This window comes from Leucopleurus acutus (assembly GCF_964270905.1).
Source record: "Leucopleurus acutus genome assembly, chromosome: 2".
NCBI classification, from domain to species: Eukaryota; Metazoa; Chordata; class Mammalia; order Artiodactyla; family Delphinidae; genus Leucopleurus; species Leucopleurus acutus.
This window is the reverse complement of record NC_139143.1, coordinates 148,432,781-148,576,959: the sequence shown is the minus strand read 5'-3', so window position 1 is coordinate 148,576,959 and position 144,179 is coordinate 148,432,781. Positions and strand designations below refer to the sequence as shown.

Below are 144,179 nucleotides of genomic sequence, written 5' to 3'. Positions count from 1 at the left end.
ATAGAACAGCCAGATTTAATTTTTTTTTTTTTTTTTGCAGTACGCGGGCCTCTCACTGCTGTGGCCTCTCCCGTTGCGGAGCACAGGCTCCAGACGCGCAGGCCCAGCGGCCATGGCTCACGGGCCCAGCCAATCTGCGGCATGTGGGATCCTCCCAGACTGGGACACGAACCCGTGTCCCCTGCATCGGCAGGCGGACTCTCAACCATTGCGCCACCAGGGAAGCCCCAGATTTAATTTTTTAAGACGTAAGTTGGTCCACGTTACTCCTTCGCTCAGAACTTTCCAGTGGCTGCCCCTGACTCAGAGTAAGAGCAAAGTCCTTGTTGTTGTCTACCAGGCCTGACATGATCTGGTCCCCTCCTCAGTCTCTGACCACAGCTACCGCTCTTCCCCTCACCCACTGAATCCCGCCACCCTGCCCTCTTTGCTATCCCTTGAACTTATCAGGCATGCTCTGGTCTCCAGGTTCACTGCTGTTAGGAACTCTTCCCCCAGATACCCACATATCACCACTCTTACCTCATTCAGGCCTCTGGCCAAACATCACTTTATCAGGAGGGCGTTCCCTGACCACCCTATCTAAAATAGAATCCCACCCCCACTATCTACTGTCTAATTGTTCCCCTGTGTACTTGCCACCACATGATGTTTGTTTATATTCATTGTCTATCTCCCCCACTACAGCCTTAGTGTTGCTACTCTGAGCAACTTGCCATCCACATGGAAACTTGTTAAATATTTGCTCGCAACAAAAATAAGCCAGCTCCATCTTACTAGTTAATTAAGAAGATCTATAAGGGTAATATGGTTTTCTGTTCTAATCATAATAAGTATTATTATTACAGTTAACAGCAACCACAAAACATTAAAAATTTTGAAATAAGAATGATGGACAGCAGTACGTCAGACCAATTTGTAAGACTGACTCCAGAACCAAATGTCCTTTTATAGCAGCCCAAGAGATACAAAGCTTTTTCTTACTGTTCTCATATGACCTCTTCAGTGAGAACAGGGTGGGGTCAAATTGACCACTCGTTATTTGGTGATGAACACAGCTGTCTTCTCATAACTCTCCAGCTTTATGGAAAATCCTCATAATTTATTAATGTTTTTTAAAACATGAATAAATAAAAGTCCACGAAAACAGATTTATCTTTTCATTCACAAACAGCTTATTTCTTGTCAAAGTTAGGAAGTTTTTCCTTTGGATTTATAAATTGAAATTAGAAATCTTTTTAGTAAACTACTCACCAAATAGGTCTTAAGCTTGAGACATTTTTGGAGACAATGTATTACTAACATTTGTTTTCCTGTGGAGAAGGAGCAAAGGCTGACAGAACATCACAGTTCCCATCTTCAAAGAGGACCAAGAAGCCAAGTTTAGATTCTTCAAGAATATTTGCAAGGAAAAACAGCAAGCTATTTCTGAGGCTTTGCTTCAGATGACTGTTAAAATATTCCTTCTTTGAAGAAAAAGTATAGCTCCCAAGAAAATGGAGAGCCGAGCTTTGAAGACAGAACTCCCTGCATCTGAATCCCATCTCCATTAGCTGTGTGCCCTTGGACCGCTCCTCGCCTCAGGCTCCCCTTCTGGAAAACTGAGGTATAAGCATCACAACCACTCCAGAAGATAGATGGCTATTAAAGATAAGAGAGTGGGATAGTGTGGAGCACAGGGTCCGGTACCTAGTAGGTGCTCAATAAATGTTATCACTACATAAACAACTGTCTACAGAAGTCCACGCAAGCCATCAGCACTTTTAAACGTAATATATTACAAAATTGATTTTTTTTAGAACATTTGGAAAATACAGAAAAGTATGAATAGAAAACCTCCCACCAGTACTCTATGAATAATACCTCCCCCAAACAAAAGAGAAGTGTTGTGGACTATCAGTTTTCCTCTGACAACTTTGAAATAGTGACCTCTGCTGGCCAGTGGAAAACATGAGCTTTCCAATCAACTCTCGCGACTGAGCAAGGGTTGAGTCAGCCAGGCTTGGTCCGTGTCCCAGAAACAAAAACCAGGTGTTGCATTACAAGGTACAGAAATCATCACAAGGGTTACCACAATGTAATTGGGATGTTAACAAAATTAAAGGCTGGCCTTTCCATTTGCTTATCCGCCCAGAAGATTCTTTTTTTCAAACTCCATGGTCTCCTATTTTTAAAATGTCATAATTACATGCAAATGTTACAGTCGAAAAACAATGCAAGGGGCATTAAAAATCAATCTTCCATGTAAGCCTCAGATTTTCCAACATGATGATCCAAAAGCAGAAGTGGTGACAAATGTGTAGAAAACAGAGTGAAAAAGTCAGAAGGCATCATTAAGAATATTACAACAAAAGGAGGAAAAAACTCTTTGGGAACACATGTATGATTCAGCTGGGGTAAACAGCCAACTACAAAGAAGGCTTTAAAAAAACCCTACAAACCTCTTACAGATATGACCCAGAAATCCAGTTAGGAAGCAGTCACGACCCTTTTCTTCAGGCAGAAATAAACATGATGGAATAGGCTGCCCAAGAGTCTACTGGCTGAGATATTTAGACATGAAACACATTCCCACCTCTTAAGGTATGAAATAAAACAGAGGTTGCAAACTGGCAACGACAGGACTGTGTGGTTTGATTTGGCACTTACTGTATCTTTTTTTAATTAATTAGTTTCCAACATTTTAAAAATGGAGATTTCACAAAAATCTGAATTTCTGCCTTCTTAAAAACAAATGGGGAGATCTAGACATACCAAGCAAGCACTCTCCCACAGCAACAATCAACCAGGGCCAAACAGCAGTGGCTCCTTTATTTTAATTAATTTTTATTGAAGTATAGTTGATTTACAATGCTGTGATAGTTTCTTCTGTACAGCAAAGTGAATGAGCTATACATATACATAAATCCACTCTTTTTTAGATTTCCTTCCCATTTAGGTCACCACAGAGCACTGAGTAGAGTTCCCTGTGCTATACAGTAGGTTCTTATTAGTTATCTATTTTATATATAGTAGTGTATATATGTCAATCCCAATCTCCCGATTCATCCCACCCCCCCTTCCCCCCTTGGTAACCATAAGTTTGTTTTCTACATCTGTGACTCTATTTCTGCTTTGCAAATAAGTTCATCTGTACCATTTTTCTAGATTCCACATATAAGCAATATTATACGATATTTGACTTTCTCTTTCTTTCTTCACTCTTTTTTGTTTGTTTTTGGCCACGCCGCGTGGCATGCGGGATGTTAGTTCCCGACCAGGTATCGAACCTAAGCCCCATGCAGTAGAAGCGCAGAGTCTTAACCACCGGACCGCCAGGAAAGTCCCTTACTTCACTCTGTATAACAGTCTCTAGGTCCATCCATGTCGCTGCAAATGGCCTTATTTCGTTCCTTCTTATGGCTGAGTATAATCTCACTCCTGGGCATATATCCGGAGAAAACCATGATTCGAAAGGATGCATGCACCCCAATGCAGCACTATTTACAATAGCCAGGACATGGAAGCAACCTAAATGTCCATCGACAGAGGAATGGATAAAGAAGACGTGGTACGTATACACAATGGAATAGTACTCAGCAGTCGCTCCTTTAGATGGGGCACGTGCTCTCCGGTTTGCTGTGTTCCCCATCCTGACAGCCTTACTCATCACATCACCTGTTTGGCTTTTGTAAGCTCGAGATTGAGACCCTGGGTTTCTTTTTCTTTTATTTTCAATATTTATTTATTTATTTGGTTGCACCGGGTCTTAGTTGCAGCGGGCGGGCTCCTTAGTTGTGGCACATGGGCTCCTTAGTTGTGCCAGGCGGGCTCCTTAGTTGTGGCATGAGGCATGCACGTGGGATCTAGTTCCTTGACCAGGGACTGAACACTGGCCTGCTGCATTGGGAGTGCAAAGTCTTAACGACTGCACAACCAGGAAAGTTCCGAGACCCTGGGTTTCTGACCAACCTAAGGCACTGAGGATGAACTGAATTCAGTTAAAACAATTATCAACCACGTGCAAGGTACTTCAACAAGCACTGGGTTTATAAAAAGACATGATCCTTGAACCCAAAGAACTCATTTATCACCATTTCCAGTAAGACCAAGTAAACTGGTTAATTATAATACATTATGACATGTTCATTGAAAAGATATAGAGGTGGTAAAGATAAAAGTGATAAAATTCACTTTCTAGCTTTTTGAGATGCTACTCAGCCCACTGATGTTCAGCCCTTCTTCTTTCCTAATAGATGCATTTTTTAAAAATTAATTAATTAATTTTTTGGCTGCACTGGGTCTTCGTTGCTGTGCGCAGGCTTTCTCTAGTTGCGGCGAGCGGGGGCTACTCTTTGTTATGGTGTGCGGGCTTCTCATTGTGGTGGCTTCTCTTTATGCGGAGCACGGGCTCTAGGCACACGGGCTGCAGTAGTTGTGGCATTGCAGGTGCAGTAGTTGTGGTGCACGGGCTTAGTTTCTCCGCAGCATGTGGGATCTTCGCAGACCAGGGCTTGAACCCGTGTCCCCTGCATCGGCAGGCAGATTCTTAACCACTTCGCCACCAGGGAAGTACCCTAATAAATGCATTATAAGGGTATAAATTTCCCTCTAAGCATGGCATTAGCTATATCTCACAAGTTTCAGCATGTATTCTTATTATCACTCCTTTAGAATCATTTTTCTAATTCCCACCTGTGTCATTTTCTGTGGGAGATTTTGAAGTGTATTTCTTAATTTCCAAACGTATGGAAATTAGTTATTCTAATTATCATTTTTAATGGATTTCTACCTTAACTGCCTTACAAATATACTCTAAATCATTTAAATCCTTTGAAGTTTGTTGAAACTTGCTTTATGGATCAACATATGGCCAGATTTGTAAATGTTCAATGTGAGCTTGAAGAGAATGCCTGGTTTTTAGTTGTCAGGTGCAGTGTTTCATATGTGTCCATTAGGTCAAGTTTGCTGATTGTGTCATTCAAATATTCTACATCCTTACTGATTGCTAAAATCTACTCGTTCTATCAGTTACTGAGAGAGGTGTGTAAAGAATCTTGTTGTCATTGTGGATTTATCTATTTCTCCTTGTAAGTGGTTCTGTCAGTTTTTGTTTTGTGTATTTTTTATTAAGGTACAACACACCAATACATAAAGCACATAAATCTTACATATCCAGTTCAACAAGTCTTTTATGTATACACCCACATAATTCAAATCAAGATATAGAACATTTCCAGCACCTCAGGTTTCCTCATGCCCTTCTAAGTCAATATGCTGCCCCTCTCTCCATTACTATTCTGACTGAGGATGACAAGATGAAGTTTTACCTGTTCTGGAAATGCATAAAAATGTAATCGTACAGTATATATTCCTTTGTGTCTGGCTTCTTTTGCTTCCTACCATGTCTATGAGCTTCATTCATGTTGTTATACATAGCAATAGTCCATTCTTTTGCTTGCTATGTAAAATTGCATTGTAAAAGTGTAGCACAATTTATTTATCCATTCTACTATTGACAGACAATTGTCTCCAATTTGGGGTTTTGTGAAAAATCCTGCTGTAAGCATCCTTGTAAACATGACTTTTGGTGTGCACACACACTTATTTTTGTTGAATGGTATCTCAGTATAGTTTAAATTTGTATTTCCCTAGTAACTGATGGTGCTGAATACCTATCTTCTCTTATAAGCCATTTCAATATCCTCATTTTTGAAGTGCCTGTTAATCTTTTGCCCATATTTTTTAATATACTTTAAGGCTATGTTATTAGGTGCATTAACATTTAGAACTGTTATCTTTCTCACGAATTGAATCTTTTATTTTGAAGTGCCCCGCTTTATCTCTAGTAAGGGTTTTTGCCTTATACATTATCAAAAATTAATGCAAGTATACTGGCTTTCTTTTAGTGTCTGCATATTTCTTTCCTATTTTTTTACTTTCCATATATCTTTCTTTAACTGTGGCTGTTGTTGACAGCTAACAGTTCAATTTTGGATTTTTGTTTGATGATCTTTGCTTTTTGAGTGGAATATTAGTTTATTAATGTAATTACTGATATCTTTGGTTTATTTATTTTTTGGTGGCCACACAGCATATGGAATCTTAGTTCCCTGACCAGGGCTCGAACCCATGACCCCTGCATTGGGAGCATGCAGTCTTAACCACTGGACCGCCAGGGAAGTCCTGATATCTTGGGTTTAAATCTACAACTTATTACGTGCATTTTCTTTGTCCTGCCTATTTCAGATTTCTTTTTTCCTCCTCCTTTCATTTTTTATTATTTCATTCTTTCCCTGTCTTCATTTGAAACTTTTACTATTCTTTTAGAGGTTATCCTTAAGTTACAATGTACACCTTTAATATATCAAAGTCTACTTTTAGTCTATTGGCACTTTCTCTCTTCCCAGACAACATAAAGACCTTAAGATATTTTACATCCCAAATACTAACGTATGTCATTATGTTGTGTACTTTAATTCTCTCTATATTTAAAACCCTATCAGACGTTACTATGTCTCATAAGTCAATATTCGTATTTATCCTTTTTGTTGTTCTTAATTTCTTCCTGCTTCTCTATCCTTTCTTATCCCTGAAAAAACAAAAAAAAACCCTGTATTTACAAATTAAGTTCCTTTTAGTGTGACCTGTTGATGAAATTTCTCAGCTTTTGTCTGAAAATGTTTTGAATTTCCCCAGTATTTTTGTAGATTAATGCTGGATATGGAGTTCTAGGTTAGTACATTTCTTCCAGCACTTTAAAATTTCCATTCCATTCTCTTCAATTGTTTTCTTGAAATGTTAGCTGTCTAGTTGTTGCTCATTTAAACATGGTCTTTTTTTCACTTCTGGCTCCTCTGAACACTTTGATTTTCAGCACTGATGTACCTCAGTGTGCACTTTTTATTTATCTGTTTAGGGGTCATAGAGGTTTCTCAATCAGTGCCTTGACGTTTTATCAATTTTATAAAGTTCTTTGCTATCAAGTCTTCAAAATCGTTTCTGTTCCATCAGATCACCATCTCTTTCCAGGACTCCAATTACATTTACAAACTTTCTCATTATATTATCTCTGTCTTAATCTGTCACCTGTATTTTGATATTTTTTACTTTCCATGCTTTATTCTGAATAATTTCTTCTGACCGATCTTCTAAGTCAATCTTTTTTCAGCTATGTCTATCTGCAGGTAAACCTATCTATTGACTTAATTTTATTCCATTTTTCTGTTCTAGAATTTCTCTGTGGTACTTTTTCAAATTATCTGTGTGTGTGTATGTGTGTGTAGTTTCTACTACATATATATGGAGTTTCTAGTTCTCTAATGAATTAAAATTTCATTTTTTAATCTTATTGAACACAGTAATCATAATTCTTTTAAAATCTTTGTCTGATAACTCTAATACCTGGAGTCCCTATGGGTCTATTCTATTGTCTATTGCTTTTGTTATTCTCATTCATGTTGTCTCTTCCTGTGCCTGGTTATTTTCAATTGTCTGCAGACACTGTATCTGAAAAATCATTTGTAGAAATAATTGAGACCCAGGATGTTGTTTTCCTCCAGAGATGATTTATGATAGCTTCTCCCAGGAGCTTGAAACACTGGCAAATAGAGATTACTGCAATTCAATTTGATTAGGATTCTAACTCAACTACAGCTCATGCAATCGACTTCCTCTTCACCCTTCCTTCTAGATTGCAGCCCTTTGGGGGTCCAACCCAAAGCAAGGGGACCTACCAGCCCCTCTTTGCAGGCCCTGAATCCCAAATTCTGTCCCCTATGTTGGAAAACTCTGGAAACTGCCCCTACCTGACACTTTATCCTGATCAACAAAGGTAAGTTCTCAGAAGCCATGTTGGCACTACATGACCTTGTCCCTGAAGCCTAATTAGACCCTTGGACACTTAATCCATTTAGGCTAATTTCTTTCAAACAGGAATTTGGTTGGCATTCAGAAACAGATGGTCAGTCTACATCTATTATATGTAAACTCAGGAGTTAGAGGGCAGATGGAGTGAGTAGCAGAAAGCCACTAGGCAGAGAGACAGAATAAATCTTTGATGCACAAAGAAGCAGAGAAGAACCATTTAGAGGTCCTGAGAGCTCTCCAGGTTCTTCATGGGGCCCAGAAGCAAATCTATACTTGTGCTCACCAAGACTTTCCTGTGCCCTTAGGATCAACTCCCCTTCTTATGCTTAAGCTAAGTTGGGGACTGTGTCCTTGCAACAAAGAATCATCATATAGCAAGGGAGGGACTAGTGTTCAAATTTTTTTCAAGACTGTAGACCGCTTTACTAGTAAGTTGAGAGATTAAAAAGGATAAATCAATCAAGAGTCAACATATCTTCAAGACTATCAAGTAAAAGCATGTAATTCAGAGGTCATCTTCCAATGTTTCTCTGCCAGAGACATCCCATAGGTCTTCCAGAACTACCATCAGAACTACTTTACCAACAGAATCGCTTGCAAGTCACACTCAACAGTATCTGGTAAGAGATATGTGTGTGCAGGGAGAACATAAGCAATTAAAGACAAGGTAGAGCCACACAGCTCCTGAAAAATAATGTAAGAGACAAAGTGGGAGGGCACCAGGACACCTAAAGAGATGCTGCATTCTGGGTAGGCTAGGAACAGAATAGATGCTCAATCAACAAGGAGACAGCACATAGCAAGACACATCAATTCTGTAAATAAGTAGAAAAAAGGTCTTTGCAAACAACCGTTACCTCCACTTACTTCTTCCACACAAGGAAGAACTCTAAGGGGGTAAGTTTGTACTGTCAGGGCCTGGTATACAGCAGGCAGTTAGTAAATGCTGCATTAGTAAATGGAAGAATTAACAGCATTTTACAAAAACAGGTCTACAACGCTTTGTCTTAAATTCCTGAGGCCAGATGTTTCGAATAGAGAATTTTTCAGATTTTAGAAAGGTAATAAAGATGTATATTACATAACACTCTAGTGGGGTCTGGAACAGCACCTTATAATCACACTACAGTGAATGTAAACGTAGTCATACTACATGGAATAAATTAAGTCTACAAATAACCTCATATCAGTTAAGGTCGGGTTTAGCTGCCAAATATGTTTTGTCACCAAACTTACCAATAAAAAAACCTCTGGATTTCAGAATTGTAGATAAGGTCTGCTAAAGATGAAAACTAAAAGTAATCCTAAAAAAGGACTGCTAATTTTCACTTAGTTATCAGGAAACTATTGTTAGTGTGATAAGTTTACTGATTAGACACAGTTGAGGAAAACGACTTGTAAGACAGGTCAGAAGAAACTACCCAGAATAAAGCATGGAAAGTCAAAAATATTAAAGTGATACATTGAGAAAGTGTAACGGGAATCCTGGAAGGAGAGACAGCTCATAATCTACAAGGGGAAGCAGATTTTTAATCAGTTAAGTTACAATTCAATGTGATATGGTCCAAAAAAGAAAGAATGACAAAGCATTGAAAAAACACATTGAAACCTATCCAGGAGCATGAGGGAAAGCTAAGCTCGTTGTGAAAAACGGGAAGTGCGCCAAGACAGAAATTCAGGCAAAAGGAACAATGTGAGCACGAGCACGTAAAGGTGCGAGAGCAACTCGCGTCAGATCCCTGCTGCAGTTTCAAGATAATCATCCGCACACCTGAATATTTCTCAGCATTCCTGCATTACCTATGGGATCTAACCACATTCTTCAAGCTTTCCAACAAATGAATCAGATGTAAGAACTCCACCTTATAGAAAATCATAGTTCATATGCTTTAGACACTCATCTGAGAGAACAACACATATGAGAAAATCCACTAGAACAGTAGTTTTAAAGTATGGTCTCCTGACTAGCAGCATCCGCAGTGTCTGGACACTTGTTAGAAATACAAATTCTTGGGCCCCACCTCAGACTTACTGAACCTAAAACTCTGGAGAGGGGGCCCGGTAATGTGTTTTAACAAGCTTTCCAACTGATTCTGATGCATGCTAAATGCATCAGATCTCCTGATCTAAGATAAACCCTTCTCATAACGTAATTCTCAGACCACTGCTTGGAATTGGTTACAAACTACATCTCTTGGGAACCAGTCCAGACCTCCTGAAGCAGAATCTGTACTGAAGTGGAGCCCAGACTCTGAACCTTAATAAGCACTCCCTGTGAGTCTGATGCTTCTGATTCCAAGTTTCAAATGCCACTGCATCAGATTATACACTCCTGGAGGACAAGGACTCTCTTGTTCACAGGTCAATTTGTTTCTAATAGCTGGGCCATAATAGACATTCAGTGAGTATTTTTGGATGATTAGCTAGCTCCACATCAACGTGCCTATCACTACAGCAACTGCCAAGTCTGCTTAGGACCATGACTGAGAACTCTAGGGGGTGCGTGCTGTCTATCCCCCTTTCTTACCCTCAAAACGATAACGATTTTGCTTATTTTAAAATGGTGGTCAGCAGCTTGTTAAGAGTAGCTGGATTATTAACTGATGAATTAAAGTCATCTTTGTTTTAAGCTATTTGGTTCTAAGGAAACATAACTATGGATTGGGATAGCACACAAGAAAGTTGAGGGACTTAATACATAGCACCTCAACTACCTTGAGTTGAAGTTCAGACTAATTTAAGTAAAGCTGACAGACAAAACTTTTAGTCTGGTGGAATATGATCCGTTTAGAAACATTATTCTGGCAAGAAAAGAAACCTCTATTAAGAAATGGCTTTCAGCACCTGCATCCTTTGTTTAGTTTCGGAAAAAAAGGCAGCCAAGACAACGAAGAAAAAGGCTTTTAGAATTCAGGCTCCTTAGAGGTACCATGAAACACAGATCACCTACCAGATTAGTCCAACCAGGGGCAAAAGCTCATTTCTCAAGAAGTGTTTCAGGTTTTATAAGCAACAACTCTGAGACTGCATTAAAACGGCTAAGGAAACACACACACACACCCCCCAGAAATTAAATAACTGACCTCACAGATATACATATTTCATTTTATAGTCCCATTTTTAAAAACTGTCAATTTATTTTTCTACCCAATTGAGTATCAGTGATATACAAAAGGATATAAACAGATCACCATATTTATAGGAAGACACACAGAACAATTACCAAGGAATAAATCCAGCAAAGTAACAAATTGTTGCTTATCCACTTCCGCTCAACTATACAAGTTTTTTAAAATTCTAGCACAGTGTCCCAGTTCTCTAGGAAAGAAGTTACGTGGATTTATACCTTCCATAAGGGTCAAGGAAACATTACAAGAGCTGATACAATCACGTTTTGTACTGACAGTCAGAGAAAGGCTTTTAAAGAACACCCTCTAATTTTCAGGCCAATGTATAGTATCAGTGGGTTCACAGGCAGGATGTGACTTCATCAAAGGAAATGGTTCTCTCCTCTTGCTGGCCTTCCTAAGATCCTCCTCCCTGTACACAGGCGAAGGAGCTCTCTTTCATAACAGGTGATCGAGCCATACCCTACTCCAACAGATGGTGTGTAGATTAACAACACAATGAGGAAAAGGAACTGACTTCCTTATCTACTAAATACAATCCAGATTTGGGGAAGCAGTTTCCAAATTTCCACCAGCCAGACATATAGTGAACTATACTGTGTACACAGCACGTCCTCTTGAGAAAAAATAGGGATGAACACATCAGAAATTTTCACATTGCTCATCAAATATACATTTGCCCAAAGTATATGGGAAATGATAAAAACCTAAACAAAGGCAGACATTTTATCTAAGTAAGTCAGAGTTTAAATAATTCTTTATGGAAGCATAAGGTTAAGAGTTCTTTTCTCCCAAAATGCCTCAGCCAGGGAAAGCAGAGAATGGAATATAAAAAGTTCAATGGCTTTAAAACATGGAACTCAACAGTTCTCAGTCAACCTAGTCACAATTTTTTGGTCATCTGTAAGTAACTTCCACATTCAAAATTCAACTTTTACATTCAAAAAAGAGATCAACTCCACTTCAGATGCAAAAAAAAAAAAAAACAAAGGCAACTGCCTAAATACTCCAAACACTTGACAACTGGGAAACTGTCTCATAAAGATACTTTAAAGGCCAGCAGGATTCATTTATAATTTGGCATGTGCTGGTTGAAGGGGCAACAAATAAATCAAGATATAATACATCAAGTAATCAGACAAATGGTAGACATATATACCACATTAAAGATTCATATACAATTCTGTGCTGACTTTACAGAAAAAAATGGGGGACACTCGAGGGAAAAAATGGGAAAAGAATTACAAGGGAGCATTTCAGTCCAAAGCTAGTCCAGTGAATATCTACCAGTAGGATTTCCAATCTTTCACCTCCAAAGGTGATCTAATAAATTATAAAATTACCTACTCACTTTGGGGACATACAACATACTCCTAAGTACAGTAATCCCTCTGCCATTTTGCTTTCACTTGCTGATTGATGACTAAGTTGTTTCTGGCTGTAAAGATTTTCCTAATATATTTTAATTAGCCACTTAACAAAGCAAAGGTTGCTCCCTCTGTGAGGCCAATTAAGCTTTACAAAATAATTTGATCTAATGAAGATGAGGGAAGGGAAAAAAAGGGAAAGTTTCCTGGTGTTTCGTGCAAAACTTTTTCTCTCACTTGAAAAACTCGGCAATCACTTAATGTTTTGTTCCAGAAAATGAAAGCAAAACTAGTTGAGAAAATACCCATATGCTTATTGTTTACTAGCATGATACAAAATAAATTCATAGATGTTGGTCAATTGTCTTTCGAAAACCAAATGTGAATGTTTAATCTTGTAACTTAAGAACTGAATTTTTCCACATTCCTTTATATAGAGTTAGCATCTGTAAATTGAGACTTTTTTTGGACAATCATGCAAATTTAATTTGTCTCTGAAAACAAAAACACAACCTAACAGATTAACAAAATATGTCCTTCAGACAATATTTTCTGTGAAATTTTCTCCACTGTTACCCTTTTTATCCTTTAGCAAACAGAAACTACTCCAAAAAAGTTTATGTATTTTGAATTTACAGAGAGCTAAACTCTCAGGACGATTAGGAAGGAAGACTAGATCAAGTCAACCTATTTTATCAGTACCTTCTGAGCTGACTCTACTCCTCTCAAAAGTAAACTCTAAAAATTTTCTAGTTACTATTATTAAGCTATATAAGCTACAAACATTTCTACTGCCATAGATGCTTCTGTAAAATTGAATAAAGATTTTATTATGCCACACACAAAAAAAGTAATCGGTACAGAAAAGGCAGTTTTCGGTTATTCTGTTGAGAATTTCTCTCCATGATTTCTCCCATTAAAGTATAGTTTTCAAAGCAACCACCACGACAAAGGAAGCATCTAATTAGTCCATTTTCTTCTGATCCAAGAATGCTGAACATTTACTGTCCCATCTGTAGTTGTATCAGCAGTGTAATGAACACAGTTTATATTACTTAACTATTCTTTGAACTCCAAGAACTGTTGAAGTCTTTTCTGATGTTCTGCAGATGCTTGCACAGCACTAAATGAAACATAAATTCAAAGCATAAGCTTTATTTTACATTAAGCATATTAAGTGAACCACAGAGCACAGAGTCAATATTTTTCAAAACAATTAAAAACGAATAGAAATCTTCACATATTTAGTACTTCTGAAAAAGCTGGATGAAAACCCTCCTTAATCTAATGAGGAGGAGGGCTTGCATTCAGTAACAGCATGCTTCTACCTTCTAAAAGACCAAAGCAAATTAAGACTGACAAGTGAAGGCATCAATTTTAACCTGCTCTGCTGTGGAACCTGCTGTGCAGTTCCAGGCCTTGCAGTAGATTTTCTGGATTTTATTATTTTATTTAAACCAGATTCCAACATTATCTTTGAGTTGTGGAGTATTTGAATTGCCTTTAATATAAAATCCTTTAAACTAAAATGTTTGGTTAAAACACAATAGACTCCACTAATCGTTTTCAAAGGTAATAGCTTGGTGGTTTAGATTTACTTTTCCCTTTGAACGTAAGTTATGTCTTAGAGGGGGAAACTGAGTTCTCTCCCCACCCTTGCCGCCACAAAAATACATTACCTGGACAAAAGCGGGGCAAATACATATATTGAAACTAGTATAAAACTTCCTTTTAAACTTTTGGGCAGAAATTGAATACACTGAAAAATTCTGGTTTTCTAGTTGTTGATAGTAATATACCATTACTGAATGATAAAATTCCAGGTAACTGAAGGTCGCCACTTTTAAAAGCGTCAAGTCTTATTATAATAATTTTGCTACAAATCATGCTAAAGCACCTTATACATTTACATCTCTCTGACTAACTGCACCATCTCAAGTGTATTTTACTGTTCGGACTCCCTCTAGGTGCCAGTGAGGTTGTCATCTCTCACTAAATGGCTCCGAACTTTTTCAAACACCAAGTCTACAGCTTTTCTCATGACTCTCCTCTGCTAGCAGGCACCGTACTGTCTCTTACTGTTGTTAGTATTCTTGACTCTAACAGCAGTCTTCCTCTCATATTTTAATATGTTATAGGCTGGAAAACTAGCAAATCGAATTTGCCTAAATTAAGAGTAAATAAGTAGTAAATGAATTTCTCCAATGCATAACTGATCTGCGTTAATTTTCACACCTCAGACGTTTACTTCATTTATACCTGGTTCTCAGAGGTGAAGTTTTGGGGAATGAATAAATCAGGTATGATACAGTAATAATATTTATTGTCACAACAATATATAATGTAGTGTGGGCTTTACATATGTAGGATCCCATTTTATCTCTCTTAACAGCAAATGAAACAAACTGGAATGGATAACATACCCTTTTCATGGGAGGGTAAACAGTATCAGAATGGTTTCCAGAGGTTTGTAGATAGAATTCTAGGGTCAGAAAGATTTGAGTCTAAATGCTGGTTCTGCAACTTAACTACCTGCATAATCTCAGGCCAGTTACTTAAATCAATAGGTAACTTGCCCACAACTACAGATAGTCAATAATGTAACCAGGCATATATCCAAATGTTTTAATTCCAAATCTAACTTCTACTATACCATTCTGTCCTGTATTTGTACAAAATAGTCTCTACTGACCTCATCAATTTTGGTACATGTATAAAAATATGGCTCTTCTCAAAGGAAAGAAACTAAGGCAGAGTTTCATTCTCATAATTTTTTTAACAGTCATCTCCCTTTCTTATCTAAGTTTACATCTTAAAGGGAGTCTAGTATTGTATAGGGTAAGAAGGTGGAATTTTAAGAGGAAGAAAGACCTGATTTCAGGTTCATGTTCTAACACTGACTAGACTACGCTATTAGGCAAGTTCTTAATCCCTCCAAGTCTGTTTCCATATCTATACAATACGATAATCTCTACACCCCAAAGGCTCTTTGAGAAGAGTAAGTGAAAATGCGAGTGTATTGTCTAGAACAGCACTGTGCAACAGAACTTTCTGCAATGATGGAAATGTTTTATACCTAAGCTGTCCAATATGGTAGCCACTAGCTATGTGCAGTTATTGAGGACCTGAAATGTGGCCAATGTAAGTGACAAACTGGATTTTCAATTTTATTTAACTTTAATTAATTTAAATTTAAATAGCAAGGGGGCTTCCCTGGTGGCGCAGTGGTTGAGAGTCCGCCTGCCGATGCAGGGGACACGGGTTCGTGCCCCGGTCCGGGAAGATCCCACATGCCGTGGAGCGGCTAGGCCCGTGAGCCATGGCTGCTGAGCCTGTGCGTCCAGAGCCTGTGCTCCGCAACGGGAGAGGCCACAACAGTGAGAGGCCCGCGTACCACACACACACAAAAAATTTAAATAGCAATACATGGCTATCACATTGGAGAGTGCAGATCTAGAAGCACTCAATAAATAGATTTTTTTTTGGTTTGTTTTTAAACAAATGAATAAACCTCTTAAGGAGAGCTGGTCTACAACTCTTCTGTATTCCCACACAGAACCAAAGTGTTCCAAAAAAACTTGCTGCTGCTGCTACCTTATGTATGTGTTGACATGTATGTCATATGCTTTATGTATGTGCCTCATGAAAGTAAAAGGAAATACACTACTGCTTCCAAAAGCAAGTGGTTTGAGGAAGTTCTAAACTACTTATTGATTGCATACAGAAAAGAACAGAGCAATCTCTTATATCTTTTAAAGTTTATTTATAATTATGACAGAAATAATTTAGTTAATAAGCTAGTATCCCTAACACTGCCTAGGTAGATTATTTCATGAAAAGAAAGCAGTAAACATCAATGAAACTAAATATACACAGGTCTGGCATTTGTGGTTTTCTTTCTGGTTCCGTTTCTGAAGGTGGTATGATCTATCATTGCTTTTCCAGCACGATTCACAAAGCACCAAGGACTCATTTATGGAATACTCTCCTCACCCCAAGTCTTAGTTTGCTGACCAAGATGTAATAACAGAATTATTTTTAATATGCTTTTCTGGAGAAGAAAATATCATTTTGCCTTTTTTCTCCCTTAAGGATATTTTAGTAATTAAAAAAAAACAATATATAATTACATTTGCTGCTTTTATAACTTTCTATCCTCTTTTTTACCCATTTGAAAGAAGGCCCCAAAGCTTATATGATAGGCCAAATTTTAAAATGTAAATATTAAATCTAAATCCAAGCTGTTAGTTCCCAGTAGGAATCATGAAGGTCCCAAAAGAATACTTTCAACTTATGAGCCTTTATAATTCTCATGCCTATTTCTCAGGTGAACTCCTGAGAGTGAATTATCGTGGAACAAAAACAGGTAAACTTACTTCAGATGTTCACCAAATGTAGTAGTTATTCTATAGATGGCAGTTTTTAGTGATGCTCTAAAGGCAAATCTTAATGTTTTATAAGAAGTGTCCACTAGGCTTCCTGAAATCCGAGGTGGTTTACTGGAAGCATGAGGAAGCTTGAAGTACCTATCAACTGCCTACATCAAGAAAGAAAGAAAACACGTTAGTTCAGACTATCAAGAAAGCCAATTTAGTCCAAAGGATTAAAGAGATTTCATTTCAGATAGATAAATACAGACACACACACACACACACAGACATATAATATTTATTTTGGATCACAGTCAAAACAATTTGAAAAACAGGGAGTAGAGGTTCAGCCACTTCAGCAGTTACCAGGGAAAAGTCCACATCTGTCCTCTAAAAAGCAGTTATACTTCAACAGCCTTGAAAATGCAAAACTGGGAAGTGAAACACAGATATCCTACTCTGCTTATAATGTATGACAGACGGGTAAGACCATCTTTATTATAAATCTCAGCCCAAAAAAAGACCAAACTTTATACTTTACAAGGGTAAGGTTATTTACTATACTAGTTTATCTTCCTTTTCAATTCTAGCTGTTAGAGTACCTATGAGCAAGAATAGGTGGGAAGAGAACTCACAAGTGAAACTGATTTTATTTATACTTGATAGTATGAGATTTAAGTATAATTTTTAAAAGCCAAAGGTAAATATTATAATTTTTAAATGCTATAAACTATATTAAGAGAAGGGAGAAGACTGAGAAGTATAAGCATGTCAATCTACTACAGGAAAGATAATGTCTAAAGTGACAAGAAGTAATAATATAAGTCTATTATTTATAGTTACAGATGTAAGCACCAAAAAAGTACTTAAAACTATAGTTAAAAGGATTTCTGCCATCATGTTTTTAATTTCAAGAGCTCTTACGAGGGGAAAGCAGGGGTGGGGGTGGTGGTGGGATGAACTGGGAGATTGGGACTGATATATATACACTATTATGTATTAAATAGATAACTAATAAGAACTTGCTGTGTAAAAAATAAATAAAAATTTTAAAAAGAGCTCTTTATGTCATTTGAGTGATCCTTTTTACTTCAGCATACTATTTTTGTTTCAAGGCTGCAATACCACTTTTATTTCTGAGGATTTTGGTGATTTTTGTTATGTTTTTGGTTTTTTGTTTGTTTTATAGTTTCTTCCAAGCTACTTTTCTTCTCTTTCCTTCTTCTGGTCTGTATCTTCTGTATTGGATACTTTCTTCAAAATCTAGTGATCTTTGGCTCATGACTGAGAGTGGGACCTCCTAAAGAGCTGACCGAAAGCTCTGAGTACTGGAGATTATTGACCACAGCTTTGAGTACACAACTGGAGATTACTGACAGCTTCACAATAGGTGATCTGCGTGGACTTTTTTGGGGATAAATGCTCAACTCAGTAACTTTAGATCTTTCTTCTTGGTTTGATCAGAGTTCCCAAAGAAAAGTCTTCCAGTACCCTGTCTGGGGGGCTTGGTCCCCAGTGCTCAGGGAAGCCAAGTGGTGAACAGAGCTATGGAGCACACCTCTACGCTTTTTAGTAGAGTATCCACAACTGTGAACTCTCCCAATCCAGAGACCCAGTGCTCTACTCTCTCTGAGGATGAACCTCGACTTCTGCTGGAATGAGGGAGAAGCACCACCTAGGAAAATCTAGGGATCTAACTGGTTTTCAAACAGCTCTCACCCAAACCTCCCTGTTCTGGAACCTGTCCCTTCACCCTTGGTTCCAGAGGGTCTTGGTGCCTGCCCCACTACCAACTTCAGATTTGCCTCTGGAATCTGCTAAGTTAGTTATCTCAACCATCTGCTGTCCAGCTTTGAAGACTTTGTTGCTGTTGTCTCCTCTCCTATTTATGGATTTACGTTTGTTTTTTTTAAAAATAAATTTAGTTATTTATTTTTGGCTGCACTGGGTCTTTGTTGCTGTGCGCAAGCTCTCTCCAGTTGTAGCGAGCGGGAGCAACTCTTTGTTGCAGCGTGAGGGCTTCTCATTGAGGTGGCTTCTCTTGTTGCGGAGCACGGGCTCTAGGCGTGTGAGCTTCAGTACTTGTGGCATGTGGGCTCAGTAGTTATGGCTTGTGGGTTCTAGAGCACAGGCTCAGTAGCTGTGGTGCATGGGCTGAGTTGCTCCATGGCATGTGGGATCTTCCCAGATCAGGGCTTGAACTCGTGTCCCCTGCACTGGCAGGCGGATTCTTAACCACTGCGCCACCAGGGAAGGCCCTGGATTTATGTCTTTTTAAAAGTCCTTTTACTGTAGTTTAGGAAGAGTTTAGGGGTAAGGAACAAGACCTGATGCATGTGTTCAGTCTGCCATGATAACTGCAAGTCTAAACATTTATTCTCTCAACAGTAACTTATAAGAGGGATTCCCAAGACTGGGACAAACTTGAGATAATTTTAGGCAGTATGGGAGATGGTATCCAATGACATATTTAAGCAACATTAAATAACACTGAATCATAATGGAAAAGTTACTTCCTTTTCAATTTTCTCGTAAACCTTCTTATTAACATTCAGTATACCAGCAAAATCATCATCATCATTTACACCTGGATCCAGTGGACCCTTTATTTAAAAATCTGTTTTTATTTATTTATTTTTGGCTGCGTTAAGCCTTTGTTGCTGCACGCGGGCTTTCTCTAGTTGCAGCGAGTGGGGGCTACTTTTTGTTGCGGTGCGTGGGCTCCTCATTACTGTGGCTTCTCTTGTTGTGGAGCATGGGCTCTAGGTGCAGGGCTTCAGTAGTTGTAGCAAGTGGGCTCAGTAGTTGTGGCTCGTGGGCTCTAGGGCGCAGGCTCAGTAGTTGTAGTGCATGGGCTTAGTTGCTCCGCGGCATGTGGGATCTTCCCGGAACAGGGCTCAAACCCGTGTCCCCCGCATTGGCAGGCGGATTCTTAACCATTCTGCCACCAGGGAAGCTCCCCTTTTTTTTTTTTCCAGTGGACCTTTTTTATAGTTTAGTTTTTTTACAAAAAATTTACAGAAATAAGAATGACAGGATAATGTAAAATAACTTTATAGAAGTTTAAATAAGATTATAAACATATTTTCCAGGTTTTGAAGATATATACATCTGAAATAGGCAGTCTTTTGAATGCAACTAGCTGCTTATCAGCTATCATGAATAAACGTGGAACACAGCCATCTTGCAATACTGATTTCAAACTGAAGATATATCTCCAACAGGTTCTAGTTTATCATTACTTCTGATTCTTTTTCTTGCATCTGCACATCAAAATACAATATTTTAAAAAACTTTTGACAGCTCATAATATTGTTGAAGACTTCAGCCATTTTCTTTGTACCCTAATTGTGCAAAACATTTTCATTCTTAGGTTTATAAAGATGAACTGATGAATCAAATATAAAAATATTTTATTGTACATGACTTTTTTCATTTCAGTATCACCTATTTCCTTCCACTTTTTTGTTTATTAATTAATTAACTTATTTATTAATTATTTATTTCTGGCTGCGTTGGGTCTTCATTGCTGCCCATGGGCTTTCTTTAGCTGCTGCGAGCGGGGGCTACTCTTCGTTGCGGTGCGCAGGCCTCTCATTGCAGTGGCTTCTCTTGTTGTGGAGCACGGGCTCTAGGCACACAGGCTTCAGCAGTTGTGACTAGCGGGTTCTAGAGCGCAGGCTCAGTAGTTACGGCACATGGGCTTAGTTGCTCTGCAGTATGTGGGATCTTCCCAGACCAGCACTCGAACCCGTGTCCCCTGCGTTGGCAAGCAGATTCTTAACCACTGTGCCACCAGGGAAGCCCTCCCATCACTTTTTGTTTTTGCAGTACGCGGGCCTCTCACTGTTGTGGCCTCTCCCGTTGCAGAGCACAGGCTCAGTGGCCATGGCTCACGGGCCCAGCTCCTCCGCGGCATGTTGGATCTTCCCGGACCGGGGCATGAATCCGTATCCCCTGCATCGGCAGGTGGACTCTCAACCACTGTGCCACCAGGGGAGGCCCCTCCCATCACTTTTGAATACACCTTTGTATACCTTCAGCATGTAACCACTTAAGAACCATGTAAATTTCTAGAGTGCTGTCTCTCCACATTCATCTTCTGATTTATCTAAATAATTATTTAACATATTGGCAATTTTCTTCCTTTTACCATCATCGGTGGTAAATTTTAAAAATCTGAACTAGCAACTGCATTCAATGAAAGCTTAAAAAAAAAACTGTAAAGATGTGTGTTCAGACTATATACCTTTTCTTCAAAGATGATACAATACTATATGATTTCATCATTCTTCTGTTTTCTTATTGGTCTTTTTTACCACAATTGGAATAACTGATGAGTAATGATGAAATAATTCCTGGGATGATCAAATAGCAAGTTGTTTCAAGATACTGGAAATGTAAAATCACTAGGATTTCACAATACCTCTTGGATTTTAAAAGGGTCCAAAGGATAATTGTAAAAGAGTGAATTCTGTTTGACTGTTTTCTCTTTGTTCTTTGAAAGACCTCTAAGAAAGAATAAAAGTCATAGAATATCAATCCTTACAAATAACTGGAATAGCTCACAAATAAATACAAAAATTAAATTGGGTCCAGCAGACCCTAATGGTATAAAAGTTACATTGGGGAAGGAAGTCTTAGTTTGGAGGTAATGTGTCCTTAACACATCTCTAATTCTCTCTAATCTCCTTTTGTAGCAAAGGACAAGAAGGCTTCGGGTTCAGGGATTTGAGCAAACAGTATGTAGCCAGAGCTTAAAATTATTGTCTTTTCTCACTCTAATTGTCTTCTCCTAAATACTGAAATCCAAGAAGCACTGGGACTTCCCTGGTGGTCCAGTGGTTAAGAATCCTCCTTCCATGTGGAACATATATACAATGGAATACTACTCAGCCATAAAAAGGAACGAAACTAGGTCATTTTTAGAGACGTGGATGGACCTAGAGACTGTCATACAGAGTGAAGTAAGTCAGAAAGGGAAAAACAAATATCGTATATTAATGCATATATGTGGAATCTAGAAAATGGTACAGGTGAACCGGTTTGCAAGGCAGAAATAGAGACAGAGATGTAGAGAACAAACATATGGACACCAAGGGGGGAAGCAGGGGTTGGGGGGTGGTGTTGGTGGGATGAACTGGGAGATTGGGACTGACATATATACACTAATATGTATAAAATAGATAACTAATAAGAACCTGCTGTATAATAAAAATAAAATAAAATTCAAAACAAAAAAGAAATCCTCCTTCCAATACAGGGGACACGGATTCGATCCCTGGTTGGGGAACTAAGATCCTACATGCCGCGGGGCAACTAAGCCTGTGTGCCACAACTACTGAGCCCGCGCTCCACAACTAGAGAGAAGCCTGCGCACCACAAAGAAGAGCCCGCATGCTGCAATGAAGACCCGATGCAGCCATAAGTAAGTAAGTAAGTAAGTAAGTAAATAAATAAAAGGAGGTTAAGAAATGCATGCTCCTGCCAAGCCCTCACAGAGGTAATTTGATATGGTGGGAAGCAAAGGACTTCAGGTCTAAAAGCCTGGTTTTCAAATTTACTCGACCATTTATTGGCATGATCTTGATTAAGTCATACCGACAGATATAGTCTTTTTGAGAGAGCCTCAGTCATGCAAAGTAAGTCTTATTCTAACTTTATGGGATTGTTACAAAAATTAAAGAAAGAGCATTTCTTTTGGAGTACTACACAGATATTAGGTAAAGTAGCATAGGATTCTAGAGAAACAAAGAATGGACTGTGACTTGTAGAAGAGTATTGGTCAAGGGTCTCTGGGCCTTCAAACCCATAGTTCTGGCCCTCAAGAACATTCCTTTCCTTTTCCCCATTCTTCCTTCTAACTTCTGTTATCACTTCCTCAGGGAGGCCTTTAATGACTTCACACTTCCTTTCAATCTCCTATTCACAAGACTAGCTTAGACTCGCCTGTTTTATGTTCTCTGATCATCCTGCATTTTTGCATACTGTGGCACTTATTACAATTGTAGTTACTTATTTGTATGATTTTCTATTTTATAGTCTGTAAGCTCCTGGAGGGCAGGTACCATGTATGCCTTTTCTCATTCTATATCATAACACATGGTAAACCATTTGATAATTAACATTTATTGGATGAATGGATATGTGAATAGCATAAAGGTCAACTCCAATATTCCAAGTATATCAAAATTTGACCTTCAGATGATAAGGCAAAAAATATAATAGACAGAGCTGATATCCCACCATTAAGGTGACAATGACTTTTCAAAGACTTGAAGGCTTTCTGAAAACTTTAAAAAGTACTTTTAAAGATGAAAAAGTTCTGGAGCTAGATGATGGTTGATGGTTAAACAACAATGTGACTGTACTTAACGACATAGAAATGTACACTAAAAGATAGTTAAAATGGTAAATGTTACGTTATGTGTATTTTAACACAATTTAAGAAAAATTTGTTTTGATTAAAAAACCACTCTAGGGGCTGCCCTGGTGGCGCAGTGGTTGAGAGTCCGTCTGCCGCTGCAGGGGACACGGGTTCATGCCCCAGTCCGGGAAGATCCCACATGCCGCGGAGTGGCTGGGCCTGTGAGCCACGGCTGCTGAGCCTGCGCGTCCGGAGCCTGTGCTCCACAACGGGAGAGGCCACAACAGTGAGAGGCCCATTTTCCACAAAAAAAAAAAAACACTCTAGGGGCTTCCCTGGTGGCGCAGTGGTTGAGAGTCCACCTGCCGATGCAGGGGACACGGGTTCGTGCCCCGGTCCAGGAAGATCCCACATGCCACAGAGCGGCTGGGCCCGTGAGCCATGGCCGCTGAGCCTGCACGTCCAGAGCTTGTGCTCCACAACGGGAGAGGCCACAGCAGTGAGAAGCCCGCGTACCGCCAAAAAAAAAAAATCACTCTACCATTTTGGTCCCCAACCTTTATAAGGACCCTTTTTAAAGACTATATATATATGTAGACATGTACACATATATATGTATACGTAGTGGAATTCCACAGGATAGTAGTTTTTCTCCATCCACTAATGTAGGAAATAATGCTTTTAAGTGAATTTCTATTTTAATTAACCAAAACAGCATGTAAAAACCTCTGAAAAATAGCTATAAATATGTCAGACAAACATTAATTACTCAGGTGACAGCAATGTATGTGTGGATTCATGAACCTGTTGTGATACTTGGAATCTCCCGGGAGGTCCTGGCCCACTATTAGGAACAACTGTCCTAGGATATCCATCCCTCCACGGCTTGCCCTCTGAATGATTTGAAGAATGAAAGGCTTCCCCTTTCCTATTTTCTCTTTAATGATTCACAGTGATACAGCTTTTTTATTGATAGTGAAAAATAAAACAAAAGAACAGAACAGTTCCATACAATTTTCCTTAGTAACATCCAGAAGCCTGTATTTTATAACTTGCCTTAAATTCTAAGAGATACTTCGAACTTATTCTCGTTATTAAGAGCAAGTATCCCTCCTACATCACAGAACATAAAACCAAAAACATGTAACAGGGCTCGTATGAGTCACATGACATCCCTGCCTCTCAAAATGAAGGGGCTTGGGACTATTATAATTAACCCATTACATCAGAACTGTCACTCAAATCAGGCCCCAGAACAGAAGCTTTTGCCCACCAAACCAACCATGAAGCTATCCAGCAGTCATCAAACAAGCATTTAATAAGTGCCTGTCATTTGCCAGGTACCAGGTCAGATGCTACGAATACAGAATTAAGACAAGGTCCCTGCCTCTGCTCTGACTAGAGACAATAAAAGTAAAGAGACAGGGCTTCCCTGGTGGCGCAGTGGTTGAGAGTCCGCCTGCCGATGCAGGGGACACGGGTTCGTGCCCCGGTCCAGGAAGATCCCACATGCCGCGGAGCGGCTGGACCTGTGAGCCATGGCCTCTGAGCCTGCGCGTCCGGAGCCTGTGCTCCGCGACGGAAGAGGCCACAACAGTAAGAGGCCCGCGTACCGCAAAAAAAAAAAAAAAAGTAAACAGCCAATTAAAATACAGTATAATAAAGTGATGAAATGGGGATTACAGGGCAGAGCCAGAGAAAAGAAAAATGTGTTCTAAGCAAAGAAGGAAAGAAGAAGCATCATATACAGAGTTAAGAGTCTGGTTAAGAAAATAAAATATATTTGGGGGGAAAATGGAATAGTCCATCGTGGTTATTAGAGTAGAGGGCTTATAGGAAGAACAGGATAGTGACTAAAGTCAGAATGAAGGATCCCTGTTAATAAGAGGAGCAAAAGGCCATAGTAATAATTCAGGTCAGAAATGCCAAGGGCTGAAGTGAGGCTGAAGCAGGAGGGATGGGCAAGAGAAAGGGTGGGTGGTTGATATGGGATTGATCCCTTAGAGTTTTGCCACATGGGTGCAACTGAAGGACATGGCAACAAGGAGTTGAAGAACAGGTAACAAGGACCTAATGAAACTTGGAAGCTTTTGCACAGCAAAGGAAACCATAAACAAGACGAAAAGACAACCCTCAGAATGGGAGAAAATATTTGCAAATGAAGCAACTGACAAAGGATTAATCTCCAAAACATACAAGCAACTCATGCAGCTCAATATCAAAAAAACAAACAAACCAAGCCAAAAATGGGCAGAAGACCTAAATAGACATTTCTCCAAAGAAGATATACAGATTGCCAACAAACACATGAAAGAATGCTCAACATCATTAATCATTAGAGAAATGCAAATCAAAACTACAATGAGATATCATCTCACACCGGTTAGAATGGCCATATCAAAAAATCTACAAACAATAAATGCTGGAGAGGGTGGGGAGAAAAGGGATCCCTCTTGCACTGTTGGTGGGAATGTAAACTGATACAGCCACTATGGAGAATTGTATGGAAGTTCCTTAAAAAAACTAAAAATAGAACTACCATACGACCCAGCAATCCCACTACGGGGCATATACCCTGAGAAAACCATAATTCAAAAAGAGTCATGTACCAAAATGTTCACTGCAGCTCTATTTACAATAGCCAAGACATGGAAGCAACCTAAGTGTCCCTCAACAGATGAATGGATAAAGAAGATGTGGCATATACATATAATGGAATATTACTCAGTCATATAAAGGAATGAAACTGAGTTATTTGTAGTGAGGTGGATGGACCTAGAGATTGTCATACAGAGTGAAGTAAGTCAGAAGGAGAAAAACAAATACCGTATACTAACACATATATATGGAATCTAAAAAAAAAAAAAACAAAGGTCATGAAGAACCTAGGGGCAAGATGGGAATAAAGACACAGACCTACTAGAGAATGGACTTGAGGTTATGGGGAGGGGAAGGGTAAGCTGGGACAAAGTGAGAGAGTGGCATGGACATATATACACTACCAAATGGAAAATAGATAGCTAGTGGGAAGCAGCTGCATAGCACAGGGAGGTCAGCTTGGTGCTTTGTGACCCCCTAGGGAGGGTGGGGTGGAGGGAGATGCAAGAGGGAAGAGATATGGGGACATATGTATATGTATAGCTGATTCACTTTGTTATAAAGCAGAAACTGACACACCATTGTAAAGCAATTATACTCTAATAAAGATGTTAAAAAAAAAAAAATGGTAACAAAATGGTTGAAGTGACAGACTATAAGGTCTAAGCTGGATAGGGAAAGACATATGTGTAGCTAGGAGGGAGCCGAAAAACAAAGGAAGTGAAAATATTGACAAAGACAAAGTGTACAGAAGAAGCAAGGGCATAAGAGGCTGTGCTTGGGGGGCCTCTTACATGGGCCCACAGATCTATGGATAGGATTCAGGGCGCAAGAACTCTGGGATAAAAATTACATGTTTATCTTTACTAAGTTCTAATTAAAAATTAGCATTTCTTTCAATTATGAAACAGTAAATCACAATAGCATTAGCAATTCCTGTGACTTTGCCACCACAGATATAATCAATATCTTCATATCACATTACTATTGCAATTATCTGAAATACCATTCATCATATCACTACTTCAAAGTGATGGGTTAGTAGACTCACTGATAGATCTTGTTATTTAATGCATTAATTAAAAAGCACACATTACTGTATCACAGATTTAATACTTTCATAATTGTATTCTAATATAATTGATTTCCTTTCTAATTCTAAGGACTTTATTTTATGTATTTAAGAACATTATTCTGAGAAAAAGTCCATGGGCTTCATCAGACTGTTAAAGGGACCTTTGGCACAAAAACATTTAAGGACTCTGACTTAGAGGGTAGAATCCTGGAATTTTAAGCTTTGGAGGTGGAGAATTCAGGGGATGATGAGGCCTGGATGATGGTCAAAGGCTGACACTGATGGGTATGTGAAAGACTGGCGAGGAGGTCAAAGTGTGGGACAAATATCCACGTGGACACTGAATCACTCACTACAGTCAACCTCAGGATATGGGGTGGGAAAGACTGCAGGGCAGTTTGCAAAATCTGATGCCTGCAGAGCATGACCAAAAGGCCAACTGTGATGTGGCCTAGGGGAGAACAGATGCCAGAAGCCTCACACTAGGAAGGGTTTTTATACTCAGAAGCAAAGTATCAAATCACTGGTCCTGTTCTTTGTTCCATTTACCTCTTCTCAACTCTCAAAAACATGCCTCTGCCTCTTTCTACTCTGCCCCTCAACAGTATCCTCCATTCAACTCCTCTGTTTCAAAGTAAATAGGGCCTGACCCTTCGACAAATCTATAATTCTTATCTTCCCAATCAATCAAAGGTAGGAATGACTATAACCAAATAAACGAATTGCTTTCCTTGTCATACCTACCCATAGCCAACTATGAAGAATTAGGAATTCTGATGGTGGGGAGGTGAAAAGAAAGTAACTTTGGTGCAGAATACCTTGAGGGCAGTGTGATCCTTGTGAAATCAATTCCGTTTCAACCAGCATTTTTTTTTAATGAAATAGAATGGAAAGCATTAGAATGCAGAGCACATAATAAAAGGTAAGCACTCTTCTAAGAATCTTTTGTTTCTTGTTACACCCACACACCTCTATATTCTGAGTCTAATGTAAATGTACTAGATCATGGTCTAAAAAGTTTGAAAGCCATGGTTCTAAGGGTAGAGCCATTCTCTCTAAAGAGAACCTTATGTAAAAATAAAAGCCCAGGAGAAGATGATAGACAAGTTCAGAGAGAATACAGGATGTGGATCTGCAGCTTTCCCTGGGGTCTACTACACTGCTAATTGCCCTGCAATCAGCTCACATTCAAGTCCCAGCTCTGCCACTAACAAGACTTGTGTGTGAGACCTGAGGTAAGTCACAGCACTACCGAGCCCCTCTCATGTGCAAAACAGGGCCCAAACACCTCCATCTCACTTCACAAGATAGATCTGAGGTTCAAAATAAATAACGATACGAAATCACTCTGTAGACTATGGAACATTCTACTGTAGTTTTATTTTAAACTACGTAGCAAGAGTGATTAAAAAAAAAACTATGCTATGTACCAAAGAGATGCCCAAATCATGGTTACCCTATTGTGTGGTTAGACAAGCCAAATATTAGAAGTCGTGGAGAAATAGCAGGAAATTCTTTCTTTAGAGAAAGGCAGCTGGGAAAAGAACCCAAATAATAAAACTACCCATGTGTATAAACATGTCTCAAATAACATACATGAGAAAGTGGGCACAAAGAGGACTCAAAGTGAAGAAAAAAAAAATCACTGGTTTTGATGGGTAAGACTTTCTAAGAGGTAAAATGAATTGAGATTTGAAGAAAGGAACAGTAAAGCCTGTTTTCTCTTCATATCTTAAATTGTTTCCCAAGACCCAAAGATGCACCAGTTTATTATCCTTTAAGCCTAGTTCAGTAACACTCCTCCAGAAAACCTATACAACACACAAGCCCCTACCTCTAAATGCTCCTAGCCCTCAGTGTTTATATTCCTCATCTGACATACAACTAATATTATAAGGCAGTGTAAAACATATCACCCAACATGAAGTTAGGAAAGGCAGCCTAATGGAAAACAAGCAGCATACGTTTTATTTTTCTTCCTTGAAGTCTAGGACTAAAAAGACCTGGTAGTTTAAAACTATGCACCCAGCCTGAAAACAGGAATCTGCTGGCCCCAGCTCTATCTTCTTAAGCCTCTGGCCAATAGGTAACTTCTTATCTGCAGGGTAACTTAACTTCAAGTCACTTTCAGTGGCTACAAATTATGTAAGGATGCAATCTTATAGCACTGAACAGAATTCCAATATCCTAAATAATCTGATTAATATCAGAGGTATATCCTACAGGTTTAGTATACTTTCTTTCTTTGTTACAATACAATTATTACTTATAAATGAATTAAAAGTTTATCTTCCTAGTTTATCTTAGATTGTAAGTGCCTGAGGGTGAGAATAGTACCATTATTTTGACTTCCAACATATGTTTGTTGCTTAATGTGATATGTAAGAAACAAACTGAAAAAGCTGGGCAGGGGGAGGGGACAGGACCTCTACTCCACCCAACCCACATATTGCCTACCTCTTGTAGCGTCAACAAAGTATTAAGAATAGCTGGTAGTGTAGTCTGGACAACTCCAAATCTATCTTCTGTAAATGATGCTGCTACTAAGTGAGACAGACCTCAAGTGGAAAAGAAGAAAAAAGTTAAAAGCGAATCAAAATTAGGCAAATCTACTTGCAATACGTCTATTTGGGAAAGGATTAATATTCTGAATGCATAAAAAAACTTCTAAATAAAAAAAGAGGGAGTAATACAATAGAAAAATAGGCAAAAGACTGGAAAAGGCATGGAAAAAGTGCTTAACTGCAACAGTCTTGAATAAGATGACAGTCTCTGCCTTACGTTCTAGTAGGAAAAAGAATTTTTTAAAATAATATTGTGTTTGATAGTGATAAGTGCTAAGAAAACAAAGCCTGATAAGGGTGACAGCTGTGAGGATACTTTTCATAGGGTGGTCAGGAAAGGCCCCTCTGAGGAAGTATCATTTAAGCATTGAGAAGGCAGTATCTGTAAGATGAAAAGAAATAGTTCTTCAGGAACTAGATTTTCATATTTAACCTAAGCTAAATATGCTTAAACATGTTATGTCAACGTAAGTTGACGGTTAAAAAACAATCTATTAATTGCAGTTTTTTTGAAATAGAGAAAGAGAGGCAAGAACCCCAGGCTCAGTTTATCCACTTATATACAAGGAAAATTTCTGCCTAAATTAAAATACACCTAAATATCTAAGAAAAATGATCTATATAAAACAAAGAAATAACAATGTATCTGAATATTCAAAGATTGAGATCGAAGTCCAGAACTGATCTTTCACGGATTATACTTCAATATTTAACTAATAAAGAAATCATAGTTGCAGTTCACTGAGATTGCTTACCTTCTAATGCCCAAATATGCATTTGGGCATCTGAAAAAACAGCCTGAATGGAGGCCTCTGGGTGCTACAAATACAATAAAGACATTTAAGTAAGTTCCCCTGAAATGATAATTTCATCTAATCAATTATGTAGACTATAACAATAAATATTTCACAGCTGCCTCTGAAGAATTAAAACCTGAAATTCTTACACAGTATGATTTAACTGCAATAAAGCATTCTGCTACCAACTCATTGTGTGACCCTTGCCAAGTCTCTAAATCTCGATGGGCCTCAGTTTCTCATTTACAATAAGAGTTGAATAAATAATAAATATATTCAACTCAACCCACCTCAGGGGATTAGCATAGAGATCACGTAAGAGAAGCGTCAAGAATGCTCTATTTTTTTAAACAAAAGAATTGCCTAAATACATATTACCTCTCTTAAATCGTCTGCCCTCAATCCCACTGCAAAGAAAAACCACCCAACCTTCTCTAATACAGCAAGGTATTGTGGTGTGGAGCAATAATTGGCCCGTGTAAATGGTGGATTTCACAATACACCCAATGAAGCCTACTAAGTACAACAGCATGTTACACGTCCCAACTTTAAGTAGCAGTGTCTACAACTCCTTATCATACAATAGATCCACTTGCAAAATTAGAATCAAAAGCAGCCATTCACTTCCAAGGAAAAAGGAGATCTTATCTTGTTCAGCCTCTGCTCTGCCACTTACTGGCTATGTGCCCTTAGGCTAGCTACTTGACCCCTCTGAGCCTCAGGTTTCCTTATCTGTAAAATGAGGACAAAAAGACAACTCACAGGAATGCTGTTAGATTAAATGAGGGAACTTAAGTGAAAAGAGCATGGCATACAGAAGACAAAAGGGTAAGTTTTCTTCCCATCCTTCTGAAACAAAGCTCTGAAGTAAAACTTCAGACAACTCCTCTTCCTCTTGGTGGAAGACGAGACACCTTCCTCAGGGGTCTGATAGTTTAACCAGGGCTCTAATGGATAGCCTTATTGCTAGTTGGGTGGATCCTCCCTGCCACCACAGTGAAAAAACAGTTTCAAGAACTTGAAAGGATTCTTTGCTATGTGTATCTATATTCTATCAGAGTTACTGAGTTCTCTCTCCCCACCAGAGTATGACTCCCAAGGAATAAAAATGAGGAATGTACGCCAATGCAGAGTTTCACTTGAAGGCATTAACTGAGTGCACTATTAGTTAATACTACAGTATCTGGAGAAAGAGAGAAGCTAGATTAAAATAATTAAAACAAAAATTCTTTCCCCTACAAATGGGCAAGGTTTTCCTCATCAAAGGATTAACTGACACACAACAGCTGTAGCAGTGAAAACAGGAATGAATTTTTAGCTTCTACCATTGAGATTTACTCCCCTACAGCAGCTGGGGCAGCTGACTGACAAGTTGGAAAGTCATTTAGTTTGTGGTCTGAATTACAACTTTTATCCAACCCAAGTTTAACATCTGCAATCTAACCCAGTCATCTCTCTTCTGAACACCAAATTGGCCATAAAGATGTTAGCAGGACAATGAGCCATGAAGCATCACCATGGATCTACTCATTTTGCAGCAAGGGGCTACACATCAGCACAAAGCTGCCTGCAGCCAGGAAACTGAGAAGGCCAACTAGAGCCAAGCCTCAGGAAGCCACTAAGGTGAGATGTGTGTCTAGGGCAGCTACTGTTAAAAGGGAGGTTTAGCGAAGCATGATGCAGAGCTGTTTGGCTTGCTAGGATCAAGCTAAATATTTAGAAGTCAAATCCTACCTGCTACTTCATTCTTATTTTGTTTCCTCTCCCCCCATTCCCAATGCTATAACTACATATTCTTACCTTACTGAAAAAATACATTATCAGCACCCGTTTTGATAAGAAATTCTTAATCTGAGTTGGAAAAAGGGAAGAATTAACACATGCACATTTTGCAATTCTACTCAAATATAATATTACACATTTCCAGGTTCTTCCTGATACTAACTTAAATGAAACACTTCACATCTCACAAAGAAAGAACAGTATTTAAGGTAAACTACGTAAATAAATACCTCTGTACTATAAACTGGATAACCAAGATAGGCCATCTAACCTAAACTGCATTCCCATGTACACATGTCTAGCCCTCAAATTTAAGCCCTGTCATAATAAAAAAGGAACTCTAAGTGGTTCTGGTGATATTTTCTAAGACCATATTCTTTCTCAATTCTCTACAACTGTCTTACCCGTTACCTCTTAATACCAAAAAAGAGCATGTTTCCCCTACCAAAAAAAAAAAAAAGATCTTAAGACATGAAGTGGTTTTCTACTAGTTGATATTTACAGGGAAAACAATTTTCTTAATATTAAGCTAAAAGCTACATACCCCAACTGACTTGAGAGTAAATTCATGACATAGCAGTACTTATGGCATATAGAGCCATATGGGATCCTGAAGTTTTGTAAAATGCCTTCAGTTCTGCCCTCTCTATTAATTGATCACTCTATCAATGAACATGATATTATTTCTCCCATCCTAAAAGATAAAACCCTTCTTTGACCCCTCAACTCCTCCCAGCTACTACCCCATTTCTCTGTTCCCCTTATAACAAAACTCCTTGAAAGATCTAGCTTTTCTTGTGGTTTCCAATTCCTCTCCCAGTCTCTCCTGAACCCACGCCAATCAGGTGTTCATCCCCTCTACTCCACCCAGTAGCTCTTGTCAAGTACTCAATGACCTCCACATTTCTAGCGCAACAGTTCATTCTTAGTTTGCGTCTCATGCTACCTATCAGCACCATCTCTGACACTCACTTCTGTCTGAAACACTTCTTGGTTCTTTCTCACCTCAACGGTCTCCTTTGCTATTCCTTCTCATCCCCCAGACCTCGTCATTAGAGGGTCCCGGTTCTTGCATCTCTCTTCTTCTATATCTATATTCCCCAAGAATTTTCACGGAGTCTCATGGCTTTTATACTCTGATGACTTCCAAAATTTCATTTCTAACCTGGGCCTTCCCCTAGACCCCAGATGTGTGTCTAATACCTTATTCAGTATTTTCACTTGGTTGTGTAGTAAGTATCTCAAAATTGACATGTCTAAAATCAAACTCATGATTTCCCTACCTTACCTCTATCAAATCTCTTCTTCCAGAATCATCAGTAAATTGCAACTCAATAAACTGCAACTACATTATTTCAGATCCTCAGGCCAAAAACTTTAGAATCAACACTGACTCTTTCACACCACAACCAAACCATAAGCAAGTCCTATTACATCTACCTTCAAAATATATCCAGCATTTTAGTCTCCACCACAACCACTCTGGTCACAGAGACCATCATCTCCCCCTAGATTACTTTAACAGCTTTACTACTGTCCCTCTGCTTCCACTCCTGCCCTCTGAGGATCTAGTCTCAACATAGCAGCGCTTTTCAAAATGTAAAGTTACATCATGTCATTCTTGTGGGTAAAACCATGCAGTGGCTATCCATCACATTCAGAGAAAATGTCAGTCTTTACAACGGCTAATGGGCCTGACGAGCTCTGGGTGCCCGCTACCTGTCTTATCTCACCACCCACCTATACCACTCTCCCCTCACTCTGCTCTGGACACACTAGTGTCCATACCGTTCCTCACGCAAGCCAATCCTACTCCCACCTGAGGGCCTTTGCATTTTGCTGTTCCCTGCCCTCCCTTCAGGCCTCTGATCAAGAGTCACCCTATCAACGAAATGTCCCCTGATCACGCCATATAAAATAGTACTCTCTTCCCCTAGGTACTGGTCTCCTTTACCTGCTCTATTTTCCTACATAGCACGTAAGACATCAAATTTCTTCCCTTTTAAGACATATATTTTTCATATTTTGCACATGACATATCAGGATGCATCTTATAGTCAATAGCATGTCACGGTTTAACTGGCAACTTTTTTTTCTTAGTGGTACGTAAAGTAAGTCTTACAATTAATAGTACAGTTGACCCTTGGAAAAACTCGGTTGTTAGGGACACTGACCCTCTTGCAGTTGAAAATCCACCTATAACTTACAGTCCGTCCTCTGTATCCACAGTTCCACATCAGTGGATTCAACCAACTGCAATCGAGTAGTACTGTAGTATTTACTACTGAAAAAAAATCCACATATAAGTGGACACACAGTTCAAATCCGAGTTATTCAAGCATAAACTGTATTTTTTATATTCAAAGAAATGTAATACACTTGCTTGCTCACCTCTTTCCCCTCACTAGAATGTAAATATATGGTCAGGGACTTTTGTTCGCTGTTTTTCCCAATACCTAAAACCACACCCTATATAGATGAAGAGCTCAATAAATATCTCTTAAATGAAAGAATTCACAGATCAAAGGCACTGTATTAGGTTAAGCCAAATGAAATTGCAATTTCTATAACTCAAAACCAGTCAAATACTGGCAATTTTATATGGGTCAACTTAACACATTAAGCATCCCCAAAGTCCTATTTATTCCTAATGGCTTACTTAAGTGAGATCCTTGATTCTCTCAATGTTACATGTAACTATAAATCCCATACCCGTATCATCCTACCTGTTCACGTTTATTCTGAATCCATGAATAAATCACATTGGGCTGTCTCACTGTCTTACCCTCAGCACTAACAGAGGTAGATGGAGAAGGATTAGAATATTCAGTCATTTGCTGACCTACAAAAAAAAAAACCCAAGAATGTGAAAACTTAGCCTGATTCTCTGCAACTATGACATTTCAAATTTTAGAAAATAAATAGTCCTCACCAGAAGCCGAAGTCCATAATCTTGGCCCTCTTCTTGTAAGCTGAGGACTTTGAGGTGACGCATAGCACGTGTTTACATCAAAAATCCCAGCCATCCGATTCACTACACTAGAGCCAAATGGGGTCGCCAAGGGACTTGCAACATCAGGTGTAGACAATTTTGAGGAGAACAGCGATGTCTTAATTAATGATGGCACTGAAGGCCGAGGCATCTGGCTAGATTTGGGGGTTTGAAAAGTAGTTTCTTCTGTAAAAGAACAGATCCAGTGCTGAAGAGGCAACCTGATCAAAGCAGGCCACTGTGGAGGTTCTCAAATTTTACACATCTCAATTCTTCGTTTAACACATTTAACCAAGGCTCAGTAGATTGTTTCCATTTAGGTTTACATTCTCAACATCCATATTTTACTACTGCAACTTAGTGAGCTTTATACATCTTTTTCTGTCAGGGTGGTACAGCCCCCGTTTTTTTTCTCTAAACAGGTATCTTCATCTTCAAGGTCAATTTTTCTAACTCTAAGCTGCTTTGAGTGAACCTATCAACTTATACTTTTTTTTCAAATGGCAACAACCTTATTGCATTAGAATATGCCCAGGGTTACTGCATGATCTTACTGTAACTAGTACTTGGCTGAATCAAATCTACAGTGTGAAAATGTACAGAGAGAGTGCTAACCTTATCCCATTTTCCCCAGATTTCTTTCAAGTTAACAGAAGTCACACCAGAGACTAATTTGCCTACAAATCTGATCTGTAAACAGCTTCTTCAAAAGTTATCTCATAACTGTACCAATTTATAGAGTCTCTTGTACAAAAATAGAACATCTTTCTGCCACTCCAGTACAAGGCACAAAGACAAATAAATTATACTAGTATTCTATCTTTTTAATAAAACTGGCATAAGACATCAAACATTTAAAGTACCAAATTTTCATGACATGACTCTTTAAGGGTTAATGGCAATAACAAATATTTGGAGAATCGATTTACAAATTAAGATTGGGGTTTTTAAGTTTTGCGGTTATTCCTCAAAATTAGAGGCAAATTTTGACTGAGTAATGGGATATGACAACAATTTAAAATAATGAATAATCCATATTTGGTCTGGCCCAGGATCTCCCCCAACTCAGAATTACAATGATCTTTCTAACATGCTAATTTGATGTAACTATAGCTACTCAAAATTCTCTAACAGTGCCACATCTAAAGGATAAAATTTAAACTCCTCCTTTCATTATCAAACATCATCCTACCCATTCAGACTCCTTTTTGACAGACTTCCTTTTAGCAGTTACATTGTCTTGTCATTATTTGTGTGCCTCCCACGAAAAGGTCAGTTCCAAGAATGTTTTTTCATCTTCAACTCTTTGGCTTCTAGCACAGTGCTTGGTACATGGTAGGCATTCAATAAATGCTTGCTGAATAAATAAATGCTAATCTGAATGCTAAGAACATCTGAAACACTCTAGAATCTTCTAAAATCTGACATTCATGAACTTATCTAAATAACTTTTCTTTTCTAATCTCTTTATTTTTGGTCTATGACCCCAGCAGAGTAATGAAGTCAAAGACAGAGATGTGTTTGCTTTGGCCCATATAGTGATTTTTTTAAATATCAAGATTAGGTGCCAATGTTTAAAAGTGGTAGATTTTCCCTAAAACTTCTTCAGGCTTCTCTTTAAAAGAAAAAAAAAGCCCAGAAGTTCAGATACTGGGTCCAAATTTCCATATGGGAACAATGGACTGAAGCTAACCCGCAGCTTCCCATTTCAGATGAAGACTGTGCTCTCAAGTTTACCACAGTCCTCACCCAGCCAGTTCTGCCCATTTTCATTAAATGCCTGGCTCCAAAAGGCACTGGAACATTAAGTCTTTTTATCAGTCTTACATTCCTAGGTATTGTCTACTTAAGGTGTTTTGTGAAATAGCATAGGTTCCTCCACCTGTACTTTTTCCTCTCAGCTTTCATCTTTCAAACATTATATCAAGCTATCTTAAAACAATGAATGTGATGCCCCCATCCCCAAATCACCGAGTCATTGCAGTTGCTCCTCTCTGGGCACCGCCCAGGAACTTTTTATCTCTGGGATACTGCAATCACAGCAGCATCCAGTATTACCTGTAAAGATTCACCTGGCTCTCTACTAGAGTAAGCTGAAGTCCTCTATTTGATGATTAACATTTTGTTAGCCTTTTTAACACCACCACCACCACACTGGACTTAATTTTTTCAATCTACAATAGTACCCAGGCCTTTTTCTTGATTCAGTACAATATCCCATATATTGGATCAATTTTCCCTAAAAATATATACTTCACACTTATATACATATCCTTACATTAACTACTGTTACCTTCCGTAGGAAATAAAATGTAAGTGCTTTCCCCTCTCTTAGTAGTATTAGGAGTTACCTGGAGAATTCAATTTCTTAGGTTCCACTGGGTAGGATGAAGACATCACTCTCCCATTTGTAGCAGCAGCTTCTTGATAGAGTACAAGTTTCTGAGTCATATCATTTAAAAGATTCAAACACTCTCTTGAAATGGCTGTCCAACTGTGGGGATGTCCACCTAGGAGGTCCAAATACCAGCTTTTAAAATGTAGATAATCTTATGGTCTCCTCTCAAAGTGAGGAGAAAAATCAACAAGAAATGCTATATTACACTTCGCATCAGGGCCCACTTTTCTCAGTCAAGCTACCATTTATACTCATGCCATCTAATACACAGCAGGAGTTCAATAAATATTTGGATGAAATAATTTTCGTAAAAGTCTACAAGCAAAAATTTGCTATTTTACCATTAAAAAAACCATTCTCAAATTGGTTGCTAAAATAAAGCCAAACATTGTTGCACAGTTTGAGTGAAAAAGACCCAGGTTACTTCACTAGCAGTACTGAACACACTGAAGACTTATGACAATGAACATGTCTAATGAGAGGCACCCCATGGCCCCCAGTGACCTCTAAATTGCTGTGGCTCACCCACTGTGCTTCCTTACATTTTCATTTGCAAAAGAGCTCTTATTTGCTATTACATCTATAGAAGTGACACACTATTTGACAGTGATCATACTTTATACTGAGTGTTTATGTATCTGCTATCTTATTATTTAACTACTGTGATCCACACTCTTAAAAATTCCCTTAATTCTCATTATCTTTTGATTTTCTAAAACCTTTATCTCCAATAGCTGTCATGCAAAAATCGACTGTGCGGTGAGAATAGCAAAGGAGTCCACTGAAAACTGGTTTCTCCATCCTGGGCATTAAACAATCATTCTCTCTTCACTTAGGTCCCTCCTTAAATCTTTCTTCCCATTTACAACTTAAGAGGAATACCACTTAACCTGAAAACAAACAAAATACTCCATCAATAGGCCCCAGGACATTTTTTTTTCCTAAATTATTTTTTTTTAATTTCTTTCTTTATTTATTTTTGGCTGTGTTGGGTCTTTGCTGCTGCACATGGGCTTTCTCTAGTTGCGGTGAGCGGGGGCTACTCTTCGTTGAGGTGCGTGCGCTTCTCGTTGCAGTGGCTTCTCTTGCTGCAGAGCACGGGCTCTAGGTGCGCAGCTTGAGTAGTTGTGGCTCGCGGATTCTAGAGTGCCAGCTCAGTAGTTGTGGTGCACGGGCTTAGCTGTCCATGGCATGTGGTATCTTCCCGGACCAGGGCTCGAACCTGTGTCCCCTGCATTGGCAGGCAGGTTCTTAACCACTGAGCCACCAGGAAAGCCCCCCAGGACGTTTTTTACCGCTGTATCGCAGGACCAGTAAGGAACTATGTAATGGTCCAGTTACATTTTTTTTCTTCCAGTTTTCAGATATAATTGACATACAGCACTGTATTAGGCTTAAGGTATACAGCATAATGATTTGACTTACATACATCATGAAATGGTTATCACACTAAGTTTAGTGAACATCCATCAACTCTTACAGATACAAAATTAAAGAAATAGAAAAAAAAATTTTCCCTGTGATGAGAACCCTTAGGATTTACTCTCTTAACAATTTTCATATATAACATACAGCAGTGTTAATTATATTTATCATGTTGTACATTACATCCTTAGTACTTACTTATCTTATAACCGGGAGTTTGTACCTTTTGACTGCCCTCATCTAGTTCCCCCGCCCCCACCCCTTGCCTCTGGTAACCACAAATCTCATCTCTATTTCTATGACCAGTTACATTTTAATAATATGTTCTCTGGCAGAGAACATGCCACCCTGGTACGGTTTACTTGAATATCTTGTGAAAACATTTAGTGTATAGAGAATTCTTAAGTAAACCTCAGTCTGCTAGAAAAGTATTGCTACAGTTAATTTTCCACAGCATCAGCACTGGATTTTTCATACTACCAAAAGGAGAGTGGCTCCAATCATCTATATTTTTATATAACTGGATTTTATTTCCATGTAACATGTAACTATAGGTTTATTTTATAATGTGGGAATTGGCGAGTTTGGCAAAATAATGAAGAGCTTATTACGGAGATGTAAAGCTATCCAGGTTCTGTCCCCACTGGTGCTGGGCTGGAAGGCTTTCCCTCTAGGAACAAGGCAGAGCACTACTGGCCCAGCTGCAGTCTGGAGGAGCTCGGCAAGTAACAATGAAGAAGTGTTTCAGAGTTGCCAAGAGTGTCCTTGGGCCTATCACCATCAAGTCTATTGATAGTTTCTTTTCACTTCTTTTTTTAAAAAGGAAGGCAAAGTTGCATGGCAGGAAGGGGGAGCTCTGCACTTAAGAGTCAAATGACAGAATTTCTTATTCCAACTCTGACATTAACTTTATTAAGCCATTTTAATCTCTCTCAGACTTAGGTCCTCCATAAGGATTAAACCATCTGATTTTTAAGACCCCTTATAGCATTAAAACTTCTGGGATTCTTAAACTGTACTTTTCTGCTCTAAAACTGTCAGCCTACCTCATAATTTCTTCAGGTGAAGGGAATGAGAGGACAGAAGGAAATAATATAAAAATTTAAAAATACTTTTCCTGGAAATATAATTTCTAACCACAGCAATGCAAACAGTTGTACAATGTTTAAATCAATACTCCATTTAATGGAAGTATTATTAAATATGTGTGATATTTAATGATGTGTGATATTTTAATAAGTGTATCGAGCTCACCAAACTTTAAGTGGAACACTTTCTGCACACACATACTCAGTCCCTATTAGGTCTATTATTTTTAGCAATACCTGGCTGGCTAAGGCTAAAAACTTCTTGTCTTCGTGAAGGAGAATATTGAGAAAGCAACATCAGGTCCTGCAAGGCCAAATACTGAAAGGGAAAAAAATACACACTATTTAATTTTTTTAACCTCTACATAAAATCTTATTTATGAATGGGGCTCAACACTACATATCTAAGGGGAAATCAGTTGAAATTTTTCATGAAGGAAATACTTTTCAGAACCATAACCTTCCTTTCTAGACTTCCAGAACCTTCTTGCCTCTACCCTCTGTAGGCTACCCTAGTCACTGTGGGCTCCAGCTACTGAGGAACTACGGAACTCTCTGTGTTCCTTCCCACCTTATAGTGGGAAACTTAAAACACCACTTCCTCCTGGAACTTCCCTGGCCTCCCCGGCAAAAACATATACTCACACAGCTCTCAACCATGGTACTTACCATAATTTATTGTAACTGCCTGCTTACTTGTCTCACCGGGTTCCACCCACTAAACTGTGAGGCAGGGACAATGTTTTGCTCGCTGCCACGTCCAAAAGCAGTGCCCAGGCACACAGTAGAGACACAACATATGCTGTACTTTTTTACTCAAAATCCTCATTTTGTTCCCTGGCAAACCACTTCACTCATCATTCAAGATACCATCCCTTCTGCGAAGGTTTCCTGCTTTGGTCCCAAGCAGAGTAAGTGGTTCCCACTGCACTTACCACAGTAAATTTTCATTATTTTGTGTATCTGCCTTTTCCATTAGGCTGTGCTTTGTCTTATTCATCATTACACCCTAAGCAACTAGCTGTGACTAACATCTGCCCAGTAAATAAAGATCTTCTAAATAACCAAATGAGTAACTGATATTTTTGTTTATCTAATAAATTAGTCATAATTGATATTTAAAGGTAATCAGAACCTTAGTGGGTCATTTTCTTATTAGTTTACAACTTTTCTAGAGTGTAATCCAAACTCTAGGTTCTATTTTAATTCTTTTTTAAGTACTATGACCTCTTCACAAGATCATATATATTGTAGTTCTACTTTTAAAATTTCAAAATGAAACTTAAATCAAAACAATTTATTCTCACTTAGGTTGATTTATAAACGTACTGCAACTTCTTTAGACTCTTTTGATTAAAATTTGTTTTAGGATTATTACCATTATTCAAATTTTAAGAGAGTTCATTGAATATGTACACACTATCAAGTACTTCCTTTGATCATAACAGCCAACAATTCTATATGAGTGAAAATATACCTTAAACCAATGATTAAAAAAAAAAAAATCAGTGTTTTGTTTTGCTACCATGAAGAATTTGTGAAAAGCTAACGTATATGGTTGTATATCATTATATTTCATGCTTGAAATATTTTTATATTTCTCCTAAATACAGAATTAGTCTAGCTTATACACATACGTTGCAATATATACTTGCATCTTAGTCACTTGGAATGAAAACTGAAAAAGTAAACAGCATTTAATGTAGCATGTAGGTGATTTTTACAATACTTTTTACAGTATTAGAATATTCTAGGTCCTCAAAAAATATATCGAAATACTTAATTATGCAAATATTAAGTCTATTCCATAAGGTAAGTTAGAGATGACTGTGTAAAGACACAAAATGCATAGTTCCGCTACCTTTATGATGAGGGGAGGATTGCTGTTTAAAACTTTCGGGAGGCATTCATCTGACTCTTCTGAAAATGGTGGTTGAACAGGGAACAGACGAGCCTATCAAATATAATCAAATATAAAGACTATGGAATGATTATTTTCATGACTTAATTACATTCAGTAAATTAGCACTATTTGAAATTTATTATAAAGGAGACAATACAACCAAACTAACATCTTTAGTGTTCCTCGCAAAAACAGATTGCATTAAAATTACATATACCCAAATACACTACCTTCTAACATGTTACTTTCCCAATTTTACTAGATCTCTGACTTCCAATAATAGAAACAAATTTAAGAAAAAATTTTCTGAAGTCACTGGAGGGTACAAACCTACAGAGATGGTAAAATAAAACAGAAACACTCATTTTCTAAGACAAACATTTGGATGATGAAGACAATGCAATTCCTACTCATTTAAAATCATTTCTTCAATATAAATTTTTAAAAGTTCCTTCAAAGAACAAGTATTTTGGGCTTCCCTGGTGGCGCAGTGGTTGAGAGTCCGCCTGCCGATGCAGGGGACACGGGTTCGTGCCCCGGTCTGGGAAGATCCCACGTGCCGCGGAGCGGCAGGGCCTGTGAGCCATGGCCGCTGAGCCTGTGCTCCGCAACGGGAGAGGTCACAACAGTGAGAGGTCCGCGTACCGCAAAAAAAAAAAAAAAAAAAAAAAAAAAAAAAAAGAACAAGTATTTTATTGCCTTCCTTATATTTAAATATTTTACTACTGATCAACAGTATCTATATCAATAGCATGTAAAATTAATTTAAAATTCAGGCCGATCTAGTATATGCTCAGTAGAGAAATAGAAACTTTCAGATGAGAATTACACTATAGATAAAACATAGTAAGTACCACTAACAGTTCATTCAGTTTAGTTTTCAAACATTAAGAACAATAACACTGTTCCTCAGAAAAAAATACAAATAAATGATGGTTATAAAAGATACATGCCTTATGAAATCTCAGAAGAAAAACCAAAACCCAACTTCTCAAAATGGCTTTGGGCACAACAACATGCTGATCAGTGCTCTACTAAAAATAAACCTCTGCACTCCAAAACAGAAAAGTACTGACAAAAAACTCAATACTAACCTCTGTGGCATAGATTTTGAAGAGGATCCACGAGATGTACCAAGTCATCAGGACAAAGACACCACAGAGCCAGACATGGTAAAGTAATGAGAGATTCAAGAGGCCACTCACAGTGTCAAGAGGCCTATGAAACTGCCTGTGAAAGCAGAAATCACTATTTAATCCTGTAGGAAAAATACAATCTAAGCATTTAAGAGACATGAGGCCCTACACTGAGAAACAAACAAATCCTATTTCTAAATAATAATGGTGATAGATTCCTCTCCTTTTGTACCCTGTACAGTTCTTTCACTAATACCTTCTTATAAAGTACACAAGGGAGCCTTAAGGGAAGAGCAGACCTAAACTAGCTCTTAGTTTCTTGCATTCCAAATCTTCACTGTCACTTTCTATGATGGAAGAAGTCTCCCCTAGAGACTGGGTAAAATTTTATTATTGTTGTTTTGTAGCTTGATACTTAAAAACCATTCAGCATGACTAGCACCTCTCCTGGACCAGATTTCAGCTCTATCTGTATATGTATAAACAGTTTCATAGTAGTTAAGAACACAAAGTACTATCTAAAAATAACAAACTTTACTTTTAAAATAAGTTAAGCAACTCTGTTAGAATGCTAAATAAAGGGAATGCAGGCAATGTTACCAAAACCTTGAAGAGCTCAATTTGCAAAGTCATTATAATCCTACAATCATACTTAGCAATTGTGAAAACAGGACTAGAACCTCTGACTCTGCTATTTGTAAATGTTGTGATTTTGTTAATCACTTGACCTAACCTACCCTCAGTTTCCTCATCCATATGGTGGCATAATCTCTTCATTCTACCTCTTAGGGCTTTTATGAGATTTAAAACAGTTTATGTTAGGAGTGCCCAGCGTAGTACTTGACCTTCCTTGGGGTTGGGGTGGCGGTGGGGATGATAAAATTTTTTTTCTGCTTTTAAATAAGCATCACTGAGGGCCTGGCATACATTAAGTCCAGAATATCAGGCACTGCCATACAAACAAAACATTTTTTAGGTGAAAGGAGGAAAAAAGTATTATATTAAATTTCTATCAATACCATTATTATTTTTTTCTTTCCATTTGACCAAGTATAAAACCTGGGCTAACATAATAAATGACCCACACGTTTGGTTTCATATATACTGATTAAGCAGAAGACAAAACTAAATTTTACCTAGCAACTTATAAAGTCAGGAATTTTTGGAAATCTACACTGGAGAAACCATAATACCTCAAACATCCATTAATGTCGATATTCCCACTCCTCAAAAGCGATAATAGTTACGATCATACAAAAGTATCACAGTGGAGTAACCAATAATTAAAAGAACAAATACTAATAGAGAAGTTTACATTTATTCGCTAAATAAAGATTAAAGCTTTGCCTATGTGCAAAGTGCATAAGGAATAACTAGAACAATAAACCCCAATGCTGTCACTCCATTGCTACTTATGACCTTCAACTGGTCACGTGACCTGACTCAAATCTGGTTTCCTCACAGGTAAAATTAGAGTAAAACCATAGTATGGTGCTCATCTACCACAACATAGCAAAGAATGATTATTGAGGAGAAAAACAAAAGAGAGGTATGTCCATGCAACTCAAGAAATCCACTTATATAAAAGCTGTATCTAACAAAAAAGGAATTATCGTTGCTTATTTTTGGGGAAAGGAACTGGGTGACTAGAGACAGAGGCCAACAGATTCACCATATACCCTTTTATATACCATTGGAATTTTAAATTATGTGAACTATGTGTATTCAAAAATGAATGCAGGGGCTTCCCTGGTGGCGCAGTGGTTGGGAGTCCGCCTGCCGATGCAGGGGACGCGGGTTCGTGCCCCGGTCCGGGAGGATCCCACATGCCGCGGAGCGGCTGGGCCTGTGGGCCGTGGCTGCTGGGCCTGCGCGTCCGGAGCCTGTGCTCCGCAATGGGAGAGGCCACAGCATTGAGAGGCCCACGTACCGCAAAAAAAAAAAAAAAAATGAATGCAATTTTTTAAAAAATTTAAAGGCTAAATCTAAATAAAACATCTGGAAAGTAGCAAACATCTAAAAGGATGGAGAGAATTAAAAGCATTAAAATTAGACTTTTCAGGATCACTTACTCATCTAACTGAAGGTCCATAGCAGTGCTAATCCAAGCTTTGGGAATGTGGCCTGAAATGAAAAAACACCATGCTATAATCATAAAAAGTTAATGAAACAAATCTTAATCATGCTTTGGAACATGAGGTGGATGAGATGACCAAGTAGACACCAAGACCTCAGTCAAAATGCTAGACTTTGATTAGGAATGGGCAGAAAAAGAGAGTAATTTCTAAATACAGGCAGTCCTTGCTTTGCACACGTCCAACATGTACATATTTCAGTTACTGTGGTTTAATAACACCAGCCTGCAACAACACAATTCAAATTTCAGTTACTGTAGCCTTAGCTGTGCATAACTGAATATAGCAATTCTAGCTTTTCAGTAGTACACAAATCAGTATATAGATAACAGATGGACATCCTTTCTTTCAAAGTCTGTTAGTGATTAGTCACTCACGTCTGTTATTCAGTTCTGGCACAGACAGCAAAGCATGTAGTTGTGTCGCCTCCTTATCTGCCATGATAAATCTCCATGACATTTTACCAAAACGAAAAACTGAAAGAGGAAACTGGCCAAAAAGACCAAAGTGCAACAAAGAAATGAAAAGTGGTAACACTGGAAATCTGAATGAAACATAACTGGAATTAAAGAAGAAATAGTTGGCATGGATATGTTGACACAGCTGCTACGACAGCCCAAATGTATTGATACAACAACAGGGGAACATCCAGGCTGATTGCAGTAGGTTAATAAAAAACAACAAAGTGTTAACATTAAAATGACAATTATAAAAGCTACGTAGAAAAATGGATTATATAAACTAAAAATTTTTTAAAGTAGACAACAGAATGGCCTATGCACAAATAGAACAATTTTGTAAAATTATTCCACAGAAAAAAGTAGGACCAGAAAATGTTATAGTCTGAAAACAGTATTTTAAAATGCTGGATTTTGTTTATATTAATATATGTTGCTATTGAGATTAAGGTTTCCATTCAACTTGTACTGTTCATTATATTAAATAAGCTGCATCTTTGTGCTTAAAATTCATGTTAATAAATTCTACAATGTCCCCTTAGCAACAGGGTATTTCTGTTGTATTAGTTAGCAAGTTACAAAAAGTTATAAAAAGGAATATGTTATTTATAGAGTAATGACTAAATGATATACAATATTTTCTTTTTTTTTAAAGGATATATCTTTTTATGTGGTAAAAAATACATTATAAAATTTACCATCTTGACCACTTTTAAGTGTATATACACTGTATGGCACCTTGTCATACAACAGCTCTCCAGAACTTTTTCACCTTGCAAAACTGAAACTCCATGTCCATTGAACAACTCCCCCTTCTCCCCTCCCTCCAGCCCCTGGCAACCACTATTCTACTTTCTATTTCTAAGAGTTTGACTACTTTATTTATTTATATATTTTAAAATATTTATTTATTTATTTATTTTGACTGCGCCAGGTCTTAGTTGTGGCACACAGGATCTTCGTTGCAGCACGCAGGCTCACAGTTGCGGCATGCAGACTCCTAGTTGTGGCATGCATGTGGGATCTAGTTCCCCAACTAGGATCGAACCTGGGCCCCCAGCATTGGGAGTCTGGAGTCTTACCCACTGGACCACCAGGGAAGTCCCTTGACTATTTTAGACACCTCGTATAAGTGGAATCATGTAGTATTTGTCATTTTGCGCCTGGCTTATTTCACTTAGTATAATGTCTTTAAGGTTCATCCATGTTGTAGCATGTGACAGGCTTTCCTTCTTTTTTAAGGTTGACTATTATTCCATTGTATGTATATACCACATTTTCTGTAACAATATTCTCTCTTAACTAGTCTTTGAACGTTTGAATCTAAATCTAAACACTTAATCGAAACAAGCAATCAGCTGGGCTAATCACATACCTACAATTGTAGGAAATATATAAATACAATCAAGAATGACTTTGAAAAAATAAAAAAAAAAAAAAAAGAATGACTTTGATATTTTCTGAGCTGTGAGCTAATACATATACTGTATCAAAAAGCAGAAATTCTTACCAAGAAAATAATACACAATGCAGAAATTTCTAAGCAGGAACAGCGATTCCACACAACTATGCTTAACTAGCAAAGGCAGAGACCTCCTGAAGCGCAAGAACTTGTATTGCTGTGGAAGAAAAGAAAACCAGAATCAAATGACATTCAAACAAAGGTTCTTTTTTATTCCAAAGCAAGCACATAACTATAACGGTCCACACAAAAACATAATCACTGCATAACAAGACAAAGTTTATTCCATAGGTAAAAAAATCATCCATTTCAGATGTTAAAGTATTTAATATTTACATTATACAACATCTCATTGATATGAGATCAGAAATGAGAAAATTAACAATATCAATCTATACTTATAGTAAGGACTACAGAGATGGAGTAAGTACAAACAACATAATAATAATTACAACAATAGCAGCTAACATTCTTTGGATGCTTTTCACATACCAGGTAGTGTTCCAAGCACTTTAAATGCATTAATCCATTTAAACCTCACAACAACCCCACGAAGGAGGTTCTATCATTATCCCCATCTTACAGATGAAAAAACCAAGGCACAGAGAGGGTAAGTAACTTAACCAGTGTTACCAGCTAGCAAAAGAAAAATCTGCGATTTTAATGCAGGCAGGCTGGCTTCAGAGCCTGCAACCTTAAAGATAATGTATGCTGCCTTTACACTAAAATTTTTCACATGCTCTTTACAGAAAAATAGGAGGTAGTGAAGAAGACACGAGACTAAGAATTGGGAGACCCGAGTTCTGTGCTTCCTCTTTCTGTATAACGTTAAGTCAGCCTTGTCTCCCATCTAATTATCTGTGAGATAAGAAGGCTGAACCAGCTAAACAGTTCCTTAGTGGGTACCTTCCAATGCTAACAATCTAAGAGAAAAGAATCAAATATGAAAAAATACGAAATGTTTTTCCTGAAAAAATTACACTTCTTGTGAAACAAGGGTTGTCGGCCCTAAAAATGCCAATGGAAAAAATAATTTTTAAATTATTGGAAAGAATCTAAGGAAACCCAATGAACCAAAGATGGACTTCCCAAATTCTGGTCTTCTTTTGTGTTTATATTAAGGCTGATCCTTCTCTAAGGATTTCAGAAGCTAAAGGACAGCAAAGAATTATAGTCCTTAGGTAGAGGTTATGTCTTCATACCACATCTGCAGATGCCCACAGCATCTTACAAAAAGCAGCCCAGGTGAAATGAATGCTTGATCACTAACCATACAGCTTGAAGTATCCTGATTTATTCAGATATTTTCAAACTCTAAGACATGGAATTGCACTATTTGATGCAGTTACTGGGTGCTACCACCATCTCACCTCAACCCCCTAATAAAAAGGGCACAGTCCCTAAACCATTCCTACTGCAGCTCTCACCTCCATCATCACTCTCAAGGGTCCAGAGAGGCTAAGGAAGCAGGCAGACATTTCAGTAGATACGTAGAGAACAGCTAATAAACCCTCTTCTTGCTCCCAAGCTGAAGTATTTTTCAATTCCCTGTTGGGTTCTTCTGTGATTTGGCTATGAGCTACCCTGTGCCTATTCAAATATTTACTATGTGCCAGGCTCTATAAATCTTATCTCATTTAATACTTTCAAATAGTCTTGTTGGCGTATAACTTGCCAAGCCTGTCTTGGCATTAATCCATTTCTTTGTCCCCTACTCCATGCCAACGTTCTGCTTTTCCCTATCAGTCTGTCATTAAGAATTTAATAAGGGCAATAGAACTGGTTTTCGTAGCATAGGCAAGTTTATAGAAAAAAACCCTAATGGACTAATGGTAAATAGTTAAAATTACTAGATTTTTAAAAACATCTAATTTTTCATACTGTTATATGAAAAAAGTAGTTACTGAATAATATGTACAATATAAAACTATTTATGAAAATCCCACCCCACAAACTATGTAGTATTATAGCTACTATATATATAAATGTACAGTAAAGGGTCTGGAAGAATACACAAGAATGAATCTAAGATTTTATCAAAAGCTATTACAAAAAATTTAGTAGTCAAATTTTACAAATGTAACAGTACATGGTAGAAACAATAATTTATCAGTACTGTCAATCCTGGACTCCCCCTGTTCACTCTTACACATCCGTGATGTTAAATAGGTGGTTACTTTCAACACAAGTCCGTGGAGGAGCAAGATATTTGGGGGTAATCTCATTTTTCTCTAATTTTTTTTCTTCATTTCCTATATTCTTAACTATGTTTGGATCAAAGCTGATTCACCATGGATATTTCTATACAGGATTTTGGGGGGGTTTCTCCTTTTGAAATTCTGAGGTGGCAAAGCTGACACTCTGCTTTAATTCACCTTCACAAGATGTGAAGGATTTGTAAATAGGACTCTTTGTTCATATACTCACAGACTGCAGGCAGATAAGGGCCAGATCCAGATAAGGACCAGATCCTGTGAGCACTGTCTCCTTGCAGTAGGTGTATTTTCATCAGATTGTTCTCAGGGATGCAACAGGCATGTGAAAATTTTAGTTAAGCCAGGAGAATCTTAATCCGTCACGCTCTCACACTTACACTCTTGTGGAACATCATTTATTTACATACCCCTCCCTCCCTACCGGACTGCGTCCTAGTGGGAAGGGGCTGGTTCTAACAGTTTTGCTCCAAAGCCCCGTACTCAGCATGCCCTAGAGCAGGAATGAAGCGAATAACAGCACAGTCAAGAATAGCAGCAACAGGCTGGGGAAAGCCTTGATGGCACCGGGAAAATCTCAACCGAACTTTCTCTCTCCTGCCAGAGGAAGAGTCAGCTCCTACCAAACTAGTAGAATTTTTAAAACCTATCCCACTCAAACCAGTCAAAACTGTTTTATTTATGCACATCAAGCCTTGTTCTGAAAAGGATTTGAGATAGTAACTGACATATTCTATACTTAGTTGTACATTCTCAAGCTTATGAGCTTCTTAGGTTCAAAAAGAAGCTGGCAGCTGCACAGAGGTACTTTGCATGAATGTCATCATCATCCTCCCCCAGCCCTGCTAGGTCACAGCAACTGCCACTACCTAGCAGGGAGGGGAAGAGTGGAGCAAAGAGGTATTCTGAGAGTGGCAGCAGGAAGGGCAACTGCAGCTCTCAAACAGACACTGAAGTCTCATGAAGACAAAGATCTACTCTCCAAATGGCATTTTGAGGATCTCAGTCCTAAGTTTTGCTGATCAAATCTTGAATTAATCAGATGATGCCAGTTATATATACAAACACCAAGGCAATTTTAACTCTGCCAAATTCTGACATAAAGTAATGCTCAAATCATAGCTTACCTGTATGATGGGAAACGGAAGATAGTTCATGTTGTTAATAAAATACAGGAGGCTATAGCTATAGCCCATAAATGCTCCAGCCAGCAGAAAAAAAAGGTGATACTCATTTAAGCAGGTTTGTGCAGCAGGGCTATCTAAGCTGAAGGGGAAAAGTTAGGTTATTAATTCAACAGTCAGGGACACAGATTACTATTTTAGGCTTATTATTTACTGAAGGCAAAGCTTTGACTTAATTACTTAAGAAATGCCCCAAATTCTAACAAAGGGGTTAAGTGTGGGCTAAAGATTAACAAAACCCTTTTCCCTGATGCATGAGAACTTGACCTTTAGTTAATGCTCTAGCTCTGCTCCTCCAGAAATCTGGTAAGGGTAAGAAAGTCCCCTGTGACAGTAAGCAATGGTGCTTATGAGTTGGTAAATTGCATCTGGACTGAAGAATTCTAAATAAAGGCTATAACCTGATAGAGATGCTGTAACTTTGGGCTTCTCTCTGTGTTGCTCTTATAACTAGGCAATCCCTCAGGGGGACCCTTTTCACTAAAGAAAATTTATTGCATTAGGAAAAAAACTTGCCTTATATAAGGTAACTGGGGGACAAAAGGAAATCAAGTATTCAGTAGCAATCATGAATACTGTCTTAAAGTCACTGGATAACAGAGAACTTAAGATTACTTTTTTGACTTTTAAAGTCAGAATATAAACTTGAAATTCACATCAATGCCATCTGGTCAAGAACTGTATAAATTTCAAAATTATAAAAGTACTCTACTGAAGAAGGTATTTTTAATTATTAAAATTTTTTTTCTTCATTCTTCTCATACTGTCCTTCCTTCAAACCCCAACCGAAATACCACCTCCTCCATGAAGCCATGTGTGGATTCCTCCCTGCCTTCTGAAGCCTCAGATGTTTTTATCTGCACATTTCACTTTCTTCCTACTAAATACTATTTCTCATACATTCCTATTTCTCTCCTATTATATCTATTTGCGTCCAGGTCTTAAATCCCCTACTGTTCTCAACTCTCAAGGAGCTTACAGTCCATGTGTGAATCATTCTAACAAATCCAACAACATTTAGCATAGTACCTTGTACAAAATAAATGGTTTAAAAAATTGTTGAATTCAACAAACATAAAACATCAAAAACATTCAATGTACATAAAAAAGCACTTTTTACTGAAGTCCAGAAAGTAAAGAACGTCCATAAACTATTAATGTATATAGGTCACTTTGGGCTTAGTAACTAAACAAGCACCCTTAGAAAAAATATATGTAATATTACCTCTCAGTAACAGTGCAGGGAACCACAAGAAAACTGTATTGACCCTTGGTTATCACCGCAGCACACCAAGCCATCGTCATTCCCATTGCAGCGTGAATAAAGGAGTGCATGAGCTGCTGAGGATGAATGATCTTCCCTATCAGTGCCAGTCTCGAGCAAGGAATGGAAGGCACAACTGCAAACAAAACACGTGACTGTGGCTTTATAATCTGCAGCATATGAAATTAGAGGACTTAAACTATTCCCTCTCATCTTTGCACAAATACGCCAAAGGGCAGGAAGAAACCCAGAGTCACTGTAAAGTATAGTACAGAAAAATACCAAGTTAAAAATTCTTAGTTAAAATAATTTGAAAAAAGACTGAATACAAACAGATGCACAAAGAAAAAGAAAAACCAAAGGATCTAGAGAAGTGAAACCTAAGTACAGTATGATTAACATTTTTCAATTCTTTTTAATTAAGATTTCCTGATAGCTCAAATAGTGCCTACCCTGGCACTCCCTTCACTGCCATAAAGGAATAAACAATAATAATTTTAAGACAGTGCTTGCCCTCCAGCAAGTTATCCTTATTTCAGCATTTTAAATTGTCAATATATAGTCCATCTGTGAAAAATAAACCACAAACCAGGTAAATAATGATAACACTGAATACTAAAATAAATGCTTGCATGGGAATTTCTAATACCGCTCTGATAATCCTAAAAGGTTTTCAGAAGTGAGCTGGGGGAAGCAAGTGTGGGTGGGAGGTGAGGGGTGCTGACTTTTGAAAACAGTTGGCACAGGGTTCCCCGGCCTATCTTTGTACACATTCTCCTTTTGATACATACCAAGTAAAGAGACTGTGGGGAAGTACAAAATTAAGTATAAAGGGAGAGGGCTTAGGTGCTTTACAATTTGGGGAAGAGGCTGCTATCACCTTCCCTTCCCCACCAGAAATGCCCACAAGGCCTACTGACTGTGTAACTGACTTACATTCTGACTCATACTCTGAACATACCAAAACTTCTCATGTCATTAAGCCTTTTTATACGATACGCCCTTTCCCTAAAACATCATTTTTCTTCCGTGCCTACTTAATACAGCTCATTCTTTAAGGTTTGGTTCAAGCATCACCTCCTCCAGGAAGCTCCCCATGCTGGGTAAATGGTGCTTCTATATACGTCCATACTATCCATGTATTACTGTCTTTCTCAGCATTAATTGTGATCCCCTGGGGAAAACTGGGACCATACATCTCTTATCCCCACACAATGCATGGCATAAAGTAATACATAAGGAATGTTGAAGGAATGAGCCAAAGTGACTAGTCAGGCTTTAAGAATGACTAGACAGGGACTTCCCTGGTGATTCAGTGGTTAAGACTCCTCGCTTCCAATGCAGGGGGCACAGGTTCAATCTCTGGTCGGGGAACTAAGATCCTGCATGCCGCATGGCGAGGCCAAAAAAAAAAAAGAATGACTAGCTCGAGAGCCCTTGTCTGGCATCTAAATCTAGATTACCCAGGTACACGGGACAGTGTGAAAGAACACATGCTGTAAACCAAGGGGTTCTGTAGATGGCGTGAATAGCAAAAGGGATCCATCAGCCAGTAGCGAGGGATTAGAAAAGCAAAGGAAAAGGGTGTACTATAAAATCCAGAGAGCAATGTGAAATTTTATACCATATCTAACAAGGAAGTACTAAAGAGCTAAAAAGAAGAATGATGTTATAGTGAAAAAAAGAAGTATCAGAAGAAGCTTCTCAAAAAAAAAAAGTCATGAAGAACCTAGGGGTAAGACAGGAATAAAGACACAGACCTACTAGAGAATGGACTTGAGGATATGGGGAGGGGGAAGGGTGAGCTGTGACAAAGCGAGAGAGTGGCATGGACATATATACACTACCAAACGTAAAATAGATAGCTAGTGGGAAGCAGCCGCATAGCACAGGAGATCAGCTCGGTGCTTTGTGACCACCTAGAGGGGTGGGATAGGGAGGGTGGGAGGGAGGGAGATGCAAGAGGGAAGAGATATGGGAACATGTGTATACGTATAATTGATTCACTTTGTTATAAAGCAGAAACTAACACACCATTGTAAACCAATTATACTCCAATAAAGATGTTAAAAAAAAAAAAGAAAAAGAAAAAGCTTCTCATTTTACCTCAAGACAGATTTAAGGAATCTGAAACGGCAGGAAGAGCAAGGAGAGACATTGAGAAAAAGTAAAAAGCTCTGAAATCTAACAGGTGATTCTCCCAAGGCAAAACATATGATATTTTAAATTTTGTTGGAAAACCACAGAATTATAGACTTCAATATTTGAAAAGGACCTTAGAAATCATCTGGTCTTGATCTCTTACTCTATAAAGGAGTTATTTTTATAATATATCTGCTGAATTATAACTTTAACACCAGCTGTGAATTATTAAAAGGTCTAAATTTTTGTATGTCATAAAGTACACATTAAAAAAAAGTACCATTTTAACCTTTTTTTTTTTTTGCCGCGCTGCGGGGCACGTGGGATCTTAGTTCCTCGACCAGGAATTGAACCCACGCCCCCTGTATTGGAAGCTCGGCCACCAGGGAAGTCCCTTAACCATTTTTAAGTGTATAGTTTCCTGGCATAAGTACACTCACATTGTTGTGCAACAATCACCACCATCCATCTCCAGACTTTTCCATCCTCCCCTGTACCATTAACTCTATGCCCATTAAACAATTAAACAATTCCCTTCTCCCTCCAGCCCCTGGCAAGCACCATTCTACTTTGTGTCTCTATCAATTTGACTACTCTAGATACCTCATATATATAATTGGAATCATCCAATATAAGAGTTCTAATCATCCAATATTAGAGTTCTAATTATTTTTTTTAAAACAGAGAATGTATTGGTCAAATAAATTTTACAGTAAGACATTCAAAGCATATATAATAATTCTGTATACATTTTTTAAACTTTGACATAAAATACAGCCTCTGATGTACACATCCACATACAAAATGCATTGAGTCTGCCCTTAGTAAAATAAATTCAGATACTTAAAAGATGGTTAATATTTGAAAACTCACCTGTATAGAACTCCACATTGAAAATACTTATTATTACTATTACCACTGACAGCAGCAGAAGGTAAAAGATTATATAGGAACTATACAGATCACTGAAAGAATCTAAAACACAAGAGAGATGAATTAGTAAGTTCATTCAGTTATATAGTCATGTTTAGTATACTGCAATAGAAAAGGGGCTTGAACCACAACTATAATTTTAAAAGTTATCTTTTATTTAAAAATTTACTCATACACTGCTGATGGGTCCTATAGGACATCAACTCAAGAACTACATACAGCACGAGCTATTTGGACCAACTTCCAGGTCCTTAAAAATTATACTAGAATTTCTTTTAGATGACCCAGATGTTAACATCAGACAAAATAATACCATATGCAAACATTTTATCACGTGAAACAGAAAAGTACCACATTTAGTAATATACCAACAAAGTTTCTTTTTAAAATGTAAATAATATTTTTCAGATCTCTTCTTAATTAATGCAATTAGTCCCTACAGCTAGAAAAAAGTAACATTTCTAGAAATAGCATAATCCATAAATCATCCAAATGAGCCGAATTAAAAAAGAAATCATGATGTCCCTATGAAATACTAATACATTCACATTTTAGAGTAGTTCAACAATCAATATTCCATTTAAAAAATGTGGTAAAGTTTAAAATACGTATATATTATGCCTAAAAACATGAACAAGAGATATAAAAATAAGGACATATGTTTGTTGAATAGACTAAGACTTAATAATGAAACCAATTATTTTTAAAATTTTAATTCAGTGACCAAAATTATGGAAAAATATTTATTCAGTATCCACAATTAAACTCCTCAAGCATTACACTGAGCTAAAAGAGTGAAAGAACTGATTCATGTGACTGGAAATAAGGAAGGACGGACTACAGTTTCTCTGTAAAGACTTTGTGAAGCAAAAGTTGAAGAATACAAGTAATACTTGATGAGAAAAATGGCATAAAGCAAATCCAATCTGAAGAGAAAGTGATACTAGGATACCCTTGGGCCATGAAATGGCAGAAAGTGTTTATCTCAAGTGCCAATACTGAACAATTGGTAATGGCTCTAGATTACAACATTGAAATATTCTGAGGTTGCAACTAGACAGCCCAGCTCATGAGTGATGCAGACGCAGCAAGGTGGTTACAGAAATACTTGCCATTCTTGTGCTGGCTTATGGCTTAATTTCATTTGACCTGTGAGACTCACCCAAGAAGTGACTGATATGTTTCAACAAAAAACTTAAAATGACTTTAATTCTTTAGCAGCAATATCTCTCCAAAGGTCACAAGGTAAAGCTTTTAACTTTGAAAACTGGCATTTCTTCAGAAAAATTAAATTAACAACATACTCCCCACTTTTCAAAGCAAAAAAAATTTATTGTTACTGTTTCTGAGAGGGAGGGAAAAAAAGAATTTCAAGAGTATTTGTGCTTCTAGGCCTTAGGCAAGACTTTAAAGACTTCAAAACCTACTCTGGGAACATTTCTCTCTTTTTATTTTTTTAATTCTAGTGTGGCAGAGTGGAAAAACATAGGTTTGAAGTCAGAGACGAATATTCAAATCCTAGTTCAGTTATTCACTAGCTGTGTCTCTGCACAGACTTATAACCTGAGTCTCAGTTCCCTCATTTCAGTAGGGATACTATGTCATTATTATACAAGGTTGTAGGAAGGATAAGAAGTATTATACATAAGGTACTTAGCCTGGTGCCTGGCACACAGTAGGCAGCAATAATTGGTAGCTATTATTAACATAAAATAGTTTAGTTTAATGAATTTATTAATTTTATCTACAAGGATGTGGAGAAACATTAGCCTGCTCCAATCTTTTCCTCCTCATCAATCTTTCAGTTTAACTCTATTTTCCTTAGTCTTTCCTCCTTTTCTCTCTTCTCATCTTTTTTATCAACCACAATATAGAACTTTTTTAAAATATATTTCATGGGCTTCCCTGGTGGCGCAGTGGTTCAGAGTCCGCCTGCCGATGCAGGGGACACGGGTTCGTGACCCGGTCCGGGAAGATCCCACATGCCGCGGAGCGGCTGGGCCCGTGTGCTCCGCAACGGGAGAGGCCACAGCAGCGAGAGGCCCGCGTACCGCAAAAAAAAAAAAAATATATATATATATATTTCATGTATCAGATTCCAGGGTATCATTCTTTTTTTTTAATTTATTTATTTATTTATTTTTGGCTGCACTGGGTCTTCACTGCTGCCCACGAGCTTTCTCTAGTTGCGGCGCGCAGGGGCTACTCTTTCGTAACGGTGTGCGGGCTTCTCATTGCGGTGGCTTCTCTTTGTTGCAGACCACAGGCTCTAAGAACACGGCTCAGTAGTTGTGGCACATGGGTAGTTGCCCCGTGGCATGTGGGATCTTCCTGCACCAGGGATCGAACCTGTGCTCCCTGCACTGGCAGGCGGATTCTTAACCACTGCACCTCCAGGGAAGTCCCAAAGTATTCTTAATTTTAGACAGACTTTTTACAAAGGTATGTCATATTTTCTACCTACAATTTTTAAATATATAAAAGGAATAGTTCACTTCTTTAAAAGACAACCTCAATAAAGCTGCCAAATAGAAGAGACAAATAAACAAAATTAGGTTCTTATTTATGTGGTCTTCTAATGATCTTTCTGTTCATGTGATAATACTACAGTCTCTGATGTGTCTACTAATCTTATTATATAGTGAAAAGGCCTATGTTAGGAAGGGAATGCCTTAAGAATACCTCAAAGTGAATGTTTTGTCATTGTCAATACAGCAATTAAAATAAATTATTTAAAACATAATGCGATTTTTATGTTGAGAAGTGGGTCCTGTAAATTTGTTTTCCCCAAACTGAGTATCACTTACCAGACAGCCACTGTATAGGATGAAATAAATCAATGCTGCTGAAGATGACAAATACTGTGGTACAGATGGGCAGAAGCAGCACTGACCAGACAATACTTGTAACTATCCTCCAGCCCAAAACCTATAATTAAACAAACAAAAATCCCTCAATCATGAAGTCAGTTAAACTATTTCAGTTATTTCAGTTATGCAAATCCTATCTTTTCATACAGGATGTTGATCACTAATATTTACACCCAGATCACAGTCCATGCAGCTATAGATAAACTCTAATGGTTACTACTATTAGTAACACTACACATCACTCCAGAAACTTGTAATAACAGTGAATTGATGCTTGTTTTAGTCCAGAGTCAGATGTCACATTAAATATCACACTTTGACGGGTGAGGGAGGTTTCAATTAGTTTACAACTGTACTTTACAGCAACTTATACTTGTCTCTCTAGGTTTGATATGTCAATATCTGAAAGTGTATTCATTTTCCAGGAACCAACAGTATATTGTAATTGTGTTTATTAGACATGAGCTCCTTACTGGGCAACTACTGCACTGTATTCATGTCTGACTCACCAGTGCCTACCACATGAGGCACAAGATTTACTGCTTGAATACAAGAAGAGATACTGAGGCATTTTAAGCACAAAAGTGATGATCAGATTTATATTTTGGAAGGTAAAACACCCTTGTGTCTGTAAGGTGGCTATAATGAAGATGGATCAGAGGGGACAAGACACAAACAGGAGACAAACAGGAGGCAGTCCAGCCCAATTGCCCAAGCCAAAGATTATAGTCAGTGTCTGAAGGAAGGCAGTGGCAAAGAGCAAGTTAAAAAAAACAAAACTGCAGCCACGTTTCTGACATACAATCTACAGGACATCGATGACTGATAATACAGGTGGTAAAGAACAGGTAAGACTCAGTAACTTGGGATACAAAGTAGATGGCAGTGCCGCTGGGGTAGAAGCACTGTCCTAAAAGGAATCTTACTCCTCTATCTCTGTGCCCTCCACAGAATGGAGGCAGAACTGTTGATGGGACTTCAACAAGGAAGTACCTCCTCTTCTCGGGCCCACAGTGCACACATTCCTCTAATTTGACAAGATACCTGTCCTGCTCACCTAGTCCCCAAGACCAGCCTCTGCTAAGGTCATACCACATTCTTTCCGATTCCGGATATTCCTTCCTGCTTCTTATCCCAAGTAATCAACAACTTATTAATTGTGCACCTAGCAGAGTTGCATACAACTCTTCCCCATTCTCTGCCAACTCCCATGCAGGACATCCTTCCCACCATGACCAGCTTCTACTCAGGACCCCTCTCTCACGCCGTAACAAGTTTGCACTCAGGACGCCCCGCACACACACAACTTGTAACCAACTTTCCCTAGCACGCCCGTCCCCTCTGTAACCAGCTTGCACTCAGGACGCCCCCCACAACCCTGAAATAAGTCGCTCGGGTCGCCCCCTCCCCACGCGCTCCCCACACCACACTCGACCCAGCCCCGCCCCCGTCCAGCGCGCACGCGCGACCAGCGCCCGCACGCCCAGCCCGACCCCCGCAGCTGCCGAGCGCCTGCCACAGCGCGCGCAGCACTCACGCGCCACAGGATGTCCCGCGGTCCGCCGGCGCACGGCTGGCTCGCAGCAGTGGCCATGGTGATGGCGGCCCCTACTCTGAAAGGTACAGGATACAGTGAGCCCACCCGCCACCGCAGTTCAAAGGGAGGAAGGCCCCCCGAGGGCCCCATTGGGGCTGTCTCAGACGCTGCCTGAGCGAAGCCTGGCCCAGGTCCCAACCCATCCCTTCGAGGTTTCGTCTGGACGGGCCCAACAGGCCAGAACCGCCCCGCAGACACGTCCCCCAAAGAGGGCTGGGACTCCAGAGCCCGCCCTCTGGAGTCCAAAACGTCTCTCCGAAGCAGGGTCCGGCGGGGCGCCAGAAACTGGGGGCGGCGCTCCATGCTGGGAACTGTAGTCTTTACGGCCCTCTGAGTAAGGAGGAGCGTTGCATTCTGGGACTGGGAGTTCCAAAGTACAGCATGCTGGGAGTAGAAGTCTTCCCAGCGGTCCTTTGTGCCATGCTGGGAATCGTAGTCTTTTATAAAGCAGCTTCTAGTCACAGTGCTGATTATCAGAATTCTATAATTAGAAAGACCTGGCAAAATGATTTGCCTTTATTCCTTCCGATCTTACTTTATCGACCTCCTGAAAGTGAAATCAAAGGATGCTGTGGCCCTCTCCACAAAGGTACTAATTTTACTGAAATGAAAAACTCTCTTTCCCTAGAGGTGCATTTGGTTTCCTAAGATCTGATTTCTAGCTCCAGCTCTGCCACTTGCTAAGTGGAATATCTTGACCCTCCCTGAGCCTCCGTTTCTTCATCTATACAATAAGGATAAAAATAAAGATGGCATCGGATGATGTTGTAAAGATGTACTAAAATGCTATACAAATATTGTCATTAATTTCCTGCCAGTGAGAAAAAAAGGCTTTTCACCAGCCTAAGTCCCACTTAATGAATCCTTCTCTGATTGCATTAGGCCTCAGTGAGATCCCCAGAGGCATACTGCTAACACATTTTAACACCCAGTTACATACCACAGACAATATTCAGTACTCTAGAAAGACAGATTCAGTGATTTACTGACTCTGAAGAAACTCATAGTCTGGTGAGAGTAATTGGGATCACACATATTGCCCTGCAATGTTTGCTAAAAGTGGTTTCTTGAGTTGTTTTAAGGTTGTATATCATATTCACTTCCAAAAACATGATAATATCAATCAAGTCTGAAGTATTGCAGGACAAACTGGAAATAGAAAGGTAGATCAAGTCTCTGCCATGAAGAAACCTTCTATTTGGTGGTGGAGAGAGATTATAAAGAATCATTCTAGGGACTTCCCTGGTGGCGCAGTGGTTGAGAATCCTCCTGCCAATGCAAGGGACACGGGTTTGAGCTCTGGTCCAGGAAGATCCCACATGCCGCTGAGCAACTAAGCCTGTCCGCCACAACTATGGAGCCTGTGCTCCAGAACCCGTGAGCCACAACTACTGAACCCATAAGCCACAACTACTGAAGCCCACGTGCCTAGAGCCCGTGCTCTGCAACAAGAGAAGCCACCGCAATGAGAAACCCGCACACTGCAATGAAGATTAGACCCTTCTCACCACAACTAGAGAAAGCCCACGTGCAGAGCAAAGACCCAAAGCAGCCAAAAGTTTAAAAATAATAATAATAAATTAATTAAAAATAAAATAAAATAAAATAATGAAAAAAAAGAAGAATCATTCTAAATGAGTGTCCATAAACAGACCTCAGGTTACTTGCAATCATATTCCTTTGTTTAGTTCCTTTGGTAAAGACTAGTAGTTGTCTACACCAGTGTCTATTCTCCCCTTCTTTCTTAGTAGTAGACCACCCCCCATCCCACGTTTAACTGGGCATGTGGCTACATTTCTTAGATTCTCTTGCAGCTAAGTGGAGCCAGGTGGCTGAGTTCAGGGCAGTAAAATATAATCAAAGTATTGCATGGTAGCTTCCCAGAAACCTCCCCTTAAAAGAGAGCTAACTCGTGGTCTTTGCCCCTTTCTTAATCCCTTCCTCCATCCAGCTGCATGGAACTTGGATGTGTTGCCTGCCATATTGAACCACAGTAAGAGGGTCACACTCTAGGCAAATTAGGTACTGAGCTAAAAGGAGACTTGATTACTTGGAGCAATCATACTATTTTGGGCTACCTGCCTTTACCTTCTGACTTAATTTATACAAGAGAGACAATTATTTATTGTTTAACCGACCTCTATTTTTACAGCACTTACTACAATCTGAAATCATATTGTGTAACTCCTTAGTTATTATCTTTCTTCCCACTAGTCTACAAGCTTCATGAGGGCAGGGACTTTTTCTATCTTGTTAATCATTGTTTCCAAAATACCCATAACATCAGTAGGTAGTCAATAAACGTTTGTTAAATGAACAAAATAATGAATGGAAACAAGTAAGTGCATCAGATAGTGTCTGATTCAGGAAAACAAACTTTGTTATTTAAATCAAAGGGGGATTTAATTCAAAGAATTGATAACAAAAGTATTGGAAGGGCTAAAAGAACATGGGGAGAAAGAACAGGGTTGTAGTAGCAAAAGGAAGAAAGGAATTATTACCCAAATATCAGGAAGATGCTACTCCCTCTGCATTAGAGCTCATCGGCCCACATGCAGTGCTCAGCTGCTGAGGTAGTTCCATTACTGCTGTTAAAACCACACCATTTCTGTTGAGCAGAAACTAAGGAGCTAGTACCCTAGAGCTGTTGAAACCACCACAAGTGCCCACAACATCTGCAGTTGCTCTCCAAGCTTTGGTTTCTTCATCAATAATAAAAAGATGTTGCAAGATGCTGTATTAAATTAGATTTTGTTGTAAATTGTTTGCCACACAGTAGATTTTCAATATATGACAAATATAATTAGTAAGAAGATTAACAGGCTTTGGAGTCAGATAAACATGTGTGTGAATACCTGCTCTGCCACTTAGTAGCTATTTGATCTTGGGAAAGTCACTTTATCTTTCTTGGCTTATATGAAAAGAAGATTTAAAAGCATCCCTGTGGACACCAAAAGCATACCAGAAAGACACATGCACTAAATAGATGAAACTATAACCTAATCCTCCAAAATGGAATAAAATTAATTAAGAAAATGATACAAAAGATGAAAGAACAACACTAATTAGTACTAGAAAAACTCAGGATTATGATATAGAACACCAGAAAGAAACAGATATATAGGAATAGAAATATAGGAAATATATAGCAATAGAATATCTATATAACAAACACATGAAAGGGTGCTCAACATCACTAATCATCAGAGAAATGCAACTCAAAACTACAATGAGGTATCACCTCACACCGGTCAGAATGGCCATCATCAAAAAATCTACAAACAATAAATGCTGGAGAGGGTGTGGAGAAAAGGGCACCCTCTTGCACTGTCGGTGGGAATGTAAATTGATACAGCCACTATGGAGAACAGTATGGAGGTTCCTTAAAAAACTAAAAATAAAACTACCGTACAACCCAGCAATCCCACTACGGGGCATATACCCTGAGAAAACCATAATTCAAAAAGAGTCATGTACCACAATGTTCATTGCAGCTCTATTTATAATAGCCAGGACATGGAAGCAACCTAAGTATCCATTGACAGATGAATGGATAAAGAAGATGTGGCACATATATACAATGGAATATTACTCAGCCATAAAAAGAAACGAAATTGAGTTATTTGTAGTGAGGTGGATGGACCTAGAGTCTGTCATACAGAGTGAAGTAAGTCAGAAAGAGAAAAACAAATACCGTATGCTAACACATATATATGGAATCTAAAAAAAAAAAAAAAAAGGTTCTGAAGAACTTAGGGGCAGGACAGGAATAAAGATGCAGTTGTAGAGAATGGACTTGAGGACACAGGGAGGGGGAAGGGTAAGCTGGGATGAAGTGAGAGAGTGGCATGGACATATATATACTACCAAATGTAAAATAGATAGCTAGTGGGAAGCAGCCGCATAGCACAGGGAGATCAGCTCAGTGCTTTGTGACCACCTAGAGGGGTGGGATAGGGAGGGTGGGAGGGAGACACAAGAGGGAAGAGATATGGGGATATATGTATATGTATAACTGATTCACTTCTTTATAAAACAGAAACTAACACACCATTGTAAAGCAATTATACTCCAATAAAGATGTTAAAAAACAGAAATAAAGAAAGAAAATAGAAACAGACCCATAATAGAGACAATAAGCAAAGCCAATTTTGTTTATTGAAGAGATAGATGAAAGAAAAAGTAAACACACATACCAAAATCACGTATGAAGAAATGAATACCTTACGAGTCTAGTCTTACTGAAAATAAAATATTATGAATACCTGTAAAAAAGAAAGAGTATCTATATAAATAGATATATAGGAATATAAAAATAGAAATATAGGAAAAATCACTATAGAAATGAAGGTTGAACTAGGAGGAACTCAAGAGCAAAGAAACAGAAGATTAATGCCATATAAAAGGGAAGAACATTTTTCAAACAAAAATGAAAAAATAAAGAAACAAAAAGGATTTTTAAAAAGCAATAAATAAAGAAGATAGGCAAAGATGATCTAACATATGAATAATGGGAGTGCCTGAAGAATCTGGGCTCTCATTTTTAACCACCACTCTCTCCCAACGAGGTAAGGAATATGGGAATTACTTTTTGCCCAAATTTTCCTAATATTTTTAAATGAGCCATCATTTTCCTAAAGTTTTCATTTCAAAACCTTCACACTGTATAGTCCTGGGCATCTTATAGCCTGTTAATGTTAGGGGGTGGTTGTCGCACATGACCCCTCTTTCTCCCCATCTGTAACCCTTTTAGTGTTAAATTCAGTCCTTTGAAGAAAGAAGGCTGCTGACTCTTGATAAAATGTGATTAGCTGTTTCAGAGGCAAAATAAAAGACATTTATTTTAAAAGACAGCTCTTTGGACATCCAAAGTCTCTTGTGCAACAATATTTTGATGAATCAAGCAAAAAATAAATTCAAAACACATTGATGACATTTCCTAAGGGGGCATGGAAAACACATATTCCCCAGGATAAACATAAGTCATTACTATTTTTCCTTTACCAAACTGAAGCCTTGGGGAAGAATTTGAAAGGTTTAGCAAATTGAAAATGAGGCTCAAACTCCTCCTCCTTCCTTTGATACCCACTCTCTGGAGCCAGGCTTTACCTCTTGATGGCTGTTTGGTGGATTATATTTCAAAGGAAAGTGCAATGAAGAGAGAGGGAGAACCTTGAGGGAAAATCCACACAGTACAAACAAAGTATATAATCCAGGCTTCAGAAATGACTTTTTCTTCCTTTTAAACTGGCCTGGGTTGTTTGCAAAGTCTGATTTAACCTTCTGCCAGTGACACAGAGACAGTAAAATGAAATCCATGGGTGAAGGTGAGGCTACTTAGTATATGAGGAAGAGGCAGGATCAAAGGCAGGATCAAAGGCAGGTAAAGGTTTTAGAGTCAGGCAGATGCAGATTTGAATCCTAGCTCCCTGCTAATAGCAGGTTAGTGTGAGCAAGTAACAACCTCTTAGTGCACAAGTGTCCTCAACTGTAAAAAGGGGGGATACTAGTGTACACTGTCCTTTCTTTCTATCTACCTATCTAAATAGAGCCCCATTACCCACCTTCAGATAATGTGATGGTCATTAATACTGTTCACCAAGCATTTCAGGGCTCTTGTTTTCTAGGCATATAATAGGATTGCACTTCATGGCCTTCTTTAAAGTTAAGTATGGCCATGTGACACTTCTGGCCAATGAATTGTAAGCAGAAGTGACACGTGTCACTTACAGGTGGAAGATTTAATTGCCACTGAGAGACCCTCCAGAGCTCTCTTTTCCTCTGGCACAGTGACCAACAACATATGAGATGGTGCTCATTCCAACAACCCAAGGGCCTGAGTGACTACGAAGAACAGAGTTTCCCCGCCAATCTGTGATGAACTTGTAACATGAGCAAGAAATGAAACTTTTTGTTTTAAACTGCTGAAATTTTGGAGTTGTTTATTACTGTAGAATAATCTAACCTACCCCAAATGATACAAATAGTGAGTAGATAAATACAGTTACCTGATGAGGGCTTGAAAACTCCTTGAAAAACTTGGTTTATCTTTTAGGTATTACCTTATTAATTCACCCCACCAGCATTTACTCAGCAATGAGTATAGGTTGAGTGTAGGCCACGCACTGTGCTGGGCCCCGGGGGTGTACATCAGAGCAGAGTCGCTGCTGTCAGGACCTTCCTATCTTTAGACACTCATTCTCCTAAACCATACTCTCAACTAATACATCTGGTAGAACTGACTAACAGTTTTTCGTTTACAAGTTGTCCTTGGAAAAAGGATGAGGACAGGTCTAAGACACTAAAACTGATCTCTTACAGACCCCTCACCTCCTCACCAACACATCTTGTTTTCTCTTTCATGCCTCTACTTAAGCTGGACTCTATGTCTTTGCATGCCATGTCTTCCATGAAGCATGGAATCTCTCCTTCTGAAAAATCCTGTAATTCCACCATTCAGTGGATACGTGCTGCCTTGAGTAGCACAGTAGAGAAAGAGCAAACTTCATAGCCGGACAATCCTACTTTCAAGTCCTAGCTTTGCCCCTCCCTTGCTGAAAAGGCTACAGATCTTGCTTTGGTTGAACCCTTATTATATACTGGGTACTGAAAATCATATTATATAAATTTAATTCTCACACTTGCCCTTCAAGCTCAATTATATATATTATGTGTGTGTGTATATCTATATATACATATATATATATATACACACACACACATATAAATAAGATGTGCTCCTAGGCACTTAAGTCTACATACATATATATAGACTTTTACAGAGGAAGCCAAGCAGACAGAGGTAAAGTGAAGCAGGGATTCACACCCACATCTATGTGAAAATTTCTACTTTTTTTTTTTTTTTTTTTTTTTTTGCGGTATGCGGGCCTCTCACTGCTGTGGCCTCTCCCGTTGCGGAGCACAGGCTCCAGACGCGCGGGCTCAGCGGCCATGGCTCACGGGCCCAGCTGCTCCGCGGCATGTGGGATCCTCCCAGACCGGGGCACGAACCCATGTCCCCTGCATCGGCAGGCGGACTCTCAACCACTGCGCCACCAGGGAAGCCCTCAACTCTTTTATATAAATAATTTTTCACTCTGTGGTCTGTTTATTTGCTTGCTCACTCATTTTTTGGTTTTAATATTTACAAAAGTTTGTACTTTTGTTCTAATCATTTCCTCTGTGTTACATCTTTAATCTCCTCTATTTGGGGAAGGCAACTATTGTCTATTTTTTCCTCTTATGAACAATATTGACATTATCTAGTAACTTCTTCCTCCTCTCCTTCTTCTCCAGCCCCGGGTTGGAAGAAATATTTTGGTTAATAACTATAAGGCAATCAGCAAGCTTTGTCTGCCTCTTATAAATGTTCTCCCCATTCTCTTTCTATTTTGTTAGTTATACTGTATATTTATTTTAAGGGCACATAACCATTAAAAACTATATTCTTTCCCTTATAACCATCACTTATTTTTAGTTATACAAGTAAATATATTTAGTGCTCACCACCTGTTATGTCAATGTCTCACTAGTCTGGTTGTCTGAGGTATATTCCCTAGAAGATGCCTCTGAAAGGTCTCATGAGAATAGTGCCTGTGTTCTTCCATGTTGATAACATTTTGTCTGTGGCCTTCACACCTGAAAGTCGGTCGGTTTGGTTTCCTTTCTTTGGGTGTCTTAGATATATTGTTACACTATAGTCGCCTAACATAAAGTGCTGTTGTCAAGTCTGATCACAGTCTGATTTTCTTTCCCTTATAAGTGAATTTGTCTTTTAGCCTGGATGCCCCAAATAGTTTTTCTTTAAAATCCATTAATTTTACTAGAATATGTCTCAGTATTGATCTTCTGGGTTGATTTCCCCAGGCGCAAGGTGTGCCCTTTCTATATGCAATCTCGAGTCTTTTTAATCATTTTTTTCAGGGAAGTTTCTTTTATATAGATTTTTTAATATATTATTTCTCCTTCATTGCCCCATTATTCTTTTCTCCTTCAGGGACTTGTGTAATACAATTTTAGATATTTTTGCCTATCTTCTGTATTTGTCATTTTCTCTTGAATTCTCAGATTTCTCTTTATTCATTCTGGAATTTAAATTTTTTCCTTCTTTTCACTTTTTATTCCCTTAAGGCATTATCTGTTGTGCAAAAACCATGTTACTCTTATATTCCTTCTAGTTCAGTCTTCACTCGTAAGATGAATTTTCCCTTTTCTTTCCAATTCTTTCCTAAGTTTGATTACCTAGTTTTTGCTTTCTAATTCTGACTTGTACTTTTCTTTCATATCTTGTAATATTTCCTTAATTTACTTCAGCTCATTTTGAAATACTGTTACAGTTTTTACCTGGTTTTGTGGGCATATCTTTCTGGGATGCTTTATTTCATTAAGGATGTTTTTCTGCTCCTTGTTCTCATTTTTCTTATAATAACTTCATTATGAGATTTCACTCCAGTCCTTTCTGTTGCTCATTTTTAGATGAAATTAGTTTTCCTGCACATTTAATGGGGAGGAGTGAGTTAGGATAGCTTTGCTAAATTCAAGGCTCTACAGCTTCCTTGTCTATGTTTCCATGAAGTGGTCAGAGGAAGTATGGCTTCATACTTTCCGAGATCTTCTGGCTCTGTTCTCCTCCCCAACTCTCATTTGGACTTCCCCTTCCTTTGTCCAAAATATCCCTGGCCTACCCTATTTGTAGTATATTCCCTGTGGCTTTCTAAAGTGTCCTGCAAAGATACTTCGTCTGGTTTTGAGGGTTCACAGGACCCAGGCTGCTCCAGCTTCTTCAGTCCTTACTTTGGACCCCTTGCCCTCATCAGCTGCAAACAGGGTTGTACAACACCCTGCCCCCCGCAGTTCCAGCTGCTGTTCTCCTATTGGCCCACTGTACTTTCCAGGGAGTACCTATTTTGGGGTTCTCTTATTTTCAGATTTCTCAGACACTCTTTGCTTCCCCTGCTTCTTTCCACAAAAATGCTGATACCATGCAAGTCTTCGAGCCACCAGTGGCTTCCACCTACATGAATTTTGGGGTTTGTGGTGCTGTCTTGTCTCCCAGTTTTGTTATAGATGTCCATAGGTTTTGGTTTTGCTATCCCAATTGCTCTGTGGCTTTTTTGTTGTTGTTTGTTTGCTTGTTTTGGTTTTTTTTTTTTAATGGTGGAATTCAGGGAGATTAAAAAATGCCACTGCTATCTTCCCAGAATGCTTTTCTCTCAATTCTTTATATAATGCCAACCAGTGAAATCAAACAGACAATGGACAAACCACCATCTACTAACTTTTCTAAAAGTAGGGGATTCCAAGATGTAATAGTTATCAATCTAAAACCCATTCTGGGGACTTCCCTGGTGCCACAGTGCTTAAGAATCCACCTCCCAATGCAGGGGACGCAGGTTTGATCCCTGGTCAGGGAACGAGATCCCACATGCATGCCGCAACTAAGAGTTTGCATTCCACAACTAAGGAGCCCGCCAGCTGCAACTAAGGAGCACATGTGCCGCAACTAAGGAGCCAGTGAGCTGCAAACTAAGGAGCCCGCGAGCCACAACTAAGGAGCCCATCTGCTACAACTAAGGAGCACACGTGCCACAACTAAAGGAGCCGGTGAGGTGCAACAAAGGAGCCCACCTGCTGCAACAAAGACCCAGCACAACCAAAATAAATTAATTAAAAAATAAAAATAAGTAAAACCCATTCTGGTTGGGTGGCAGTGTGGCAGTGTGCCCAGATAAAAAGCATTTCCCAGCCTCCCTTGCAGCTAGGGATGACTATGTGATCCAGTTCTGACCAATAAGATATAAGCATAAGATATCAGTGGGGCATTGGAGAAAGCTCACCAAAAGGAAGATCAACTCAGCTGGCCAACCAACCTCTTTTGCCCTTTCCCTTCTTTCTTCCTGCCAAAAGCTGAGCTGAGCTGCAGACAGCTGAGCTGCTAGGCATCTGTGTAGAGTAGTAAAAATGAAACTAATGGTCAAGGATTTAATCATCTACTGTGACAGTATAAGCAAGAGACTAAACAGGAGAAAGTGCTGGCTCCCCTAATGTTCCATTTTTCTCCCTGGAACAGTGCCAGGCAAGAGTCAGGTGGATTAGTACAGATGCCGGGATTGTCTCACTGCTAAAGAATCCCTGAACAAAAGGCTCCTGCCTTTTTGCAGACCAGGGAGGCAGGGAGAAGGGAGGGGGGAAGGGCTAGGAGTGAAAAAGTACTGCATACTGAGTCAGGGAGGAGGAAACATTTCAAGGCCCCACTCTTGCCCCCTTCTCCCCCTCCCCCCGCCAACAGCCGGTAAGTTGGTCTCTGCAGAGACACCTAAGAGAGGCCATGGCTAGGCTCCCCCTTCTCCGCATAAGGAGCCTGGGCTAAGACTGGGGTGATGGTAGGATGGGGCCAGAGCCCTTGACTGTAAATCCCCTCAAAGAGGGCAGTGCACAGGCTATGTACCTTCCCGGGAGGTCTGTGGGCAAAGCTTTGTAACTGCCTATGGTTGGGTCTGAAATATGACACAGGTTTTTGGCTTAGAGGCGGACTCCTCACTGCCTACACTTTGCTGGAGAAGGAAGCAGGAATCTTGGGATCAGATAATGACAAATTCATGCTAAAGACTGCAAAAGAAAAATAGAAAGATAGAAGGCAGAGTCCCTGATGGCCTCATGGAGCAGCAATGTTTACCTGGGACTATCTCCAAAGTTCTATTTACATGAGAAAAATAAAACTACTAATTTGTTTAAGCCACTGCTTTTCTGGGTTCTTTTACAGCTGAATGAAATTCTTAAGGGCTACGTGGGGTTCCTAAGGGCAGTGGCTTCCAAAAGGGTGATGCTGGTTCGTTCATGAAGTTTTCACTGGTACTTGGTAGGTGAGAAAGAATGAATGTAGTCGGTTTTTCATAAACTAAATTTATTCAAACTTTTAGTACTGAGATTATGCCCTTCCAGATTATTTGACATTATAATGTCCTCTCTTTCACGAGATGATGGTGGTAATTTATGATGCTGGTTGTGTCTAAAATCTTTACTTAAAAATTAAGTTCTGGGACTTCCCTCATGGCGCAGAGGTTAAGAATCCGCCTGCCAATGCAGGGGACACGGGTTCGAGCCCTGGTCTGGGAAGATCCCACAAGCCGCGGAGCAACTAAGCCCATGCGCCACAACTACTGAGCCTGCGCTCTACAACACGTGAGCCACAACTACTGAGCCCACTCGCCTAGAGCCCATGCTCCGCAACAAGAGAAGCCACCATAATGAGAAGCCTGCACACTGCAACGAAGAATAGCCCCCGCTTGCCGCAAATAGAGAAAGCCCGCACGCAGCAACAGAAACACAACACAGCCAAAAATAAATAATAAACAAATTAATTAATTTTAAAAAATTAAATTCTGACTACTGTATCATAGAATCTCTAAACATAATTTTGGAAAAAATGTACAAGTCATGTCAAACTTAAAAATACTTAGTAGTAACTAATTTCCACCTCAAAATCAGATATTTATATGTACCTGGAAAAAAACCTGTTTTCCTTTACTTGAACACTTACAACATTTCTGAGACCAGATATGTGGGGTTTTCCACCCTAAACAATTTTGACACTAACTGCCTGGAGTTACTGCACACCCACAGGTTAAGGGGTCTTAATGCTAATTGTGAGCAGTGGGTCCCCAGGTTACCCATGACTTCTGTCTGACTTGGCTTACAAATTGGAGGTTCCCACGACCCCACCCCCTTGGGTTTGATAATTTGCTCACAGAACCCAGGAAAATAGTTAACTTACTACTGCTGGTTAATTACAAAAGACATTTTAAAGGCTACAAATGAACAACCAGATGAAGAGATACGTAGGGTGAGGTCTAGGAGGGTCCCAAGTGCAGGAGCTTGTGTCCATCTGGAGTTGGGGGTGTACCACCCTCCCAGCACATGGGTGTATTCACCAAACCAGAAACTCTCCAAACCCCATTCTTTTGGGATTTTTATGGAGAATTCATCACATAGGCATGACTGATTAGTAACTCCATTCCAGTCCCTCTCCTCTCTCTGGAGAATAGGGGGTGGGGATGAAAGTTCCAAGCTTCTAATCATGGCTTGGTCTTTCGGGTGACCAGCCCCATCCAGGAGCCCCCAAGAGTCTCCTAATTAGAACCAAAAATGCTCCACTATCCAGGAAATTCCAAGGGATTTAGGAGCTCTGTCAGTCACTTCTATCACTCGGGGTCTTAAGGGCTCTCTGTCAGGAAGTGGGGTCAAAGACCAAATATTAGAACAAAAGATTCTCCTAGCACCCCTATTTACAAGGGCTTTAGGGGCTTTGTGTCAGGAACTGAACTGGGGCAGAAACCATATATATATATATATATATATATATATATATATATATATATATGAAATTTCACAATATGCTTCTATTCTTCAATAAGAGAAAAATCCTGTCACTTTCGGTAAGAGATAAGAATGGGAGGTTGCAGATGGCTTGTACAGGGGAATGCACAGATGCACATGTATAAGAATCACTGCCTTGGGCAGCAGGAGTTAAGTGTTAAAGAAAGAGCGAGCCAGGGCACCAGTTCAGATGGTGACTGGAAAGTATGAATACCAAGTTCTTTGAAGAGTCCTTAAAGACAAAAGAAATATTTAGCTGGAGAGGACTCAGGGGGCGCAGAACAGTTGCTTTCAAACATCAGAAGTTAACAAAGGGAAAGGAGTTCAGACTTTGATCTGAGAGCCCAGGGTTGGAGCTCGGACCAATCAGTGAAAACCGCAGAGGCGCTTCTAACAGCAGGAGCGGTTCAGGAGGAATGGCTGCCTTGGTGAGGCTGAGGCTGGTGATCCCTTAGCAGGGATCACTGGACTGTCAGATCCATGGGAACAGGGACCTTGTCTGTTTTGTTCGCTGCCCCAGTACCTAGAAAGGTGATCAGCACATAGTAGGTGCACAATATATATTTATTGAATAAGGTAATGGGGGTGACAGTCAGCATTCAATGGGAAGTTTGCCATGGTGACCTTAAGCTCACTGTAGCCTGAATTTCTGTGCCGCTTCCTTTATCTGCATGATCATCCTTTTAAGTCCAAATGTGTCTTTGTAGTTGTCTCAGAAATACACAGGGAACTCCTGTCCTGAAGAGGACAACAGAAACAGTGGGAAATCAGCAATCCTGACCTAGAAGAAGCTAAGCCTCCCAGATGGTGTATATATATTTTTTATTTATTTATTTATTTTGTGGTATGTGGGCCTCTCACTGTTGTGGCCTCTCCCGTTGTGGAGCACAGGCTCCGGACGCGCAGGCTCAGCGGCCATGGCTCACGGGCCTAACCGCTCCGCGGCATGTGGGATCCTCCCGGACCGGGGCACGAACCCGTGTCCCCTGCATCGGCAGGCGGACTCTCAACCACTGCACCACCAGGGAAGCCCCAGATGGTGTATATTTTGAACACAAAGTATAAACAAGTATCTTTGAGGTGTCACTGGTTTCTCCCTTTCATGGTCTCTAGCCAGGAAGTCACACCACCTTGAAGAGGCACTCAAAGGGCAGTAAAAGAATTTTCTAAAATCTGTATGTCAAAATAGGTTATAGGTAAGCATGTCCTTTAAACACACTGTTCCATGCTTAGAGGAAGAAAAATTCGGATGTCCATTTTAACCCCCGCACTCCAACAGCTAGCACATTAAATCAGACTCCCAGCAACCTCCGGCAGGCTGAAGATAAAACATCAAGGAAGAACCTGAGCTCAAAGTCACGAAGTGCAGACACAGACATTATTATTATTATTTTTGTATTTTGTATTTATTTCACAACCATTAGGTTCAGTTGCCCAGAGTCAGGTCACCAAAGACAAATTTTCAGCCTCCCAATGAATCCCAACCAAAGTTCATGCTGTTTGGCCACTTTAGGATGGCAAGGGGAGCAGAGGCTCACCTAGGTAAGCTGTACACGAGCCAGAGAAAAGACACCCAAGTTAGGATGGATCCATTTCAGGGACTAAGGGTGCACCTAACGTGAAGCACACCACGTGACCACGAGAGGCACACGCAGGGCACTCGAGCAGCCTCACCCAGCCCCTCGTATGTCTCTCCAAACCAGTGCACAGTCACAATGACAAGTGACAGTGAGAGAGAAGAGCTGAGTGACACGTCTCAACAACAGCATTTAATTTTTGTTTGTTAAATAGGTGATTAGGCTTCAGTGTGGCACCCCCGAGATGTTGGGGGTTGGGGCCATTCCATCCGTTTTCCTGCGCTTTGGTCGTTCTGTTTTTCTGCAGTGGATGCCATGTCCGAAAGAACCACACTCCAAAACCCACTGAGGAGAACTGAAAAACAAAAAGAGTAACTTTCAAGATCAAGTTGCCCCCGTACAGAAAGGATTTAGAGATATAACTTCAACACCAGAGCAGTCTGCCTCCACCAGCTCCCTAAACCTAGAGCCTTGAGCCCTGATTTATAGGCTCCACAGAAGACTTCCTGCTGCAGAGGAAATGACATTTTAAAAAGTTTTCCTCTATTTCTTTGGAAACCCAATGAGTTTCTCTGATACACATCCCAAAGCTACCTTCAGCCACCCTCCTTTCTCTCTTCTTTGTGACTGATCTGTGTTTGGTGCTAGAGGAGGAAAGATAAAAGTAAATATCTTTTTACATAAAAAGACATAAAAAGATTTGGAAACTGAGAGCTGTTTGTGGTTGCTGAAACATATGGTTATACAGGGGACAATGGCAGGATATGAGGCAGGACAAACATTAGGGATGGATCATGGCAATCCAGGGAGTTTGGGTTTTCTTTAGACAACAGGAAGCCAAAAAAAAGTTTTTAAGTAGAAGAGTGACGCAGTCAAAAGCACAATCAGATTTATAGATTTTCAAAGACCCCTATGGCTACACATAGGATGGATCAGAAGGAGGAGAAGAAGAGAGACAGAGAAACCCATCAAGCTCTTACCATAGTCTAAATGTGAGATGATCAGGTCCTGAATGCTGGGTATGGTACTGATAGGACAGATTTGAGAAATATTTCAGAGGTAGCACAGACAAATCTTGCTGACAGATAAGATGTGGAAGATAAGAGGGAGGAATCTACACTGATGCTGAGGTTTCTAGCTTGGGTGACCAGGTAGATTTCTTAATTCATCCAATGAATATTGTTGGAGGACTCACAAGCCAGGCACCAGATACGATGAATAAGGCAATCATGGTTCTAACTCTCAAGAAACTTACAGTCCAGCAAGGGAAACTACAGAGTAAACAAATACATTAAACGTTATTTATGTAATTACGATTATAAGGTACCATGAAGGGTATGATAAAGAACCTAACCTAGTCTGAAATCAGGGGCGATGTGGGTGGTAGTGCCATTCACTGAGACAGGAAAATGAAAGAGGATCTGGTTGTTGGGGGGATGAGTTTAGTTTTGAACATAATGAATTTGAGGCATCTGTTGGTACACCTAGTTGAGGATTTGCAAGAGACGGGAACTTGGAAAAAGAGGCTAGAGATACGGTGAAATCCAGGGGAGATTAAGGAATGTGGCAGAGAGGGGTCCCTAATGCATGGCCTTCCCCCTAAGAGAATAAGCCAGGCCTCCCTGGCGACCTCATCGGGGGAAACATCACAATCAGTGTCAGCATTTAAGCATACCATGAAGGTGAGGCTGAGGCAGGGGAGATCTGCCTAAATCCACTGGCTCTAGAAAAGGGAAAAGTTGCCAACAAAATAGCTGTGAAAAGTGGTTGGAGAAGGGTGGATGCTGTAATTTGCTGGAGTGAAAGAACCTAAAGTCCTGATTGGCCTTCTGGTAAACATGGGCTCCGGTTTCTGAAATGCTAAGTAAAGGTAGGGACAAACCAGCCCACAGGGCAGGCACTAAAGATTTATTTTCGTAAATATGGAAAGATTTGGCCCACAATGTCACCATCAGCCAGGGCTCCCTCGCCACTTCCAGGCCTAAGACCTGGGTAAGGCCTCCCTGGCCACGTCTGGCTCCCCACCACGGTGGCCCCCTGTGGCATGCCCTCCTCCCTTCCTGGCCCCATCCCTGCAAACAAGCCTGGACAGTATCACCATTGCCTGATCTGGGGTGTTCCAACCAGAAGTTCCCAAAGTCATGATTCTCTTTTTAACTCAGCAAGGTCTGCTAGTCTGTGTGATGCCGGAGATATAAAGTTGGGCTGTAAAATCTGGGAAGGTAAGAACCTATCTCCATTGTTCACCAGTAGCCCAGCACCTAGCACAGAGTAGGTCCTCAATGAATGAACAAGAGTTTCCAAACAGCTTGGCAAATGATCCCAGGAAAGTTTTGAGTGCCATATGGTATGTATATAACCCTTGCTTGTTCAAAATCAAGCTTTCCCCAAATGCCTGCTGAGTGCTGGGGCTATATTGGTAAATAAATCTCTGACCTCAAGGAACCCTCAGTCTAAGAAGTTATGGTTCATAAGAAAATGGCCACAATAGAGAAACATACAAAGAACTGTAGCAGAGCCCAGAGAAATAAGTAAGTAATATTACCTGGAGCAGTAAAGCAAAACTCCACCAAGGACAGAGTATCTGAAGTAGGCCCTGAAGAATAAATAGGAAGTTTCCAAGCAGACAAGGGAGGGAAAAGCATATTCCAGAACTTAAAAAAAAAAATCTGGAAAGATTTTATTTATTTATTTTTTATTATTTATTTATTTTTTATGCTGCGCCTCACGGCTTGCGGGATCTTAGTTCCCCGACTAGGGATTGAACCTGGGCCATGGCAGTGAAAGTGCAAAGTCCTAACTACTGGACCACTAGGGAATTCCCTTCAAAGATTTTAAAGTAACATTTCCAGTAGTTAGAGGTAGTTTGGTACTTTTACTACTAGATCCCTGTAAGTGCACAGTGGGATAAAACAAGTAAGTACTTATGTGATAGCCCAATTCGATCATTGATGGTGTCAGTGAGAAATGAGATCCTCCGTACAGGAGAAAGGAGATATGAATATAAGATACAAGCAGTTTAGTACTGTACTAAACAGGAATTGGAAGTATCAGTATGAACTCACAACATATGTTCTATCAAGCAAACAACAATCATATTTCCTAGCTCTGAACATTGAAAAGGCCTGAAAACAATGACTAAGCCAGTTGCAGTGAGCACCACTAGCATCCAAATTGTGACCTGGAAATACTATTTCCCTGAATGGAACCAGGACTGGACTCCTTAGAGAAATGGCTCAGTCTGGGTCTGGGACAGGAAAAGTCCCAAATGAGCCTAGAACATTTGGTCATAACAGATAACAAGGCAGTTACCAGAGACTCCTAGGGTCGTGCCGACAGGACTCGGGGGCCAACCTGAAGAGGCTCCCGGTGGCCAAATACAGGACAGTTTGAGCATCAATAAGCATAGTATTTGCAATGGACTGAAACTAATTGGTCATTGCTGCAGATCCTAGTGAGCCAACTACTATTTTGAAAGCAGGTAAATAAAGAGAAAAAAATCATTTATCTTGCTTTTCTAATATAAACTGTATCACCGGAACCACACAGATGAAGGGAAATTTTTAGTAAAGAAGTATTCTAGTAAATAAATAAAGAAGGAAAGATAGAACTGAAATATCATCATTTTGAAACCCATACTGAATTAATGGGTCTAGGCATTGTTTATTAATGGCTACTAATATCAAAAAGACAGAGAGATAATTAGACATTATGAGTTTACGGATGGAAGGGTTTTACGGCACATATCAAGTAATTTTGCCAAAAAAAAAATCAATCTGAATCTGATCAAACCTTTAGATACAACCAGCAATTCACAGAAAACAGAGGACAGAGCTATATGTTAAATGATACCATGGAGAGACAATCAGCAAAATCCTGACAGTGAAAAACTATAGGATGAATGATTTTTCAACAAATAAGTGGCAAAGGGAAAGAGAAAGATGGCGTAGGACTCTATAATTTAAAAGGCATTTAAGAGGTACAACACCCAATTGCAATATGAAACTCAAACACTGAAACGTATTTGATATTAGTTATTTCTTTTTTTTTAATATTTATTTATTTTTTATTTTTTTATTTTGGCTGCACTGGGTCTTAGTTGCGGCACGTGGGATCTTTTAGCTGCAGCATGTGGACTCTTAGTTGCGGCATGCGGACCCTTAGTGTGGCACGCAAACTCTTAGCTGCGCCATGCAAACTCTTAGTTGCAGCACGTGAACTCTTAGTTGCAGCATGTATGCGGGATCTAGTTCCTCGACCAGGGATCGAACCTGGGCCCCCTGAATTGGGAGCATGGAGTCTTACCCACTGGTCCACCAGGGAAGCCCCAAGAGTTATTATTTCTTAAGATGTGATTATGGCACTATGGTTAGGTTTTGAAGAATAACTTTCTTTTTTTTTTTAAAGGTTGTTTTAGCCTCTTATTTTAAATATTTATTTATTTTTGGCTATTCCTCATGGCTTGTGGGTATTTTTTTTTTCTCGGTATGCGGGCCTCTCACTGTTGTGGCCTCTCCTGTTGCAGAGCACAGGCTCCGGACGCGCAGGCTCAGCGGCCACGGCTGATGGGCCTCGCCGCTCCGTGGCATGTGGGATCTTCCCGGACCAGGGCACGAACCCATGTCCCCTGCATAGGCAGGCGGACTCTCAACCACTGCACCACCAGGGAAGCCCCCGGCTTGTGGGATCTTATTTCCCGACTGGGGATTGAACCCGGGTCCATGGCAGTGAAAGTGCAGAGTCCTAACCACTGGACCGCCAGGGAAGTCCCTGAAAAGAGTATCTTTTATAGATACAGGATTTAAGTGTTTACGGATGAAATAATAGGATGTTCTATATTTGCTTCCAAATAATACAGGGGAAAGAGGTGGGGAATATATGGGTATATGGATGAGACAAGACTGGCCATGAGTTGACAACTGTTGAAAGTGAAAGAGGGGAGGGGTACATAGGGATTCACTATACTATTCACTCTACTTTTGTCTATGTTTAAAAGTTTCCACTAAATAAGTCAAATAAAAGAATAAAAAGTTATTGTGTTGACCCACTTACCATCCCAGGGTCTACCAATTTTCCTCATAGAAAGGGAACAAAGAGGAAAACTGAAAAAGAAACAGCCCAGGAACTGAAAATGGATTCTCTGGGAAGGGACATTTCCCGACATGGTGTGGAAAAGAATAAGGGGCTGTAGAAAACAGTGTTAGCTATGGTGTGAGATCATGCGGTTTGGACACTGTGTTAAAGGGGATTACAGCATTCATTGAGTTAAAGCTGATTTCAGAATAAAAGAACTGATGTGTATAAACCTAGTAAGAACATTTGAAGCTTTGGCTTATAAAATGAACTCTTGACATGAGTGAGTGAAAGGATAATTGCATATAAACCCTGTGTATCGAATCAGGAGGGTTTTAATTACAAAGGAGCCTCCTGAAGCCCTCTGCTCATCCCTTATTAAAGCCCTTATCACACTGCGGTATATTTACCTGCTGGCCGTCCTCCTCTGGACAGAGCCACTTGTCATTGCCCCTGGGAAGGTAGCCCCAATTTGAATACAGTCCTTCAGATACTCCATCCCTCAAGCCAAAGTAAGACTCCCTAGGTGCACCAGGGTCCTGGCTCAGAGAAGAACTGGCATTGGCCCTCAGGTGATAAGTTAATATAAAACAGAAAGAACGAAGGAAGGAAGGAAGGAAGGAAAGAAGAAAGCCAGATGTTCTTTATAATGTCTCAATGTCTTATGTAGAGGTGGCTTCCCTGATTACAAGTAATTGGAGGCTCCCTCGTGATCCTAAAGTTCTAGGGAAAGAAGGGGTTAATGCTCTCCCAGTAATCCCTTCCAGGCTAAGCCCTCCACTGCACAGATTTCCATGAGGAAAGTTATCTGTGAGATTAGAAGTCATTCTTTTCCAGTGAAAGCTGGCAGTCCACAGCTTACAGTGGGAGGCACAGCCAGCTCATAAATCTGCAGCGCTCAGGGCTCTGGACAGCCCTCTCATTGGCAAAGCGGCTGATGCTTCTGCCAGGGAGGCTCCGAAGAAACTGTTCATCACTATCTCATTTACAGACTTGATACCCAAATGGAGACACTGACACCCAAGTTTATAGATCTGAGCAAAGCCCATAGGTACCAAATCTGTGTAAATCAGGATGGGAGGTCTGCAAGGGCCCTAAGGGCCAGGATCTTCCAAGATGCCAGCTTCTGACTCTCTGAAGGTGTATAGCACCTGGGACACTTGGTCTGGAGACTTCATAACCAAAATGTATGAAAGGAACTGTATGTATGAAGTCTCAGCCCAGGAGCAGGCTGAGAGAGCCCCTCTCCAGGTTGATGTCAGGTATTCTGAGGCAAGGCAGAGAGCCAGGCAGCTGTGGCCACTGTGTCCTCCACCTCTATCCCTCTGCAGTTGAGCTCAGGTTTTCTTGTTCTAGGTGATGTGAGCCCACAGCGCATCACTGTGTCTCAATGAACAGCCTACGTCTTCACTTTCCCAAAAGCCACGGGAAGTTGACTACTCTTTTCAGAAAAACGGGTAACTAACTGCTTTCTGCTCACGCAAGACCCCCTCTGTGAAGCCTTCCCCCAGGCCAAATGAGTCAGTGTTTCTGTGCTCCCACAGTGCCCATCAGCTCACAACTTGGCCATGCACTTCTCACACAGCCTGGCCCACCGCCTGGTCCTTATCTGGTGAGCTGTTTTACCCATGGACCAAGGCGCCTTGAGGCAGACTCTATCTGATTTTGCAGGTCCCCAGTGCCCAGCTCACAGAGGCCACAAAGTGGCCTCAAATAAACATTGAGTGAGGAAGTAAATTATGATCCAGGACTCAGTGAGCCAAGGCACTTCTGGTAAAAGCCCACATCCTGACTCTTGCCTGAATCTTACAAAGTCACCTCCACCCACGCTATTAACGAAGCACTCGCCCTGTCTGTGCTAGGCGGGTATTAGGCCAAGACCGGGGAGTCCAAGTGAAATAAGAGTCCCTTCCCCATGGACCTCAGATGAAGATCCATCCTGCTCTGGGGCCTTCTCTGCTAACAGTCAATGGAGTCCATTTGCAGGATGAGCTGGACAAATGTGCAGACAATTCAACAGTAATGCAAACACCCTACCACGTGCTCATTCTAAGGCAGTGGGCTCCAAAAACAACCCACTGAGGTAGTGGAAGCAAAATATTAGAACTTCTATAATATTTATTTTTCATCAAACAATAAGGAATTAAGCTTTAATAGTTACTATATGGGTTGACAACAGTCTTTGTAAATGCTTCAAATATAAACGTGTCACTGAAGGTGTGTGCTTGTGGCAGAGAGACTCTAAAATGGCCTCCATGATGTATATGTACAGCAAATCATCACAATGTGCTCTTTAAATATCTTACAATTTTGTCAGTTCATCCTCAATAAAGCTAAAAATTTAAATTAAATTAAATTAAATTAAAAAATAAAAATGGCCTCCAATGATCCGGTATTTATGCCCTGATGTGTCCTGTCCCCTGGAGTGTGGGCAAGACTTGCGACTTGCCTCTAATCCAAAGAATACGGCAAAGGTGATGGATGTCATTTCTGTGATTACATCACATAGACGGTAACTTGCATCTTCCTAAGAGTCTCCGTTGATTATCTCCATTTGTGGCTTTGATGAAGTAAAAGTCCTCATATGGAGGGGCCTGTGTGGCAAGGAACTGAGGGCAGCCTCCAGCTGACCATCAGCAAGGAGGCCATTGGTCTGGCAGGCCACAAGGAACTGAATCCTGCCAAGAACTATGTGAGCTCGGAAGAAGATCCTTCCCCAGCCCAGTTTTCAGCCGAGACCCCGGCGCAGGCAACACTTTTGAGTGCAGCCTTGTGAGAGTACTAAGCAAGGAGAAGGAGAAGGAGAGAACTAAGCAAAGGTACGCCCAGATTCCTGACTCACAGAGACAGTGAGATAATGAATGTGTGTTTTTTGAGCTGCTAGGTTTGTGGCAATATTGTTAGGCAGAAATAGATAATACAGTCCTCAAATTCTTAACTGACAGGTTGTGCAATCAAAGTAGTGTGGAGACCTCTAGATTAGCAAAGTAGGCGTTCCCCACCCCCAAAAGAGCCAAAGGTCAGCAGGGGAGCCTACAAGTTTTCGTGGTAAAAAGAACATCAGCCTAAAAAGTGGGAAAGTGGAAAAAACCTCAGGAATTGGTTCCCAAAGACCTGGGTTTGATTCCCAGCTCTGCCTCTAAGAGAGGGGTGATCTTGGTCAACTCAGACTTACTAAAGCCCAGCTTCCCTCATCCATATACTGGGGGACAACAAGGCTGGTAAGAGCGGCCAATGAGAGTGATCTGGACAGTGTTTTGTAACATAGAATGTGATATACACGTTAGTTTGCTACCAAACCTGGCCTTGGGCAGGGCACTGTCCTCTCTTGGCCTCAGCTTCCTTATTGTAAAAAGAAGAGGGAAGCACATCCCATCTCCAAGGGCTCTGACCTTCTCTGATTCTAGCATCACCTATAATGTGAAGAGAGGAAGCGGGGAAATCAGGCTCTGACATTTACAGTGGTTTCCCAGTCACGCCATTGGCCAGGATGACTGTCGCACCAACAAGGCAACCGGAGAGGCCTCTGTTTGACCAATCACATCTTGTCACCTTGCAGGGTCGGCAACCTAAATTCCTCACCTAAGAGGGAAAATCTCCATTTGTTTTACAAAAAGGAAATAAAGGGTGACAGTAAAGTGAGTAAGAACCACCAAGTTTCCGCACAGATGACTAACCCCTTTCAGAGGGGCCGCAGCTTGATTCTGTTACTGAGCACCAGCTATGTGCCAGGAGCTTTTATAAACACGATCTCTACTTTCACTACAATCTTGTAATATAATACACACACATACCTCACTTCATTGTTCTTCACTTTATTGCACTTTGCAGATATTGTTGTTTTTTACACATTGAAGGTTTGTGGCAGCTCCACACTGAGCGAGTCTATTGGCACCAGTTTCCCAAGAGCATTCATCTCTGTGTCACATTTTGGTTTTTCTTGAAATATTTCAAACTTTTTCATTATTATCCTATTTGTTATGGGGATCTCTGATCAGTGATCTCTGATGTCACTACTACTAGGACTCAAAGAGGGCTCAGATGATGGTTAGCATGTTTTTAAGCAATGAAGTATTGATACTTTCTAATTAAGGTATGTGCATAGACATAATACTGTTGCATACTTAATAGGCTACAGCATAGTGTAAATATAACTTGTATATGCACTAGGAAACCAGAAAATTCATGTGACTTGCTTTACTGCAATACTCACTTTACTGTGGTGGTCTGGAACCGAACCCACAATATCTCCGAGGTATGCCTGTAGACTGTATCATCTTCATTTCATAGTAAGTTAGCTGAGGCTCAGAGAGAGTCAGCCCCTTGCCCCAGGCACACTGCTAGTACATGGTAGGGCAGGGATTTTCATTCTGTTTGACTCTAAAGGCCCTGGTCATTGCACCACACCCTGTTGCTCTGGGAGATAGCAGCTTGGGCAGAAAGGTCAGCCCATGATTACAACATAGAGTAAAGGTTTTGGCCCACAGTGAGATCATGTGCAGAGTGTGGCTTCATTCATTCATTCCACAAACATTTACTGAGCACCCACTGTATATACCACGTCATGTGGTGGGCGATGAAGAAACAGAGAAATACCCATTCCTTGTTCTTATGGGGAGACACCCTAGTACATGGAGGACAAATGGATGAATAAATGCTTGAACAAATGGATAAGCAGATGGACACACTGACAGTGAGTGACTGGTGTTTCGAGCACCACTAATAAAGTGATGTATAATATAGGGTGTAGTGGGTTCACAGGTAAGTGATGACTGCTGGAAGGGAAGGAACATTTCAGACAACTGGATCAGCAAGTGCAAAGGTAGGATGTGTTCTGGAGATGGCAAGCAGCTCAGCATGGCTGCAGGCTCAGAACACAGAGGAGGTGGAACGGGGAGGCGAGAGACCAGTCATGGAGGAGCAGGGTCTTTTTCCTGTACTCTGAGCTAACCACCAACAGTGGAATCATCAAAGAGGCCCAAGAACAAACTGGGCGTGAGAACTGGTAAGCTTCGGAGAACTGCATGAGTAATTCAAGAGCGGTCACACTCAGGGTCTGCGGCCAGCCTGAGAAGTCACAGAGAAACTGGAGGAAACCACTAGACTGTAATCAAATGGAACAAATCCATGCTGTGCTGCTGGGAAGGGGACAGGGAGTAGAGGAGAGGGGATGCTGGGGCCAAAAGGCAGGAACTCCTCTTACAGAAGAATCTGAGAGCTCGTGTTTTCCAAATGTATAAAGCCAGATGAGTCTACTTCCCAATTGAAGCCTCAGCAAGAGGGACACACACAGGGACATGCGTGTGCACACACACCACACTGAACCATGCAGACAGACAGAAGGGCCTGGCCCTCTCAGCGCTTCATGCTAACAGCAGCAGGACTGAGGCCCCTGCCCATTTTTACTGTACCTCATAGCGAGAAGATGAAACGATGATCGCTCACTTTCCCCTTTAGCTGGACTTGGCTGCTGCAACTGTTTGGTTTGGAGCAGCTGTGCTTGTTGGGAGATGGTCCATCTCCGGTGCATCAAAAAAGTAGGCCTGCAGGAAAAGGAGACCCATGAGGGTGGTTAACAAATAATGGTCCAGGGGCGTGTCCTAGACTCCACGCTGACAGTACCTCTGGGCTCCCTACATCTCCCCCACTGCACTGGTCATCACTGAACTGTCTCTGTTTCTGTCTCTTACTCGACTGAGACTGCCTTTTTAAACTTTGCTACCATTTATTAAGCACTTGCTACCTATGACTTAATCTTCATAACAACTCGGTGAGGTTGTTATCACTACCCTCATCTGACAGAGGAAGAAACTGAGGCTCAGAGAGGCTGCCATTCGATTAGGTGCACGTGGCAGCAAGTGGTGCAGCCAGGACTCAATGCTTGGTCTTTCCGACTGCAAAGCTCAAGCTTAATCACCACAGTCTCTCCCCCAAAGACCGTGTCCTTCTTGTCTCTGCGTCACCAGCCCCTCACACAGGGCCGGGCACACCGTGTCAACAATCAATACTTAATGAACTGAACCAAGGTAGACTGCTGCCAAACCAGTCGGCTCCCCGTAAAGACCTTTCAAAGAAAGTGCTAGGCAGGCTTCACCTCTTAATTCTTCAACTTGGAAATGAAAGGTTTGATAAGTGCTTCCACTCACCATCTACAATTTAACTATCAAAAATCAGAAGGAGGTGGAAAACGGAAAAACATCAGGGAGGATCTTCCCACCTGTTTCAGGGTCTGAGAAGCCTAACGTGAGCCCGGGGAAAATACCAATCTCACTAGCACTGAACTCGGGTTGTTCGAAGGACAGGTGAACCCGTTAGTAAATCAGGGACCACTGCCTGCGCATGACTCGGCCCTGGAGCCGGGGCCTCAGGAAGGTAAAAAAGATAAAAAGCCACCAAGTCAAGAGCCATCTCACCAGCTCTGCTCTCTATCAGCCAGAAGGGGGCGCCAACACAACACGCTGGAGTTTCCCCCAACATAATTCCTATTTCGAGTTAAGTCTTCAACAATCCATTTCAAAAAGTTCCTAGCTGCAGACTCCCTCTAGTTTGCCACATCCCCTGGGCAATTCTAGTAGTTTTAAAAGCCTTCCTCCCCAAGGCCCCTTCCAGCAGCTGTTTTCCGAGGAAGGAGAAGAATGGTCCCTAACCCGAGCAGGGGCAGGGGCCATGCTACTAGCGTTGGGCCCCTCCAGTTATCTCGCGTGTGCACTGAGCCAAGACGCCCCCAGGATGCAAGAACAACGACTATCTTCCAGGTTCCTGCAGGAAACCCTCACCAGATGGAATAAGCCAGGAAGCCCAGCTTCTAAACCTGGCTCTGCTAGGAACTCGCACTATGACTTTGCACAAGTCTTATCTGTTAAATGAAAGGATTGGAAAAAATAATCCACGAAAATAAAAATAATTAATTCCACAAACACTAGGGCACAGACCCTCGCAGTACCACCTCAAACATAGGTTTGTGCATCTCCAAACATACCAGCCAAGGATGCAACCTCTAGTGCCTCCTTAGTCTCCCTGCCAGGTGAGTTCCAGGACCAACTTAGAGATTGTGTACAAGTACAATCACCGAGGGACCCACAGCAGGTGCTGGGCTGTCATATGCTTCACTGCACTAAGGTGAAAACACCAATTCGTGTTCCCCAGGGGACAGTGAGAAGGCCAAGCTGTCTGGTTCAGCCAGTGCCCCTCAGCTCAAGTAACTCCCCTGTCATTTCCTCTCCCTGCCTTTGCAGTGATAGTAATTGTACATATCATTCATCCTTGTGGTAACATCTTTTACTTCTTTTTCTAAGTGAGGAGGTGGGGGTCCAGAGGGGTGAACTAATAAGCAAAAAAGCAGGTACTGATGGAGTTGAGACAACAAAACCCCAGACCCAGTGGGCCCCTGGCTAAACAAATGGTTCCCTTCCTCGAGGAAAGAAAACTGTGCCTCCCGTCCGAGAAGTGGTCCTACACCTGCAATTAGCTACCTGCTCCACCATCCAATCTGCCCCGCTCCCCTGAGTCTCTTAAAACTGAACAGGGCAATGTCTCTTCTCCTGCCTCCTTCTCTCCTCCAACTTCTCAACCGTGTGTGCGTGTGTAAGAAGTTCAGGAGAGAGATGGGAAGATGCCAGGGAGGGGCACCAATGAAAGGGCACTGTCCCTAGAGTTGTGGCGGGACCGCTCTTACTGGGGCACTCGGAGAAACAGGCAGCAGACTGGCCCTGGCAGTTTCTGATGACACAGGGCTCGTTTAATAACTTCTTTACATCTGAAGGAACTATCACAGCATATGAAGCGCTTTCACAGCCATTTCACTGAGTCTCACAAAAGCCCATGAAATATGAATCTCCCTGACAGATGAGGAAACCCAGGTTCTGAGTTCTGAGAGCCTAGGCTCTCAATGCTAAGCAGCATTGAGTGCTCTTTCTACTTCATTATGATGCTCTCTTTTAGAAAGTTCCTGAGTAGCAAGATGGGCAGGTAAACCCTAACTTCAGTGTCATTTACCGCAAAAGGGAGGAGTAGGCATAGGAGGTAAAAGATCCCGGCCACAGGTACCAAATTAAACGTGTTAATAACAACACCACCTCCCTGCTCCATAGCCCCATCTGCCTTGCGCCTCTCTACTCTTTACACAACAGAACACGGCAATGCCTTTCTCCTGCCTCCTTCCCCTCACCAACTTCTTAACAAGGTACATAACACACACACACACACACACACACACACACTCAAAATTCAAAAGAGAGATGGGAAGACACCAGTGAGAGGCATTACAGCGAGAGAGTTAGTCACAGTGCAAAGCACATTCTTCCTCAGCAGACAGGAGGGTCACAGGAAGGTCACAGCAGCATTTCTAGGCATCAACCCAGAGATGCCAAGTGCCAGACATTAACAGTGTCACTCTGCTGTCTCAAGGGGTTAAAGTTTAGGCATATGTAAAATGCATGTCAACCAAGAACTCGGCACTTTTTATGAGACTTGTTCAATGATAAAGTATTGGGATCTTATTCAAGCACTTAATGAGACCATGGTTGTCTACAGAAAATATTCAAGATCAAACAGTGCCAAAGAAATCTTTACTCCTGTAACTGCAAAGCCTGACCAAGGGTCTGGCCATGTGCTATGTGAACATCTTCCTGTGGGCAGCCATGACCTTAACATTCTTGGATTTGGATTTTTTAAAAAACCTATACCAGTCCTTGTTAAGGCCATGGGCAGCAAGTTTTACACACAATGTGTACAGAAATTACAAAGAACATGTCTCCTTAGGATCAAAGGAAAGGGATCTAATTTATGGGTATTTATGGGACAAATTCCATGTTAAGTGCTTTATATGTATTATTTTATTTTATCCTCAGAACAACCCTCTGTGACAAGAACTATTATACCCACGTTGCAGATTAAGAAATTCAGATTCAGAGAAGTTAGGTTCCCTGCCCAAGCTCATACAGCCAGTGAGTGACACAGCTGGTCTTCAATCTGGGCCTGTCTGACTCAAAAGCACATGGTTTCCCTAAAAAGATACCTAAACACATTAATTCAAACATTGTTTTACATGTTGTTCATCTTAAAGATAACTTTTTCCTATTTTGACTTCATTCTCGAGCTTTCTACCTATGAAATGCTGAATTTCAAAACTCTTTCTGAGTCTGTGCAGAAAACCAGTAAAAGCATCCAGAGGTGGAACCCCCGCCCCCCGGACCCTCCGCTCCCCAGCTCTATATGTAGACACTCATCCACCCCTACTTCCTCTGGCCAGACACCAAATCTCAACCAAACTTCAGAAGTTAGGTGAAGTCAGAGATCATAATCAAATTCTCATGACTATTATTTCTCATCTAGGACAGTCTACTTAAAATGATATTTATTTCATGGAGCCAATTTTTAAAGAACCGTGGTGCCTAACAGTTTGAGGTCTTAGCATTTGCATCTAAAGCGCACCGGAAGAGCATCGGAATGAGACCATACCAGGCAGCCCACAGAAAGCAGCATGTGAAGCAACACAATCGTCACGATTGTGGCCAATGCGATGCGTCGGTTGTCCTCACGAACTGCTGGCCAAAATGTCATTGCCAAGACAGAGCCTGAGACGCCCAGGGCAATCATAACCAGAATCCAGCGGACCACTTTCTGGGGGATGATCCACAGTATCTGAAAGAAAAGGAGGGCGGGGAGGGCTTGGGGGAGGCATTCAGCGAGGCATTTGTTCGTTCCAGGCACACGTGTTCGTAAAGGCCCAGGAGCCTGTCAGCAGCTGGGCCTTCACTGCCACTCGGGTTTCCCAGAACGGCCCAGAGAAACGCCACCAGCGTGCAGACTGAGGGGAGCGCTTTCCTAACAAAGGGCTCAAGATCCAGGGAAAGCACTTGGCTCCCCGGCCTCCATTCCCACTAAACTTCTAAATTCAAGGGGTATTTTTCAGATGCACATCAGTGTTAGGCTAGAAATAATGATGCTGGTTGAATTTTCCACTAAGAACAGGGCCTCACTCAGAATCAGTGTGGTACTTACCGCTGTGGGGATATAAATGAAGAGTGAATATCCGTAGACGCACACAATCTCCAAAAATGAATAGGAAACGATGTTCATAACTTTACTGTTTCTCCACACAAGGAAACCCCAGAGTGCAAGAGGAACCAGCCAGGCGTAGGCATAGATGATTGTGGCTGCGATGGACACTGAGGGTGAGAGGACACAAGTTTTAATTGCACCATGCCTTTAATGCACTGTCACGGCACTTCCGGTACCCGCTGGACTTCCTTCCTGCAGGAGTGTCCACCTGCCTCACTGGATCAGGGGATCGTGTCTTACTGGTCTCAACCCCTGAGCCTGGCACAGTACCCAACAAGCAGTAGGTGCTCTATAAATGTGCTGAATCCATGCCCCTTTAGCACTTGTGTTTGTGGTGATGACCAGTAGTCTTTCCTATGGTTTCTATAATTCACTTAATTACTAACAACTAATAGTATTAAACAACTGAATTATGCAACTGAAATACTTCCGAGGGCCACACTGCAAGTGTTTAAATACACAGAACATTTCAATCAAATACAAGTCAACTATCCCCTTGGAAGAACACATCTTCCTTCCTAATATAACAAGAGCTGACACTGATTTCTTTAGCAAATTTACGAAAATGACCTGGGTTCAGATTAACTTGTTCTACGTGCTACTTAGAGTTCCTTCTGTCTCTGAAATAGGGAGTTCCAGCTCACCGATGAATTGCTTGGAATAGTCTCCAGTTCCACTTTCTTCTTTAAATAATTCGGTCTCTGTGGTGGAAATGCTACTTAGCGGCTCCTCAGAGGAGCAATGCTCAGTGTATTACTTACTGTCCCTCCCTCCCCCTCCTCTAGCAGCACGCCCTAGAGGATTCATCCTCCCTCTTCCGGAGTGGAGGATCATAAACGGCTCAGTCCGCAACACCAGCCCTTCCCAGATGAAAGGCACCAGGTAATCCACTGAACGCTCTTGGCAAGAACAAAGGCACTCCTAGCAACTACAGTCAGACTCTGGGTAAGATATGTGATTGTCTAAAACATTTTCAGCTCCCAGAGCAGTTTTTTTCACACGGGGAACTCCAGCATTAAGCCAAATGTAATTCTGCTGATATACTGCCTTTTTCTTGAATAACTAAAGGGAGGGGAAGGGAATTGCTACAGTGACTACAGCTGTCCACTGGGTGTCAGGCATTACACTGACTGCTTTACTGAGAGGTAACGTTGTTCAACAGTCAGAGCTACAGACTGTATATGCAGACTCTCATCCTAGCTCTGCCACTTACAGCTGAGTAGACCTGGGTGGTGAGTTACTTAACCTTCCTGCCTCTCATCTGTAAAATGGGAATAATAATAGTACACCACCTTATAAGATTATTAGGAGAATTCAATGAGTAAAAACACGTATATTTAGAACACTGATTGATAAATAATAAATGCCCAATCAAGAATAAGCTTTTTATATTGTTAACTTGTATATAAACACATTATTTCATATAATCTATATCTTTATTTTAGAGATGAGGAAACAGGATCAGAGAGCTAAGTGGTTTGGTTAGGGTCAAATAATTAATAAGTGGTAGAAGCGGGACATGACCTTGGATGTGTGACTTATAATCTTTACATAAAATGGAAAAATATTTATTGATCGAGTCAATGACTATCTTACTGGCACATACATCCCATGACTCCCACTGGGATGCCCAGCCAAACAGGATAAGAACAGACAAGGACCCCTGACCCCTGCCCTCCCCGCTCCCCCCACAGCTTCCACACCCTCAGGCAGGGTGATTCACTCCTCTTCTCTGTCAATATACCTCTACAGACTTCTGATATAGAAATTAACACATACCATTTGTTACAGCAATATCCATTTACCTGTTTTTCTTTACTTAACCACTGAGCTACTTGAAGGCATATTGATAGTTCATGGATAACATTTATTGAGTTAAACTTAAACCAAGGTTACTTGACAAATGGAGTTGGGACTGAATCCAGGTCTGACTCCATAATGGAGGAGAGAAGAAGGGAAAATGGGCATGGAGGGTAGAGGGGACGAAAGGAAGGCTACATGGACATACACACAGGTAAATACGTTTCTCTACAGACACACAGATATGTGTACATACATATATAGCAATAGTTAATTTTACTGAACTCTTTTTGTACAAGGCACTATTCTAACCTCTTTACATACATCACTTCTTTATTCTTACAATAGCACTATAATATAGGTATTCTTATTCCCATTTCACTGATAAGGAATCTGAGGCCAAGAGAGATGAAATCATTCGCCCAGCAAGGTAGAAGCTAGTGAATGGTGGAGCTGGAGCCTGAAGCCGATGGCCTGGTTCCCGAGCCCATGCTCTTATACAGCCTTTCAACAGCAGAGCAGGCCAGAAGGGACGGAGGGAGGGAAGGAGAGAATGGAGAAAGTGGCACAGGCCAATCTCCTGCAGAGCCAAACACCTCCAACCTGGGGTGGCTGACATCTGCAAATCCCTCAAAGCTGTTTGGTTTTTTTCCCCAGCTATCCAATACTGCCACAAGAAAGGACGTTTTAAACTAAGCACGTCATCCACAAGCCCATCACTAGGACACGTTCACTTCTGCATTCTCCCTCTTGGGCCCTGACCATTTGTAAACTTCTCTTTAACAAAGCTGCTAACAGCACTGGCCTAAGTTTGTTTTTTTATTTTGTGTGTGGTACGCGGGCCTCTCACTGTCGTGGCCTCTCCCGATGTGGAGCACAGGCTCCGGACGCGCAGGCTCAGCGGCCATGGCTCACAGGCCCAGCCGCTCCGCGGCATGTGGGATCTTCCCAGACCGGGGCACGAACCCGCGTCCCCTGCATCGGCAGACGGACTCTCAACCACTGTGCCACCAGGGAAGCCCCCGGCCTAAGTGTGGATTATGAGTTTTCCATGTTGCTCCAAGTGCTTCATAATTAATGGCTACAGACCCAGCTAGCTGAGTCATCATGCCTTAAATAACAATGTCCCTATTGTTTCCAACATTTGGATAATACAAATAATGCTACAGTGGAGACTTTCATGCACACTGCTTTTTACTTATTTTGTACATTTTTCTTCGGATAAATTCTGATTGCTATGGGGCCTTGCCTTACAGTATTCCAAAAGAGTATACGGATTCACAATATTGAATATACTTAATGCCACTGAACCATACACTTAAAAATGGTTAAAATGGTACATTGTAGGTTATATATATTTTACCACAATAGAAAATAAAAAGACTATGTGGATTTATATAGACGGATGATTAATTTGGGGCCCTTAAAGACAGAAAAAAAGGGCTGCAGGACCTACAGACAGGGGTCTAAGAGCTCAGTGGGTAGAAAGAACTCACGGTTACCAACTAACAGCATTCCAAATGAGTCAAGCTATTCACCAACCTTTTCGGAATTCGGGCACATAATGGTATGTCTTCCTTCCCAGATGGATTAAGAAGTTGGAAAGATTCCCACTAATTGCTATGGCGAAGACCAACGTGGCACATATCCAAAAGGGGCCTGCAAAGCAAACCAGAAAATTCAGACAAGAAAATGAAGAACCAGCTTTTAGGCTCTCACAAAATAATTTCTTATCTCCCTCACCCTATTCATGTGAGGTGAATATGAATTTTAGATGGAATCTAAAGGGAAGGGAAAATGAATTTTAGATGGAATCAGTACTCGTTTAGTGGGGATTTTCTTTTTTAAAAGGTCAAACATGCAACTCAGTAATTAGCTGCCTTAAAGACAAGGGGGATTGAAATGCACAGACCAAAACACCTTCCATGAATAAAGACACTGATTTGCTTATAGTTTCTTGTATTGGAGGATCATCAAAAAAAATTTATGGACATTTTGTTAAACCTTCACCATCAGGATACAGGAAGCAAAGGTTACTTCCTTGACATAAGTACCAAATGTTAATGCCAGAGAAAAATATTTTAAATCAGATAGGTCCTTTGTTGTCTAAATGGAATAGTAGGGCAAGCAGAACACTTTAGGAAAGGGTTCATTTAATCTAACAAATCACCGTGTATGTGTGTCTTTATTTTTTTCTTTATTTTTTAATCAAAAAGTAATACATGCACATAGTTCAGTGTTCAAAAGGCACAAAAAGGGAATATAGAGAAAAGTAAAATTCCTTTCCTCTCTGTTCCCCAGCTATGCATTTTGCTTCCACAGAGCTCGCCACTGTAACCAGTTTCTGGTGAGTCCTGCCAGAGATTCCTATACACATATAAGCAAATGCATATTTGTGTGTGTGTGTGTGTGTGTGTGTGCGCGCACGCTTTATACAAACGCTAACAAGCATATGTATTTCCACCTTATTATGTTCTGGAGATTCTACTATAGCTATTCATAAAAATCAGCTAATTCTTTTTTAGTGATTATAAAAAATTCCGCTAAGTGGATGAGTGCACCATGCTTTGTAAATCCCTTTCATTATTTCGCTCGATTTCATGAACACCATCCTTGTTTCTCCCCAGCTAGAAAAAGGACTATTAGAACAAATACAATTTTTAAATTTAGAGATTTTAATAAATTTTATGAATTTCATTTTTCAACTTCACTAATATTCTGCAATATCTTTTGGGATAACTACAGGCACCTTGACATATAAAATTAAGAAAATTATTGTGTTGGGGGAGATGACTAGCAGAAATGCATGAGCACTTTTCGAAGTCAAGTTGCTTCCTTAAGGTGGGAAAGGGAGCGCAAGCACTTGACTGGGAGGCTCCAAAGAGCCACCAACATCAGCTTCCCAAGGAGTGCCATTTACTCACCAGCCTGCAGGCGCCCTGATATAGCCAAGGATTAGATCCTGTTCACTGTATTATTCTGAGTGACTAACACATAAAGTATTTAACAACAACAACAAAAAAAAACCCTACAACCAACAACAATAATTTAAAAATCCCCCAAAGCTTTATTGAACAAATGAACAAAACTGACGTGCTGTTGATGGGCTGAGACCATCAAAGCATGCGACCACAAGTGGTCAAAATATTATAGTACCCGTAACTAGAAAGCAGAGACTATCGGATCCTGTCAGCCATTATTTACTAAATACCTACTATCCTCTGGGCCCTGGGCTGGTGCTGGGGACACAGTGATGTGTGACAGACACAGTTGCTGCCTCTGGTGCACTCAGGCACACAGGAAGCTTGGCCTCTAGAGAAACACAACCACCTGCTTGGCCTCTAGAGAAACACAACCACCAGGCCTGCCACAATGCTTCATTCTGTCTTCTTTCTTCCTCGTTCCTGCCAAATTCCTACTCTGATTACGGGGTGGGGTGGGAGGGAGCATTAATTTAGTTTTTATTGTGCATTTTATGTTATAAAATATTTCTAACATACAGAAAAGCCCAAAAATGATAAAACAAACAGTGGTATACCCATTATGCCTCTTTTTCAAATCTTTCTAATGCTGTCATACTACTTATATCCTTCTACAACATGCTTTTTTTTAATTGACTATCGTTCTGAGATGTATCCATGTTGATGCTTATAGATCACATTCATTTCTAAAACCTACAAAATTCCGTATATGAACACACCATAATTTACTGATCCATGCTCCTGCTGATGAATATTTTGGTCATTTCTAAATATTTGCCATTACAAGCAATGCTGAGGTAATGAATAATAATATTCTTCTACATGCCTTCTTGTATATATGTGAGTTTCTCTAAGACTATTTATCTAGGAGTAGAGCTGCTAAGTTGTAGGGTATGAGCATCTTCAAACTGCTCTAATTTGTGGCACCAGTTACATACCCACCCACATTATACAAAAGTTCCCTTTGCTCCACATTCTTGGCAATAGTTGGTATCAATGTTTATGAAAAGCTGACTCAGAGTAGGTCATTCCTCTGTTCAGACCCTTCGATGGCATCTCACTCAAGCAAAAGCCAAAGTCTTCACTTGCTTACAAGACCCTACATGATGTGCCCCTCCACACTGTCCCTCTGACCTCAGCCACTAGACACCCTTGTTCACTTTGGCCCAGTCACACTAGACTCTTCACTATTCTTTGAGCACATGAGGCAAGTTCCTGCCCCAGGGTCTTTGCACATGCTGAGCTCTCTCTTTCAAATGCTCTTCCCTGAGATACCTATATGTATTGCTCCCAATTCCTTCAGGCATTTACTCAAATAAATTTAAAAAGTTTTAAAATTTCAAATCCACCCACCCACGCAAACATTTACTGTCTTTCTTCTCTGCTTTTAAATTTTCACCTTAGCATTTATCACTAGCACTCTATGTATTGATATTTTACCTATTTTCTTCGTCTACTGTTAAACTTAGATTATAAACTCCCTCAGGGCAGGGATTTTTGTGTTTTATTTACTACTGTACCTCCAGTGCCTAGAAGAGTAAGTGTTCCGTGTTTGTTGAATTAATTGAATGAATGAATGAAGACAAGCCAATTTGTATGCTTCCTAAAATAATGGACATAAATAATATTCTGTTTAATTTTTTTTTTTTTTGCTTTTTTGCATTATGTGGGCCTCTCTCTGTTGTGGCCTCTCCTGTTGCGGAGCACAGGCTCTGGACGCGCAGGCTCAGCGGCCATGGCTCACGGGCCTAGCCAGGCTCTGGAGGCGCAGGCTCAGCGGCCATGGCTCACGGGCCTAGCCGCTCCACGGCATGTGGGATCTTCCCAGACCAGGGCACGATCCCGCGTCCCCTGCATCGGCAGGCGGACTCTCAACCACTGTACCACCAGGGAAGCCCCTCTGTTTAATTTTTTATTTCAGGTAGGGATAACTATCTTTTCCTATATTTATTGGCCATTTGGGTTTCCTTTTCTGTGAATTGCTCATTTTCCCCCAGAACTTATACTTGGTTTTATTCTCATAATCGGTAGGCATCCTACATGTACACTTGCTTTGCATCCTTTGTGGGTTATGTGCATTGAAATATTATCTCTGGTCTGTGGTTTATTTATTTATTTTTACCTTGCTTATGGTTTATTTTGTGGTGTAGAAATTTTTATTTATTTTTTTGGCTGTGTTAGATCTTCGTTGCTGTGCACGGGCTTTCTCTAGTTGCGGTGAGTGGGGGCTACTCTTCGATGTGGTGCGCAGGCTTCTCATTGCGGTGGCTTCTCTTGTTGCGGAGCATGGGCTCTAGGCGTGCAAAGCTTCAGTAGTTGTGGCAGGTGGGCTCAGTAGTTGTGGCTTGCGGGCTCTAGAGCTCAGGCTCAGTAGCTGTGGCGCACGGGCTTAGCTGCTCCGCGGCATGTGGGATCTTCCCGGGCCAGGGCTCGAACCCGTGTCCCTTGCATCGGCAGGCAGATTCTTAACCACTGCACTACCAGGGAAGCCCAGAAATTTTAAATTTTAGTTTAAATGTAGTCAAATTCATCAGTCTTTCCCTCAGATTCTGCAGACTGGCTCTTCTGTCATCTTGTTCCTGACCACTTTCCTCCAACCCACCCCACGAGGCCCAGCCCTCTCTGCTAGAAAACACTTTACCGATATTGTACCTTCTTTTTTTAACCATGTCTATGGGCTCGTGAGATTAGTAGTGTTGTGGGAAGAAGGATGCTTAGGGTTCGTATCCTGGCCTTGTCACGAGAGACAGCCAAACACAGTGATGAAGAATATGGATTATGAGCTACAGTACTGATTTGAATCCTCCGCCACTTACTAGCTGCGTGATCTTAGGCCAGTTGCTAGACTTCTATGCCACACAGTGTCCTCATCTATACAATGGGGATAATAATAGTACCTACCTCATAAAGTTGGGGTTATTATGAGGATTACATGAGTTAATACAGGTTGTTCCCTAATAACAGTGTCTGGCATATATCAAGCCTTCTATGTGTGTTTGCTATTATTATTGTTGTTGTTGCTAACTCTGTGACTATGGGCAGGCTGTCCTCCCCGAACCTCAATTTTTCTCTTTTGTAAGATAAGGCTACCTTGGAGCGTGGGAAATAAAACAGTGTAACACAGTAAGAGTGCTGAACTCCATGCTTGGCACCTGTTAGGTGCTCAGCAAACGCTGGGTCCCTCTCTTCTTTCTCCTTGGGGATGGAGATCATGACTTTATCTTTGAATCCTCAGTCTCTAGCACAAAATAAGGTGCTCAAAAACTGCTTGAGTACCTACTCTGCGCCACGCCCTCTGCCAGGTGCTGACGACGTGGATTCCTCAGACACAGAGTCTGCTTCTCAAGAAGTTCTCAGGCTAGAAGTAAGGATGAATGAGAGCTAGAAAGAAATGCCACCTCGGAAACCTTTAGCTGAGAGGCCTGGGCCGAGGCAATGGTTTTCACACTATGCTCACTGGAGCTCCAGCAATTCCATGGACATCTGGATGGAACTTCTGTGTCTGTCCCTGAGGGAGGAAGCTGAGTGGAAGGGAGACTTTCCTCAACCTCCATCAGAGCTGCTCCACTTTGACTGGTTTTAAATATTGGACATCCGTGCCATTTGATGAAAAGGTTCTGTAGCTTAAAAACACCGGTCTAATAGAATAAATGGGGGCTTTTACATAAAACTGAACTAGGAGCTAGTTCTACATCTTTTTTTTTTTTTTGGGTCCATGCTGTGTAACTTGCGGGATCTTAGTTCCAGGAACGGAACCTGTGGCCCCTGCAATGGAAGCTCAGAGTCCTAACCACTGGACCACCAGGGAATTCCCTACTTTTACTTTTTAACTGATGTATAGTTGATTTACAATATTACATAAGTTTCAAGTGTACAACACAGTGAGTCACAATTTTTAAAGGTTACATTCCATTTATAGTTATTATAAAATATTTGCTATATTCCCTGTGCTGCATAGTATATCCTTATAGCTTATTTATTTTATACTTAACTAGTTTGTACCTCTTAATCCCCTAGCCCTTATCTTGACCCTCCTCCCTTCCCTCTACCCACTGGTGACTACTAGTTTGTTCTCTATATCTGTGAGTCTGTATCTTTTTTGTTAGATTCACTAATTTGTTTTAGTGTTTAGATTCCACATATAAGTGATACCATATAGCATTTGTCTTTCTCTGTCTGACATATCTCACTAAGCATTAACACCCTCCAAGTTCATCCATGATGTTTCAAATCCCAGTTTTAGTTTTCTCACATGGAAAACAGGGATAAGAGTACTTAATACATAGCCTTGTTGAAAAGGATTAAAGAGTGTATGTAGTGACTGGCACACAATAGATTCTCCTGAATTCCTTTTCCTCTTATAATCAACAAGTATAATCACTCTAAAACTTAATGTTTAGGATTGAGCATATATATTACTGAACCCCACTGAGCACCAGCTTCCTCTTTTGAAAAACGGGGATAATAATACCTACCCAAAGGTTGATGCAAGAATTAAGTGTGCCCGTGTGCACCAAGTCTTTCGTACAGCACCTGCAAACAGAAGCACTCAGAGCCGCCAGCTCTCTTCTCCCCTCAAACACGGGCCACCGTTATTGGAACCCTTTCCTTCAGGATCACTGCATGGACCTCTGATCCCTTCTCGGATAGCAGGGAGGTCGGAATGACATTATCCCCCGGCCCATCCTCTTACAGACTTTCAAGGGGAAGCCAGCCTGTGCAGAGCTGGAACTCAGCACATCATGAATAAGCATGAGAGAAGCTCCTCCACACTCACCCCCACCACGAAATCCTCTAAAATTAAAATCAACAACCTCCTCTTACACAAGTGACTTAATCTGTCTTGAATTTGTAATGTCATTTGAAGACTTTCAAAGGACATACTATTACTTGTCATCAGCGCATTAATAGAACATACAATTGCATTTTCTCCAAATTCTTTGCAACAGTTGCTACCAAAGCTCAGAAGAGTCAAATAAAACACCACATGCGCAACAAATAAAACACCACATGCGCAACAGTGCGCTTCTCCGACTTTCCAGGCAACCCGCACACTCACCTGGGCTTAGCTGGGACATGGAAAAGAATCAAAACAGCACTACACATACCATAGAGATCTGGGTTGCTGCGGATATACAACCTCACAAAGTTTTTTCCTGGTATTGGCAAAAGAGACCCCTTTATTCTGTCAAAGACCTGCAAAACAGCACAGCAGTTAAGTCTACTGAAGATTTTTTTTCTTAAAGTTTAATAAGTTTGCACTGCAAAACTGAAACTCAGTGATTAGAGCTTTTATTATTTATTTAGTTTTCTTTTATTATTTCATTTAGTATTTTCAAATGCTAATTGACCTTTTACTTTTGAAGACCATATCCAGTATACAAAACCTTTCACGTTACTCGATGGTTTAACCATAGAAGGAACAAGTCTGCATTATACGACAAAAGAAAGGTAAATCTGGTTTACAAACCTGGTAAGTGTCTACATCAAAGAATGTTTGATAGTATTCAAATGTCCAGAAGGGGGAGCTTTTCTTCTGTCCAGCAAGTAACTGTCAGAGGTAAAATAAAAAACGTAATGAACACAGAAGCAATTTCCTTATTCTAGCTACCCACAGAAAGAGAGAGGGTCTAATGGAAAATCAAGATGTACGAAAGACAAAACTCTTCCGCATTCATCAATCAATTTTACCACAGCCACGCCCAATTCTCAGCCTGACATATAAGCATCAGTTCTGAAGACACACCAAAAGGTTTCAAATCCTGGTCCCTCCACTAGGGGATGGCTTCATCAAATCGCTAGACTCATCTCAGGCTTCCTTACCTAAAAAGTACAGGTGGGCTTCCCTGGTGGCGCAGTGGTTGAGAGTCCGCCTGCCGATGCAGGGGACGTGGGTTCGTGCCCCGGTCCGGGAGGATCCCACATGCCGCAGAGTGGCTGGGCCCGTGAGCCATGGCCGCTGAGCCTGCGCGTCCGGAGCCTGTGCTCCGCAACAGGAGAGGCCACAACAGTGAGAGGCCCGTGTACCGCAAAAAAATATATAAAATAATTAAAAAAATAAAAAGTACAGGTAACAAGATCTACCTTATAGGATAATAGGAAGGACTAGCTTAATTACTATGCAAAACAACATATATATGTATATACACACACACAAACATGTACCTACAGAAGGCAGTCAGTGTGAATATCTTTTCCCCTTCCTCCGCTTCAACATCCTCACTACTATCACCACCTGAATTCTCAAAAATCTGATATACTGACTCACTCTAAAGAATTAAAAACTTAAAATATACTGCTCTAACAAAAAAACAAAATTCCTATTTAGAAGAGGTGCACTAGGAGGGCCGCGCCTGTACCAAGAGCACAGCTCTCCACAGAAGAATGCACGCCCCATGCCAGGAAGTGTGACTGTCATCCTCAGATATCTGAAGAGGATTCATACAGCAAAAAGTACAGATGCACTCTAAGGACCTTTGCAAGACGAGAGAAGGTACTATAGGCAGATATTTTTTGTTCACTATAAGGAAAAAGTTTCCACCATTAAAGTTTTCCAAACATGGTAGGGGCTGCTTTACATGGTCATGAGCAGCCTGCTCCTAGAGGTATTCAAGTGCTCTCTTTCTGACATACCACGGACAGCGTTAATATCTTGAGAGGGAAGCTGAAATACAGTAAGTCCCCTGTATACGAACAAGTTCCATGCCGAGAGTGCGTTTGGAAATCCAATTTGTTCCTAAGTCCAACAAAGTTAGCCTAGGTGCCCAACGAACACAATCAGCTATACAGTACTGCACTGTAATAGGTTTATAATACTTTTCACACAAATACATGAAAAACAAACACAAAAAATAAAGAAAACATTTTTTTTTTTTTTTTTTTTGCAGTACGCGGGCCTCTCACTGTTGTGGCCTCTCCCGTTGTGGAGCACAGGCTCCGGATGCTCAGGCTCAGCGGCCATGGCTCACGGGCCCAGCCACTCCGCGGCATCTGGGATCTTCACGGACCAGGGCACAAACCCGTGTCCCCTGCATCGGCAGGCGGACTCTCAACCACTGCGCCACCAGGGAAGCCCAAGAAAACATTCTTAATCTTACAGTACAATACCTTGAAAAGTACAGTAGTACAGTATAACAGCTGGCATACAGGGGCTGGCACTGAGTGAACAGGCAAGAAGAGTTACTGACTGGAGGAGGGAGAGGAGGTGGGAGATGGTAGAGCTGAAGGATCTTCAGCAACAGGACACGGAGGGCAAGCTGCAATTTCACTCACTCCTGCCACTGATGGCACAGGTTCTGGTTCCTTGCTGGATTCAATTCTATCTACCCTCTTAAAAAAACGATCCAGTGATGTCTGGGTAGTACTGTACCAGCTATATCACCGCTGCTTTTTACGCTTGCTTCTGGACATCCTGGGCTTGAAATAAAGATACTGCACTCTATACAGTACTGTACAGTAAAGTTCACAAAAGCACAAACACTTGTAGAGGATGCACACATGTGACAATGTACTCCAGACACATGAACTTACATGACTGGACATGCGAACACACGTTCGAATCTTTGAAAGTTTGCAACTTGAAGGTTCGTATGTAGGGGACTTATTGTAGAGGAAACTGTAGATTCTTTCCAACTCTAATATTGCAAGATACTGAACACCAGAGACCCATGTTCCATAAGCTAGGTCAAGAAATTCTGTCACTATCATAGAATATTGGTAACCTCTTCCCGATTCCCTGATGAAATTAGGATAATGGATATAATGTTTTCAGTTTTAAGATTTTTTCCCTATACATTTCTTCTTAAACTTTTGATGGCTGCTGTTGTTCAGTGTGATGGTAAATTTTATGTGTCAACTTGGCTGGGCCATGATGCCAGATATGTGATCAAACATTGTTCTGGATGTTTCTATAAGGGTGTTTTTGGATGAGCTTTACGTTTAAATTGGTGGACTTTTTGAATAAAGCAGATTGCCCTCCATAATGTGGGTGGACCACAGCCAATCAGGTGAAGGCCTGAAGAGAACCAAAGGCTGTGACCCCCTGAGCAAGAGGGACTCCTCCAGCAGATGCCCTCAGACTTCATCTGCAATATCAGCTCTTCCTACTTCTCCAGCACAATGCCTCTGGATTCAAATTCTCTTTCCTGAGTCTCCAGCCTGCCAGCATCCTCCATCAGATTTTGGACTCACCAAGCATCCACAATCATGTGAACCAATTTAAAAAAAAGTAAATCTCTTTCTCTACATATACATATCCTATTGATCTATTTCTCTGGAGAACCGCAACTAATTAATACACTCAGTTATACTAAAAATCATTCCTGTATCCTGAGGGTGCCAACAACTTTGATAAGCACTTAACATACACTACTCTAATACAGAGGTACTCAGAGTGCCTTGCTTTAAAGTTCCATCTGCACCTGCCAGTTGTGTGTCCTGGGGCAAGTCCCTTAAATTCTGTGCCTCCGGTTTCTCATTTAAAAAATGAAGCTGAGAATCGTTCCTTGCATAGGGTTGTTTTAAGGATTAAATGAGATGATCCAAGTAAGGAACTTTAAATGGTACCTGGCAGCTATTAAACACTGAATAAATATTAGCTCTTGTGATGATAATGATGACGATAGTCAGTATACTATTTTCTTATATTTCCAATGAGGAAATCCAGGTTTAGGGAAATTAAAGTACCTTATCCAAGACCACAGAGCTATTACTACTGGGCAGACCTGGATTCAAACTCAGGCTCCTAAGTCGGAGCTCTTGCCACAATATCTAGTACGCAATGCTATTTAATCTGACATACACTTTGGTACTTATTTTGATATTTCATGGAGTTCCACGAAGAGCACTCGCCACTCCACTATTTCATGAGCCTGTGAACACACTGCTATAAACTGAGTACTCCTCTAGTGAATCACGATCATGATCCATTTATAAAATATTACTAGAAATACTGTTTTTCTGGAATGCGCCAACAGTGTACATGCAAGTAAATTTTTGTGATCAAAAACAGCTCTGATATTCAAAATTCAACCAGATGCAGAAACCTAGAACTCTCCATAGAATCTTCCCTCTCTTCCTCATCCCTTTTCCACCAAGTCCTAGTGAGCCCATCTGCTAAGCATCTGTATCCAGTTCTAGTTCAGGCCACTTCACCAGTCTCCTACCTGGTTTTCTGGCCTCTAGTCCGTCTCCCACCAACTCATACTCCACAGGGCCACTGTATCTTAAATATCTTTAAACGCATCTGGTCATATTGTTTAAAATCTTTCAACGGCTCCCAACAGTTTTCAGAATACAATTCATACTCAGGGGGTTGAGTCCTTGCCTATCTGTGAGCCTCATCTCCTGTCTTCACCTATATTTTGCTCCCAATGTACATGAAGATGGAAGATGTGCTTTCTGTACCATGTTCCGTCATGCCTCTGTGACGTCACCAAAACTGTTCCCTTTGCCCAGATCACCTTCCACACCTTCTTCCTGGGTTCGCCTATTCTTTCAACAAGATTCAGTTTAAATGTCACCGCCTCCAGGAAGGCTTCTGTAACCCCCTTGTCTCTGCTCCCACAACCCCAGTATGCTTCCCATGGGTAACAATGGTCTGTTTGCTTGTCTGTTTCTCCCCCAAGGCAGTTTTACCTTGATTTACATGATTTACCTTCGTGTTGCCATTGCTTGGCATTCTACCTGGCACACAGGAGACAGTGAATAAATGTGTGAGCGAGGTTCTTAAAAGTTAAAAGAGTAAGCTGGGACGAAGTGAGACAGTGGCATAGACTTATATACACTACCAAATGTAAAATAGATAGCTAGTGGGAAGCAGCTGCGTAGCACAGGGAGATCAGCTCGGTGCTTTGTGACCACCTAGAGGGATGGGATAGGGCGGGTGGGAGGGAGATGCAAGAGGGAGGAGATATGGGGATATATGTATGTGTATAGCTGATTCACTTTGTTATAAAGCAGAAACTAACACACCATTGTAAAGCAATTATACTCCAATAAAGATGTTAAAAAAAAAGGTAAAAGAAAAAAACAATTTAAAAGACAAGTTCAAACCTCAGTTTTGTCAGAGTCATCATTTCCTAGTAACTCATCATCCTCTTCTCTCCCTGAGCCTCTTGGGGGTCCTGGCTGGTGTTTTGGGGTTTCACCAGGATCCTCGACGCTTATTGTGGTGGCATCTGGGTTTGCTGCTACAGAAGTGGCTGTATCACCAAATTCTGCAATCAATTAGAGTACAAGGGTATCAGTGACCTTACCCACACTGGAAATGCCATACTTTTAATTTAAAGACAAGCTGTTACAACCTCAGCTTTGCTATAGACCCTAACTGAGACAAGTGGCAAAAGGCTCTGAAAAAAAATCTCATCTAGAAATCAAGCTGACAAAGAAAAATGATTACGAAAACAACAGAATTTGAAGTCAGACCAGAATTTTAGTCCTGGCTCAGTTACTTACTAAGTATTCAAGCCTGAGTAACTTAACCTCTATAAGCTTCAGTGTTCTCATCTATACGATGGGGAGAATAATATTTATTTTCAGGAATTTTGGGAAAGTTAGGACTATTACTCAAGTAAAGCCCTTAGCAGAGTGCCTGGCCAGTAGCAGGTAACCAATCTAACCCTCTCTTCTTTGATTCAAGTTCAAAAAAACTTAATGGAAGTTATTTTTTCCAATAAGTCCTATGTAATCACTACAGAAAACACGAGGACAAAAATGAAAGTAGAGGGCTTCCCTGGTGGCGCAGTGGTTGAGAGTCCGCCTGCCGATGCAGGGGACATGGGTTCGTGCCCCGGTCCGGGAAGATCCCACATGCCGTGGAGTGGCTAGGCCGGGGAGCCATGGCTGCTGAGCCTGCGCGTCCGGAGCCTGTGCTCCGCAACGGGAGAGGCCACGACAGTGAGAGGCCCTCGTACCGCAAAAAAAAAAAAAAAAAAAAAAAGAACAGAATAAAAATCACTCTTAGTCCCATCCACATAAAAGCAAACACTATTAACTTTGGGTATATTTCCTTTTCTCTAGAGTAGATTCATGCCAGTGATGATCATTCACTCAACAAATATTTACTGCGTGCCTACAGTGTACCAAGTACTGATTTAGGATGCGACAGTACTATGTAAACAATGTTGTACCCTGCTCCATCTGCCAGGGATTATAGAAAAAATTATTTTTTTCATATTATATCAGTCTTTAAAATGATCAGTTATGTGGCTACATAACAGTTCATCAGCTGGAGGTGGGAATAGTAGGAGAGAGACACCGCAAGTTAACACAATGATTCCACTGTTATTGGATGTTTGGGTGCTTCTCGTTTTTCATCAGTACAAATAACACTGTAAGGAGCATCTGTGAGGAGAAAGCTTTTGGGGTTATTGCCTTAGTATGAACACTACCAGTGTGATCACCAGGTCAAAGGGTGCAGACCATCTTTAAGGCTCTTGAGCCATCCTGCTAAACTGTTCTCCAAAAGAACCTCACCTATTCATGTCCACCAGCAATGACTGTGACTTCCTGTCTCTGGGCATCCTAACAAACTTTATTTAGCTGCTCTTAGATAAAATTTAGGGCAGCTGTGGAATTTGGCAGGACTCAGGAAGGAGGCCAGCAGGGCAACACTGTAACACTACAATCATGGCAGTAGGATGGGGCTCTTGGATAATCGAGCCCAATCTTACTGCCTTTCAGCTACGCAAATAGTTTTATGGAGAGAATTAAAGTGACTGAAGTTAATAAGGTGGCTGATCCGTAACAACTACTCAAGCTTCGGTCTCCCATGTTTTGGCAGCATGAGGCTCTGGAATGAGAGGGTCCTCTGTTTAAGACAAGACTCTAGCACTCCATGACCTTGGGCAAATCACTCCATATCTCTGAGTCTCTGTTTCTTCAACTATAAAAAGTAGAAAATACTTATCTCGCAGAGAGATTTTGAGGATGATATGAGATAATAAATACTGTTATTGCTATCATTTACTGACTGGACAGGGCACTGACATTTAAAAAGATGGTTATAACTTTGCCTGAGGGAATCAGTCCAAGGAAGAGATATTTAAGTTTCATATTTTAAAAACAGTAGTTTACCAGGGGAAATGACATGCCAGAAGGAGGAACGGAGTGTCACTTTAGAGGTATCAAGCCCAAAGAGGTTCGAGAGATGATAACTCATCTAGTTGATGGGATTAGGAAAGGCTACTTGGAAAAGGTGCCGTATGAGAAGGATGGCCAGAAGCAGTGGGGATGGCATCTCAGGCAAAGAGTATGGGATGAGCAAGACCCAGAAGACAGAAAATGTGTTCCGTGTGTGAAGAACAGCAGATGGAAAGTCTGATTTTAATGTAGGATGTGCGTACCTCGCACATGACTATTCACATATTCTGCTCTGTATTAGTTATTCTTGTCCATCTCAGTGCCTTGAGGGCAAGACTGGTATGTTTCCTATTTCTGCCACCAACATTATCTGCTTCTACATCCTACGCTATGTTTTGCCTCTGTTCCTTTCCTGACACAATGTCTCCCACCTGCAGGGCCCTGACCTTCACGTTTTCATTTAACACTACCATTTTTCCTCGGAGAAGCTTTCCATGACCCCCACAGCACCCTGTGTTCTTTTCTAAAGAGCCAAGTCTTTAACATGGTGTAGAAAGTCCTGTGTGACTTGGCTCCTGCTTCCTCTCAAACCTCACCTTGTGACAGGCCTCCCCCACCATCCGTGCTCTGGTACTCTGGCCTTCTTTTAATTCCTTGGGAAAGAAAATGAAACAGACTTCCTCCCTTCTCAAGTACTCTGCACGTGCTGTTCTTTACACTTGAACTTTCTTGCACTGTACTCCCAGATAGGATGACCAAGGAAGGCCTCTGGAATGAAGTGAGATTTAAGCAGAGCAAGGGAACAAGCCATGTGGCTATCTGGACTAAGAATGTCCCAAACAGAAGGATGGCTCAAAAGCCCTAAGCTGTTAGTGTACCTGGCATCTAGGAGGGACAGTGATGAGGCCCATGTGGGTAGGCAGAGAGAAAGGGCTAGAGTAGCAGGAGATGAAATCAGAGGCAGTGGAGGCCTGGATCATGTAGGGCCTCCTAAGCACAGAAAGGGCTCTGCCTTCCACTCCTAGTGAGATGGGAGCCACTGGAAGTTTTAGAAGGAATGACGTGATCTGACTTGGTTTTAAAGGTCTACTCTGGCTGCAAAATACAGACTGTAGGGGGGTAAGGGAGGATGCAGGAAGACCTGAAGGAAGGTAAGGGCTATAATCCAGACATAAGGTGATGGTGACCTTGAGCACAGTGGGATAGCGGTAGAGGTGGCGAGAAGTGGTCAGATGCTGGTTGTATTTTGCAGATGGAACTGACAGTATTGGCCGATGAAGTGGATTTCTCTTTAAACATCGTATCTCTTCCTTAGATAGTAGTAAGACAGCGTATGTTGTGATGCCTGGGTTCAAACCCAGCTTTACCACTTACTAGAACCTTTAAGCAAATGACTTAATTTTCCTGTGCTTCAGTTTCCTCATTGGTAAAATAGGGAGAATAAAATAACTATTTCATAAAGTTGACATAAGGAGTAAATGAGTAAATATTTGTAAAGCACTTAGAACACTGCCTGCCATTTAGGAAATACTATACAAGTGTTTACAAGGCAAATGAGCGTTCGTCAATCCCCAGCTTAGGTCAGGCTCTGGGTTATGAGTTATGAACTTTTCCTCCAGCACTTTCATAGTTTATAGATATATATTTAAATGATCATTTAACAAATAAATGTCTCCCTACCTACACTGAGAGCTTCATAAGGGAAGAAACTGTTCACTCTTCTACCCTGGTAACTAGAACAATTCCCTGGTTCATGGTCACACTCATGAGAGATTTACTGAGTCAGTGAAGGAATGACCTGATCACATTTCATTATAATTATCTTTTTACACTTTTATCTACTCTACCAGTGTAAAAAGCTTCTCCTTTATCTTTTGATCTCCTGTATCTAGCAGAATTCTAAGCACAAAACAGGTGCTCAATAAATGCGTGTTGAACTAAAGCAAGAACTCTATAAACATTCTCTGTAATCACTGCACTAAATGTATGATATTATCAATCTGAAGGGCTGTTTGGCAAAAAAGAACAGCTGATGTGAACAAATAGAATAACCTGAGTGTGGCAAACATTCTTTTACCAAGATGTCTGAAATGATCTTCTTTAATACATGCACCAGCATAGCAACGGAAATTCTGCTGTGACTGCAGAAATACTGATCATAAAAGGTGGGCACCCAACGGATGTACCTTCAAACTGCAAGTCATCTACAGCTGCCATTCAGCGAAGGGTCTTCTCCCAATTATTAGGAAGATAATTTACAGAGGTCTAAAAAGGAAAAATAAATAAATTTCATATGATAACATTAAAAATCTACAAACGAATCTTATTTCAGCATTAGAAATGGTATTGCTTTTCCTTGCGTCCTTTTTTAGTGGGATCCGATAGTTTTATATAAAGATAACCATTTAGCATCAGATACTATTAAAACTGTTATAAACAAAAAACTAATGATGGGGGGCTCCATTGGTTCCATGCAATCTCACTGTGTGGGTGTTTAAGGGCCAGGTGCAGCCTGGAGATGGAAGAATGAGGAAGGGGAGGCTGGGGTTTGAGAGAGGTGGCTATGAGGGCAGTGGAGAGCAAAGGCTGTCAGCCTAGCCAGTGGTTAAGGGCACAGGCTCTGGAGTCGAACAGACCTGGGTTTGATTCCCGATTCTGCTGCTTCTGGCCGTAACACTGTGGGCTCCTGGGGGGCCTCAATTTTCTCATCTGTAAAATGGGTTCATAATTGTACCTACTCACACGATACTGGGTGCCATTAACTGAGGCAAGTAAGTGTATAGGCGCTTAGTGCATAGCGAAGCAATTAGTAGGCGCTGGAGTGATGGGGACCCTACAGCCTGGGGCACCGTGAGTCCGGAGCGGTCTGGGAAAGAGCTACCCAAGAACCACGGACAGTGTTTTAGGAGGAGAAGCTGGGCCGCAGCGGCCCGGGTGGGCAGGAGATCCCGAGTTCCCTCAGTCCCGGGCCGGCCCCACAGACCCCGCCACCTCACCTCGCGGGGCTCGGCGTCCAGCTGGTGCGAGGAAGCCTCGGACCTCAGATTCTGCGAGCAGGCTCTGGTCCCGCCGAGTTGCCGGAAACCGGAGATCCGAGGGGCAGACCTTCTCCACCTCCTCCGGGTAGAGCCCCGCCTCCTTAAAAAGACAGCACCTCCCGGAGACGCCGCTTCCCGAGACCTCTGCGGGCAACTGTACCGAAGCTCGCTTCCTCTGCGGCCCCTCGAAGGGCTAGGCTTCGGCTCTTAAAGAGGCAGGTGGCGCTGGGCGGACCGGTGGGGACGTGAGAGGGTCCGCCTTGGCTCACCTCGCTCCGGGGGTGGGGGGCGCAGAGAATTCTGGGTTTACTTTATGTTTGGTTATACCTCTTTTCTTATTGAAATATAAAGTAGCGTAACGGAAGACGATTGTGAAAAGAAAAAAATGTCATCAATCCCCCCATTCTTTTTTGGCCATAAAAATTTAATTAACCAGTGAGGGAGAACGAGTCAATTAGTTTTTGAGTGTTGAATCAGTGATCTAGGGAAGGATGATGTCTGTTCCTAGGGACACCCCCGTAAGTGAGGTAATTTGTTCCTTCACTCCTGCGACGGTCTACCTTATGCCCTTGGAGCAGTGAGGGGTGACTGGAGATTGGCCTCACTCCCCGCTCTGTCCCCGCCTCGGCATCTGACCACCACCTTGACTGTAGCAGGGGCCCAGTAAACGACGGTGAAGTTGCACTGAGTGAGCCGGTGAGAAACATTTTGCCCCGCCACCAGTCTTTGCTTGGTTATCACCTACACAACCCTCCAGATGTCGGTACCCTTCCCTCCTCCTAGGGAAAGCCTGCCTTCGCCTCCCAGGACTTCTTTTGCTCCCATAGTCCCCTGTGCTTGCTTAAACCATGGCAGTTGTTATTGTTTGCCTATCTTTGCCGGCGTGGGAGTGCTTTGGGGGGAAGGATCAGGAATGACTCTGGTCTCCAGGTCCTCAAGGCAGCCCAGAACCAGGGACGCGATAGCTACTCACTGAAGGTTAACTGTAGAGCGATCAAGTTCTGGCTGTCTGAGCAGCATAAGCCAAATTCACTGCCTACACAAGGTGGAACCTTTGACTTTGGCCTCACTACACTGGGCCCTTATGGTCAATCGGAATGGCTTATTACATCTGACTAATAAAATAGTTACACACATACGGAGCGTATTTATTGAACTGACATTGTGATCAGGCTTTATACATGCAGATCTCTAATTCTCAGAACAATCCAGCAAGCTTGAGGTGATTATCCTCATTTTATAAAGAGAAAGCTGGGGCTTCCCTGGTGGCGCAGTGGTTGAGCGTCCGCCTGCCGATGCAGGGGACGCGGGTTCGTGACCCGGTCCGGGAAGATCCCACATGCCGCAGAGCGGCTGGGCCCGTGAGCCATGGCCGCTGAGCCTGAGCGTCCGGAGCCTGTGCTCTGCAATGGGAGAGGCCACAACAGTGAGAGGCCCGCGTAAAGCAAAAAAAAAAAAAAAAAAAAAAGAGAGAGAAAGCTGAGGTTAGCGTATGTATGTGCAGGGTACTTTGGCTGAATGTGTACCAGGAATGAATTGCAACACATGAATTCAGTGTGCAAATGTATCAAACACTTCTTATGCCCCATGGCAGATCCTCTTGGCTTCATCAGCTTCTTATTTCACCACCACTGATCTTATTCCAGCTTCAGCAGCTGTAACCTAAGTGAGCTTCACCTCAAGTCCATAACTCGGGCTTCTCGCTTTCTGCATCAGGGCTTGTGTCTTGATACCTTGGGATTATGGGACTGCTGGAACCGTTCAGCCAGAAGTGCGGAAGTGGGGAGCGGTCAATGCCTCATGGGACAAATCTTTGACCGATGGAGTCAGTAACTGATGAATACATGCTTCTCTCTTTTTCCCCTCAGACTCTCCTCAGATATTTCATACAGCTTTCAAACTGTCTTGCAGGATCAAACAACCAAATGCCTTTGGAAGTGGCCAATTTGACTAGATAATTCTTTGTAGAGCACCCTCAACAAAGAATTGCACCCTTGCACTGGTTCTCCTTCCTCCCCTCCACCATTGCATTGCAATTCACCCTTGCAATAGCTCTCCTTTCTCCTCTGTTTTACAACTCCTGTCCTTCACTCCTGATCCTTGGACTCACACTTGCCAATAAACTACTCACATGAGATGAGGAACCCACACTGTCATGTTGGTCAAGAGTGGCCCCAGAAAGCAGCCCTCAGGATGGAATTTTGGAACCAGACTCCTCACCAGTCAGATGGCAACAACAACCCCATTGCTAGTGATATGTGTGTGTGTGTCAGGCCGGGGGGGGGCGGGCAGTGATAACACCTAGACTATATATTTCTTCTCTTGGAAACAGAAGTAAAAGTTTTATTGATATATTAATTATAATGATATGTAAGTTTTGGCTCAAAACAAGACAAGAATCAAAGATAACTATACCGGTTTCACTAAAACAGCAATTCTCAACTGGGGACTATTTTGCTCCCAGGGATATTTGGCAATATGTGAAGACATTTTTTTTTAAAGAATTTTATTGGGATTTCCCTGGTGGCGCAGTGGTTAGGAATCCGCCTGTCAATGCAGGGGACACGGGTTCGATCCCTGGTTGGGGAAGATCCCACATGCTGTGGAGCAACTAAGCCCGTGCGCCACAACTACTGAGCCTGCACTCTAGAGCCCACACGCCACAACTGCTGAAGCCTATACCCTCTAGGGCCCACGCTCTGAAGGATGAGAAGCCCACGCACTGCAGCGAAGAGTAGCCCCCACTCATGGCAACTAGAGAAGGCCCGCGTGCATCAGCGAAGACCCAAAGCAGCAAAAAAAATTTAAAAATAAAAACCATCATTCACTCTAAAAAAAATAATTTTATTGGAGTATAGTTGATTTTCAATGTTGTGTTAGTTTCAGGTGTACAGCAAAGTGATTCAGCTACATATATATATATATATATATATATATATATATATATTCATCTTTTTCAGATTCTTTTCCCATATAGGTTATTACAGAATATTGAGTAGAGTTCTCTGTGCTATACAGTAGGTCCTTGTTGGTTATCTATTTTATATATAGTAGTGTGTGTATGTTAATCCCAAGCTCCTAATTTATCCCTCCCCCACACGTTTCCCCTTTGGTAACCATAAGGTTGTTTTCAAAATCTGTGAGTCTGTTTCTGTTTTGTAAATAAGTCCGTTTATACCATTTTTTTAGAGTCCACAGATGAGTGATATCATGATATTTGTCTTTCTCTGCCTGACTTATGAAGTCATTTTTGATTGTCATGACTTGTGAGGTGCTACTGGCCAGGGTGCTTCTAAACGTCCTACAATGCAGAGGATACCCCTTCTCAACAAAGAATTATCTAGTTGAAAATGTCGATGGTGTCAAGGTTGAAAAACTCTGAGCTCAAAATGTTCATATTTCCTTAACTCATCTGTCCAACTATGGTAAGGAAGGTGAGCCCAGCTGATGATACTAATTAGAGCTCTAACTGCTCTGCGAGGGGAATGAACCAGTGAGAGAGAACCCACCCCACCCTCACCTAGATAGAATGGGGGAAGAATGCAGGAGGAAGAGAAGCAGAGGAGCAAGTCTTGCTTTGATGGACAGGGATGGGGGTGGAGGGGACGGTCTGAAAAGTATGAGCCTTGTTAGATGCTGCATGTGATCCTGACAGAGTCCCCTGGCTTTCCACAGGGGAAAGCTGGTGACCCCACAGCTGAGCCATGCTCCAGAAAGTGTCTCCAACACCTGCTGAGTGACACCCATCCCAGGGAGAAGAAGGCTGCTGGCCTTTGCATCATCGTCTCAGGTGCAATGTTAGAGAACTGCCACTGATTATTTTGGCAAATGCCCTGTTTTTATAGCGTGAGCTCTGAGTCAGCTCAAATAAAACCAAGACCTGAGAATGGAGCTTTCCAAAGGAGATGTCAGACAAGTCACATAATGACAATTGTCTGTGAATGGGACTTTTTGAAGAGCTCCAAACCTATTCTTCCCCTTCCAGTGGTTACTAAATTGCTAATTTTTGCAACAACCATGGTTGTGAAGCTGTTGTTTTTCAAGGCTACCTTGGAGCGGGGAGAGGGGAATGGGGCTAGAGCAAGTTAAAACACCACAAAGCTCACTGTTCTTACTAAGATTCAGCTATTTTAATTGAATAGACACTTCTCTGATTATCACAAACCTTTCTTTGATTAATTTACAGAATACCGAAAGAAGTTGATTTTGACAATTTTTGCCAGTGTTCTCATGCTTTTATGAAGGAGTGGGTTTTCAGAGATTCTTATTCTTCCATTCCAGAAGTGCTGCTAATTTACTTACATTAAATGCATTTATTTTTATATATAGTTATTTCAGTCATCTTTTTCACATTAATTACTTCTTTATATCTTCTTTACCTTTTTTTTGTATCTTTATTGGAGTATAATTGCTTTACATTGTTGTGTTAGTTTCTGCTGTACAACGAAGTGAATCAACTATATGTATACATATATCCCCATTTCTCCTCCCTCTTGAGCCTCCTTTATCCCACCCCTCTAGGTGGTCACAAAGCACTGAGCTGATCTCCCTGTGCTATGCAGCAGCTTCCCACTAGCCATCCATTTTACATTTGGAAGTGTATATATGTCAGTGCTACTCTCTCACTTCGTCCCAGCTTCCCCTCTCCACACCCCCAACCTGTCCTCAAGTCCGTTATCTACTCTGTGTCTTTATTCCTGCGCCACCACTAGGTTCACCAGTACTACTTTTTTAGATTCCATATATATGTGTTAGCATATGGTATTTGTTTTTCCTTCTGACTTACTTCACTCTGTATGACAAAATGTAGGTCCATCCACCTCACTACAAATAACTCAATTTCATTTCTTTTTATGGCTGAGTAATATTCCATTGTATATATGTGCCACATCTTCTTTATCCATTCATCTGTCGATGGACACTTAGGTTGCTTCCATGTCCTGGCTATTGTAAATAGAGCTGCAGTGAACATTGTGGTACATGACTCTTTTTGAATTATGGTTTTCTCAGGGTATATGCCCAGTAGTGGGATTGCTGGGTCATATGGTAGTTCTATTTTTCATTTTTTAAGGAACCTCCATACTGTTCTCCACAGTGGCTGTATCAATTTACATTCCCACCAACAGTGCAGGAGGGTTCCCTTTTCTCCACACCCTCTCCAGCATTTATTGTTTGTAGATGTTTTGATGATGGCCATTGTGACTGGTGTGAGGTGACACCTCATTGTGGTTTTGATTTGCATTTCTCTAATGATTAGTGACGTTGAGCATCTTTTCATGTTCTTTCACTAGCTATTTTCTTCTTGCTAGTTCAAAGTTATACATCCATTTTATTTTATTTTGGTTGTTGCTTTTAACTCATTTTATTTATTTTTTCCTGTCTGCTTTTTAAGCTTATTTATATATATTTATATATGTATATATATATATATATATATATATAAAATACTCTATTGAGCAAGTGGCTCCTAATCTGTTATTTAACACATTCCCCCATCTTTATTTATTTTATTTTATTTTATTTTAATTTTTAAAATATATTTTTGGCTGCATTGGGTCTTTGTTGCTGCACGCGGGCTTCCGCTAGTTGCGGCGAGTGGGGGCTACTTTTCATTGTGGTGTGCGGGCTTCTCATTGCTGTGGCTCCTCTTGTTGTGGAGCACAGGCTCTAGGCATGCAGGTTTCAGTAGCTGTGGCTCGCAGGCTCTAGAGCGCAGGCTCAGTAGTTGTGCCACATGGGCTCCGTTGCCCAGCGGCATGTGGGATCTTCCCGGACCAGGACTCGAACCTGTGTCCCCTGCATTGGCAGGCGGATTCTTAACCACTGTGCCACCAGGATGCCCTCCCCCCAGTCTTTAATTCAACAATTGTGTATTTGTTTCCTAAAACTTCTATTTGACTCTTTTAGAAATCATTTTGGGCAGCCTATTAATGCTTTTTTGTTTTAATCTAGGAAGGCAAATGATTTAATAGCTTACTGGTGGAAGCTGATCTTTGCTGTCAGGGTGCCCTGGCGCCTATGAGTGCTTTAAACCTTTAATACATAGTTATAGCTATTTAAATAGTCTTATTGATAATTCCAATGTCTGAAATTCTTGAGGATCTAAACGTTGTTTCTGCTGATTCTCACTCACGGTGGTTTGTTTCTTTGTGTGTTGATAATCTTTGTGAGCTCATATTAGTTTCACCCTAATCTATGTGAATCCTCAATATCTAAATATTTTGTCTTTTCTAAAAAGTCCTATTTGGCTCTTTTATCAAAAGTACATGGTCATTTTTGACACCAAGATACAGGCGATACCTCTTCAGAGAGGAGTTGCTATTGCATCTTCCAGAAGCCAGGAGTCACTGCTGATAGGGGACCACTTCCATATCCTTTGAGGAGTTTCCATCTTAATACAGGAATCTCAGTCAGCTCTCCTATTCTACAGCTGATTCAGGGCTTAGTTTCACAACCACAGAGCTGATATTGGTGCCTATCAGGGCTGCTCTAACTTTTCTATTTGCCCAGGACTATTTTGCCCAGTTCCCTACTTTGGTTTTACCCAATGATATTATTTATGTTTATGTATATACATATGTGTGAATGCTTGGAGGTATTCCCTTAACTCTTATGAAAGCAGTACGTTAAATAGTTATTTCATGGAAAAGCTAACTGTTTAGTGAGCAAAAGTTTGACGTACTGCCAGAAATGAAATTCTCAACTAACCTTTCTAGTACTCAGAATTCCAAGCATGCACAAAAAAGTAACGAACAATATAATGAAATCCCGTATACCATCATCTATATTTACTTATTGCAATTTTGCTATTGATCCCCCTTTTCCTTCTTTCTTTTTAAGGTTTTGTAAGGTCACTTTTAAAACTTAAACACATTTGTTTTGAAGAGAAACTTCTATTGACTCCATGAAATGGAAAACCATGATCTCTTGCCAGTAATAGAATGTAACCATAATAATAAATAAAATGAAAATCAAAGTTATTAAAAATTAAGAAAATAAACAATAAGATATAAAAGTAATAATGAATTGATTTATACAAATACATACCTGAAAAGTTTTCCAGTGAGAATAAAGGAATAACTTATGATCAATCAGTAATGAAGATATGTATATTAAACTCATTGCCTCTTCATTTAAAATAAGGATTAGTTTCTAGAATAATAAAATGATTCTTTCCTTTGGTTTTGATGTTATAGCACCAAGAATCCCAACTCCCAACACATATCTGCAACTGGAAAGGAAGGGCAAAACATATTTAACCACTTTTTAGATTTCAGTTATACATATTTATAACTACTTTGTATTCTAAACAATTGTCAGCTTCCAAAGTGATGGTTGATGTACTGCTGAAAATAACAGAATTACTGGAGTTTTGAAATATTTATGGGCAGCCTGTGTAACATGGTGTATCAGAGGTCCACCCCAAGGTCCAATGATTTGTAGGAGGTCTCAGAGAACTTATAGTCATACTCATAGCTATGCTTTAACAGTGAAAGGATACAAGAGAAAATCAGCAAAGGGAAAAGGCACATGGGGCCAAAGTCCAGGGAAAACCTGGCATAACCTTCCAAGGGTTCTCTCCCAGTGGAGTCACACAGGATACACTTAACTCTTCCAGCAACAAGCTGTGACAACATGGGTGAAATATCGTCTACCAGGGAATCTCATCAGAGAACAATGCCCAAGGTTTCTACTGGGGGCTAGTCACATAGTCATCCTCTGTCTAGCATGTACCTAAATTCTAAATTCCCAGAAGGAAAGCAGGTTTTCACGGTAGCTAAAATGTGAAAGGAACCCAAATGTCCATCAACAGATGAAGGTATAAGCAAAATGTTTTTTGTTTGTTTGTTTGTTTGTTTGCGGAGCACAGGCTCCGGACGCGCAGGCTCAGTGGCCATGGCTCACGGGCCTAGCAGCTCCGCGGCATGTGGGATCGTCTTGGACCGGGGCACGAACCCGTGTCCCCTGCATCGGCAGGCGGACTCGCAACCACTGCGCCACCAGGGAAACCCAGAAAAATGTTTTATATACATACAATGGAATATTATTCATCCTTAAGAAAGAAGGAAATTTCACAGTATGCTACACATGGAAGAAACTTGAGGACTATGCTAAGTGAAATAAGACAGTCATAAACAGACAAGTACTGTATAATTCCACTTATATTAAGTATTTACAGTAGTCAAAAATCATAAAGACAGAAAATGTAATTGTGGTTGCTAGGAGCTAGCAGGAGGAGGGAATGGAGGATTATTGTTTAATGAGTATCATTTCAGTTTTACAAGATGAAAAGAGTTATGGTGATGGCTGCACAACAATGTGGATGTTCTTAATGCCACTGAACTATACACTTAAAAATGGTTATAATGGTAAATTTTATGTTATGTGTATTTTATCACAATAAAAAAACAAAAATAAAAAAGTAATAGGGCCAGTGATTGCAGATGTAGATCATATAGTTCTAATAACTTTACATAACAACTCTTTCCAAAAACAAAGGTAAGGGAATAGAAGAAGATACACTATGCTAACACTAATCAAAAGAGAGCTGGAATGACTATATTACTTTCAGACAGAGCAAACTTCAGAGCAAGGAAAATTGTCAGGGATAAAGACATTTTATAATGATAAAGCGGTCAATTCTCCAAGAAGGCATAAGCTTTAATGTGTAAGGCATAAGCTTTAATGTGTAACCTAACAACAGAGCATCAAAATACATGAGGCAAAAACTGATAGAACTGAAAGGAGAAATAGACAAATCCACTCTTATAGTTGGAGACTTTAATACCCCTCTGTCAGAAATGGATGGATCTAGCAGGCAGAAAATCAGAAAGGACGTAGGAGAATTCAACAGCACCATTGGTCAACTGGATGTAATTAACATCTATAGACCACTTCACCCAACAACAGTGGAATACACATTCTTCTCGAGCTTACATGGAACATTCACCAAGATAGACAACATTTGAAGCCATAAAACATACCTTAACAAAACAAACATAAATCAGAAATCATACAATATATGCTGTCAGACCACAGTGGAATCAAACTAGAAATCAATAACAGAAAAATACTTGGAAAACTCCAGAATACTTGTAGATTAAACAAAACACTTCTAAATAACACAGGGCCAAATAAGAAACCTCAAGATAAATTAAGAAATATTTTGAACTAAATGAAAATGAAAATACAACTTAACATTTGTGAGATGCAGCAGAAGTAGTACCTACAAGGAAATTAATAGCATTGAAAGCATATATTAGAAAAGAAAGGCCCGGGTTCAATCCCTGGTCGGGGAACTGAGATCCCACAAACAGTGCAATGTAGACAAAAAAAAAAAAAAAGAAGAAGAGGGTTTCCCTGGTGGCGCAGTGGTTGGGAGTCCGCCTGCTGATGCAGGGGACACGGGTTCATGCCCCGGTCCAGGAAGATCCCACATGCCGCGGAGCAGCTGGGCCCATGAGCCATGGCCGCTGAGCCTGCGCGTCCGGAGCCTGTGCTCTGCAACGGGAGAGGCCCGCATACCACAAAAAAAAAAAAAAAGAAGAAGAAGAAGAAAGAGAGAGAAATTTAAAATCAATAATCTAAGCTTCCACCTTAGCAATTTGGAAAAAGAAGAGAAAATTAAATTCAAAGTAGTCAGAAGAAAATAAATTAAAATTAGAGCAGAAATCAATGAAACTGAAAACAGGAAATCAATAGAGAAGATCCATGAACCAAAAGCTGGTTCTTTGAAAAGATGAATAAAATTGATAAACCAGGCTAAGTAAGAAAAAAAGAAAGAAGATGCAAGTTTCTAGTATCAGAAATGAAAGAAGGGATATCACTACCAATCCCATGGATATTAAAAGGATAATAAAGGGATACTAATAATTCTATACCCACACATGTGATAACATAGTAAAATGGACCAATTCTTTGAAAGACACAATCTGTGTAAACTTCCACCAGAAGAAATAAACAATCTGAATAGGCCTGTATCTTATTAAAGAATTTGAATAAATAATTAATAACCTTCCAAAACAGAAAAAGTACAGGCTCAGATAGGTTCACTGGTGAATTCTACCAAACAATTAAGGAAGAAATTATGCCAGTTTTCTACAATCTCATCCAGAAATTAGAAGGAGAGGGAATACTTCCTAACTCATTCTATGAAGCCAGCATTACCCTAATATCAAAACCAGACAAAGACATTACAAGAAAAGAAAATTAGAGGCCAATATCTTTCATGAATATAGACGCAAACATCCTCAACAAAATATTAGCAAATTGAATCCAACAATGATAAAAATTATTATATATCATGACCAAGTGAGATTTATTCCAGATATATAAAGCTGGCTCAACATTAAAAAATCAATTACTGTAATCCATTACATAAAAAGCCTAAAGAATAAGAATCACAGATCATATCAATACATGCAGAAAAAGCATTTGACAAAATTCAACACCCCTTAATTATAAAAATTCTCAGCAAACTAGGAATAAAGGGGGAACTTCCTCAAGTTGATAAAGAACGTCTACAAAAAACCTACAGCTAACATCATACTTAATGATGTTACAACTAGAAGCTCTCCTGCTAAGATCAGGAATAAGGCAAGAATATACCCTGATGGTTTGCACACTGGCCCCCTTACATGGAAGGCAGGGAGAGACCAAAGAAAGAGGCGGATCACTCCAGATTGGTAGGTGGCAGGATGGCGTTTTAAATAAGCAAGGGGATTTACGAGGCTTGCCTTGGGCAGCCACAAGACAAGTAGATCTCTGAACACACCCACCATTACCTTAAAAGTTTATACAGAGGACTTAACTGGGTTCAGTCATATATACCATCCAGATGGTCTCAACATCACATTACTATCTCAGGCTGCATACCTGGGTAGCTTCTAGCATGGGGAAGGCAAGCAGAACACACATTCCAAAGACAGGGGAGGAGGTGAGGAGCTTCTGATTGCCCAAGTCCAGCTTACAGGTTAACCAGTGGTCATGTCCTCTCAGTAATCTCTTCCAATATCCCCTCTCACCACTCTTTCAACATCATACTGGAAGTATGAAAAGGAAATAAGTGTATACAGATCAGGAAGAAATAAATAAAGCTTTCTTTGCTCATAGATTACACAATTGTTTATGTAGAAAATCTGAATGGGGCTTCCCTGGTGGCACAGTGGTTGAGAATCCACCTGCCAATGCAGGGGACACAAGTTTGAGCCCTGGTCCAGGAAGATCCCACATGCTGCGGAGCAACTAACCCCGTGCGCCACAACTACTGAGCCTGTGCTCTAGAACTGGCGAGCCACAACTACTGTACCCGCATGCTGCAAGTACTGAAGCCGGCGTGCCTAGAACCCGTGCTCTGCAACAAGAGAAACCACCACAATGAAAAGCCTGCGCACCGCAACGAAGAGTAGCCCCCACTCGCCGCAATTAGAGAAAGCCTGCATGCAGCAACGAAGACCCAACACAGCCAAAAATAAATAAAATAAATAAATTTAAAAAAAGGAAAAAAGAAAATCTGAATGAATTGACCAAAAAACTACTGGAACTAATAAGTGATTATAGCAAGTTTGAATGATACAAGGCTAATGCACAAAAGTCAATTGCTTTCCTATATACCAGCAATGAACAATTGGAATCTGAAATTTAAAATCATAATACCATTTACATTAGCACCCCCCACACTGAAATACTTAGGTATAAATCTAACAAAATATGTAGAAGATCTATACAAGGACACCTATAAAACTCTGATAAAAGAAATCTAGGAAGAGCTAAATAAATGGAGAGATATTCTATGTTCATGAATAGGAAGAGCCAGTTCTTCCTAACTTAATCTATAGAGTCAACACAATACCGACTGAAATCCAAGCAAGTTATTTTGTGCATATTGACCAACTGATTTCAAAGTTTATACAAAGAGGCAAAAGACCCAGAATAGCTAGCACAATATTGAAGGAGAAGAACAAAGCTGAAAGACTGACACGACTTGACTTCAAGACTTAATTTAAAGATATAGTAATCAAGAGAGTATGATATTGGCAAAAGAATAGACAAATAGATCAATGGAAAGAAGAGAAAGTCCAGAAACAGACCCACACAAATATAGCCATGTAATCTTTGACAAAGGAACAAAGGCAATACAAAGGAGACAAGAGAGTCTCTTTGACAAATGCTTCTGGAGCAACCAGACAGCCACATGCAAGAAAAATGTATCTAGGCACAGACCTCACACCTTTCACAAATATTAACTTGAAATGGATCTTAGACCTAAATATAAAACACAAAACCATAGAACTTGCAGATAACACAGGAGAAAAACTAGATGACCTTGAGTCTGGTGATGACTTTTAGATACAACACCAAAGTCACAGTTCATGCAAAAACAATTGATAAGTTGGACTTCATTAAAATTAAAAACATCTGCTCTGAAAAAGACACTGTCAAGAGGCTGAGAAGACAAGCTACAGACTGGGAGAGAATATTTGCAAAAGACATAGTTGATAAAGGACTGCTATCTAATGTAAACAAAGAACTCTTAAAACTCAACGATTAAAAAAAGAATAATCTGATTTAAAAATGAGCAAAAGATTGGAACAGACACTTCACCAAAGAAGATATACAGATAGCAAATAAATATATAAAAAGATGCTTAACATCATATGCCATTAGGGAATTGCAAATTAAAACAAGTGAGATACCATTACGTACCTCTTAGAATGGCCAAATTTCAGAACACAGACACCATCAAATGCTGGTGAGGATGTGGAGCAACAGGAACTCTCATTCATTGATGGTGGGAATATAGAATGGTGCATCCACTTTAGAAGACAGTTCGGCAGCTTCTTACAAAACTAACCATACTCTTACCATAAGATCCAGCAATTGTGTTCCTTGCTATTTACCCACATGAGTTGAAAACAAGTCCACGAAAAAACCTCACACAGATATTTATGGCAGCTGTCTTAGTCCATTCAGACTGCTATAACAGAATACCATACATAGACTGGGTAGATTATAAACAACAGAAATTTATTTCTCACAGCTTTGGAGGCTGGGAAGTCCAACATCAAGGGATCAGTAGATTTGGTATCTAGTGAGTGTCCACTTCCTGGTTCCTAGACAGCCACCTTCTTGTTGCATCCTCACATGGTGAAGGGGCAAGGGAGCTCTCTGGGGTCTCTCTTATAAGGGCACTAATCCCATTCACTAGGGCTCTACTCTAATTACCTAATCACCTCACAAAGACCCCACCTCCAAATACCATCTTTAGGGATTAAGTTTCAACATATGAATTTTGGGGAGATACAAGCATTCAGGCTATAGCAGCAGCTTTATTCATAATTGCCCAAATTTGGAAACAACCAAGATGTCCTTTATTAGGTGAATAGATGAACTGTGGTACATCCAGACAATGGAATATTATTCAACGATAAAAAGAAATGAGCTATCAAGTCATGAAAAAACAGGGAGGTGGGCTTCCCTGGTGGCTCAGTGGTTGAGAGTCCGCCTGCCGATGCAGGGGACACGGGTTCGTGCCCCGGTCCAGGAAGATCCCACGTGCCGTGAAGTGGCTGGGCCTGTGAGCCATGGCCGCTGAGCCTGCGCATCCGGAGCCTGTGCTCCGCAATGGGAGAGGCCACAACAGTGAGAGGCCCGCATACAGCAAAAAAAAACAAAACATGGAGGTTTCTTAAATGCATATTACTAAGTGTAAGAAACCAATCCGAAAAGGCTACATACTGTATAATTCCAACAATATGATATTCCAGAAAAGGTAAAACTATGGAAACACTGAAAAGATGAATGGTTGCCAGGGGAGAGGGAGGGATGAACAGGCGGAGCATAGAGGATTTTAGGGCAGCAAAACTGCTCTTTATGATACCATAATGGGGGATACGTACATATCACATATTTGTCAAAACCCATAGATTGTACACCACCGAGAGTGAACTCTAATGTAAGCTATGGACTTTGGGTGATAATGATTTGTTAACATAGGTTCATCAGTTGTAGCAGATGTACTACTCTGGTGGGATATGGACAGTGCGGGAGGCTGTGCATGTGCAGGGGCAGGAGGTATATGGGAACTCACTGTACTTTCTGTTTAATTTGCTGTGAATCTAAAACTGCTCCAAAAATAGCCTATTTAAAAACAAACAAAAACAGGAAAAAACAAGTGACACCAGGGATATAAGATTGCTTTGTACCTGGCAAAATGCTACATACACATGAGGGTTATTATGGCTTGAAGAGGCAGGTGCCTGCACTTTGTGGGCACAGCATGTGGCATTTGCATTGATATGCTCAGAAAGAAAACATCTTTTGGAGACAGTTTTTCTTTCTCTAAAGTTTGTGTGCTAGAGGCCAAGGTTGACACTTTTTAGAGGTGATAGCCACTTTCCTGTCATTCTTCCTTCTGCCCTAACACACAGGTATGTAAATGCCTCAGGAGGGGTAAACTTAAACTTTGTGAATTAACTCCTTAGAAATTATTAATGGCAGAACTGGCCTGAGGCCACTTCCCCTCTCTGGGCCTCAGTTTCCCTGCTTAAAAAAGAAAGTGGTTTTCGATGTTTTCTAAGACACTTTCCCTCTCTGAGCTTCTGTGATTCTTCTCTCAGTTTCTCCAATGAGCCAGGCTCTCTCTAGCTTGTAGTTCTTTGGACGTGTGGCTCCTTCCACCAGGACCACTGACCCCACTTGCCTGGTTTACTGCTGGCTCTTCTGTCTTTCTGGTTTCAGCATAGACATCACTTCCTTGGGGAATTCCTCTTGACCTCTCTAAACAGAATAAGCTGCCCCTTCTCCATGCTCCCATAGCCCCCACTCAACCTCCCTCTCTGTACTTAATACACTAAATGGTAATTTTCTGTTTACTTGACCCTTCCCTGCTCTACACTGCACCCTGCCGAGAGCAGAGTGTTGTATTTATTACTCTACCCCCAGTGCTAAGTGGAGGCGCAGTTCCAGATTTCCCAGTTCTGTCTACCTGGAGAGCTTCCAGACCCAGATCCTCTGGGAAGGGTTATGCCTCCAGAAACTCTCAACCACCAGCTAGAAGCTGTGAGTGGGAAAAGCATCCTTCAGTAGGAAAGAACAATTGACGTTATTAAAAGACTACTTAACATTAGAACTTACTTATAGCAGAGCCTTTCTAAAGAAACACGGAGTCCCTCTAAGTGTGACCTTTTAAAGTTTTTGTTTTTAAAATTTATCAGAGGGAGAATTTAAGATCTGAAGTTTCCCAGTCCAAGTATCTCTCAAAGGCTAAGGCAAAGAATCAGAAATGATCATTAGAACAGACCTTTAGCACCTGGCTTGGAATTTTCCATTCCACTGACAGGAAGGCAAACACCTTCTGTCCTGGCACCTTCTTCATATCCGGGTTGGCTGCTGCTACCCTGCACCTTTGTTCAGCTCCACCCCTTGTGGCCCGGCGGTTTCTGCTCTGCCCACCAGCCTCAGAGCCAGCTCTGGCTCTGCCATAATGGGGCTGCCCCTGCCAGGGCTGTGGCTGAAGAGGCTCTGGGTGCTCTTTCAGGTGGGCCTGCACGTGGCCATGGGCAAAGTGCTTCTGACACTGTTTCCCAGGAGAGTCAAGCAGAACATCCTGGCCATGAGTGAGAAGACTGGCATGGCCAAGAATCCCCACTTCTCCTATGAAAACTGGATACCCACTTTCTTCAGTGCCCAGTATTTCTGGTTCATCCTGAAGGTCCGTTGGCAGCGACTGGAGGACATGACGGAGCAAGGGGGTCTAGCCCCAAACTGCCCCGTGGTCCGCCTGTCAGGACAGAGGTGCAACATCTGGGACTTCATGCAAGGTCAGGAGGCTGGTCCAAGCTTGAGAGGTGCTTGGATGGGGGTGGGCAGGTGGGTTGGAAAGCCTGAATGCTACTAATCCAGCTGCTTCTTTTTTGGCTTCTTGTCCTCTTCCCACTTCCTGAAACTAGCACCTCTCCTGGGTTCTGTTCTTCTAAGTGGCATCGTCCCCTTCCCAGGCAATCAAACCGCAAAGCATCCACACTGGCTGTCAGCTCCTTCAGCACCTCTCTTACTGCACAGTCACTCTGTCTGGGACGCTCTTCACTGCCACCCCACCCTACCCCCCACCCCACACCTGGTCCACTCTTGCCCAGTGACACTTCCTGAGACAAGCCAACCCCCGGTCCCCTGGCCTACTCCCTCTTCTATGCTTAACATCCTAAACTTTTCTTTATCACACCCATTGTGGTTTGTAATTATGTGTGGGTATTTGATGAATGTCTGTCCCCTTCACTAGCCTGCAAGCTCTGTGCAGGTGGAGATCATGCCTCTATCTCACTATTGGGTCCCCCTGGCTGCTGCTGGCTCACGGTAGTTGCTCAGTAAATATCTGTTGAAGATTCTCTCTCTCTCTCTCTCTCTCTCTTCCAGGCAAACCAGCTCTATTTGGGTTCTTAAAGGCCTCTCTGGTCAGTTTTCCCTTTTTGTCCTTCCTCCTCCCCGTCTTGCCATCTCTTCCCACCAAACTTGTGGATGGCTGCCAGCTTCCCCTTCCACAAGCACATTCCTGGGTGACTGGTGCCCCAGCTCACCAACCTTCAGCAGCCCCCATCTGCATTTGGGATGAAACCCAGGCTCAGCCTTGTGCTGAAGGTCCTTCCTGATCTGACTCCAGCTTTTCTTCCCAACTTCACCTGCAGGCTTCCCCTCAGGCCCACTGCCTCCAGATGAACTGCTGGTTCTTTACATCCCTTGTGCTTTCCCTTCTCTTTGCCTTTGCTGGTGTTGTTGGCCCTTCCCCGCTGTCACCAACATTCCTCATCGTCAGGGTCCTGCTCTCGTGCCTCTCCCTGTGAAGCCAGCTCAGATCCCTTCACTGAGGCCTGCTCTCCCTCCCTTCTGAACTCATGGATCTCTGCCTGCACCTCTCCTGGACATTGATCCTTCCTACCCAGCACCCGGCTACCGAAGCTCAAGTGTCATCCTTCCGCCCAGTGGGGAGGCTTGGGACAGGGCTGTGTCTGATTCATCTCTGAATTCTCAGGGTATAGACACAGCAGAGTAGAGAAGGCCCCTGAGGCAGCTGGCTAATCTAGTGATTTTCAAAGCATGTTTTTTGGAACCCAAATCCCACACATGTGCTTTACTACATAGAGTTCCCTGGTCAAAATAGTTTGGGAAACACTGCATACTATACTCTCCTCCTGGAAGTTCATCGTGCACATGAACATATAAAAGGCTCCGAGACACCCTGAAGCTTAAAAACAAACCAAACTTGAAAAAACTTTAACACAGCACTGACTAATTTTCCTAACATACACATACAACTCCCCACTCTCCACCAGAGGAAAATCTTATCATCATCATATTGGTTCCAAAGAACAACCTCTGGGAAAGGCTGACCTGATCCAATGTTTTCATTTTAAAACGGAAATGGAGGAAACTGAGAGCAAGGGTTACAGGGCCAGTGAGAGACCAAGTCAGACCCAGAATCAGGGCTTCTTCACCCTGTTGTTTCAATACACCTCAACAGACATTTTTGAGCGTTCCCTAGGAGCCAGACCCTCAGCTAGATGCCAGGGACTCAGAGCTAGGAAAGAGCTTGCTGTTTTGCTTGAGGAATGTATGGTTCCACGGAACAGACAGATGTAATAAACAAATCCGTACAGTTCCGTGAGGCGGGCAGACAAAGGTATGAACTTTGCCTGCAGGGCTTGGAAGATTTCCTGGAGGAAGTGGCTTTGGAGTTAGGCCCTGAAGAATGAGTAAGATTTTTATAGCTTGAAAAGAGTGTTGCAATCAGACGGAAGGGGAAGAGTTTTTTGCTGATGACTTTAAACCATTGTGCTGAAATGACCTCTATTTATTCAATAAACATTCACTAAGTGACCACTGATAATAAGAGCAATGAGAGTAATAGCTAATCTTTACTGTGCGTCTACCTCGTGCCAAGCGCTGTGATAGAACCAGGCCAATTTGCTGACTTTTGACGGTCTAGTGATCGGTTCCATGAAAGCCAACTTGCCTCACGGCCAATTCACAGCATTCACTTGCTTATTTTAACTGTTTACCTTCCAGTGAGCCAGTGTACGTTTTGTTTTTTTCCAGTGTACGTTTTAAAGACTGTTCTATTTGTCTCTGCTCCCTGCTGCTACACCTGAAACTGAAGACGGAGAGAGAAGGAGTCTGAGAGACAAAAGAAAACTCTATTTATAAAATAGAGTTGGCTTTCAGCACATTGGCCCAGAGTCCCCTGAAATAATAGATACTGACAACACAGAAATCAACACAACTGGAAGATCTCATAACTTACAGAGGGAGATGATGGAGCGGGAGAGGGGACCCAGCAGTTCTGGGAGGAGTCAGGTGGGGTAGGAAGGTGGCCAGGGGAAGTTTTCCTGGAGAAGAGGATGGTGAGCTGATGGTCTAGGGACCGAAGCCTTGAGGTGGGTGAGGAAGAGGAGAGTGGTGACCAGAGCCACGCGGAGGGGAGGAGCAGCAGAGGTCTGATATGTGGAGGGGCTTCAGTCAGTTTGGCAGAAGTGGGGTGTGGGAGGTATGAAGGGGTGAAGAATGAGACTGGAGACATCATCAGGGATCAGAGCTTGTGGGGCCTCATGCGTCTTAGCAAAGAGGGTATCCTTTATCCTGTATTGGTGAGTTCTAGAAAGATTTTCAAGCAGGAAGTTAACATGATCAGTTCTGCTTATTAGAAAGACATCCTGTATGTGTTTTGGAAACCCACCAGTTCACTAAAAAGCTCTGTTGTATGCTTTAGGTATAAATATGAACTCATTTGAGAGCCGCAGACTGGAAAGTCTGGAAAACTCTTTACAGATAATCTAAAGCAACCTTTACATTTTTCAGATGCAAAAGCCCAGGAAGGTAAAGGACTTGCTCAGAGTCATACAGAGAGTTCTTGTAGACTGAGAACCAGACTTGAGCCTTAGGACTCTCAGCTAGTGCACATTCTGTTGTTGGATAAAACAACAGAGGCTCAGAGAGATTCCCAGCCACCTCTCATCCTCTGCATGTATGTGCACACACAAGACATACACACACTCTCAGACACACAGGTACCGCAAAACATTAACTGGCATGTTGGGGTAGAAGGCAAGTCCGGATGATTTCTTTTCTTGGAACCTAGCTAATCTGAAACAGGATTTATTTCAGCCCCCATTTAAAATCTTCTAGAATCTCTCCAGGTATACTTATGAGGGGTCAACTATAAACTAGCTTTCTCTGCTGAGAGAGCCTGGCGCAGAGAGTTGATTTACTGGTTTGGGGGTCAACCAGTAAGCTAACCAATGGTGGGTTCGAGTCTAGTGCCACCACAGAGCCGTTTTCCCACTTATGCAAACAAACTGGAAACTGGACTTGACAGTCTTGCCTGATGTTCTTGAACTGGTGTCCTCTGCACTGCGGCCTGTGGACATGGGCAGGCTGCCAGCCCCCGGTACAGCCACCTGCTTGCGCCCATCCTTCCTCTCTCTGCTAGCAGGAAAGCAGGGAACTAAGTTTAAACTTTGCCCTCACTGCTGGTCATTGCACCCAGACACACTATAAATAATTAAACAAATGGCTCTGCTTCTTCCAGTGGATGGTGCATTTTTTTTATCCAATTGAGAACAAAATTCCAGACAGCTCACGTTTTGCACAGGTCCTGACCTTAAATCTCCTCTGTTCTTATCTGAAGGGTGACTCCCTGGGGTCACTGGAGGCCAGTGGCCGGCCACTTGGCCATGACTGGCCTCTGAGCCTCTCCTGCTGTGACCTGGGCAAACCCTGCACATGGGTGAGGATGCGACCAATGGAGGCCCTCTCGATGCCTCCTAGGGCCTCCTATGAGGAAATCTGTGAGACAAGGACGAGGAGAACTTTGTATCTCCAGAGAAACTGGCCTGCTTGCTCCTCAGGTACTGAAAAATGAGGAATATATAAGTAATCATGTTTCTCCTTTTCCTTGGCCACATGGAAACTCGGAGTCAAATACTAGCTCAGTTATAATGAATGCATGAGACCTGTTCTGTGCCTCTCAGAGCGCCATGGTTTTTTACATTTTTATTTGATATTTTATTATCATACGTATAAATAAATAATTTTATTTATTATATGTATAAGCTGCTTCAAATCCTTTGCAGAATGAGGTGAGGGAATAACTAACCCAATAAACCACAAGTAAGTTAAGATGCCCTCTACTCCCCATCCATCAACAAGTCCTGTCAGTTCTACCTTTTCCCCTTCCCCACTGCACACAGACTAGCCCAGACTCCCATTATTTCTCATGTGGATTCCACCAACCCCCCCTAACTGCCTCCATTCTCACCCTCAGTCCTTTTGCCACTGAGCAACCAGAGTGATCTTCAAGTGTAAGCTGCCCACTTTTCATCTCACAGCCTACTGTAGCAGTCAGAGTTCTGCCTTGCAAGCAACAGAAACTCACTCTGATTTTCTTAGTCATACACATTTACACACGTACAAAGTGTATTAGAAAGATGTTGCAGGCTCCCCAGAATCAACCACAGCTGGAGCACTGGGCCTGGACCATCTTTTAGCATCAACAGTTGGGCCTGGAAGCTGCTGTCACTGTGATTGCCATGGGAATTCGTCACCACTATAGGACTCCACCATCCCTGACGGGGCGCTACCCCTGGGCCGTGGATGAATTCTACCATCTCAGTAACTCCAGAATCAAAGAGCTATGTGAGAGAGTCCAATCAGCCCGGGCCACTGCCTGTGCCCTGGCTGCTGGGAGCGAGAATGGACCTGGCCCCCCTGCCTTCTACAGAGCAAGGCTGGGCGCGCTCCCCCCATTAATAGTACACAAACTATAAATTCCAAGGAGGAAGGAGGGCTAGAGACTGAGCAGCCAAAATTGCAACAAATATCCAGCATCCTTACTTTATCTCCATGATGTCCCCTTGTACCTGGAAGAAAATCCAGCTGCTATACAAGGCATGGGAGAGCTTGCCTGCTTTGGCCCATACCTACCTCTCCAGTCATGTCTCTCATTGCCCCTGGCCTGGTTCCAGTCACAGTGGCCTTGCAGGTCCTTGAACACACCAAGCTCTGTTCTTCTTTGGGCCTTTGGACGTGGAGCCCCTTTGCCTGGAATGCTCTTCTCCTGCCTTTGCCCATATGTAGCTGGCTCTTTCCTGTTTCTCAGGATAAATGGCATCTCCTCAGAGGCCTCCCCTGACCCACCTGTCTTCAAGGAGGTCACTCCTTTAGAGTCTCTTTTGTGTCACTTATCACGACTTGAAATTACTTCATTGATGCTTTTGCTTGCTTCCTGCCTGTCTCCCCATTAAACAGAACTCCAGCTGCATGCAGGCAGAGACCTGCTGCTCTCGCTCTCTGCTGAATCCCCAGCGTGTGGCAGAGAACCTTGCGCAGTATGAGCGCTGAGTAAATGCTTGTAATGGAATGAGAGTGTGCTTGATGTTGGGGACATGAAGAAGAATGAGGGACAGGCCCTACCCTCAGGTGCAATGAGTAGCCTGGGGGATACAGACACAAACCGGCCATGTCACAGTGCGGGACCTGCCATGCTCTATCTAATAGGTGCACGGTAAGGGTTCAGCGATGTCAGCTCTGGTCATAAGTAGCCACGGGGTGCTAGCAGCTCCCTAGAGTTTACCCCCAGTCTAGACTGGGGGAGTTACAGAAGACTCCCACCAGGGCTGACTTCATGGGCGCGGGACTAATGAATCATACAGGGTGCCATGTTCAGAAGGGCCCTGAGCTTGGGCTGAATGCTCTGCAGTAGCTGTCTTGAAATTCTTAATAGCTTTATCTTTTTTTTAATGTATTTATTTATTATTTTTTTATTTTTGGCTGTGTTGGGTCTTTGTTGCTGCGTGCGGGCTTTCTCTAGTTGCAGCGAGAGGGGGCTACTCTTTGTTGCGGTGCACAGGCTTCTCATTGCAGTGGCTTCTCTTGTTGCAGCATGCAGGCTCAGTAGTTGTGGCTCACGGGCTCTAGAGCACAGGCTCAATAGTTGTGGCGCACGGGCTTAGTTGCTCTGTGGCATGTGGGATCTTCCCGGACCAGGGCTCAAACCCGTGTCCCCTGCATTGGCAGGCAGATTCTTAACCACCGCGCCACCGGGGAAGTCCAATAGCTTTATCTTTAATTTGCATTTTGTAAGAGAAGACTTTTCCACAATGGAACATGCCCTGGACACTTGGAGCCTTGGCTCACACAGGCTCCTGCTTCCCACAGCCTCCCTGCCCCCAACACGTTCTCTAAGGCCCACTCCTCCACTCCCAGTGCCCCAGCCTATCCAGCCTCATTCCTGCTCCCACCCAGTGACTGCTACCACCTTCTGGCCCCAGAGAGGGCCTGGACCAAGGTATGGGAAATGTTAGGGTCAGGTGTGGGCATCCCACCGCATCTCATACTAGGGCGTGGAGGTGGTAATCCGTAGCCTGGGCTGACAGCGCCATGAAGCAACTTGGCAAGTGACTGGGGGTGACTTGGCAGGAGAAGCTTTTTGCCCCCTCTCCTCTCATCAAGGTACCTAGCATGTCCCTGCATGGAGGTTGCGATAGTCTGTGGGTTGGGGTGATGGCAGGTAGGAAGATGATATGTCTTGCTCAGTTTCTGTGCTCCTGGCTGGGGCATGGTGTATTGGTCTGGTGGCTGGAGGGAAAGGAAAGCTGTTAGCCAGCAGCCACAAGCACACATACACACGTGCACAGAGTTTGGGGGCTCCTGGGTGACTGTGAGAGTCTGCATTCGCCCTATGAATATCCCTGTGTCCAGGGGAGCATGACATTAAACAGCAACTGAAAAGCAGCATGCCAGGGCAAGAGAGATACTGCACAAGAAAACTTTATATTTTAATGTATTTAACGGCACTTTCTCCCACTTTTTGAACAAGGGACTCTGCATTTTCATTTTGCCCTGGCCCAGCCAATTATGTGGCCAGTCTCCATGCTTCACTCCCCTTTGTGGAGTCTCCTCCACTGCTCCCCACTTCACAGGGAGGAGATGAGAGCTAAGAACATAAGAGCTTACATTTATTGAGCACCTACTATGGGCAGGCACCATGTTAAGCCCTTTTCTGTTTTAACTTATTTAATCCTTAGAACAATCCTATAAGGTAAGTATTGGTGTTATGTTCATTTGTGGGTGAGGAAACTGAGGTGCTTTGAATGGAAAGAGCACCAAATTGAGAATCTAGAAGCCACAATGTTCATTTTAATTCCATCATTGACCTGCTGTGTGACATGGAGCCAGCCTATACACCAGGGGGGAAAAAATCACCCACCTTGTAGTATACTGATTACATCAATGAGAGAATAGATGTGTGCCTGCCTTATAAACCGCATGAAAGGGACTCTCCTTGCCCTTATTTTAATTACCACCCAGTGAGTGCAGGTGGTCTGCTGAGACCACCTGATAGAATCCCCTCATTTTGTAGTGGAGTAAACTGGCTCCAGCCTCTGCTAAATCACACGCTCTAGGCTTCCATCCCGCACTGTGCCCTGGCTCCATCTTAGAGGGGAAATAAAGGTGATAGAATGAAAGCAGGAGTGAAGATGGTGCTTGCAAAAGAAATGCTGTGTGTCGATTATTGGTTGATTGTGATTCTGTTTGTTTCAGGCAACAGGCCACTGGTGCTGAATTTTGGAAGTTGCACCTGACCTTCATTTATTTTCAAGTTTGACCAATTCAAGAGACTTATTGAAGATTTTAGTTCCATAGCAGATTTTCTCATCATTTACATTGAAGAAGCACATGCATCAGGTAAAAAAGAAAGATTTCCTGCCTCCACCTCTTCCCTCTCTCTCTCCCCCCTTTGCTCAAGGTTGGGGGTAGGGAGAAGAGGAGGAGAGGGAGAAAGAGCCGCTATTTGTTGAGGACCTACCATCTCCCAGTCCCTGCTAGGTTTACCCACCACTCGCTAACTCCACAGTCTGTGCTCTCAACTAGGCACACAAAGCAGAAAACCTGGAGTGACAGGTCTAGCTGGGAGAGCATCTAACATTCTGAATGGATAAATAGGGAAACCAAGGGAGAGGAGCTAATATGAGCACAGTCACAAGGAATTTAGACCTGAAATGGCGGCTCTATAGCAACCTGTGAAATCCATTCCAAGCCTCTCCAAGCTCAAAGGGACTTTGTGGTTCATCTCAGACAGTGGTTCCCAAGCGTCAGTGAGCACCAGAAGCGCCTGGAGGGCTTGTTAAAGCAGACTTCCGGACCCCACCCCAGAGTCTGAGTTAGATCTGGGGTGGGGCCTGGGAATTTCCATTTCTAACCAGCTCCGGGTGACACTGAAGCTGCGGACTGGGGACCACACTTTGAGGACCACTGCTCTGGGCCAGCTTCTACCTGGGGCTGGGATCCTTTCTTCAGCCCCTAATAGGTGATGACTCATCTTCATTACCTCATGGGAAATCTTGTTCCTTTGCTGCACAGCTCTGTTTGTGAGAAAGTCCTTCCTTACGATGGGCAGACATGTCCCTTCCTGAAACTTCTACAGCTTGGTCTAAGCCCCTTGAACTTTATAAGATGGTCAGACACATCCCTGTCTCCCTGATTTTCATGGGGACTGAACACATGAGTTTGGCCCAAGTCTCAAACCCAGAGATTGGAGAAGGCAAGAAGGCTCATGTGGCTGAGGGGGACGAGTCATTTACTCACCCATCTCCCCACAAGATGAGAGGCTGTTTTGATCATCTGCCACCCAGCACCTGGCACAGTACATGTCACAGAGTCAGTGCTCAGTAATAGTTGGGTGAATAAGTGAGCATTTAGGCCAGTATTAGCCTTGCTGGCTTATCCACGTGTTGTAAGTGTAGAGATTGCTATTGATTAGTTTTCAGCAAAGCTGGTCCAGCAGCCCTTTCCCCAGTGTGGTCCTTAGATCCCTCATGTCTGATCCAACTGGGCTGCTTGTTGAAAATGCATATTTCAGGGCCCCACCCTAGGCCCACTGCATCTTAATTCATATGCACCCAGAGGTTGGAGAACTGCTTTCAACCTAACACTGTGTTCATTTAGCTGCCCATTTCTATCCTCAGGTAAGGCTTTGGGGCAACTTAAAATATTAGCATAGGGTAACAGGTACATGGAGATTCATTAAACTGTTCTCTCTACTTTTATGTATATTTGAACGTTTCCAAAATAAAATTCAAAGCAAACAGCATAGGTATCAGGAGAGCAAAGGCAAGCACAATGTGCCTCTTTGTTAAATACGCTTTGGGAGAGCAGCTGCCGTCAATTAAAGAAAGAGAACCTGGGCACCTACAGGTGTCTGTGGTCTCCACCGTAGAGAAGAGGCGATGCCTTGATGTCCTCATAGCTGATGGCCAAAGCGCTGCCGAAGCTGATTTACCTGTGGGGTCAGCGCTGCTCAGTCTTTAAAGTGCACTTAAGTCACCTGGTGATCTTATAAAGATGCAGATTCTGGCTCGGTGGGGCCGCGGAGGGGCATGAGACTTGGCATTTTTATGCAGCTCCCCAGGTGGTGCTGAGGCTGCTAGCGCAGGGACCACACTTGGAGTAATAAGGTGGTAGAGGATCCCGCTTTGATCTCTAAAAGTACACATTGCAACAAAAGGGGCTGGATCCTCCCAGAAATTGTTTCTGGTCCTGATACCTGTCTCCTCCCCCATTCTCCTGGAATCAGACTAGCAGGTTTAACCCTTTCCTGGACCCAGGGCTGTCCACCTCAAGCCACTGAGAAATTTCTCCTGAAAGCTGGGTTTCCTAGGGGAAAGGTACTGAGCAGAGAGGACTCTGAAGCATGGAGCAGGTGGGGCCAGTTCTGCTGATGGACTTCAGCAACTTATATTACCCTGGGAGGCAACTATTAGTATAAATGCAAGCCACGTGGCTTCTGAAAGAACCTTCTACCCAAGTAGAAGGGCAAGGCCAGTAGCAGTTTATGGTTATTTTTTCAACCTGTGGGCCCATTAGCTAATGAGTACCCTCTCTTTAAGTAGGCAGATGGGCACCTCGCAAACGAGGCCAATTGAAAATCCCCTTTCATTTAAAGTGAAGCAGCTTAAATGGGTTTGGTTTGGGGTTGGGGGTGGGGCATCTCCAGAGCAAAGTAGTAGAATACCTGCAGTATAGAATGAAAACTGCCAAAAAAAAAAAAAAAAAAAAAAAAAACCAGCTTCTTTCCCACCTGTCTGCTATTTGGGGGCAGTCAGGCAAAACAAACCAATATCTTTCAAGCATCTACCATGAACCAGGCAGAGTACTGGGAATTCTGCAATGTTCTCTCATGTAAGCCTCACAGCCATCTGCAACGTAGGTTCTGTTAATCCCATTTAACAGATGGGAAAACTGAGAATTTAAAGAGCTCGCCCAATATCACACAGCTGGGTGTGTCAGGGAAGGCTTCCTGGAGGAGATGGTGTTACAGCAGTGGTTCTCAACTGAGGGTTATATTTGTCCCGCAGGGGATATTTGGTAATGTATGAGACATTTTTGGTTGTCACGAATTGAAGGCAGGGGGACGCCACTGACATCTAGTGAGTAGGGGCCAGAGATGATGCTCAGTGCCTTACAACACACAGGACAGCCCCCGTGTCAAAGAATTATCTAGCCCAAGTTGTCAATAGTGCCACAGTGGAGAAGTCCTCCATCTGCAACCCTCAGTTAAAAGTGTGCGTGGCGGGGGTGTATTTGGCCGGCAGGAAGTAGGTGCCATGCCTGTGGGGCTGCTGTCCGGCCTTTCTCTTACAGATGGCTGGGCTTTTAAGAACAACGTGGACATCAAGAATCACCAGCATCTCCAGGACCGCCTGCGGGCAGCCCGCCTGCTGCTGGACAGGAGCCCCCAGTGCCCCGTGGTGGTGGACACAATGAAGAACCAGAGCAGTCAGCTCTACGCAGCGCTGCCTGAGAGGCTGTACGTGCTCCAGGACGGCAGGATCCTGTACAAGGTGGTGACCTGGGGCAGGGCGCCAGGGAGGGCGAGGACAAAGACAGGACTTTGTATCAACGCTCAGAAGAGGAAACTGCCTTGCCCAAGGCCACACTGCACAGGCTCTGATTTCAATTCCAAATCCTCTGGGATGGGATAGGAGTGGCAGGGTTTGAAGCTGCTAATCCCTGAGACAGGCCTGAACGTGGAAGCGGGTGCTGAGGCCAGAAGAGAACCAACTCTGCAGTTAGGAGCTGGAAATGCTGAAGCAGGAATTCGAGACAGGCATTACGTCCAGGCTTCTTTTCTGGTGATTGTGTCACCACCCTTCAGTGCTTCCAGCCTGGCAAGGGTGAGGGGAGTAAGCGTAGCCTCCAACCCTGTGGGCACTGGTAGCCTCCCCTGAGAGGATGGAAATTAAGTTTTATAGCTGCTGAAGGGATTCAAGCCTTGGCAAGCACATGAAGCCCAGTCACGTGGATGCTCCTCTGCCCTTTGTAATGGAAGTGCCCCCGATTCTCCATTCACACCCTTCGCAATCATGCCGCAGTGCAACTGTTTTCACACACCATGTTCACGTGGTCAGACAGGCCCTACTCACACGGGTGAAACAAGCAACAACCTGCAGATGAATCCTCAGGGTGCTAAGGGTCACAGCATGAGGATTCAGGTCCTTCTTCCTTTCCTCTCTCCTGTGACATGGTAGTAAAGTGGCACGATTGAGGCAAGCTAGGTACCGAGTCCCTACCCTGGAAAGCGCTGTAAACACAAACACAAATTTAAAATGGCCCACATCTTACTTCAAGGTGCTCACAGTTGAGATGATAAGGAAGACACAAATAGAACGTTAACTTGGCCCGAGTGCGGTGAGACTCCAGAACAGGGATCAGCAAAGCTTTTCTGTAAAGGGTCAGATAGTAAATATTTTCAACTTTGTGGGCCAAATAATCCCTGTCGACATGGTTCGGTTCTGCTGTTATAGCACAAAACCAGCACAGACAATATGTAAATGAAAGGGTGTGAGACATCAGGACAGATTTAGCTCTCAGACTATAAATTTTCTGAATGTCGGGGAAAGGTAGGCCTTTCAGAGGACAACTGAAGCCAGCCACGTGAACATGGTGAGTGAAAACCATTGCAAATATAGGGGAGAGGGTGGGGAGAGGCACTGAGACACATTAGGGAAGGGTGTGAATGGAGAATCAGGGACACTTCTGTTACAAAGGGTTCATTCTGGACCAAGGAGTTTGGCCTACATCTTAGGGCAAAAGAGAGCCACTGAAGAGTTTTGAGCAGGGGAGAGGCACAATCAGATCGGTACTTTAGAAAGGTCATGGCCTATTGGGTGAAGAATGGGCTGGAGAGAGCAGGGGCTGAGGACTGGGGGTGGGGGGAGGTGTGGCAGCTGCCCAAACAGAAGATGAAGAGGGCTGAACTGGGGCTGTGGGACTGGAGAGGCAGAGGTAGTTTGACGTAGAGTGGGCAGAACTTGATGAGAGGTGGAGAAGTAGATAAGGCTGGTCTGAAGGTCTGACTGTGGAAGAGAAGCTTATTTGTATAGACCCCTTTTCTCCTTTTAAAACTATTCACTTTACCTGCTCTGGTTTTCCTCCTGCTTCTCTGTCCAGTCTTCCCATTAAGTGTTGGTGCCACTCCACACGGGTGATCTCAACCACCTCATGGGTGCCTGCCTTGACTACACCATCCTGATGACTCCCACATGTATATCACCAGCCCAGATTTCTCAGTTAAGCTCCAGACCTACATATTCCTGCAAGGTGGAAATCTGGAAATGCTGACTCATTTTTCTTGCAGGGTAAACCTGGCCCTTGGAACTACCGTCCAGAAGAAGTTCGTGCTGTTCTGGAAAAGCTCCACAGTTAATCTGGACAGATCCCCCAGTTCTAGGTGCTCAACAAGAGGTCTTCTCAAGGCTTGGCTTGCCCCCCATCCCAGCTGACATTTACCTCTTGACCTGTGTCCCCAGCGGAATCACTAGCCCAGATTTTTCTTATCCAAGCAAACAACTGTTACAATGAGAAAATGAAGCTGCAAGTGAGCTGAGTGTTAAAGAAGGTACAACTCCACACTGCCCCCACCGTGGAGACCTTGTTCATTGCACAACGTCTCAGCGTGAGAGCAGGCGCACTCCCTGGGCTTCCTTCTGAACATCCAGCCACTCCACTATGGCATTCCTTAAATGAAGTAACTTCATTTTACCAAATTTGCCATTTATGGAATTGATAATTTAATAACTAGATTGGTTTTTAGAACTAAGCATGGGGATAACTCCAGGTGTTTAGAGAGAGATGAGGAATTTAAAGAGAAAGGAGTAGGAATGGGAGCAGACAGTACAAATGGGAACGCTTCCCTCGCCAAAAGATTTAAACCAGAAAGTGGTGGGGGTGATGAGAGGTGAGTTTCCCTGGTAATATGTCTTCAATTCTACTGTAGAAGAGGCGGGTACTCACTTTACCATCTTTGAATATATTTCATAGAAGTCTGGCTCTCCATACCCAGGAATCTTCTACTATCTTCACTTACCAAGAGCCACTGTGGGGAGGACTGGCTTCCTAAAAACGTTATAACCTTGACCAAACTAGACCACAGGCAATACAGAGCTGTCATTCAGTTATGCAGAAGCTCATATCTGTAATTCTGCTTCTCTGATTTCTTCACACGTCTCCTAATGGTCATTTGTGTTAGATTACATCAGTCTAATGGATAACCATTGGTATTGATCTGTTTTAACTCTGCCTCTTTTCATATTTGTTTATGATGGCCACAGCCTAAAGTACACACAGCTGTGACTTGATTTGAAAGAAAATGTTTTAAGATGCAGCAAGCTAATACAGAATGATTAAAAAATATCAGGCTAGTTCAGATGGCTTCAGTGCGATATTTACACTGTCTTTTCTAATGTGTGTCAGCTTGTTCTAGCTTTTATTATAGACCAATGTAATCTGATTAGAAAAAATAACATATGTTGGAAGGCCCTCCTCTGGAGGGAAGAACACTCAGTCTCTATGTGTTACCTGTCTAACATGGTTTTGTCTTGTGAGCTCCTTGCCAGAGAACATCCATATGGGAGGCATATTACGTTCACAACATGACATAATAGAATGGACTTGGGAAGCATTTTTTCTAACATGAAAACACATTCTCCTTGGCTCTGCCTTAGTTGCCACATGTTATTATTAATGTCGTTATTTTACTTTTTAAAAAATAGTTGTTAATCATCTATCAGGCACAGGCACTTTCAGATACGTAGTCTTATTTAATCTCTGTATATTGCAAAGAGGAGATTATTAGCCCCGTTTTACAGATGAGGAAACCAAGGCTCAGAGTTAAGTAACTTGTGGAAGGTCTCAGAACCAGTAAGTAACAAGCTGAGATTCAAACCCCATCTCTAACTTCAAACCAGAGTCCTAGCTGTGCTCTCTACTGGCTGTGTGACTTTGGTTAAGCTGCTTTTGTATCTTGAACTATTACAAAACAGGGTATCAATAGGGCCTACCCCACAGAGGACTCATAAATAAAGCACTCAGAACTGTGCCTGACTTGGAGAAAATGCCATCGAAGTGTTGGCTCTTATGGTTACCATCATTATTGTTTCACAACTGCCTCCTTGGGCCCCCTTCAATTCACGTCTATAAGTGCATAGAAATATCCCGGTTTTAAACAAATAGTAGCTGGAACTGAGGAGTTTTCAGAAAGCTAAAATAGATCCCAAACATTCCAATTCAATTCTCTTCAATGTAATGCTTCAGACATTAATTGAGCACTGATTCTTTTCTGGGTGCTGAGTGATGATGCAAAGATGACAAAGTCCAGCTTTGGTCCTCCAGCAGCTTAACCTCCTAGGGCAGGGGGGATGGGGGTGGACATGCACTGCAATAACCATAATTCAAGCTGGACTATGATGGGTTAGAGTGAAGACTAAAGCTCAGAGAGCACAGAGGAGAGAGCAGCCCTTCTGAGCTAGGTGCGTCTAGGAAAGCTTTGTGGGGGTGGGAGCCTCTGGGCTTGGCCTTCTAGGATCCCTAGGACTTCTATAATCTGGGATGGGATCCTGAAGAGTATGGGAAGGGAGAAGAGCATTCAAGTGGGCTAAACAGCATGGGCAAAGGTGGGGAAAAAACCTGCCCAGGAGACTGCAAGAGGTTTGAATTCAGTTCTAATTCATGATCAAGAAAGGGCTTTTCTATTTGAAGGTGACCTCTTTGGGTCTGGATAACAAGAATGATCTTGTTATCCAGAGGAAGTAAAAGAAGCTTGTTAAAATGTCTTGTCCCACTCTGAGTACAGTTTGCATTCAGAACTTCAACTGATTTGAAGAATCTTCTTCAAAATACCATGCCGGTCTGCTTTCAGTGGGAGGGTTTACGTTTTTAGTTCACTTGTTCTCTAAGGGTGATGACCTTTGTGGTACCTGGCTTTATGTGGGACTCTGAGCCTACACCCCATTCTAGCTGATGCAAGACATTGCCTTATGTGCCTGGCAGGAGGCCCAGGAAACTCAGGCTCTGACTCTCAGAAATTGGCAGATGCCCTCGGAGTGGCCCAGTGACTTTAATGCTTGTTCAACTCCCCAGAGTCAGGCTCCCAACTGGTTCCTGGCCACAGAAAACTTTATTTCTGCTAAGTTCAGCCATTAACTTCAAAAGGTGTATTAAAATATTTTATCCAGCATTGTTAGATGTTCGATTCCAGGATATCCAATTGGCCATATAGATTACATCATTGCAAGTCTCAAGTATGCAGTTTTTTGAAGAAGGGCTCGTGGATCCTGTATTCCCTGAAGTCTTACATGCTTCTAATGACCAGCTGTTGTCCTTAAGCCTGAAGGATATCTGGCTGGGTTTCAGATTCTTTTGTTTCAGTCTCGACCTCAGAGATCTGTGGACATTGTTCCACTGTTGTCTAGCTGTCATGAGAGGAAAAGTCTGAGGCCAGCCTCATTTATTTCCCCTGGCACTTACTTGCTTTTATTCTGCCTGGAAACTTGTCAGATTCTTTCTTCATATTTGAAGTTCAGTAACTTCACCAAGACGTAGTCTAGTGTTGGTTGTTCTATGTCACAATTTACTGCTGTGGTCTGAATGTTTGTGTCCCCTCAGAATTCATATGCTAAATCTTAAAGCCCAGTGTGATAGTGTCAGGAGGTGGGGCCTTTGGGAGGTGATTAGGTCATGAGGGTGGAGTCTTCATGAATGGGATTAGAGCTGGCTTGCCCTCTTCCACCATCTGAGGATACAAGAAGTCTGTAACCCTGTAAAAGGGCCCTCACCTGACCTTGCTGACACCCTGATCTCAGATTTCCAGCCGTCAGAACTGTAGGAAATGTTTCTGTCATCTATAGGCCACCCAGTCTATGTTATTTTTGTTATAGTAGACCTAAAGGACTAAGGTAAATACAATATCCTCTTTTGATCTTAAGATTTCTTTTTTTTTTTTAATTTCAAGGACATTTTTTGTTGCCTTGAACATCTTCTCTGTTGCTTTTGTTCTATTATCTTACTCATGGACTATAATTATGGGTATGTTGTATCCTTTTTTCTTCCATAACTATTATCTTCTCCATAACTTTTAAAATCTTTGTTCTTTTTGATTCCATGTTGTGATTTTTCTCAAAATTTTTCCTCTGATCCTGATTCTTCTTAAGTTGGGTTTGTTATTGTTCCAGATACGGCTTGTTGGTTCTCACTCTTTCCTACTCTTCCACACTCTCCTCTGGGTTTCAGGAGGTAGAAGCCTGAACACTGCATTCTGGTTAGGTTCTGCCAATGCGAAGCACTGGTGGAGATTAGAGGTGGGCAGAAGGCAGAAGTCATTTTCTCCATCTCTGGCTGTAGGGATTGCAGGAGACTGTGCATGGTAGCTGCTTTAGGATCACCAGCCATGGTGGTGGAGTGGCTTCTGTTCAGAGGCAGTAATGGTGCTTCCATTGATCAACAGTGAATGTGGCCCATGGGCTTCAGCTCTGGGTTACATTCTCATCTTCTGTTTGTTTTCCCAGACTTTTCAACACTTTGTAACAAATTGCCTGCATTATTTCCTTCCCAGCTTTAACTAAATATCTAGATTGATTTCAGTTTTCCTAACTCAGTGCTGACTGCTACAATTATCATCATCATCCCTTTGCTTCTTATGTGGCTTTCACCTCTGAAACAGTTTATTTTTCTCTTCCATTTCTTTTCTCAGCTCTGCCAGCTCAATTTTCATCTTCTGCATCTTCTTTTTCTTTAAATCTTTGCACCTCTTTGAGCTCTCTGTCTTTTTTTTTTAATTAATTAATTTATTTGGCTGTGTTGGGTCTTAGTTGCAGCATGTGGGATCTTTCATTGCGGCTCACGGCTGTTTGTTGCGGCAGGCAGGCTTCTCTCTAGTTGTGGCACGTGGGCTCTAGAGAATGCGGGCTCAGTAGTTGTGGCACGTAGGCTCTCTAGTTGTGGTGAATGGGCTCCAGAGCGGGCGGGTTCAGTGGTTGCAGCACGTGGGCTTAGTTGCCCTGCAGCATGTGGCATCTTAGTTCCCCGACCAGGGATTGAACTCTCATCCCCTGCACTGGACCACCAGGGACGTCCCTCTTTTTGATTTTTTGAGAGATAACTATTGGGTCTCCATTCTTGATGTGTTCTTTGTGTAATTTCTGTTGCAATGAGTGTCCTGTAACTGCCTTATTTTTCTGGGCCCCCCTCCCATCTTTTTGTCTTATAGTTTCTAGTCATAGGTCCCTATAGCACAATGGTTCTCAAACTTTGACATGCATCAAAATCACCTGGAGGGATTGTTAAAACAGATTCATGGGTTTCCCCCCGCCAGAATTTCTGATTCAATAGATCTGGCGTTGGGCTAGGGAATTTGCATTTCTAACAAGTTCTCCGATGAGGAGGAGGTTGCTGTTCCAGGGACCACACTTTGAGAACTATTGTTACTATAGATGCCGTCAGTGTTCTGCCCAGATCCCTTTTCCACATCAGTGCACCCATCTGCCAGCTGCTGTGAGTGTTGGCTGCTAATGGTTCACAAGTGTCTTTTCTCCTGAGAATTGCTCTAAGTGACAGGAGCTACAATGCCTGAGAGGTTATGTTCCCATAAGGGTGGCCCATGGCCAATGACTGATGGATTTGAGAGCACAAAGGCCTGGTCCCTTGCCTCCAAGTTGGAGAGCATACCTCTCTGGTGTCATTCATGCTCCAAAGCTCCCTGTGGCATCAGGCTGAGGCCAGACTTCAGCTGAAGCCATCTTTGATTAACTTTCTCCCCTGACCTATTCTGCTTCCGGAGAGCACTCCCTCAGTAAATCACTCTTACAACCATTCCTCTCTAAAGCTCTGTTTCTAGAGACCCTGACCTAAAGCAGTCCTCTTCTGGATCTTTTCTGATTGCTCTTTTTTAATAGGGCTTGTTATTTGCTGAAGCATAATATAGAAAGAGGAACTGTCAGCTAGGGCAATCTGCAACTTTGATTTAGATTGGTTGTCTTGAATGCTCTCGTTATTTCCTTTGCAATGGGGCTCATAGAGCCAAGGTGAGCTGCCTTCTCACCACCTGCTCTGGACTTAATTGTGCCCTCCCCCCACCCCCATTCATATGTTAAAGGCCTAAGCCCCAATGTGACTTTATTTGGAGGTAGGACTCATTCAAGGTTAAATGAGTTCATGGGGTGGGGGGGGGGAGGCTGATACGATAGGATGAGTCGTTATAAGAAGAGACACCAGAGGGACTTCCCTGGTGGTCCAGTAGTTGAGAATCCACCTTCTAGTGCAGGGGACGCAGGTTTGATTCCTGGTCTGGGAACTAAGATCCCACATGCCGCAACCACTGAAAACGTGGGTCACAACTGGAGAACCCACATGCTGCAACCCACATGCTACAGAGCCCACATCCTCTGGAGCCCGGGCACCACAACTACAGAGCCCACGTGCTCTGGAGCCTGCACGTCACAACTAGAGAGGCTGTGCACTGCAACTACTGAGCCTGCGCCACAGCAGGAGAGAAGCCCGCATGCCACAATGAAAGATCCCACGTGCCACAACTGAGACTCGATGCAGCCAAAAATAAAATAAACATTAAAAGTGATACCAGAAAGTGCTCTCTTTCCCTCTCTCTCCCTCCCTCCTTCCCTCCCTCCCTCCCTCTGCATTTGCTCCAGGAAGAGGTCATATGAGCACACAGCAAGATAGTGGCCATCTACAAGCCAGGAAGAGACATCTCACGAGAAATCCACCATGCTGACACCCCGATCTTAGACTTTCAGCCTCCAGAACTGTGAGAAAATAAAGGTGTGTTAAGCTGCTCAGTCTATGGTATTTTTTACTGCAGCCCGAGCTATCTAAGACGCCTTCCTTCACCATGCGGTACCTCCAGCAGCCTCCGCTGGTGTATCTTGCCTGGCTCCTCCTTCAGCTCCACCTCCTCCGCCATTTTGAATGATTAACCTGAGCCCTGTGGGGACATTCTCCATCCTGAAGCTGCCTACAGACCAAGATCGCTTCAATCTAATCAAAGGATTGTTGGATAAACCTTTCAGAACTGTGACACGTTTAAGAAAGTGTCTAGCTCTGGGAGAGCATGTCAAGTCTCATCTTCCTCCTTCACTGAATCCTGATTTCACAGTACTTAGCGAGTATGCTTCCCAGTTAGAGGTTGTACCTACTTCCTTGAAGAGAAAATTTTTTCTTCCTCTTTATAATCTTTTTTGTTGTGCATGACTTTTGAGGAAGAGTGGAGTAAAAATCCCTTTACTCTACCATTTTTAACCAGAAGTAACCATTCTATATTTATATATGATTTATATCCCATTATAAAGTATGATAATATGATATCTGTACATATCATACTTACTAATGTATGGATGCAGAGTCGTTTCCAGATTCCCATTTTATAAGCAGCATTGCTAGACATCTTTGTCCATTTGCACTTATCTGATTATTTTATTAGAATAGATTCCTAGAAATGGAATTTCTGTGTCAAAGACTATACACATGTTTAAAACTTTGATGCATTCTGCCACACATTAGATTTTAGAAGCCTTGTTACCGGGGTCAAGCTACAAATGGCTGTTGGAACATCACCTAGAAGAGGAAGGTCCCAAAAGATGCCTCACACAGAGAGGCATTCCTGAGATATAACTCACAGCACAGTGCTTTTTAAAAAAGTCTGTATAAGTAAGTGATAGACACAATTTTCGTCTGTATAATATTTCTTTGCCTTGCTTG

The 144,179-nt window shown here is 41.6% G+C and overlaps 3 protein-coding genes across 4 annotated transcripts; 1 reads left to right on the top strand and 2 right to left on the bottom strand.

Annotated features, from left to right (window-relative positions):
• Positions 1-10,967: 10,967 nt before the first annotated feature.
• NDC1 (NDC1 transmembrane nucleoporin) lies at positions 10,968-59,271 on the bottom strand. Its single transcript, XM_082834526.1, has 18 exons — positions 59,037-59,271; positions 57,437-57,557; positions 54,570-54,671; positions 51,516-51,690; positions 50,234-50,372; positions 46,942-47,050; positions 44,911-44,962; positions 42,797-42,932; positions 41,661-41,753; positions 40,037-40,118; positions 37,240-37,398; positions 34,829-35,074; positions 34,623-34,738; positions 31,915-31,965; positions 30,073-30,136; positions 29,211-29,311; positions 16,720-16,880; positions 10,968-13,466 (listed from the first exon to the last, which is right to left on the bottom strand). Exons 1-18 carry the CDS (start codon positions 59,184-59,186, stop codon positions 13,403-13,405), a joined length of 2,121 nt encoding a protein of 706 aa, XP_082690652.1. The 5' UTR covers positions 59,187-59,271; the 3' UTR covers positions 10,968-13,402.
• Positions 59,272-72,879: 13,608 nt separating this feature from the next.
• YIPF1 (Yip1 domain family member 1) lies at positions 72,880-108,155 on the bottom strand. 2 transcript variants are annotated; one of them, XM_082861127.1, is made up of 11 exons: positions 108,042-108,155; positions 107,682-107,754; positions 107,232-107,310; positions 103,018-103,181; positions 98,435-98,515; positions 98,073-98,160; positions 91,526-91,642; positions 88,124-88,290; positions 87,581-87,763; positions 83,533-83,664; positions 72,880-73,403 (listed from the first exon to the last, which is right to left on the bottom strand). In XM_082861127.1, the coding sequence occupies exons 3-10, from the start codon at positions 107,260-107,262 to the stop codon at positions 83,575-83,577; spliced, it is 921 nt and encodes a 306-aa protein (XP_082717253.1). In that variant the 5' UTR covers positions 107,263-107,310; positions 107,682-107,754; positions 108,042-108,155; the 3' UTR covers positions 72,880-73,403; positions 83,533-83,574. The 2 variants fall into 2 exon arrangements, with proteins under 2 accessions (XP_082717253.1, XP_082717252.1); XM_082861126.1 differs by lacking the exon at positions 107,682-107,754 and having other exon boundaries at positions 108,042-108,144.
• Positions 108,156-123,561: 15,406 nt separating this feature from the next.
• DIO1 (iodothyronine deiodinase 1) lies at positions 123,562-142,393 on the top strand. The gene is made up of 4 exons (XM_082833993.1): positions 123,562-123,904; positions 131,676-131,819; positions 134,775-134,974; positions 136,771-142,393. The coding sequence occupies exons 1-4, from the start codon at positions 123,568-123,570 to the stop codon at positions 136,837-136,839; spliced, it is 750 nt and encodes a 249-aa protein (XP_082690119.1). The 5' UTR covers positions 123,562-123,567; the 3' UTR covers positions 136,840-142,393.
• The last annotated feature ends 1,786 nt before the right edge of the window (positions 142,394-144,179 follow it).

What these genes read in the sequence shown, in the direction of transcription:
- YIPF1 (XM_082861127.1), bottom strand. Translation starts at nt 107,262, where the DNA reads ATGGCAGCTGTAGATGACTTGCAGTTTGAAG. An exon ending in AGATGACTTGCAGTTTGAAG is followed by an intron (nt 103,182 to 107,231) that starts GTACATCCGTTG and finishes AATTGATTGCAG; the next exon opens with AATTTGGTGATACAGCCACT. An exon ending in TGTGCCCGAATTCCGAAAAG is followed by an intron (nt 88,291 to 91,525) that starts GTTGGTGAATAG and finishes TCTCACCCTCAG; the next exon opens with TGTCCATCGCAGCCACAATC.
- NDC1 (XM_082834526.1), bottom strand. Translation starts at nt 59,186, where the DNA reads ATGGGGCCCTCGGGGGGCCTTCCTCCCTTTGAACTGCGGTGGCGGGTG. An exon ending in TCCTATACAGTGGCTGTCTG is followed by an intron (nt 54,672 to 57,436) that starts GTAAGTGATACT and finishes CTTGTGTTTTAG; the next exon opens with ATTCTTTCAGTGATCTGTAT. An exon ending in ATGGACCTTCAGTTAGATGA is followed by an intron (nt 42,933 to 44,910) that starts GTAAGTGATCCT and finishes CTGCTTTCACAG; the next exon opens with GCAGTTTCATAGGCCTCTTG.